At 44.4% G+C, this 144,179-nt stretch overlaps 1 protein-coding gene across 1 annotated transcript; it reads right to left on the reverse strand.

The window, feature by feature from the left end:
- Positions 1 to 14,403: 14,403 nt before the first annotated feature.
- Positions 14,404 to 106,070, reverse strand: LOC144938145 (corticotropin-releasing factor receptor 2-like). Its single transcript, XM_078865871.1, has 13 exons — positions 104,592 to 106,070; positions 63,128 to 63,215; positions 48,979 to 49,098; positions 34,115 to 34,200; positions 31,001 to 31,104; positions 28,406 to 28,523; positions 25,493 to 25,646; positions 24,167 to 24,227; positions 23,529 to 23,601; positions 21,199 to 21,284; positions 19,431 to 19,566; positions 16,295 to 16,336; positions 14,404 to 14,998 (listed from the first exon to the last, which is right to left on the reverse strand). The coding sequence occupies exons 1-13, from the start codon at positions 104,649 to 104,651 to the stop codon at positions 14,858 to 14,860; spliced, it is 1,269 nt and encodes a 422-aa protein (XP_078721997.1). The 5' UTR covers positions 104,652 to 106,070; the 3' UTR covers positions 14,404 to 14,857.
- Positions 106,071 to 144,179: the final 38,109 nt, after the last annotated feature.

A 144,179-nucleotide genomic window follows, 5' to 3' on the forward strand; every position in this document is an offset into this window, starting at 1 on the left:
GCACTGCAGGGAATTATATTTGCAATACTGCAGTTGCTTTTGTTAGAATGTTTTATTTGTTTTGCTTTTTTCATTTTGGGTGACCCAGGTCACTTGTAAACGAGACTCTTTCCGGTCTGCTCAGTTCTCAACTGGTCAAGTAAAATAAACCTGAAACTTGAACTTGCTGTATTTAAGGCAGCATTGTGGTGCATTGGATACACTTGTTCCTCACAGCAGGAAGTGCCAAGGTTTGATTCTTTACTTGGTTTCCTTTCTGTTTTTTCCACTGTTCTGCATGGGTTTCCTCTGGGTTGTCCAATTTCCTCCCATAGCTCAAACAACGTACAACGTAACCGGTCTTCTTGGTTCTTTCGACAGCCCTGTTTTTCGCATGAGGATGGCTGCTTGCGTTGTGGCCGAAACGTCGTGAGAATTGTATTTTATTATGTTTTATTTTTATTATTTTATTATTTCCCTTCTACGTGACTTTACCGAAAGAACCAAGAAGATGAATCCCTGCAGTCACGAAATATTTAAATCGAAACGTAAATATCCCAACGCTGAAATATGGCCGGCAATAACTCAAGTGGGATGACACATTGCTTCCTGCAAAAACTGATAACAACTTGGCAGGATTCTCTTGAAATCGCGTCATGCGACTCAATGAGGATTTGGTAGGAGAACAAGGACAATAATAATGGATAAGGTATATTGTTCAGGCAGTTTAAATAAATGAAGCCAATGGCCCATTATAGCCACACAATAATTGTCTATGCTGCTGGAGACGGCCAGAATGATACATTGTGTGTATACAGATATGCAAAAGTTAGTCAAAAATATTGAAAATGGGAGATTTAACAGTTTGGAAATTCACACCAACTAAAGGATATTTTATTTTTCATCATCATCATCACGTGTTAATGCCATCCTATTACATGACGTTCCAAACTGTTCTCACGTATTAACAAGCCTTGGATAATGTTTCTGGTGCAAGGATTGGATATTCTACAATTCCAGGGCCCAAAAGACAACCAATTGTGATTACCGCTTCATTGGCTCGAAAGGGATGGTGAGTTGAGTCATTTTCTTCGTGGCATTTGAGCTTTAGACGGACTGTGAGATGAACTCCTAACCACATCACCATCCGGATGAATACCTAATTTATTGGCCCATGCAGGGTGATACATTAATGCTATCAATAGATTGCTTTGGCTTTTACAAATGCTACCAAAACACTTTGACAACCAATGATTAACAGCAGTGACTGAGCTGTTCCCCCCACTGTGCAGCAATGAGCCCATTGACCCGAGTTCGATTTCTCAGGCCAAAACTAACAATGTTGGTGAAAGATATTTCAGCCGGTCCTGGGCCTAGTCTATGATTGACAAGGTGTGGTGAGGCCTTCATCAAGAAATGTATTCACAAATAGCTGTATATAATCATAATTTGTTTTCTTTCACTTAGCAATATGTTTAGGCACTCAATGCCAATGTCGAGGTGTTGCTAGCTACAGAAGGCTTCAGGAGAGACTTTGTGCACTTTTGTTACTTCTCATCCATTGAAGGAGCGCAGACTACAACTGTAGTGACTAATCCCATATCTGCATTTGCCATAAATATGCTAAATTCCTCTGTTGATATGCAAATTACTTTGTCAAGGCGCCCTTTCTCCTCTAACCCAGCTGAAATATACGTTGCCAAGCTTGGTGGTGTTCATTCAGACGCTGTCTTTCCGACAGACCTGTTCTTCACCTGAATTGTATTGTATTACGCGGCTTGCGTTGTGGCCGAAACGTCGTGAGAATTGTTTTGTATTACGTTGTATTTTTTTAAAATTATTTCTCTTCTACGTGACTTTACCGAAAGAACCAAGAAGAAGACTACAACTGGTTAACTATTCCGTCCGTAGCTTGGGTTTCATGGCCATAGTCGCACTGTGGGCTCGTCTTAAATTTTTCATTCATCACGAGATGTGCTCATCGGCCTGTTGGTGTTTTGATGCCGTTGATGGTTATGTTGCTGTCTTCGAGGAATTCTAGATTTGAAGCTTTCGTGACTGCAAGGATTCATACTCTTAGGTTTTTTCGGTAAAGCCACGTAAGTAAAAATAAAAAATAAAATAAAAATAATAGAAATAATAATAGAAATAAAATTAGAAATCACGGCGTTTCGGAGGCAACACAAGTCCCCGTCATCAGGTGGGACCGTCACAGCTAGATTTACTGTATCAAGTGAGGCAAAATTCCAATTCTTCGAGGAATGTCACGTGGTTAATGCACGTGTGTATACGTTAGAGCACAACTGTACAACGCAGTACTTGGTCATACACGTCTGTAACATTGTTTACACTGTATACATTCTAACTGATGCGGAACACGTTCCTTCGGAGTGGGCAGGTAGTAACTTGGTTCAACCAATCCGGGAGCGTACATGTTTTTGGAGGGGCGCATCTCTGGTTGGCTGCTGGCTCGCGGTCACGTGACGCACTTCAACCAATCCGAGAGCGTACGTGTTTGGGAGGGGCTATGCACGACAGACAGACAGACAAATAATCCCTGGTGGGCAGTGTGGAACTGTTGTTCCTACCTGTATTAGATATCAGTATCTGTATATACAGGGCAATGCGTGTGCTATCACTGAGGTGGCTTGGCTCTGTTCAACGATCAACTTTGTCTTCTCTCACAAGAGAATCATTAAACAATGATAATTTACATCCCTGTGTCTATCTTGGTATACTCTATACCATTCTGGCGAGACAGCTTGGGCAAAGGTGGGGGAATATCCCCACGTCACCTGCCGTCGACTAACTGTACCTGAACTATAATGATGATTTTATTAATTTACACGTATTTGTATATCATTCTATACACTTGGATGGAAATTGTTAAATGTGATTGCATCTCAAAGCACCGTACGACCCACACACACACACCACAATTATGGGAACATAAGAAGAGGTTTTATACCCTTTCTGGCAATCAAACAGGAGGTGTTGAGATGTCCAAACAGCAAATAGATTTATTTTGCAAGGCATCAAGTCTGCATTATCCACGCGTACTAAAACATACATACATACAAACATTCTTTGATAATATATTAATTGTCTTTGAAACAGATGGGCCTACACCAATGCATCGACGGCGGCATGTTTGTTGGTATGTTTTGCCACTAGTACGTGTGGCTAATGCAGACTTGATGCCTTGCAAAAGGCATCTATTTGGTGATTAGACATCTCAACATCTCCTGTTTGAATACCAGAATGGGTATAAAACCTTTTCTTATATATATTTTAAAATAATTGTTGATACCGGCAAATAGGTCCCCATAGATACACACACCAAGATGAGCCACTGGGTAATGATAGGGGAGAAAAAAAAAGCATGAACAAAAAAAATCTACAACAATTAAAATGAAGTTTTTAATCCTCAGATTTGCAATCAGTGAAATGAACTCGCAAACAAAGTAAAATTCGACGATTTCTTTATTTTGTGCAGTCATATGTAACCAGATGGACACCGGGAATTAATTTGAGAGTACAGTGTTAATCACGGGTTTGGATAAAATCCAGGCACAGGACCTCATCACTGTGGGTTCTGTATTGTGTTATCATTCAAAAAAACATGCTTTTAGGTAATTTCGATAATTTTGCTGCTATACATTTCCACATGATAAGCCACTTCGTTGCTTCTGAACAATAAGCTCTATGGCTCAGGAGGCTTCACCTGGTAAAAATAATAATAATTTCGTTTTATTTGTCTACATTTGAATGTGATTTGTTTACATTTCCTACACTTTGCACTGCTATCATGTTTTGTATTGTTTGTTGTAGTAACGATCTGACTAGCTCCCATTGGACATCAGTGAAAAATAGATTTATGGCTCATCGTATTCCTCCAGTATGAATAAACATTCTGATTCTGAAGAGAGAGAGAGAGAAAAAAAAGTCTCAACCCCTTGAGTCAGGAGGCCACCTCACAGAATAATTCATTTATCAGCACTTGCCAGCATTGGGAGATCAGCAGTCAATTATTAAAATATGCAGCCCGTGACAGGTGAAAACCAACAATCGTAGGGCAGGCGGAGCAAACTCTCATGACCAATCACTCCTTGGGGGATGTTTTTTTCTTCTTCTAGGTGAATCCATGGTATGCAATGCCTCACCCCACGCAAATCTAATTGCAGTGCTCGCCGCGGAACCTTTGTACCTACGAGGGTCTTATTACATTTTTTCAAAAGCTTTTAAAGTAATTTACTAGTGTCTAGAATGTGAAAAGCAAACGTTTAATAATCTCGGAAGGTCACACAGTGTCCACAGGAGCGCCCTTATTGCTTTCTGTCTGTCTATTTTTTCTTTCAATCAGAAGCAGCTCACCATGATGTTTAATCATCACTCCTGGCAATGCCTATGCACCGACTTCGCGTCGCACGGCTGTGCGGGGAATCCAATCTTGTGGCTCCGGCGCTGGAGAATTAAGAAGCATTTGCAGGATTTTTTTTAACAGAAGGCACCATGGGAAAGGGGGGCTGTTGGAAAATCTATTTCCGGTGGAGTGTTACAGATTGTGCACGTGCCCGAAGGAACGCCCGTTTACCTGACTGCCCTGATCTCTCGTGATTCATAATAAATTTAAAGTTCCACGTTCGTTCAATGGTCTAAATACAGAGCATTTGTGGATATATGCCCCGCATACTTGGTCTTTGGCCAAATGTCCCAGTGCCTGGATTACTGTTTTGTATTTTTAATCATTCAAATTTTTTTTATTATAAAAAAAAAATGTCATGCAAACATTCGACTATGCACATGAACATTGGTGGTATTGAGCCCTTGGTTATATGTTCATATTGCGATGGCGAGGACTGCATGGGTGGCGCTGTGGTTATAAAACTCACAAATCAGAAGGTTAGAAGTTCAAATCTCGTTGAGAGGTTTGCTCAGCCAATTCACCATTCCATGTAAAGATGAATCAGCGCCATAGGAATGATGAATTACCACTGGAAGTGGGAAATATATTCCTTAGAGAGGACCATACAGCACTCTCAAATACATTTGGCATGCCAAACAATAAGAAAAATACACACTTCAGTTGCTTATGTGACTGCAAGATGCCCTTGCAGTAACAAAGTGATGGAAATATATAATTTACAGGTTATTTAAAAGTGGAAGGCTTGATCATGTGGCCATGGGCCGTATAAAATTAAGTAGCGGGCCGCGTTCGGCCCACGAGTTGAAGGGGTGAAGCTTCTCTCCCGAATTTTGGAACATGGTTGCCAAGTCACGTGCTGGGTTCCCTTAATTAAGCGCCTTCATTCCCCCCCCCATCGCTCCTTGTTCTGCCACCACCATAATCACCATCGTAATTGTTCAATGCACCTGATTGAATTTACGCTCAACTCAAAATGCCACATATTGATGTAAAAGTTCCTTTGCTTCCGAAACCTCACGTCGTCGATAACCCGGCGAGCGATCACAACGAGCGGCGCTCGCAAGGCCAGCGGAAGGAAGCTGCAGCCAGAACCGGCCCTAGACCTTTGGGGGCCCTAAGCAAAATTTGGTTGGAGGCCCCTTTGATGTATGCATTTTTTCACCCACTCGCTAGCAGTGACTCTAGGGGACCCTCTGCTGGCCACGGGGCCCTTTGCAATTGCAAGGGTCGCTTAGTGGCTGGGCCGGCTCTGGGTGCAGCCATCGCCTCTCTCGTGCCGCTCGATCGCCGACAAACCGAACGCCCGCACGCTTGGCAGCGCTTGCGTCTCGCGCGCTACGCCCGAGGCTTGGCTACCCACGTGGGAAAGTGCAACGGGGCAATTACCAGAGCAATTTGTGTGGGGGGGGGGGGGCGACACTCGAAGTGCCACCAGGCATTTAGGTCGTTGTAATTGCGCGTCCAAAATGATCTCTGAATGGACATATCCATTTCCCCTGGCTCGCGATGTGGCCGTTCTAAAAGGGGTCGTTGATTGTTAGGCAAGCTTGCAACAGGGTGGTGGGGTTGTCGTGGAGGAGCAGAGTGGAATATGGGTGTGCGGGCAAGGCTATTGGAATTCAGTTTTACGAGCCGGTTCTAACATACGATGGTATCTGTAAGTGCGATACTGTCACGAGAGGGTAAATGTACGTAAAATAATGTATTGTTAATGCGCACCAGCTCAATCAAACAATTGTTTAGTGCTTACTTCTGCTGCCAGGCCACATTCCCATGTCTTGTGGCCAATCTCTCTGCGGAATTACCACTTTTGACTTGCCACAAAGTGGTTACGATTTCATTTCATACGCAGGCTTTCACGACCAATATTATGAAAAATACAGGGGGTTTTAAATAAATGGACCCAAATTCAAAGCAGTATATTTCACGATGGCAACATGTTACAATTACACACCAAGTTACAAACGGTTTAATGAGTTCTCCAGTTTTACTAACCATTTTACAAGTGCTCTATGTGCCCTCCACCTGCTGTAGGGACAACATCGAGACAATAGTTGAATTCGTCCCAAACGCCTCTCAAAGTGTCTTCTTCCACTGAAGTCACCGCTGCCGTGATTCTGTTTTTGAGTTCATCCAGATTAGTCGCTAACGGTGGCACAAAAACACGGTCTTTGACGTATCCCCACAAGAAAAGGCCGCAGGGTGCGATGATGTCTGGGGATCTTGGGGGCCAAGAGTGTAGCGCCAAGTCTTGGGGTCCCGTGCTACCTATCCAACGTTGAGGCAGCGTGTCTTGCGAATGGCTGAGGCTAGGGGCTGTTTGTGCACTGGGACAGACATCTAGCGGTAATCATTTGAAACTCGATGCCACGCCCTTTCAAGTGGTAAGAGTTTCATTCATGGGCGGTTCGTGGTTGCAAAGATATACACTCTGTAAGTGTTGTATTTTGGATTTGATCATCGTGTAAACAAGCTTTTTGTGAGCCTTCCTCCACCCTGCACAGTCTATTAATAAAAGTCTCACATGAATCAAACGTGCCAAACGTATTACAGCTTCAGCAGCATCACCACCGGTGTTGTTGCTGGAGAGGAATCTCACAACATTTACGTGGGTATGACGTATCAATGGAGATTATCTCCAACATTCTCAGGTTAACAGGCACGAGCTCAGATCTCGACTACGAATAGACGATTAGGATGAAAGTTGGTTCTTTGACCAGGATTTTGACTTTCAACTTTTCAAATGCAAGTCAAGCCCTCTAGCCAAAGCACAAGCCAGCCCAATAAGGATGCAATCGTGAATACCAGAGATATAAATCATAACACATTTCAAAATGAAACGTAATGATGAGTGGTGGGATTTTTCAGTGGAGTATTCAACAATCGGCTGTCCACCACCTCTTGTACAGCACGCTAGCCGATCGACAAAAAACCCCAATTGCCTGTCTTAATTGTGCCTCGCTGCAACTGCATTAAAGTATATTTCACACACTTGCAGTGTTCATCTCAGTGGAGTCCTGAAACCGGTGGTGGACAATCCACATTCGTATGGTTTGGTCCCGTCTTTCATTGGGTTGACCCACAAAGTGGTCCCAGTTGTACTGAAAGCAGAAAAAGTATGGCCTAAGTCACCCCCCCAACTGGGAATTGTGCTCTCAATCTTCCGCCCGCTGATAAAGCACTGCTCCACAAGCACCACCCGTCCGGAATTGGTAATTAACACGCGATAGAACATTATTCCTCAATGGCATATATAAAATAGGAATTTAAACTGAGGAAGGGAGAGAGTGGTAGAGTAAAGGTCACAGCCCATATTGGCATGTTTCGCTGTCGTGACAAATACATCTTTGTAACAAGACTGATTGTTAAATTGCTTTGCGTTTCTTTGGGGATCACAGCTTGGTGCAGTACGCTCAGGTTAATTACACATTTCACCAATTAACTTTTCATCTGAGAACATTGCATTGTAATTGCGAGTAATTAAAGCTGTGTTTGCATAACACAGTTTTAATTTAATTTGTTACAGCCCCTTCAGATCAATTGTTAACCGTTTGCAGATCTAAAATTGGAGCATATGCTCTGCTCTCACTAAACATGTTAGCTGTAATTGAAGCCAAACTTTAAGAAATTATTTTCAATGCAAATGCGAATGAAATAATGGATATTTAATGCGAATGAGCGCGCGAGCCGTGCGTCCCCAATTAAGGATAATAAAATCATTTTGCAAACCGTTCGTAATGACTTCAGTTTGTAAATCTTAGCTGCAGACGAAGGGCACTGAGCCAGTGAGTGTGACAAGTGGGATCCACTGACTGCAGCAGTGCGATCATGTGATCCACCAAATGCCCCCTTTGCCTGCTGAGGCGGGAGAGGGGATATTAAAGACCCTGTGATGTTGTTAACAAGAGCAAGGCATTGCGTGCCACCCAACATTTCAAATCCCCCCCCATAAATAAATGTTAAACAATTCAATATGCCCTGCAAGTTCAAATCCCGGGTGTGAGTTCGCTCAGCCTGTGAACTCTGTGTGGTTGATAAAATAAGTACCACTTTGTGTTGAAGGTCAACAAATCGTTGTCCCATGGAGAGAATGGCGTCTGCCATAAGAAGAAGGCAGAATTCCCACCACTGGATCAGAGCTGCCAATAGATATGAGCACTGCCTCACATTTCGTGCTGGAAATGCCTAGACTTGACTCGTGTTTAGTGCATATGCAAAAAACAAACATTTTCGTAGAGAAAATAGGTAACCGCCATCATCATTGTATGGAGCAATGAATCAGCTCACGTGCATAGTCCAGATGGAGGGTTACAACGCAGGATCGCAAGCGATGGCAGTGACTTGGGAAAGCCCGCAGCTAGCAATGTATTGAACATGGCCGACGATGATGATGATTATTCCTATGATGAGACAATTATAGTGAGAGAAAAAAATATAGGAGGCCGACGTTTTCAGGCAATGTTGATTCTTTACTTTGAATGCGTCGGTGTCTAAAGTGTTTGCCCATCATATATATATACAATATATGTTTATTTCATGAAGGCAAACATGCAAATCGTTCTCCTGCTAAATTGAGCATCGGATGGTGTTCATTTGTTTACACTGGAAGCCCTCTCCGAGCCAACGGCGGGATTCCACATTTCCGCGGCGTAGCGGTGAGCGCACGCCGGATTTGCAATCGACAGTTCGCCGGTTCGATTCGCTCTCCTGTCACGCCTCTGTGCGCCGCAGCGGAATAAACGGGTACACGACGGGTCCGTCGATGGGCAAGGACCGTGTGCAACGGGTTTAAAGTCTTGGGTAACCCCCACGTCTTCCAAGCAGGAGGCGTGAGCAGGCGATTTGCGGAGCTGCGTCCTGAATGATGAGGGCGCTCTTGGAAAAGGACGTCCACTGTTGAGCCCCCACGGGGAGCCGTGTTCGTGCTATCAGCCTGAGCACTGTTAATGACGTCAGCGGTGAGATTTCATCAGTCTGAGATCGTACATCAATGCCAACAGATTTCACTTGGGTTTTATTTTTCATTTGTGCACACATGTGCGTGTCGCGTGTAATTCCCATACATATACACACACACATTCACACATTCAGTATATGAAAATGACACGTAGTATACACACGTAACACAAAACACAATGCATTTATAAACATATACACAGTCAAATTAAATAAGTGTATAGGGTTAAAGGACAATAAAATTAGTTATTTTTCTCACCGATATAGAAAAAGAAAACAAACTCGGTAAAAATAATGTATATCCTAAATATATAAAGACCAGCTTGAGCTCAACATTAAACGTTTCCTTGCCAGGCAGAAAAAAAGAAAATCACTTAAAAATAACGTTACATTCAACTTGTATATGATAGCAGAATAATTTAATTTACTATACAAATATACAAGAGACAAATAATTTGAATTTCTTCATGCACTGTTCGAAGAAGTGCTGTTAAGACCGACGTGGGATACGAGGGGATGTTGGGGCCAGAAAATGCGCGGTTGTTGATCGAAATAATCCCACATCAGCTGCTCTGCTTAGCCTTGGTGGGTGCTGTGGTCAGAGACCATGAGTCACAATCAAAGAGCATGAGCAGTCGATTCAGTCCATCATCCCCTCAAGGTCGATACTACGAGGACCGCAGTTCTCCAATGTATTCTTCCACTTGTACAACATGTCGTTCGGCATGATGTCCGACGTTTCGCTCAAAGTGCTAGGAGCTTCTTCAGGAAAATTAATTTCGGTGAAGTCTGCCATTTTGCTCCACGTGCCGGGAGCTTCTTCGGGAACTGAGTCAGTATTCATTTATTTTCTCCCATCACACTTAACAGCAGATAGCGGCCACAATCTGAAAACACATTGGAGAGCTGCATATCACAACGGTGCACAGTCGTAAGAAGGGTACCACTTTGTGGGAAGTCAACAGTGGTCATTTTAACGAAGAAGAGTGGCTCCCGGCATGGGGACGAGGAATTTCCACTGCTGGCTGAGTGCCGCCAAGGGAGATAAACGCAGCCAAACCCTTATTGGAGTAAAGGTGCAATTTCTTTGTTTTAATCATCTCAGGCCTAGTCCACCTAGGAGAGGCCTGTGATAGATACAGATACCAATTGCTACTGGTATTTTGCTTGGCAAAGGGTGAACCCAGGTGACCAGAGATACGTGAAGCACATGAACTACTATGCTAATTCTCTGCATTGTACACTGCACTCTACGCACACGCAGATAAGGGTTGCCGATGCAGCCACGTAAATGACAGTGACAAGCGCTGTTAGTGAGCATCTATTAGGGGGGGGGGCATGACACGTTGAGGCGGTTGTACGGCTATAGTACTGTGCTCGGCCACCTTTGTCTCTCCAGTGCAGATATCTGTCATTCCAACAGGCACCATTGGGGACTGTGGGTTCAGGTCAGGTGAGTAATGGGTTCCGTTTCAGGTTTTCTCGTGAATAAATCTCCGTGGCCTCCTGGGAGGCAGCAACCTGGTTCATTAGGCATCGCCACCGCTTCAAATTGCATTCTTAATCCATTGATCACCTGCTCATGTCACCTGCAATTGCAAAACCCGGCACGGAGCTCACTGACCACCTGAACTGGAGTCACGGAATGCCACTCTCAGGCACTCATTTAATACTGAGTTGACTTCGAGGAGGCACAGGAGGTCCAGAACAAGTTCATATTCCATGACTGCGAATTGAACCCCTGTTGCTGGAGTTGTCGCACTATGTGCTAACCACATACACAGATATATATACGCGCACACATTTAATCTGTATATACTCCCACAGTGGCTAGATTACACTCACACATACTTGTATGCCACCATGGCATAGTTATTGACCGACCGTATAAAACTGATACAATGAGATGCATATTGGAAACTCGGTGCACAATAGCCTCGTTTGCATCGATAAAGATTTGACAAGTTTAAATGGTCATTTAATTCTGCACCGAAGTGATTTTTGTTAATTCTGACATCGATTGATCACTGACACTGAAGCCTCTGCTGCCTTGTGCCAAGTTTCGTATTGCTCCTCCGTTTAAAAAAAAATGTAATCATTCACGAAACTGTTAACATTGAAATATAAAAGTATTGCCCAGCCATAGTGTATGACTTTATACGTAAGTATATATACAAAGATATGCACGGGGCTTGTGCCATAAGCAGTACCTTATGTGAAACATTTAAGCCAACAGTGTACAGTTTCAAGCACAACAACAGTAAATTCCATTAAATGAAATAAAACATGCAAATGCAATTCTTTCTGCTGCAGATATTAAACAAACACGTGACAAAACAAAAACTCTTCGTTTCGTTAGCTACACACTTAGGCTGTGCAATAAGCTTTCTTAAGTGCTATCTGACACGCTGGCGCTGCCAAAATAAGCTGTGTTCCTGAATGTCCATTTAAAGTCTTTTTCTCAACAAGAAGGTTTCAAAACTCATGTTAGAGAGCCTTGTTCATTGAGCCTAGGTGTGTAAGCTACAAAAGCTGTTTGTCGTTGTATTGTGTCTTCTCTCACGTTGCGTGTTCCACTTACATCGTAACAAGTCCACAACGGACAAACCTCCCAATTATGACGCACGGCAGATCTTCCGAGCATTGTGATAAATGATTGCACTGGGGATATACTGCCACAGTGGACAGATAGTAAACCTTCGTTATGGGTAAAACTGAACCACGCTGCAAGTCTCCGAACAGCCAGACTCGTTCTGTTCCAGGGCAAAACGGAGTCGACAAAGTCTGTGCAAGTCCGAGGCTTTTGTTTGGGAAATGTGCACAATCACACCGTGCGCGCGCACGCGTGTGTGTGTGTGTTCTAGAAGCGATCAACAATTAATTTTTTGATGAACCTCACAATTAAAGTATGTTGAAAACGTTCTCCAGACAAAATGCCATTTTATGTCCAAGTCCCATTCACCGCCGTCATACGAAATGTTGTTATTTTATTTCATTTGTTGTTGGAGAAATGTCAGCAATCGTGAATGCGTCCCGTTTTCTCTCGCTAGCATGCTGGAGGATGGCTAATTAAATAATACACGTTTCACGGCTACAATTTAAAATTAAATCACCTACTTATCGTTGCACTGCCAAAGATGTACACTTATCGCAAACCCTATATGGGGGGTGGAGGGGTGGTAAATCCAGTGAATCCACATTTCCGTTGTTTCTCTCTTGCACGACTTTTGATTCCAATGCCTGCTTGCCCATGGCCAGTAATCTACAATGGAAGTCTGTAGATCCAGCTGCTTTGTTGAAGGAGCGCAGACTACAATGTTTACATTTATGGGAAATCGTTTGGGTTGCATTGCCAAAATCGCACGACCGTGGCCTGCCATAAATCTTTCATTCATGATGGGAATGTGCACATCGGCCTGTCGATGTGCACATGTGATTCATGGTTCCACCACCAGTGTCGTCGAGGGAATGTCAAAGCCAGGAAATGGGTCTCGAATGAGCTGCATATTCAGGACGTCCACGTTGTTCCACTGTTAAACAGCATTCTTCCGGATCTGGCTGATATATACTGATAATAACAGAGTCGTTATAACCAGTGGAAACAAACTACATGGAGTTGTGGCCGAGCTTAATAAAAAAAACGCTGTTAGGTGGGGTTCAAGGTAAATCTGAGCAGAAGAAACGTCATGCACAACTTTGATAGCCAACTGGAGATACCTGTTGGGATGTCACACCTGGGAAAATGTATTTGATTATTTATACCCAGGGAAGTTATTAAAGGTGAAACGGGACCAAAGTGATGAAATAAAGAGGCAGAAGGTGTGATTTGCGGGAATTTAACTTCACAATGAGAAGCAAGAACAGCAATGAGCCTAAAAATGTATTTTAATCGGTGATTATTACGTGCTACGACAAATGAAACATGGACATTAACAAAGACACTGAGACCAAACCTGAAAAGTGTACAAATAAGCATGGAGAGGTGCATGCTGGGAATCACACTCTTAGATTGAAAGAGGAACTCACGGAAAAATACTTAAGCTATAGACATAAAATTTACCTTTAGGTAAAATAAGCGGGTGTGGGCAGGGAATGCAACTGATGATAAAAAAAAGAACGCAATGTATGAAGTGAACAGTATTTCCCGCACATAAATGACCGTGGCTCTGAGATCACGGAGCTGAAAGGGGAAAATGGCCGGCGGCCGAGACTAAGAACGGAGCGGCAGCGACACGGCCCGGGAGGACGTCCACGGCGGAGGCGGAGCGATGAAGTCAGCTCGTTCGCGGGTGCCAGATGGATTGTCACATCGTGGGGACCACAGGTGATGGCGACGTCTTTCGTTCGGCCTTCGTCCAGCAGTGGATAGACCATGGCTGATGATGAAAGGGACAGGTTGGGGAAAGCCTTGGCAGTCAGGTGCCGAGGGGGTCAAGTGGAAGGACGCGATGGTAAGGTGTGGTGGCATCACCAACACTGGCTGCGATGGACTCTTGATATTGAAGACATTTGTCGACTGCTTCTCATTGCTCTGCTCCCTTCCGTGTTCGAAACTTGAATTGTGGTTTCCACTTCTGGCCGGGTGACACTATTGGCAATGCTGCACCGTTGGACTCTACAAGGGTCATCGGTGAAACATTTCTCATTGTCCTTCCAGGGTTGACAAAACGAGCACACAACGGGGCTGGAAGTTCGCAATGGTCATCTGATGGAGAGACTGGCCCCTGCTACTGCAATGTGGGGCTTGCCACCGCGCGCCCAGCGTCACCCACGACGACAGAGACGGGCACTGCCGCCAAGGTTGTCTGACGACGAACGCTTGCCTTGACGAACGCCTGACTTGAGCGTGTTTTTAATAAAGTGCACGCACGTGTTTGAAGAGATCCTCTTACAGCTACGTGGGACGCCACAGATTCCACGCATGCCTGCTAGCGAGCAAAGTTTAAACTGGCGGATTTTTTATTTTGCTTAATAACCACCGCTTTACCAATTTGTAAATCAGCTTCGCACCCCCCCCCCTGCTCCCCACCCCGGCTGAGGCTCAGTGCACTCTTTGAAAGTCCTCCTTCTGCAACACAAGTCGTCGCGGCCCTACTCACTGCTTGAATCGATATATTTTTTGGGGAAAGAAAAAAGTTCAAGACAAACCGCTCGAGTCACCCCTTGCTTCCGCTTTCAGATGGAACGATATTTTCGTCGAATAGCAACGACGATAATAAATAAATAAATAGAGCGCCCCACCCCGCTAAGTAATAAAAAAAAAACCACCTTGACGCCAGGAATCCATTCGGGGTAATACGTACGGACAGCGGGTTTGGAGTTTTTGGGACGTAAATCTGCGACCTATTGACCCTGCGCGGGAGCGTCAGGTGAGCGCCGGCGGTGGTGGAATCCGAGAGCGGCGTGCGCAGACGCTGGGTCATCATCGTCGTCGTCATCGTCGTCGCTGTCCACCGCCCCCTCGGTGATTCGTCATTCTCCGGAGCGCTCCCGCCGTCAGACGGACGTCGTGCGCTTGAAGCTGTGGAAGCTGATGCGCGTGGGCGACGTGGGGATGGACATGGCCCTCGTGACACGCGCCTGCAGCCGGTGGTTGTCCATCCAGCGGTTCCAGCGCTTGCGCAGGGCAGAGCGCACCTGCGTGTGTGTGTGTGAGCGTGTGTGTGAGCGTGCGTGCGTGTGTGTGCGTGTGTGTGTGTGCATGTGTGCGTGTGCGTGTGTGTGTTCGTGTGTGCGTGTGTGCGTGTGTGTGTGCATGCGTGTGTGCGCGTGTGTGTGCGTGCATGCGTGTGTGTGTGCGCGTGTGTGTGTGTGTGCATGCGTGTGTGTGCGTGCGTGTGTGTGCGTGTGCATGCGTGTGTGTGTGCATGCGTGTGTGCGCGTGTGTGTGTGCGCGTGTGCGTGTGTGTGTGCGTGTGTGCGTGTGCGTGGAGTGCGTGCGTGTGTGTGCGTGTGTGCGTGTGTGTGCGTGTGCGTGGAGTGCGTGCGTGTGTGTGTGCGTGTGTGTGCGTGTGTGTGTGTGTGCATGCGTGTGTGTGTGCGTGTGTGTGTGTGCATGCGTGTGTGTGTGCATGCGTGTGTGCGCGTGTGTGTGTGTGTGCATGCGTGTGTGTGTGCGTGCGTGTGTGTGCGTGTGTGTGTGCGTGCATGCGTGTGTGTGTGCATGCGTGTGTGCGTGTGTGTGCGTGTGTGCGTGCGTGTGTGTGTGTGTGCATGCGTGTGTGTGTGCGTGCGTGTGTGTGCGTGTGTGTGTGCGTGCATGCGTGTGTGTGTGCATGCGTGTGTGTGTGCGTGCGTGTGTGTGCGTGTGTGTGTGCGTGCATGCGTGTGTGTGTGCATGCGTGTGTGCATGTGTGTGCGTGTGTGCGTGCGTGTGCGTGCGTGTGTGTACGCGCGGGTGCGTATGTATGTATGTATGTGAGTGAAATTGTTCGTGTGTGCATGTGTGCGTTTGTGTGCGTGTGTATGTATGCATGCGTATATTTGCGTGTTTGCGTGTGCAAATGTTAGTGTGTGTTTTGAGCGTGTCAATGTGTGTGCAGCCATTAGTGTGTGTGCATGTGTTTTTGTGAGTGTGTGTTCGTGTATGCGTATGTTTTAGTGTGCGTGTGCATGTATGTATATATGTGTGGGTGCATGTGTGTGGGTTGAGATGGGTTCATAGATTTGTTGGTGAAAGATATGGTTGCATTGACGGCAAACAGACATTGCTTTATAATCTGGAGCACATATATGTACAAATCTGATATGCACAATTGCTTATGAAGTTATTTGAGATGCTGTACAGCATTTACATATATTACTGTATCCTTACATTAACTTATGATTTAGTTTAGATGTAGACAATGTATACGCGTACAACACATTTTCATGAAAAGCATTTGTTGCATTGTTGTACTGTGTTTGCACGTTTGTGGCTCAGTATTCGCTTACCTCCCCATTCAGGAAACAGTAGAATACTGACACAAAGAATCCCTGAAAAGCATGAAATACAACATCGTGTTAATGTGTTTTTTTACCTGTAATTTTTAAATGGTGTCTTTTTTGTTATTTTATTTTGCAAAACGCCATTAACTATGAACGGACATTTCGAGGTTATCACAGTCAGTAAACACGCCAACTTTGGGCCAACGTTGACTCAACGTTCCATTTAACATGTAGTAGTAGGCTTTCGCGACCAATATTATCCACAAGAGGTTTTCTGGATTAGATCGCATAACTCTGTGTCGGGTGGTGGTGGGTTTAACGACACATTTATATTTACGCGATCTAACCAAAAAAAACGTCTATTCCATGTTTACTGGAATAATGCCACACACACTTGGCCTTCTCTTCCTTCCTATCTGATCCTCCAACTGGTACACAGGTGGACACCTGGCCTCCAAGTACTCAATTACAATCGACACAGATAAATCATCGCCCCCCCCCCCCCCTCACTGAGAACAGTTGGCAGGATCATCCTGAGAAATAGACACGAGGCTAAGTGAGTCTTTTTCTGGGTCATAAGAAATAACGTTTGCTGTTACAGGTTCATGGTCACTGACCTGCGTCTTCCACTGCCAATGGCTGTCTTATTATTGTTACTTCTGCGCTTTTCTTAACCAGCAAAGCCTCGCCGAGTCTCATGACCAGGGGGTCGGTAGTTCTTGAAGGAACTGCTTCGCCACGTAATGTATGTGTGCACGTACGTATTCACATGCATTGGCGGCTCTTGAATGATTGAGTTTTGTACCGAATTCGCAAAAAATGTATCTTGTTATTTTGGTTGCCGACAGCCCTGCTGGTGACTCCTTGTCAGAAGGGCGCCTGCCGAGTTTTCACAGATATGGAAAGAAACTGGGAGAATTCGGAGGAAATCCGGAGGAAACCCACACATACAAACTCCACACAGAGAGGCACCCGAGTCGGGAATGGAACCCAGGCGCCCCTCCTCTTGCTGTGAGGCACGAGTCTTTACAACTGTGCCACCACCCTTGATGATGCACCAACTTCCAACCTGCACATGTGCCTGCCCATCGTAATCCGGTCTTCATGATTCCTCATCCAAAGTGGTTTATGCATTCTAGATTTGAAGTTTTCGTGATTGCAAGGATCCATACTCTTTGTTTTTTTCGGTAAAGTCACGTAGGTAAAAAATAATAAAAATGAAAACAACTAAATTAAATCACAAATTTAATAAAATAAAATAAAAAATGAGAACAACTAAATTAAATCACGTTTCGGAAGCAACACAAGCCTCCGTCTTCAGGTGGAACCGCCACAGCAAAATGAGTGTAGTGAATAAAGAGAGCTGTTTATGCAGTCCATCGACGAGCCCACTGCTGGCTTACCACGAAGCGGTGCAGTAGAACAGCGTGTAAGCTGCGACTCGCTGGGCACGTAGATTTGGGCAGTGATGTGAAAAGGGTCGAATACGTGAACATCTATCGACGGCTACACCACCACGTGTAAAAACACTGCACTGAGTGTGGGGTGGTTCATTGGGCGGTGAGGATATGAGACAGTTAGATACGTGACGTGATGTATGGGAAACTACCAGACTTTTTTTTTACTTGTAAAAGATAATATAAATAGTAAATAGAGTACCTACCATTTTATCCTTGAGCAGAGAATCATCATAACGCTATTAAAGTTTATCATCAAAAATAATTCACGCCATGCACAATGGGTGAAGGCGGTTATGCGACCGGTCGGATATGCAGCACTGTATTGCACTTACACCATTGGTACCTCATTTGCCAGTAAAAAATATGATAATTGTTTTTTTACCTTTTTATCTGGCAACTAAACTGACACCTTTTTTAGAAGGAGTCATGTTTGCATAGACCACAATACCTGCAGTCATAATGAAAACAAAAAACATAACTCTGATAATGTACACTATCAGAGTTATAACTCATAACTCTGATAATGTACACTATCAGAGTTATAACTCATAACTCTGATAATGTGCACTATCAGAGTTATAACTCATTACTCTGATAATGTGCACTATCAGAGTTATAACTCATAACTCTGATAATGTGCACTATCAGAGTTATAACTCATAACTCTGATAATGTGCACTATCAGAGTTATAACTCATAACTCTGATAATGTACACTATCAGAGTTATAACTCATTACTCTGATAATGTGCACTTGTTGTATCATCCTCCAGAATCAGACGATTTATTTTGACTGTAGAAATCCGATGAAACTATAAAGCTCTTTTTCACAGATGTCCAGTCGGGGGGGAGGGGGTAACAATGTTACAACAAAGAGTACAAAGACATTCTCTCAGTGCAAAGTACAAGAAAGGTAAACAAATCACCCAAACACATACAAATTAAAATAAACCACCCCCATTCTACTAGGAAAAGCCTACTGACTGCGGTGTTCACTTATTCTTCAGAAGCGACCTGGCCACAAATGATAGCTCAACAAAGTGGCCCGTCATTTGGACATTTCTAGCTCCGAAATAATCTCAACTCACCGACTGGGTTTCAACCGGGATGTTTACCAGCCTGATGATTACGAGTCAAGCTCTACAACCACGGCGTCGTCGTACAAATACGACAAAAACAAAGAGGTGAGGGTGGCCTGGGTGGGTAAGAGGTGTACTCGCAGAGGGCTCAGCTAGGGTTGATGAACTCTGAATAACCCAACTAATAATAGGCACTGCATATTCTCAGATTAATATGATGCATTGTAACTTATATGATTACATTAATCCCCCCTCTGGTCTTCAACCTGATAGGCTCACAGAGTGATGACATCACATTTACTCCCTTATTTCAGACCGAAACAGGAGGACTTCTTCACAAATCTGGCTATCGCCTGATGAAGCTGGTTGCAATCATTACTCGAATTGTAAATGTTATGGGTTCACTCTCCAACACACCGGTGTGTGCCTAAGTAGTAACTAATTGGCACAAATTGTTTCTGTGACCAAGACTTTACTAATTATCTGTGTCGGGTGGTGACGGCGGGTTTAGCGACATATCTAAATTTACGCGATCTAACCCCCCCCCCCATCCCCCCCCCCCCCCAAAAAAAAACTATATTATGGATAGGGTCGCTCTTTTTACCTGGAAGGACATGAGGAAGGAGTTGACGTAGATGAAGATGACCTGGGAGACGGGGTCTTCCCCGGGGTTCACGAAGAACAGCATGTAGGTGATTCCCAGCAGCGGCAGCAGCACCAGCGTGGCCTTCACCGCCTTCCTGCTCCAAGCAACACGGGCGGGGAAACCTTTAGGGGGGCCACAACGGCAGCACTAAACTAAATTAAAACTTTTTAAAGTTTTATTCTACCCACTGAGCTATGCAGATTTTTTCAGAGGTGTCATACCATCATGCAAAGCATCATACCAACGTACCTCGGATGCAGTGCAGAAACGAGCAAAAATAACATGCGGTAATTGCCTTCATTTACCCCGCAAAGTCTCATTGAGTTGTCAAGACTCCTTTTTAGGATGGTCCTGAATTGAGGATGTTTGGCCAATTTCGTTACGGAGAGTTTAACTGAATGTGGGAGGAAATCAAAGAAACGGGATAATATCCACTATGCATACGATTAAAAACTATTACACAGTTTTTTTATTTACCAGGTAAGGCCCACTGGGCTATATTGCTCATTTTCAGAAGCGAACTGGCCACAAATGATAGCTCAACAAAGTGGCTTATCAAGTGGAAATTTATAGCAGCCGAATACTCTAAACTCACGTTTATAAAATGTGGAGGAAAAAACGGTAGGACCGGAAGAAAAATCCACGCAACCACAGGAAGAGAGGCATGCAAACTCCAAATATACAGCAGGTGTCAGGGTTGGGACAGAACCCAGGTCCTCCTGTATACCAGACGAGGTAGTTAACATCTCGCCACAATGCCAGCAGCAGCAATAGTTACTTGTTCTCTGCCCCAAGTTGAGGAATTGAAGCAAGAAGGAAGAGGCGGTTGAGCGTGACTTAAAAGCAATGCATGTATGTTGAAGTTCTTTCGCACTGTACATAGCAAACCGTGCTAATCGCACGTGTGGAGAAGAACAACAAACGGAACACAAAAAAGAAATGAGTTTTCAATCTAGATTGAAAATTGCGTAGCTCCAGTGGCTTCCTAATATCAGAGTGAAGAGCGTTCCAGACGGCCGCAGAAGTGCATCTGAAAGCACGCGATGCAGTGACCGTCAATTATGATGTACGTTGAACTTTTTTCATGACGGTGAGGATGATATGAAAAAAGATGACGGCGATTTTGATGCTAAATAAAGATGACATTCATAATTTATTTTTTGAATGGGCCACATAATGATCTGACCAAATCTTTTATCATGAGGAACCCTCCACCAACCGACGCGGCCATACACATGCAATCGTCCCGTGGACTGCACAAACATTTAACGAGCCAATTATTCTCGTTTAAGCCCTTAGATTTGGCCACATAATGACGCGGCGGCCTCACCCAAAACTCAATTATGAATCCTAATAATGGCTGTTGTCACGTGTTGCGTTAAAGATGATCTTGATGGTGTGGACCAATCAGTTTCAAGGACAAAGCATATATTATCAGAGTGTGTTTTTCGTTTGCATTTTGACCACAAGTATTGTGATTAATGCACACATGATTCCTTGTAAAAAAATGGTTTCAGTTTTGTTGCCAAAAAAAAGTGAAAAAACCTTATTATTATATTTTGGTACTGGCAAAGGAGGTTTAATGATGATGATCTTGATGTTAAAAGTGGATGATTTTAACGATACATTTAAATGATTATGATGGCAATGTGCACTACTGGTGCTGCTGCAAAATACTGATTATCCATCGATTTCCCCTCCCAAAACACCTTTTGTGTATGCATACCTGTACTGGATGGTTTCAGAAGTTGTGGAGGCTCTAAGCTTGGTCATCAAAATACGCACGATGTTGAAAAGAAAAATGAAATTGACCTGTAGAGAGGATGGTACAAAGGCATGTTAAGGGTGTGCATGCGTGTGCACGTGTGGTGTGCCAATTTGTGTGGCTGGATATATGTGTATGTATTTACAGGTGTGTACTTACATACACACCTGCAAAATACTGGACATCTGTGAAAAAGAGCTTCACAGCTCATCGGATTCTTCCAAGTAAAAATTAAGATTCTGATACTGACTTCTATGTTAATAATTGTGGGAAGCGGTGGTGCAGCGGTTCGTGCACTCTGCTACAAGCCCAGTGACCAGAGTTCAATTCCCGCTCATGGCCAACACCAGTGAAAATAATCTGAACTGGTCCCGGGCCTCCTCTAGGTCGACTCGGGCTCAAATGACTACCTGGTGCAATGTGTAAACATCAGCACGTTGCTGGCCACCCACCCACCCCCTTCGTGTGCTGTGCCGGCCTTCATAGGTGCTTGCTAACAGTCTTCTTGGTTCTTTCGGTAAAGTCACATAGAAGGGAAATTAATAAAAATAAAACAATACAATTCTCACGACGTTTCGATTGCAACACAAGCAATCATCATCAGGTGTAAAAACCCAAGCAATAAATTTTTTTTAAAAAAAATTCTTGCTGTGGTTTTCACACCTGAAGATGATTGCTTGTGTTGCAATCAAAACGTCGTGATAATTGTATTGTTTTATTTTTATTATTTTATTATTTCCCTTCTACCTGACTTTACCGAAAGAACCAAGAATATGAATCCCTGCAGTCACGAAAGCTTTAAATCGAAATGCTAACAGTCTATTAAGGCTACATGGGGGGAGGGGGGGAAATCTTCGTCATGTTAGCATATATGTGTATGTGTGAGTTGTTTGTAAGTGAATGTGTGGATGTGTTTTTTTAAGTTTATTCATAAAAATACAGCAATTAATTTAGTCAAACAAATGACACGTAAATTAACAACCATGAGACATTTTACATCGCAAGGTCATATGTCTAAAATAAATAAGGCAACAGGATTTACAATTCATGTGCTTATAAATTAATTATGGTTTTCAAACTCACAGAGATCTAGTTTCAACAATACCCGAGTGTGCATATGTGTGTGTGTGTACAAGTGTTATGGGGAGCAGTAGTACAGTGCTGAGTGCTATGCGCCGGGAATCAGTGACCCATGTTCGATTCAAACTTAGGGCCAGCATCAGTGATGAATATCTGAAATGATAACAGGCCTCCTCTCCAGGTCGACACCCTTACATGAGTACCTGGTGCAGTGTGTAAACATCAGCGCTGGGGAGACAAAGGTGGGGGAACGAACGCAATCCGAGCCATTCCAGTCTCCATGCTCAACAGCCTCTTGAGGCTACAGCGAGATATTTGTCTTATTTTTGTCTTTCCATGTGCATTTGTACGTATGTATGTATCAGCAGAGCATAACCACCACTGTCAAGTTCTCGGATTAAAGCTCGTTCCCAAAAAAACCCACAAAAAACCAGGGGAGCATTTGTTACATCTGATTTGACGAGCAATCAGAGACTGATTTTGTTTATAAAAGTAACCCACTTTCAGCACTGATCTCTGTGCTGCGGAAAAAACACAAAGATACAACACAATCGGGAAAACAGTGCAGAACAAGTATAACGGGTCCTTGGTAAAAATAATTAAAATATTGTTATTTTTTATGATTTAATCTATCTACGTGGCTTTACTGAAAGACCCAGGAATATGCGGAGTAGCTATTATACATTATGCTACGATCACGGTGACCTGAGTTTGATTCCCAGCCATTCGTGGCAACGGTTTTCTCAGCCTGTGTTCTTTCAGATCAAGTATCTGGTCTGTAGCTAAAATATCACGTGTTGGTGGGGACAAATATGCGCAGGAATGATCCTGGCAAAATAACAAACGCTTACAAACAGCACTTTCCACAACGGGTTATAAGGTTGCCGGGCTGAATCTCTGTCTTTGTGTTGTTTGAGTCTGTGTTTTTACAATAGACGTTTTGGAAGTGATTATATGATTAGTTTGTACCTGATGAAATTATTGCCTGTGCGATTGTAACCACCACTGTCAAGTTCTCGGATTAAGGCTCGTTACAACAAAAACAAAATACAGGGGAGCATTGTTACATCTGAAATGACTAGCAATCAGAGACTGATTTCGTCTCAAAAGTAACCCACTTTCAGCACTGATCTCTGTGCTGCGGAAAAAACCCCAAACATGCAACACAATCGGGAAGGTAGCGCAACTGACACACGCACAGAATTCATTACCAGCAGAACAAGTATAATGGGTCCTTGATAAATGTAGTCGATGTATTTCCCTTCCGTTTTCCCAAACCAGCATCTGCAGGGCAATGTAAACACACACCACGGCAACAGTTGTGGCTGTGGCTTTATCACGTCTTCTACGAATCGTAATAATGACATAATTTATTTATCCAAGGGGACTTTATAACGTCTCAACACTGGGGACCAGTTTTGAAATGCTGGTGGCCAGATGTAAATCCAATCTACTTACTCAAACAAAATGCGGCTCATATGTGTTTTATATATTTATAGTCGTATGCATTGTCGACAAATACTGATTAGTTTTACAAAAAGTGAAGCGTCATCAGGTTTCTGTATTTGAATGAGCCAGGGATGTCAATCGCAAATTGCACATTTATATGGCAGCAGCCGGTCTCTGCATGGATTTTGTATCGCCCACAAAGTGGCAATCATCTTGTTGACCCAAAAGGGGATAAACGGCTGAATAAACTTAAACGAAGATACGAACTTATGACATTCTGAGTTTTATTCAAGCGCTCTGCTACGCTAATGCCTGGATGTTATATCCCAATGAGCCATTACAATTACGTCATGCATGCATGGCTTAAGGATAATTACGTTTTATGTCGGATTGTACTCACTTTTCATCTTCGTAAAATAGCTTCACCATAGCCCAGACTGTGATGATGGGCGCAGGGATGCCTGGAGTTAGACAAATGAGAAGTTTGAGAAAAATTAAAGTTACCATTTTCATTTCACATTTTGTAACCATTCATCAAGATGTCTCCCTGCTTACGATGACATGGGGCAGCACTCGTCTTGAGCCAGTGGTGGAAATTCGACATGCCCAGGGCAAGGACCAATCTCTCCACTATCGATTTTCCACAAAGTGGGGCTCATTTTTAAATCCTTTATATTAAGTTCACTTGCTTGCTTGCTTAGGACCGTGCAAATCTTTAGGTCGTTTTTCAACCCACTTCCCGTGATCCAATCGAGCTGACATTTTCCACACAGACTCGTTGTGCGTGACAATTAATGTTCGTGAAATTTTTTTTCCAAAATTTTACACTTTTTAGGACAAAAATATTATATTTAATTACCAATTGCTTAATGGTGCAATGCAATCATCTGACCCATAGGTGGCAGCCATCTCAAGCCAGAGGACGAGAGGACTCTAGCCGCCACGCATATAAAGGATTTATAGTGAAAAACTTTGTTTTTACGGGTTATACTTGTTATTGCATACGGAGGAGTGATTGGCGGAGTGGATGTTTGACCAGATATTACATTCGCAAACCTCCAACTGAGTCGGGTGTTCTAATCAGAGTGTCACATGGCCTGTGTAGACTACGTTGATGGATTTGTCAATCCACTGCTGGATGAAGGCCTCCCCACACCGTGTGATTCATGGAGCATGAGCGTACATCACCACGCTGGTGGGTGCAGGTTGTTGAAGGTGGGGCTCAGCAACGGTTAAGAGATTACGTGCCACTGATGCGAGCTGCTTTCACATGCGCTTCTGTGGCCGTCTCCGAATGCTTTTCCTTCCGATATCAGGGAAGCCACTGGAAGCCATTGGAGCTATGCACTTTTACATCAAAATTTGAAACTAATTTCTTTAGAACTGCTTTTTGTTTTTTTACTTTGTCGTCCCTCCCCCGCACCTCTGATCAGCACGGTTGACTATGTACGGTGCGAAAGAAGTTAAACAATACAGCAAGAAACGACCGGGTTTGATTCCCCGACCCGAACGCTTCTTTGCGTGGCATTTGAATTTTCGTCGCCTGTTCTGCGCGAGTTTTCCACCGAGTTCCCTGGTCGATGTCAATTACCTAAAAAAAATACAAATTTATAGGCCACGCGCATAGCCGCCACCACCACCGCCCGACCGCCGGCCCCTCGTGCGACTGTGAGCGGAGCTGAGGGAGCGAGGGAGGGAGGGTGGGTATGCGGTGCGTAACACTCACACCAGCCGATGCACACGAAGATGGACTTGCGCAGCTTGTCCGTCGAGTACGTCATGACGATGGCCGTGTGCAGGTAGCAGCCCTCGACGAACATCCAGAAGAAGTTGGTCACTTGGAAGTAGTTGAACACCGTGATGACCACACGGCACCATGGCTGCGTGGGGACGGAAGGCGTTAGCGAGAGGTTAGGGATGACGGCCCATCTCAACGGGGCTCTCATTCATTCACTCGTCGGTTTGCTTTCGACAGCGTATTGTCGTTGGATGTGGGAGGGAGCGGTGGTACAGCGTTCCCTCGTTGTTCGCGAGGGATACGTTCTGGAGATGATCGTGAATAGAACATTTCACGGGTAATGATATTGGCTTACAAATATCGTATGAGCAACGTCTGCAGATGCTTATTAAGCTGCGAGAGGTTATCTCTCTATTGCTCTCATCTCTTTATAACATCACTTTATCTCTCGTCACTTTCTTTCTCTCTCTCGATGCAGTAATGTAGAGTTCCAGATTCGATTTGCGGATAGCAAGGTCGTAAATACAGGGGGAATACTGTGTAGTGGTTAGTGCACTGCGTCTTATGAATCCCGTGAGCACGAGTTCGATTCCCGGCCACAGTTTGCATCAGTGACGAGTGGCATATGTACCAGTCACGGATGCCCCCACCAATCCACATGACCAGAATGGTGAAGTATGGTCAAACAACCTCCATGACCAACAAGAATGGGGTGGCCTTTATTTCGCAGTGAATTTACTTGGGGGGGGGGGCTGGATATTATTATTATTATTGATCAAATAATTGAGATAACGTGAGGAATGGAAACCTTTAAGTAGTCTGCATTGCTGTTAAAGGTGATGCTGTTGCGTTAAGATGTATTACTGTCACCTTCCAGACTGTCAAGTGAGGGGGGCAAACACCCCCCCCACCTTCCAGCCACACAGCTTGACCTCCAATGACCACACCAATTCAATTTGAGATATTTGGCAAATATGGTTTCAGACCAGTGTGACAGCTTGCCGAGATCGTTTCAGCTTCTCAAATGAAGCGATTGTTAATAGTCGCAGGCCAGCCACCAAGGACGCGCATAAGAAAACCATTAAATAAATTGGCCCACGTGCTTAATTTGGCAACGTAGCGCAGCTCCGAGGAGTTATTCGTCGCGGAGTAGGCACACGGAGCAAATGGCACGCGTATCTGCACCGCTGTGATAAGATAAGCTGCTTGATTGATGTCAGGGTGTGGACTGCGACGTTACGTCGAGGTCATTCCAAAGCGCGGAACATTGCTGCTGCGCTGTTGAAGAGTGCCAGAAAGGAAACAGGAATGTTTCACCTTGGCTGGATGCCGACAGCAATTTCAAAGACCCGAGTTCGTTAGCACACGACCTGAACAGACCAGGTTTGGCAATGTGCGAATGTAGGTGCAGGCATCTGAAGATGCCATTTGATTATTTTTCGTCATTGCATTTAAGTTGAAAATGCTCAGGCCTCTAAAAAACAATCATATCGCATAGGCCTCTGCTGATTAAATACAAACAGATGCACTGAGCTAGAATAATAATACATATACAAACACTGGTTTCATCATGGGACCTCCTTTGCCAGTACCAAAATATGATAATAGGTTTTCCCCTTTTTTCTGGCAACAAAACAGGTGTTAGATGTTAAAACACCAAACTGAAAGCTGTCTCTGGAGTGGACCAATCAGTTTCAAAGACAATGCATATATTACTCTTTGCTTCTTTCGGTAATGTCACGTAGGTAGAAAAAATAATAGATCACGACGTTTCGATCGCAACACACGCAACCGTCATCAGGTGTGAAACAAACACGGCAGACTTTACCGAAAGAACCAAAGAGTATGGATTCCTGCAGTCACGAAAGCTTCAAATCAAGATTAATGCATATATTATCAGAGTATGTTTTTTTGTTTGCATTCTGACCATAAATATTGTGGTTAATGCAGACATGATTCCTGATACAAGGTTTCAGTTTGGTGTTTTAACATCTTAACACCTGTTTTGTTGCCAGAAAAAAGGGGAAAACTTATTCTCAAACACTGGTGTGTTTAAACATTAAAAAAGCCAAACATTATTATTTTATGATTGCGCTCGTTTACCCGGGGACAGCCTCACCGAGTGTCTAACTTTTTAAGGGCTCCTGCCAAATGTGCGGCCTGGGGCGACGGTTGCTATTCAGATTCGAATTCATGCAATTTGCGAGCGATTTCTTTTTAAAATCCAGCGTATGTGTTTCCATGACGCTGGCACGCGACATGACCTACTCTTGGGAACTATGCGCACAGGATGTGTAAGATCCACTTGCGAAGCCGACGGTGCGCACATTTCCCCTGGTGAACTCACTCGAGCTAACATCCGAGACGGCCGCTGGATTTGAGCTGTGAGCCGCCGCAGCAAGTAGCAAAATAATTACCGTAATGCTGCACGTTTAAACCACATTAGTCAAAAGGCTCATGTTTTCCTTTTGTAATTCGTTTAAATATGCATCCTGGTCAGGTTTCACCTTTCAAAATTTCAACAGCAGAGTGTGGCCTGTTCAGAAAAATTTTCTGCTGGGTTGCCTGGAACCTAGACCAAAATATCTGTCCAGAAGGATTGTTTATTGATCGACCTAAATGTATTCTACATTAATGAGATGCTTTACAACCCGCGTATTTCTCTCAGTCTCATACAACCAGTATTCATACCTTTAGAGAAATGTGGCTGAGCACGGTAATAGTCTCCTTCCAAATGATCAGTAAGAGTTACACTAACACAATCAGTTTGGACAACCGTGTGATAGGCGTGCGAAAAAAAAAACCCGATTTGGTCGGCCGTGCCCTTGGTTCGTTGTGGGAGACTGGGGGTACGGAGGGCGGAGGGGAGAGGGCATTGCCAGCCGGGGCCTTTTATCGTACCTCGTTGCGCTCCTGCGTGCTCAAGTCGATGATCTGCAGGAGCAACCAGGCGGCGTTTCTCAGGATGAACGTTGTCACCAGGTGCCAGTGGATGGCATTACGGAGACAGCGGATGCTCCTGCTCGAAACGCCACGAACGGTCGCGCACAAAACGGGACAAGTAAGCCATCGCCCGCAGCTACAGCACGAAGCTCGCGCTCTCCGCACACCCTCGGCAATCGTGGCCCCAGTGAAGCTGTCAGCAGCTGGGCGCGGACCAAAGCAGCGGGTTCCAGTGCTGTGGTTCACTGACCACTGATTGACCCGTAAGGCCGTGGGATTGGTCCGCATAACTTCTTGCAGACACGGTTTGTGTTCACAAAATGCCAGGGTTTCTTTTTTTTGTGTTCACTTGCATGGTGATTGTTCTGAATGTTGATAGCGGGTTGCACGGATCCAGAAAAGTTGGGAAGATGCTGGGCTAAGTAAGCTGTAGCATTTGTTAGATTCTCTTCCATGTGTGGCCGGTACGACCTGCTGCGGTGAGACGGGAGATCAGTATCTCTCACTCGACATTTTCTGCAACACTGCTCGGCTGGCTTGGAGGGAGAAGGACTTTGATCGGCATGAGGCACGGCCACTGGAGAGCAATGCCATTATTATACCCGAAACTATGATCTTATGAGGGCAAGATAAGGAGAGATGGATGTAGTCTGCCTCCGATTAGCACGGTTGGATGCGAAAGAAGTTCAATGTACATACACTCGTGCCAAATGATGCCCGGAACAACATGCCAGACTCTGACGGCTGAAATTAAGCTCTGAGTTACAACCCACACACGAGAGTCATCGAAAGAGTGGAGATATATCTGATTCTTAAATTAACATTGGGTGGTACGCATCACCACTGAAAGCCCTGCTGAGCTGGTGGTGGATATTCCGCATTCTTATGGCACGGGTCAGTATCTCAATTCGAAAACCACTGCGGACTTCCCACAACCGATGATTGCGTTATTTAAATCTGTGGTATCTATTCATCAGGCAATGATTCGCCGCCCTGCCTTGGAAATGTTCCGTTCACAAGTTGTGCTCACAATCTGATTGAGTAGTAGATTTGTTTTTGTCTCGTTTGTCCGTCTTGTTTGCACGCGCGATTCAATGGTGTCTCATGGACATGAGACTCAATTTTCATCTCTATTTTGGTGGTTCATTATATGCCCAATTTCTATACACATTTTGGCATGATATGATGACAGTAATAATAATCATTGTATTAGTCATGAAAGTCTCACTGAGTCTGAACACTTTTACAAAAGGGCCATGAATTTGGGAGTTTGGACAATTCCACGAGGGGGAAAGAGAGTGTGTAGGGAAACCCCACGCGTGACATGGGAATAACAATCAACAATCGGTAACGGGGTGGGCCGGCGACCGCTCCTTTCATTTCCATCGACTGGCCATCCCACAGCCCCGGAAGGTTTGGAGAATCAAGCACGTAGAAATATGTACGTACGTATGGATGTTAAACTTATTTTGCACCATGCGTCGCCAACCATGCTCATTGGGGGTGCATATCCGCGTGAGCCATTAACATCGTCCTCCAAAGAGTCAACCAACGATGGCCAGCACGGGCGACTTCGCAAAGAGCGAGACACCAAAACAGGCTTTTGAGTTCACGGCCGTGCATCAAAAGGGATGCCCCCAACACCCCCCCCCCCCCCCCCCCGACAGCAGTGAGCAATGATGTTCGATGAATATTTTAGCATGTCCTATACAGCCAAATAATGCCTTGAGTGCTTTCAGGATGTAATATATTTCGAGGCTAACGAGCAAGTGATGCCGGAGTAATTTACGCAGCGTCAGCTTCCAACTGCCGTCCTTGAGGGGGCACCTTTTTGTGTCGCGAGGCGGAGTAATTAATGGTTCTTTCGCCGCGAGTCCCAATAAAAGTCTACCACGAAAAAAAGCCCTCGCTTCAATCAATCTTGTTGGGCCAAACTGTGTGGTAAATGTGTCACAAGTAGAGGTGACTGGGTAGATCGGAGGGGCTTACACCAGGGATGATCGTGCCGAGGCCCTGTTTTTAAATCCGGGCGGTCAACCGTGATCAACCGACGTTATTAAGAACAACGGAGGTAATCCTCTCAGCCCAGTCATCAATCGAGTAAAAGCGTCCCCGTGATCAAGTGACCATAGAATGGTGCTCATCTCCATTGACAGCCCTGAGCCAATGGAAACAATTGCACATGCCCACGTAGGGGGTGAGTCTCTGCAGACGATGATCACTGTTGACTTTCCCGAAAACCAAGGAGATACTTATTTAATCATCCCGAGTGATGATGACGACCGCTTGTGTTGCGATCGAAACATCGTGAGTTTTTTTAATTTTTTTATTTTCTATCTACGTGACTTTACCGAAAGAACCAAAGAATATGATAGTGGCGAGTCAACATCCAACTGTGCTTTGAAGTCACGACCTTCCGATTGCAGACAGAGCATTGCCGCACACAGAGTTGAAGCACAGCGTCGCATATCCGACCATGCTATTGCAAGGTCACAGAAGGCATTTTTATCAATATACAGTAGTTCCTAGCTCGTATGTTGTGCACAGCCTTACCGGAGCCACCAGAAGAATCCAAATGCGGTGATGAGGGCTGCCAACGAGATGCAGTGTCCTAGGTAATTGACGATGAGTGCAATTTTGTAGTGTTGGCTGTTCGGCTAAATTGAAAGAGACGGGTGGAATTAATTCACGTATCATTTCAAAGACACTCAGCTCACATTCCACGGCATTAACAAGTAATGGGCATGAAGATGACTTTGAAATCTTTTTTTGCTTTGCAAAGCTGACACTGTTATTAAAAGAAGGGGAAAACTTTGAATTTCGTTAAACCAAAACATGTTTTAACTATTGATTTGAAGCTTTCGTGACTGCAGGAATCCATACTCTTTGGTTCTTTCGGTAAAGTCACGTAGGTATCAAATAAAATAAAATAAATCACGACGTTTCGGGCGCAACAGAAGCGTCCGTGGCCTCAGCAGCAGACCATGCTATCCCACCTGATGACGGACGCTTGTGTTGCGCCCGAAATGTCGTGATTTATTTTATTTGATAACTACGTGACTTTACCGACAGAACCAAAGAGTATGTTTTAATTAGCATATACGCCAGAATTTTACGAACGTTCTCCCCTTTATTTTCCACATAAAATCATCTAACCCAACCGGCTTCCCTCGAACACCCAAAGGTAGGGGTCAGATAAAATTATTTTATGGAATAATGATAATATGTGTGTGTGTGTGCATGGCCCCACATTATATTTGATGGTCAAATTGAACTTTGACTTTGGTCAAAAATACATGTGGACCTCAGATAGGAGATGTGCAATACCTATTGGAGAAGCTCGAATAGCACTCGATGAAAGTAAATCAGTGTCTGTGCAATCTCCATCTGCGAGGTAACTTTAAAACTATATCTCCATATATGTATACAAGGCAAAGTTGTGAATATGTATGTCTGTTCAAAATGTTTAGCGTACTTCTCGACATGCAACAAACTGGAAATTTGCCATGTGGGTACTTTCCAGACTGTACACCATGCAAAAATTATAAAAATAAACTATTTTTTTTGGGGGGGGGGGGGGAGAGCTCAATAATGCAAACATTTTTTGCACGGCAAGTGAGCTGTGACGTCAAATCTGTCACGTGACCCACGCATGTGGTAGCGTCACGCGTTGTCGTGTAGTGTAGCGCGCTGCGCTATGAACCCGGCGACCCGAGTTCGATTCCCGCTCACGGCCACCACCGGTAACGATTATTTCAACCGTTCCTGGGCCTCCCCTAGGTCGACTCAGCCTCAAACGAGTAACTAGTGTGGTGTGTGAACATCGCCACTGGGGAGACAAAGGCTGCCGGGCGTGGTGGATCCAAGTCACGGGCGAAGCCGGGTAGTACAGCTAGTCTATAATAAAGGTTGTTTGGGTTAGATCACGTAAATAAAAATGTGTCGTTAAACCCACCACACTCGACACAGCCAATTAGTCAGGTTCGTCACGTACACAGTACGTGCCAATTAGTTACTAGTTGAGCACACCCTCGTGTTGGAGAGTGAATCCACGACGTTTACAATTCGAGAACGACGTTTTGCTGGCGATTACAACCAGCTTCATCAGGCGATAGCCAGAACTGTGAAGAATGCCTCCTGTTTCGGTCTTAAATAGAGGGAGTAAAGGTGATGTCATCACTGTGGGACGATTAGGTGCGGGGATAACGTAGTAATGTAAGTTACAATGGATCGTGTTAATCTGAGAATATGCCGTACTCATTATTGGTGGGGCTATTCCATGAAACAATTATCTTTGCCAGTGAGCGATAGGTCGCTGTAAAGAGATTTGAATGACCGCGAATGTGGGGTTCAATTTAATTAACTCTATTTAAAGTAAATGGCGATCACTTTAACAGGCAGCTGTAATGAAAGTGAAATGTGATCGAAGTGATGGATTCCCATCAAAGGCGGCCAGTGATTGTTCCAAGCGGTGTCTATGAAAGAGAAGAGACCTCCTGCGTATTATATCTACAGATGACACTCAATGACTTGAATTGCACTCGATGTCAACGCACCTATGCATGTGAAAGGTGGTAATCAAGTGAAGCGATTGGACTTTTTATTTTATTTAAATTAAATTTCAGCCTAAACACAACGATTCATCCTCCACGCAGCCCCCCACCAATGTGATGATGTGTTATGATTCAGGGCGATGAGTTCCGTTCAAGAATAGATTCATTTAAAAACAAGTGTGGTGATTTGGCGGCATCTCATTTTATGTATAAATGGCAAACATTCATTGTTAAAGACCTCATCCGATGTGTATATATCATGAGTGCAAGGGCTGACGTTAATCAATGCACGGATACAGCCTGCTAGACTCGACTATTTAATAACTTATTTGGTGATTCTGCATTGGCGGTGGTGCACAAATAACAACATGCCGCAACGATAGAACGACCATTGTCTGAAACGTCGACTTGTGTATCGTTTTCCTTTAAAGGCCACACAGCATTGTCGACGTTCAGTTTTCAACTATTTCAGTTTTTCATATATCCTCGTTGGATCGGACTGTCGTGTTGGTTGCACGTGTCCGTGAAAGCGATTTGGCAGTCAGCCGGAAACTTCAAAATTAACACCGTTTCAGAAGTACCCCAGCACTGCTTTCACAGAATCGTGCACAGATCCGCTCAGCCTCAAGGCCTATACGTTAGTTCACCCCACCATACATTCACTGCACATCACCCTTTTCCATTTTTCCCCCTTTCTCCTCTCTCTCGTGCTATTCCTCCCCCCCCACCATACACCGTCTCTCTCTTTGCACCCAATTCAATGTGTCAGGCTGGTGGTATACTTTCCATGGGCGACGATGCTAATTAATAATGAATAAGGATCGCATTTCGATGTACACGTGTATCCCAGCCATCCTGCTGTTTCATATTCTTAGTTTTTTTCGGTAAAGTCACGTAGGTAAAAAATTAAAAATTACCTACGTGACTTTACCGAAAAAACCTAAGAATATGAATCCTTGCAGTCACGAAAGCTTCAAATCTAGAATTAACATCCTGCTTTGTGTACTCGGACCCTGGTTTCCCTCCGTATATATCGTTGTTGTTATTGTTTAATGAAAAAAAAAACAAAGTATTGCTGGAAAAGTGTGTAATGAGGGACAGAGCACACACTGACCTTGGTGTCGATGATTGGCTTGCACAGGGAGTAGTTGGAGCGCTGTGCCCACGTGCCATTTGCCAGGCACTCGCGGATCACACTCTCTGTGCAGAGGGAGAGACGGAACACATCCGACAGGAGCATTGCGTTGTGGGTTTCGTGAGCCAGCAAGGATAATGAGTACAAATGTATCCGATTGTTACTGGGTTTCTTTTGGGTTTTGGTCGCGTGAAAATGTGCCGTAAGCCCTCCTCCACCTAGCGCAGACAATTAATACAAGTGTCACGGGAATCAAATGTGGCCAAATATGCTACTGCTTCAGCTGCACCACCACCACCAACATCAGTGTTTGTGTTGTTGTTGGAGAGGAATCTCACAACATGCACATGGGTACGACGTTTGACTTGAAATTACATCCAGCATGCTCAGATACAAATGTATGTTTGTCTTGGGGGGGGGGGGGCTCATAATCGCCGTGTCAAAGCATTCAGTTGGCACCACTGATATCGTCATACGTGATCAAATTGGATTCCGAGGAATACTGAGTTAATGGCCTCAGAACGAGACTGGTCACCAATAAATGCAGAAAAGTCCACGATATCAAATCACAGTTTTGTTCTCTGCAGTTACCAGGCCATAACATTTTACTATTATTGCCTCTTAAAACTATTCTGAAGGATAATAACGCAAATGAAAATGCAAGAATGACGATGTCAGCAGGCGTTTGATTCATGCGAGAATTTCAAAAAACAATGAAATCCTCGAAGTAGTAGAGTATTCAGATTTTGTTGAGGTGGCTGGGTGGCTCCGAGGTCAGAGCGCTGAGCTGGCACTGCTGGGATATCCTGGGTTCAAATCCGGACAACCGCCGGTGATTAATCTGCGTTATCGGGTGCAATGAGGAAAATGTTACACCCCAGTCGTCAATGACTGCACACACACAAAACACCACCGCTCTCACATTCAATTTGGTCGCACGCTTAATTTTGCTAATCAATTGTCAAATATTGGTTTCTTTCGATGCAATAGTAACTCCCAGTCGCCGAGTGCGGCCTAAAAGAAAGTGCGAAATTTAATTTTGCTTCAACTCGCGTTGTCCATTCCACGCGGCGAATTTCGTCGCGGGTGCTCACGCCATAAAAATCGCTGTGCCGAGAAGCTTTTGTTTAGTTTCATAAACCGAGAAGACAATGTTCGCGGATTTTTCTTCTCGTTTGCCTCGGGGCTCGAAAAAGCAGGATTTAAGAGTTGCTGTCTCAGCACGCTTCAGGACATGGCGCATTAACCTGGGAAGCCACCCCACCGCCACCGCAATGTGAGCATTCACAAATGGAATGATTCCGACTATGGTGAAAGTTGTGCTTTTTGGATTGGACGCAAGTATTTAGTGTTTCTTCTCGTAAAATGTTTCATTTCGTCAATGCGGTGTAATAACTTTGGTAATGTGCTGAAACTAATAATAATGAACCGTTTTTTGTTGGTGTTGCACGTTTATGGAGAAATTGTGGTGCCGCGGTTTATGTTACGTGCTGTGCAAGAACCCGATAACCTGAGTTCGATTCCCAACCGATGATAACATCGCTGGTGAGTGATATCGGAACCAAACCTGATATTTTGATCCCAACTAGGCAGCGTGAAGTATGGTAAAACAGCCCCAATGACCGACACAGCATGGAGAGGAAACCTTCACCCGGTAGTGGAATGACAAAGGGCTATACCTAATAAGTAATACCGATGTTTAGTTATTTACATAGCTTAGGCATTCCTGAAAAATAGCATTTCATCTTCGCTGAGAAGCCGCACACAAGCTTGGAGGCAGCCAGGCATTGAGCGAGTTTTAACAATTGCCCAAGCTCTGAAGATGTTTTCAGCCAATTAATGTTTTTTTTTCTGATGTTCACTTCTTATCCAGTCAATTGAAAAGTTTCCCACTGGCAAAAGGTTGCCCCTGAGTCAAGAGTACAAACTCTGTGTCTCTGCAGCACTCGCCATATGAGTGCTCTTGACGTCCCCACAAAAGTGGCATGGATTTTATCGACCCTGGAGAGTGATGATGGGCTTAGTTGACCATCCATTTAGTACTTGCCACAACACTGCCTGGTTGTATCTACGATTGGGACAATATTTGTGTTTAGTTTGTTGTCTGTCCCTGCACCTCCGACTAGCACGGTTGGCTACGTACGGTGCGAAAGAAGTTCAACACACATACTGTAAATACACATATGGCATATTCCTGAACAGTCTGTGTTCAGACCCTTCGAACGTCAACACGATCATAACATGTTACTTCACGTCGGTTAAGTAATTGTTAGGACACATTTGAAAATAAGTGTGCAAATTATTTTGTTAACATCAATAGAGGTATGTACTCTGACCCAGTGTGTCTTGTCTTGTGACATTTGCCAGTTTTTTAATATATTAAATCATGAAAGCGTTTACCAACGGTATTACAAATTTTTGCTTTGTGCAGCACAAGCAAAGTTTATTTTACGTCAAATGATTTCGAAATATATGTACGTCTGCAAGTTTAAAGCACGATGCTACGTTGTTATTCCCCTCCCTATTTTTAGGGGAACAGTGGTTGCAGTTATTTGCCACCTGCCATTGGAAAATATAATTTTTTCGCATGTCATGGCTCAGAAGCCCAGATACACATGAGTAACATCCAATGCTTGGGTCGAACATTGGGAATCCTCGTTTACATCGTTGTGTTTTATACTACGCAGCACATTTGCTGAAATGAATATAATTAATCAGTCCACACATCGTTTACCCTGGAAACATTCACCAAGTCTCAAGACTGATTTGAAGCTTTCGTGACTGCAGGAATCCATGCTCTTTGGTTCTTTCGGTAAAGTCACGTAGGTAGAAAAATAAAATAAAATATATCACGACGTTTCGAACGCAACACAAGCGGTCGTCTTCAGGTGAAAATCGCGATGGCAATCGTGACTTTACCGAAAGAACCAAAGAGTAAGTCTCAAGACTATTTTTTCACGAGGGTCCTGCCACGTTTTCGGAGGAGGGGGCAATTATGCTGGGTGAAATCCAAATTGAGTAATTTGCAGGTACATTTTCAGCATCGTTGGGATGTTTGGCCAATGCCAATTACATTGTATGCATTTTCAAAGCCTTGGGAGGACATTAGAGAACCCGGCAGAAACCCATGCGGAACAGGGAGAGAACACAAATAGGGAATCGAATCTAAGCTGCTGTGAGAGGCACGAGTGTTAGCGCTGCACTACCCTGCCACTCCAAATTAACAATGTGGCATATATTATGGAACAAAAGAACGGTGTCACCGTGGCATTATATTTGGCGAAGCAACACTCCATGAAGATAAGCACACGCTGTGCGGTCTAATCATGCCGACCGGAGGCACGTTTAAAACACAAACACTTCTGAGGCTTCATTATGCAACTGTAAAAATTAATACAAAGCATCACACCAACAAACCTCGGCTGCAGAAATTAGCAAAAGAACAATTGATAAATTGCCTTCATTTACCCAGGAAAGTCTCATTGAGTTGTCAAGACTCTTTTTAAAGAATGGTCCTTAATTGAGGATGTTTTAGTCAATTCCGTTACGGATAGTTTAACTCAATGTGGGGGAAAAAAATCTGAGAAAAAGAATAATATCCACTGTGCATACGATTAAACGCTATTAGACTATTTTTTTTTATTTACCCGGTAAGGCCCACTGAGCGATTTAGCTCTTTTTCAAAAGCGACCTGACCACAAATAATAATATCACACGACCACGGGGAGGGAGACATGCAAACTCCGAATATACAGCAGGCGTCAGGCTTTGGGATCGACCGCACAACCTCCTGCATACCAGGCGAGGTAGTTAACATCTCGCCACCGTGATGCCCCAAACATCTCTGCATTTAAGCGTGTAACACACAAATCTCCGCACAGATCGATTCAAGAATATATCGCCCTGCTGCCTTCTGGCCACATCACAGGTCAAGGTCACAGCATCGAGCATTCCCAGGCAGTCTCCCATCCGAGTGCTAACCAGGCACAAACCCGCTTAGCATCTGAGATCTGGTGGAATTGGGCCCATTCATGGTGAATTCCAGTAGTCAGTCGTAGGCATATTCGGGGCTGATTTTCCTTTTCAGTAGCGAATGCAGACCGAGAGGCAATGTAAGAGATAGGTAGGCATTGACACGTGTGGTCGCAATGCGGTGTCTGCATGGTGCTGTGATTGAGCTTTCGACTAGAAATATAAGGTTATACGTTAAAATCATAGAATATGCTATCTACTTCAAAATGCTGTTGTGCTATACCAACAGTGTTGCTTTTCTTTCTACGGAGAGACTGACCTTTGTCATATGAATTAAGTATTCTGCCACTGGTGGTTTGTGTGTTTTAATGTGACAAATATAGTAAGACAGTAATAAAATGAGCTGAATATTAAGTGGCTGTCACCGATTTGGTGTTCGTTATTGAAACTTGTTGGACATTTTCAATACGTACTCTTGTCCTTCAACATAGTCTTCATTTATAACGTACTGTGCACGAAATGTCAACATTAACTATGTAATTAAACAGGTGCTAATCGCACCTCTGATTAGCACGGTTGGCTACATATGGTGCGAAATAAATTGAACATAGATACGGAGTTGAAAACATACCTAAACACACGCTTTTAAAATCCTTGATATGACCGTATCAGGTATTGAAAATCAAACTTTTAAAAATGATTGGCCATATCTTGACTGGCGATTCCATGTTACATTTTGACAAAGGCTACTTTTCCCATAAATTTAGGCCGACTCGCAAGGCTTTTTTTTACGACCGTTAATCCAGACTGAATAAAATATGTTTTTTTCATTTAACAGCCTTTTGTCAATCCACTGTACAAAAGCCTCTCTATACCATGTTGGCAATGGAGGTAGATTGACCATACTCTTTTGTTTTTTCGGTGAAGTCACGTAGGTAAAAAATAAAATAAATTAAAAATGAAAACAACTAAATAAAATCACGACGTTTCGGGCACAACACAAGCGTCCTTTTTCAGGTGGGGACAACGTAGCGAAAGCACAACCGCTTAAGTGTGTCTAAGAGATGGCTGTGAAGAGGAATTATATAGTTGCGGGGGAAGGCGGGAGGGGGAGAGGCCATGGTGAGTGTGGGGGTGGGGTGTGGGCTGAGTGGTAACCTGGAGTTGAAACTGAAGCTTTGTGATGCAGGGGGCAGAAGTAGATAAGAGTGACCATACTTCACCATGCTAGTCAGTGCATATTGGTGAAGGGGAGCCCAGGACTGATTCAGATATCACTCATGGCTGATATTAGCTGTAGCAAGGAATCACACTCAAGCTGCTGGGTTTGTAATGTTTCCCATGACAGAGGAATTATTAGATTAAGTACCCAGAATCTAACATGGCCCTGCCTGGGTTTCTGATTTGTTACAATATCAGATATACCATTGTTTCCATCCATATCCCATTCATTTAAATCCATCTCTTGTAAAGTAAATACTAGATATTTATGTGCTTTCTAAATGGCAGTACTAAGTTTATCAGTTGATTACAAAAGAACAGCAAAATAAAGTCTAACAATTCCACCGTAGATCAAGTTAAAATTTCATGAATATTGGTCACGTTTTGAAGGGCCAAAATGTATAAAGCAGTATCAGAAAAATTAAACTGAAATGGGCACAAATAAGCATAGAGAGATGCTTACTTTGAGACACACAACAAACGCAGGTTAATCACATTGTTCAAACTGTTCGGAACTATAAGTGGCTGTACTCAGGACATATTGCTTGAAGAGACGGTGGCCTATGGTCATGAATAGTGATGGAATGGTAGCCAAGGATTGGAATGCATTTGACAGGACACCCGTCAGGGAGAGGAGCCAGTTTGTGTGCAGCCGTGAAATGGATTATTACATTGCAGGATCCTGAGAGATGGCGATGGATTTATGATGATGATGATGATGATGGAGGTGATCATTAAGGCTCAGTCGGAATGCAAATGATGCTGCCAATGTCATGAAAGAGACTCGTACACTCGGGAACATTTCAGCTTTGTAATGGGTGCAGCTCTTTGGCATTGTGCAAATGTGGTAGAGAAAAAAATGTAAGCTAGTCTTCTTGAGGATGTTTTAGAAAACATGTTGACATCTGCAATGTTTGCTTCGTGGAACTACAAAAAAAAGCATCTGTGGTGTCATAACACGTATTCCCACTCCACAACTAGAGGCAGGCTTTAATTCTAGATTTGAAGCTTTCGTGACTGCAAGGATTCATATTCTTAGGTTTTTTCGGTAAAGTCACGTAGGTAAAACATTAAAATTAATAAAAGTAAAATAAAATAAAAAATACAAATCACGACGTTTCGGAGGCAACACAAGCTTCCGTCTTCAGGTGGAACCGTCACAGCCACGACAGCTGTATCAAGTAAATGAGAGATTGCAAGAGCTACCACTCCGTATATATATACGGAATCTCTCATTTACTTGATACAGCTGTCGTGGCTGTGACGGTTCCACCTGAAGACGGAAGCTTGTGTTGCCTCCGAAACGTCGTGATTTTTATTTTATTTTACTTTTATTAATTTTAATGTTTTACCTACGTGACTTTACCGAAAAAACCTAAGACTATAGAGGCAGGCTTTGCTTAAACTGAAGTTGATTAAACCTCTTTAAAGCTCAATGGTTATTTTCCCTTGGGGGCTTCAGCAGAGCAATGCGGAATCCTTAGCGAGTATCCTTGCACGTGGATATGGGGGACAGATGGATTTCTGGAAAAGAACTCCTGTAAACGAAGAGACAATGCTCAAAAGTCCATATGGAATGATCAGCGAACCTACTTGCCGTACTGCCATCTACTGGAAACCCTCTTAGCGTAGAAAGGTTGGGAATCGCACAGCACAGCCGTAGGTTGGTCTAAACCAGCGGTGCGTTCGGAATACATTAAGGGGAGCCTCTGTGTGGAGTTTGTGTGACGGTTCCGCAACAGCGGCACGGCTTGCATTTGCGGCTAGCAGAACATTTTTAGGCATTTTTTTAGCACAGCTTACAAGGATCGTTATTAATAATGACAGAAGTTGAACGTTTGCTTGTGTAGTTACGTGTCAAACTAAAAATCGCGCAATTTTGGCATCATTAAATGGTTAAATAAATATAGATTTCAGCTGTAGTGGAAAAATAGGCCATGAGGGTGCATGTACTAGCAAAACAAAAATAAAAGCCCTTTCATAAAACACAAAGCCATTATATATTTGTCTGGATGCTGGCATGGACAATTTGTTTTGCTTCATGTTTGTTCATGGAACGAAATAGGTCAGAGGGTTTTTTCATAAACATTACATGCTCTAAAGATGGGAAGGCCATGGTGAATATCACCATGGCCTTCCCGTCGTAGGTTTTCGCGACCAATATCATCCATAATACAGGTTTTTTGGGTTAGATCGCGTAAATATATAAATGTGTGGTGAAACCAGCCACCACCCGACACAGCACAGCCAATTAGTAAGGTTTGTCACATAAACAGAACATGCCAATTCGTTACTAGTACTGCACACCGGTGTGTTGGGAGATCCAAGCCACAACATTTACAATCTGAGTACGACGTTTCGCCAGTAATTACAACTAGCTTCATCAGGCGACAACAATTGTGCACTCTCCTTGCGCGAAGTGCGGTAGGGGGGGGGTTAATGAATGCATATCAATAACTATGGCTATCCATTGCTGTTTGGGTTATTTATATGGTAATCAACGTACATTATGCATTATGCAAGTCCGTTGTTCTTGTACCCTCCTATCGATTGTGTTGCTTCCAAGCAGCACTCAGTCTGTAGCTATCCGAACGCCCATTTCTTGTGGAAAGAATACTTCTTGAAAAAACAAAACAAAAGGAAGAAGCAGCAATGGGTTCTCCTTTGTCTCATGTGATAGCGAATTTGTACATGGAAGCTGTCTTAAACAAAAGCAAATTGCTTAAAGCACAACACTGAAACCCTCTGCTTGGTTTAGATGTGTGGATCACACATTGGTGGTCTGGCCACATGGCAACGATACACTTAATTAATTTCTAAATCATCTCAACTCGTAAAACCCACCCATCCAGTTCACCATGGAAGTGGAAGCTGACAGAACTCTACCATTTCTGGATATTCTGCTCGGACACGGTCGAAAAGGTAAAATAACACGGCGTTTACCGAAAGAAAACGCATACTGACGCCTATCTGAATGCAGAGTCACACCATCACCCTGCACAGAAATCCGCTATCATCAAGACGCTCATACATCAGGCTAAAACAAGTGTCAGATGGTGATAGTCTGAGTAGTTAAATAAAACATTTTAAAGCAGCGGTGCAATTGATCGTTTACAATGATGCACAAATCAACAGGGCATTGGATGCCAAAACAAAATCAAATAACACGAGCATTGAAACTGACCAAGTAATTAAAACTATGAATACCGTACATTGCGTTAGTAATTAATAAACTAGCCAGATGTTTGGAAAAAAAACATCCGAGTCAGATTTGGCACGGTACATAAACAGAAATTAATATCTGCTCCAAAAGATGCATTACCAAAGCTATCAACAGAAGGTGTGTACCGGATTAATTTCACTTGTGGCAAATGCTATTTTGGGCAAAGAGAACGAATGGTCAGCACGAAAATAAAAGAACATCAGAGAAATATAAAATATTCCCAAATAGAACTGTCAACAGCAGCAGAACACGCGTGCCAACAAGGACATTCAATTGATTTTGATAATGTTGAAGTTTTGTGCAAAACTAGTTACTACTGGCCAAGACTAATAAAAATAATTGTAACCGTTCAGATTACTACAGGCTTAGAAGCGAATCATCAACTAACGCATGCCTATACAGGTCACTATACTTCAATATAATTCAATAGGGATTACCGTTGGTAGGGCTATTTAAGTACACACAATCGACAAGAAGTGCATGCATAATATACGGTGATCACAATATAAATAACCTAAACGGCAATGGATACCCATAGTCATTAATATGCCTTCATTAATCCCCCCCCCCCTCCACTTGTCACAAGAAGAGGACACAAGTGATGTCACCACATCTACGCCTCTATTTAAGAGACGAAACAGGAGAACTTCTCCACGAATCTGGCTGTCTCCTGATGAAGCTAGTTGTAATAACTGGTGAAACGTCGTACTCAGATTGTAAATGTTGTGGATTGGCTCTCTAACACACCGGTGTGCTGTACTAGTGACGAATTGGAACGTTCTGTTTACGTGACACACCTCACTAATTGGCTGTTTCGGGTATCGGCGGGTTTAATGGTACTAACAGTATTATGGATAATCGCTGACGGCAGTTTAGGCGCTGAGTCACGTTGTGCCCGCAGGGGCAGTTGCCACCAGGGGTGCCCTTTCAAATATGTTGAGATCACGTGTAAAGCACTCCGAGGCGCCCCGGCATAAAGGCTGTATCCAAAATAAATAATTTCCGTAAGTATTGTTATCACCATCATCATCATCACACAGATGCTTCGCCCTGTCCCTGATTGGCTGCCAGATCATGTAACATTCACTTAATACGTTCTAAAGTTCAACAAAGCAAGTCTACGTTACGCCCGTGTGGCCTTGAAAAAGTGAACTTTAATTGGCAATTACGTTGAATTGCAAGATGTACGTGCCCTGGCATGAACCTGCCCATAAACTTCCCCCAAGGTTCCACCCACCAGACATTTAGCCGAAAATGACTTGTAAAAGGGTGAAAGTGCAATAGAAGCCCCAACAGCATTCCGGTTTGTCATTCGTGGGAGACTAATGTAATGTTACACACAATTACAGAATGCACTTGCGCAACTTGCATTACCAGTCTCAGAAGCAACTGCCAAAGAGCATTTAGAATAATTTCAGTTTGTTTCTAAACTTGGTAAAATTGTTGCCACCAGTGTTGCTTGAAGGCACCTTCCCTGCACGTGATTGCGTGGGAACGTAATGACTTTAATCGCTGGGACATTATGGATTGCTATAAAAAAAAAACTACGGGAATGCGCTCGATCTGCGGTGGGCAAATTCTGCTGGCAGCTGCGTACAGCACGTTCGGTTGTTTATTTGTTAATTACGCTTTTTACACTTTCTCTGGGAGCCTAACAAGCCGGGTGGTGCTGAGGCACGTTGCCAAGTTCACAATTAGAAGGGTCATGAATTCAAATCCTGGTCGTGGATCAGATGCGGTTCAATCATCTCCTTGTTCCAATGAGCAAATGGTGGCATTCGTCTGCACTGACAGCCCTGAGCCAGTTTAACACGAAGTAGGCTTTCGCGACCAATATTCACAAGAGGTTTTTGGGTGAGATCGCGTAAATATGAATGCGTCGTTCAGCCAGCCACCACCGGACACATCCAATTAGTAAGGTTTGTCACGTAAACAAAACGTGGTAATTCGCTATGAGTACAGCACACCGGTGTGTTGGAGAGTAAGCACACAACATTTATAATTCGAGTTGTGTCGGGTGGTGGCAGGTTTAACGACGCATATTTACGTGATCAACTCAAAAACCTCTCTTATGAGCTCCGAGCCAATTGGTGGAAATGAGCCATTCCTGTGACTTGACCGAAATAACCAAAGAGTATAGCCTTGATTATATATCAAATCCACTTGATCCTTGGATGTATAATAGTCATATTCTATGGCTTTATAGCAGCTCAAAAGCATGTAATGCCCTTAATTTAACACCCTAATTTTTTCAGCTCAGAGTTCTCAATTGAACAATGTGCTCCGTTTTTTGTTCATCAATTGTGTTCACAAATATAAAACAAATATTCAAATGTCTGGATTTGTGACCAACGATGACTCTATTGAACCACGGGCAGCCCACGAAAATGTTCTACAGCCTTCTAATATCTCCCTTGCTCCTGGTGAAGGTTCATTCTGGCGTTGTGACACAGTTACATTCCTGTCAACCCCTTATCGGTGCCCTACCTTATTACAGACCAATTCAGACCTTATTGATCACCCCTTGCCCCTTATCAATCTCAACGTTCATCCTACAAAGTGTCGCCCATATTGAAACGGCTGTATACCGTATGGACCTAAAAACTCAATTTACCTGCACAAGAATACGGGGTAAACCATATGGGTTGACAAGTATGCAGTTATCCACTTACACGCATGCGCAATAGAGCAACAAGGGCGCTCATGTGTACAGTGCCCTTCCTACACGAGCAGTGGTGAGACCAAGGTGCCCCCCTCCCCACAATGTACAGCCTGCAGTAAGATGTCAGCGCTGAAGGAGGCCATTGTAATGGTAATTGGAAGAGAGGTGATGGGTAACGCTTAGAAAGCAATGTCCATTTTATCCGGGTGGGAACAATCATTAGTTAGATTGATTAAGCCCCGGTAGCTGTATAGTTATGACAACAGCAGAGAAAAAGTGTTTCTCTGATCGAACAAGCAAATGGCATGGAGCTCACATCATTATCCTCATCAGCCATGGTCAGTTTTCTGCTGGATGAAGGCCTCCCCAAACTCCCACCATCTTTTCGCAATCCTAAATTTAATAATCCACCTTAGCGCCTGCACACGCGCTGACATCATCACTCAATTCATCGCTCCATCTCTCTTCGGCGGATGTTGCCTCAGGAGTGGTGCTCATCTCAGTCGGGTTTAAATACCACAAACCCATAATTGTTTAATCTCTCTATGTAATACAACTTTTTAAAAACTTATTTTACAATAACCCGATGGATGATGGGCTGAGTCGATCCCTCACCAGGATTTTAACTTCAAACAGGACTGTGAGCCATGTGCTTTAACCATGGCACTACCACCCAGGATATAATAATAATACTTATAATTTAAAATTGTATATAGCATTGGCGGCCATTCAAATTGTATCTCACAATATCTGAGAAACTACAGACAAGGTGAAAGGTAGCCAGGAAGTGAACTGTCACCAACAATTGCCCAAGCTCTACAGTTCTCTACATATGAATATATTTTTTCTCAGCTAATTAATGAGTGATTTTGCATTTGGGAGGAAACCAGGGCACCCTGAGCATAGCCACGCCTGTCACGGTTTATCCAGAGAAAACCTATACAGATGATGGAACAGGTGGGGGTCCACGTTTTCTCCACGGTATCCTCCTGACAAGCTCGGGAATGGCACATTGACGCCGATGGGAAGGGAGTTTCACAACATCTGTGTACACCACCAACCCTCGCCTAGGCAGTGCTGAATTCCAGGCATGTGCCATCCCTGCCCTGGTTCATGAAACTAAATTGTATTGTGAGCTGACCTCAAAATAAAGACACTTCGAATGATTCACAAACATAGAGGTTTTCACAGCAAATCAGACACTGCTCTGCAGTTTCAAATTTGTGATGGGAATGGGTTCCTAATCCTCATTCCAATGACAGGTGCTTTTCTATTATTATTATTTGTTTTTCCATTGTCACTTCCCATTAGGTCGCTCTGTTCTGTTTGTGATTCTCGTGCCATTTGTCTTTCCATGTCGCAGTGTATATTTGGGCTCAAATATCACATTCTCTTAAATGTTTACATTGCACTTGTTACATTTCTATTTAAAGTGTCATACTTGCTTACGCTGCGTGTGTTTGGGTACTTGTGTGTGTGCTCGTGTGTCTATCATAGGTGATTGCTAACAGCACTTGCAAAACTATAAACTAAACGATTCTTATTATTTGAGCAGGTAAGGCCCACTGAGCTATATAGTTCTTTTTCAGTAGCGACCTGGCCACAAATGAAAGCTCAACGGAGTGGCTTATCGTGTGGACATTTATAGCAGCCAAATACTTTCAAAGAATGTTTCTAAATGTGGAGGGAAAAACCGGAGGATCCGGATAAATATGCACGTGACCACGGGGAGAACATGCAAACTCCAAATCAGGGTCGGGATTGAACCCATGACCTCATGTATACTCGGCTAGTTAGTTAATATCTCGTCACCACGGCACCCCTATTACAACCTACTACACGTGTCATAGGTTGTGTGGCCTACATTATGAACAATCATTAAAACATACACTCATCTTCTTGGTTCTTTCGGTAAAGTCACGTAGAATAAAAATAATAAAAATAAAACATAATAAAATAATTCTCACGACGTTTCGGCCACAACGCAAGCAGCCGTCTTCAGGTGGAGAACAGGTCTGTCGGGAAGGTCTGTCGAGAAGGCAGAGTCTGAATTCAGACTCTGCCTTCTCGACAGACCTGTTCTCCACCTGAAGACAGCTGCTTGCGTTGTGGCCGAAACGTCGTGATAATTATTTTATTATGTTTTATTTTTTATTATTTTATTATTTTCCTTCTACCTGACTTTAGCGAAAGAACCAAGAAGATGAATCCCTGCAGTCACGAAAGCTTTAAATCGAAAAACACACACTGTTGCACTGTACTTGGATTCTCCCACGTCTATGCTCTTCACCTTCACCAACCTGCACTGGCCTTGTGTGTGCAGGATGATAATAAAAAACCCTGCTACTAATATGGAGTTGAGAGACCTTTGTCTGGAAGTGGATTAAGAATTGTTATTAAGGGATGCAAATCATCATTATTAACTAAACGCATTTATTAAGAGAGAAAAAAGTATATTTGCATCGTGACATTTATTTAAAACATGTCTACGTTTTAAATATATAATAGAATATATTGCTTGCTTGCTGTTTTTAATAGTTTTGTGCAAATTCACATTTTGTACCCTTGCCCGAGTAGATCTCCCTGTATTTTCCACACGTTTCCCTTTTCAAATAAGACACAAGCTAACAGAGAGCTCGTGGGTGCCTGAAAATGTTGTTTGCTTTTCTTACCAACTAACCACGCTCACTATCAACCTTACCCAGACTCATGCCTGGCAAAGTGCACTTTACCTAGGTCAGTTACACTCGGCCTCAAGAGGAAAAGGAAGGTAACATGTGATATATATTAGTATATGAAGAGCTGCGCTGATTACTTCATAATATTCATTCTACCTTAATGGTAGAGTGATAGCTGAGTCTTCATTTCCCCATTAACGCGGCTTGCGGAGAGGATTAAACAGAATCGTGAAGTTTTTCTTTTCCTTATTTTTATCCCAATTATATTCGAATTGTGCAATCGGCGGCCTGCCACGAGATGAAGAAATGTCCCATCGGAATGCTCACAGCCAGCTGTGCATCACCTGGCCTTTGGGGACTCTGAAAAGGCATTGGACTCAGTGAAAATTGATGCATTCATTCAAGTTCTCGCAAACCGAGGCATGGAAAAAAAAACATTTATGAAATAAAAACGATAAAACAATGGGACAGCTCCATTGATATGGCATGAAGAAAGTCCCAAAATAGATATTAGCAGGGGAGTCAGGCCATGTGATAGCATTTCTCCAAGGTTATTCAGAGCGATAGCAGAATATGTTCATAGAAATTTGAACAAATAATTTGGCAATTCTGTGTTGACATTAGTGCAAAAGCACAATGAAACAAAATATTTGTTGTACTTTCAAAAAGATTTGTTTTTATTGAAATGTCACAGATTATGCATATTTTTCTATGTGAAACTCACACAGTGTTACTGATGGGTGTGTTGAGTTTTTCTGTTCACTGAAAGTCGATTGTCAAAGAAAAGTAGAAATCTAAATGGAGACAACATTAATCATCTTAGATTTATTGACGATGTAGCAGTTAAAATACGCAACGGGAGTGAACTAGACTAAACGATGACTAAATGATAACAAACAAAAAACCCAACAAGGAAGCCCCGAAAAGATGGCTTCAAGATAAACGTGAGAAAAACGAAAAAAAATAAGCAGAATAAATTTGCAACAGAATCAGAAAAAAACCCTTTTGCAGGTGATGAAACAGAAACTCCTTCTGACTGAGATAACGCCGTGAACTCCTGTTCAGCGGGCGCCGTGCTGCCACTTACTGGAGGAGTCGTAGCGCACGCCGTTGAAGCGCTCGGGACAGGGAGTTGCCACGGTGCGACCAGCCTCGCTCTCTGGCCAGCACGTGCCGATCTCGTCGCGCGTCGCGTTGCACAATGGGCCTGTACGCACGCGCGCGCACACACAAAGACAAAGGTCCCCCGTGTAGCCTTAACAGACGGTTGGGGGCAAGTGCTGTTAGCGAGCACCTCTATGGTAAGCCATGTTAGTACAGCGCCAGGGGCGATGTTTTGTTACGCCGCATCAGATATTCATTTGATGCTGAGTCGACATTTGGGAGGCCCATGACCGGGTCAGATAATTATCGTCCCTGGTGTTTACCGTGAGCGGGGATCGAACTCGGGTGGCCGGGTTTGTAGCGCAGCGTGCTGACCGCTACACTACCGCTTCCCCAATGCACGGGCACACACACAAACACAGGCAAGAGAATGCAACTTTCGACATACGCACATGCTTTTATCTCCCCACTGCTAATCTTCACCAGGTACTTTTTTAAAGCTTGTGCTAACCTAGGGGAGGATAGGGACTGGTTCTGAAATCACTCGGTGCTGACCATTCGCTGTGGGTGGGAACAGAACTCGCCAGGTTAATAGCACAGTGCGCTAACGATTTCGCCACCAGTCTACCCTGTAGATTATATATTAGATTTTAAATGGATATTACGACTAAAATGCATGATATCCAAATACCTCAATCAGGCAATGATGACTCAATTAATTGTTAAAAAAAAAACATGGTAATAACACTGATGAGAAGAACTACATCTTGTTGCGCGTCTATCGATTATTCACGAGGATCATCGATAACAGTTATGAAAATTTAAGATGGACCAACCAAGTGAGCAGGCAAGATTTAGGGAAGGTTTCTCTAACTATCGACCACATCGATCACTCAAATTCTAGAATAGATTAGTGGAGTTCCAATAGCCTGTGTAAACTGTGCAAATATCTAAATAATAATAATCATGCATGTTTAGATGTAATAAAAACCCTTTCGAAACCTTGAACGAATGCACTGACACCATTTTAAGAGAGTAGGAAAATATTTGTAAAAATCGGTACGTCACCGTGTACATTGCATCGCTCATCACGGGAGGCTTTCATCCAGAAGTGGATCAACCATGGCTGATGATGAATGTTTAACAAGTGCTACCTGCAATGAAGTTGAGCGCAATTGTGACAGCGTCTACAAGGCAGTGTAAATATTTGTTTTACAATACAGGCTCCCCTATGACGACAATTCGCGGAACACCCCGGTTATGACATTAAAGTGCATGGGCTGTAGTTTCACATTCATAAAGAGGGTCATTATCGCATGGCAACTAGATTATTCTCTACACAGCAGAATGGATGATTTGAGTTTTCACTCGGTGCTTAACTACTAAATTAATGCTCCCTGTTGGGGATTGATTACATGAAGTGCAACATTAAATGTTGTGTGTGTACAGCACTGGTGACTGGGCTGAGACAGCGCTATCAATCTCGCAGCTATATTTGTTTAAGTGGTACACAGGGACTAATATTCCACAACAGGCAATTGCGTTGTACTGCAAAATTTGCATGCTCGAGACCAGGTTCTTCGCGTTGATGGAAACAACAAAGTTGCAACCGATGGCACAAAATCCACACTACCCCATCCGTCATCATATATAAAGTGGGCATATTCTAGCTCTGAAAAGGTTGCATTTTGATTTGGATAAGCATTTGTAACTGAGCATTTAGATAAAAAAAAAATGTTGAAGTATATAAAATATGTGCCATGTAGTCTCAATAAAAGCCGAATGAAGTGACCTCTCAAGAAGTTATTTGATGTCATCTTCTGGGGCCCATTCTCTGATCCACAGTTCTACGCTGCTCACCGAAAGAAATTTTTACGTAAACTTCTTAGTCTCATGGCTCGGCCTGGTGGCTCAGTAGTACAGCGAGGGGCTCACAGTCGGAAGGCTGCAAGTTCAGATTCTGGTTGTGGGTCGACTCAGCCCGTCATCCCTATGGGGGTCAATAAAACAATGACCACTTTGTGGGGAAGCCAGTAGTGGTTGTCCAATGAAAAGCCTCGCCCCTGCCACAGGAATGAGACATTTCCACCACTATATACTCTTTGTTTTTTCGGTAAAGTCACGTAGGTTAAAAATTAAATTAAATTAATAAAAATAAAATAATAAAAATCACGACGTTTCGGAGGCAACACAAGTCTCCGTCATCAGGTGGGAAACGTCGTGATTTTTATTATTATTTTATTTTTTATTAATTTTAATTTCATTTTTTATCTACGTGACTTTACCGAAAAAACTAAGAGTATGAATCCTTGCAGTCACGAAAGCTTCAAATCTAGAATTTCCACCACTGATTATCCAGGGGCTGTGAACAGGCGACGAGCACCGCCTCGATGCTCATTTGAACAACGATATCACGGACTTTTATTTGTACGTGACTTGAAACGCAGTCAGAACATAATCGGAGCATATAAAACAACAACAAAAAGATTAGACACTCGTTTTAACTCGGTGTTATCCCCGTGGGAGAAAGGGAGCTGAAAGCACCTGAATGACTACACCTGTCAGGAGCTTATCCCTCTCCTCCCCCCCTTGTTAAACTAGAAATGATAGCTCCCAAGCGATCCTTGCCACCGCAGTTAATGTCAAGATCAAAGCGCGTCCGGTTCGCACGTTGTGTGCCGATATTTCACGCAGATGTGTTCATCGGCGTCTCTGGATCCCGAGTGTGGAATCTGTCAGTAGGACCCAGATGTGGCTCTCGAAACAGGTGTATTCGTTATTGCTCTATATTTTTGTACGAGCACACGGCATTAATTAGTCCCCAAGTGATGACGAATTCAAACTAGCCTGCGGTTGTGACGTGCGTCACCACTCCCGTACTACGGCGGTGGGGTTAGTGGGTCGCAAAGAGATCCATGTGTGCATGGAACCCAGAACAGATGTTGACCATACTGTGCCATTCACTTTTTTGAGGCTGAGTTGACCTCGAGTAGGTCTAGGCCACGTTAATATAACAATGCCGTTATGATTGCATACATATATACAATACCCTATAGAGGGCTTCCCCAGAGCTCCCTCCCTTTGTTGTACCTTCCCGCGCCTCCGATTCGCATGGGTGGCTACGTACGGTGCGAAAAAAGTTCAACGTACATAGGCGCAGGCCTTTCCGGCAGCAGTGTGGTGAGCAAACAGTTTGCAGGGCTGCGCCTTTACCTTTTTTAAATCCTTTATTAAATCCTTTATATTAAGTTCGCTTGCTTGCGTGCTTGCTTACGACCGTGCAAATCTTTCGGTCGTTTTTTAACCCACTTCCCGTGATCCAATCGAGCTGACATTTTGCACACAGACTCGTTGTGCGTGACAATGTATTTTCGTGAAATTTTTTTCCCAAAATTTTACACTGTTTAGGAATTTTTTTAAAATATTTAATTACCAATTGCTTAATGGTGGCAGGCAATCATCTGACCCATAGGTAGCAGCCATCTCAAGCCAGAGGACGAGAGGACTCTAGACGCCACGCATATAAAGTATTTATAGTGAAAAACTTTGTTTTTACGGGTTAATTTTTTTCGAATTCAGTGGATATTTCAAGTTTCATTTATTAGGTATAGCCCTTTGAGCCATGAGGCTCTTGAGTCGGGTGCAACCGCAACAAACAAAATATGAACAGAGAACATCTTAAAGCGACGAAACGCAACAGAAACATCCTGGAATAAACCAGCAAATATTAAAAAATAAACCCACCGTATTACAACGCTGCACAAAACTCCCAGTGTGATGCAAGTCAAACAATAACAACCATAGGACAATTTAGATTAAAGTTAGCAAATGTAACGTTACATATGTGCACTCTCCACCCAGTCTTATTTTACACGCATGAGCACACGTGTCCTGCTGAGTTGAACAGTGGAGGATCGCTCGGTTCACTACCAGAAGGCCCTCATCAGTAGGGGCGGGAGGGGCGGTAAATGTCGTCCTCAGATTGTAAATATTGTGGCTTTACTCTCCAACACACCGGCGTGCTGTACTCGTAGCGAATTGGCATGTTCTGTTTACCTGACAAACCTTACTAATTGGCTGTGTCGGGTGTTGGTGGGTTTAACGACACATTTATATATTTACGCGATCTAACCAAAAACACGTCTATGTTTTTTGCAAATTCTTTTGTCTAGGCGCCCTCCTCCTCTAACCCAGCTTAAATATACGCTTCCAAGCTTGGTGCTACTCTTAGTTATTTCGGTAAAGTCACGTAGGTAAAAAATGAAATAAAAATTAATAAAAATAAAAAATAAAATCACGACGTTTCGGAGGCAACACAAGTCTCCGTCATCAGGTGGGACCGTCACAGCCAGATTGACGGTCCCACCTGATGACGGAGACTTGTGTTGCCTCCGAAACGTCGTCATTTTATTGTTTTATTTTTATTAATTTTTATTTCATTTTTTACCTACGTGACTTTACCGAAAGAACTAAGAGTATGAATCCTTGCAGTCACAAAAGCTTCAAATCTAGAATGAAGCTTGGTGGTGTTTATTCAGACGCTGTCTTTCCGACAGACCTGTTCTTAACCTGAGGACGGCTGCTTGTGTTGTGGCCGAAACGTTGTGAGAATTGTATTTTATTATGTTTTATTTTTATTATTTCCCTTCTACGTGACTTTACCGAAAGAACCAAGTAAATGAATCCCTCCAGTCACGAAAGCTTTAAATATAAATTTAAAACCTCTATGTTGGCTGGGGGGGGGGGGGTGCTTCACTCAGCTCATCATCCTTCTGAAGGCCAATAAAATAAGCACGCAGCTTTGTGGCAAGTCAACAGCGGTGGCCTTGTGGAGGGACTGACTTCCAGCACATTAAATGCGGAATTCCCATCACCGGCTCCAGGTCCAGCAGAGTAGATGACTACTGTACAGCGCTCCTTTGAGGATGGAGCCACGTGGAACCATATTTTCTAAGCCTACTCCTCCTCAACCCTCCACACACCCCCCCCCCCCCAAATATGGATCATTGTATTGCCTCCGAAAACCGACGTTTTATGTGACACGTTGACTTGAACATCGCAGCTTAACATGTCTAATCTCCGATATTGAGTGTCGGATCTCATCTGTGCGAAGACATGGGTGAGCGTCCCATCACTCCGTGTGCATCCACTCCGAGTCCTAATGGCATCCCCTTGCGAGCGGGCAATGGTGTCTAACGTTTTATGACATTTACAAGGGCAGCTCACGACCAAGTCGCCTCCCCAGAGATTGATTTACAGGATTAAAGGTCAAGGACGAGCCGCTACCCCCCCCCCTCCCCACACCTCACGCACCCTGCATCCGTTCGCGCTCGTGATATCTTTCAAAGTCTTTGATGAAAACCGATAGGAAATTCGAGCGGCATGATTTAGGCAGCGATTGCCTTCTAAGGTGCGGATGTCAAAGGCCAACATTGCAATGTTCCCCATGACAGTCCTTGAAAGATGGATTACCTGCGTCATATTATACATGAACTATACTTTTCAGCTCTTTAAGCATATAATATTACATTATATTCGTTCTAGAGTGAGTTTTTTGTTTGTTTGTTACAAAAGCACAATGTTTAATGTAAATACAACATAAAATACGATATTTTAGTGATATTAATTTCGTAATAAAATATCAGATAGAAAATATCACGTAGTTATTCTTAGTGACAAGCATGTTAACGGTAAACAGTGGGCCTGCAGAGTGATATTTGTTTATTTTGTAAGAAATACGTATGTTACATTCCCATAAAAACACGTTTACATATTTCCCAGATTAAACATGCGCCCATTTTGTAGTATTATTAATGATTTTGCCCATATGCTACTTACAATGTAAGATTATACTGTATTGTGATTCTCAAAATGTAGGTTTCAGCTGGGAGAGGAGAGACACAACAGGAGGCAATTTATGAACCTACATGCACGCACGTAAACAAAAGTGGAGGCTTCCATTTACCCATAGAGACTGGGAAAATGACTTTATCAAGTATCTATTAAGGCCAGCACCATCCGTACATCATGAGGCCAGATAGTAACACCAATTGCTTGGCAGCTTTGTCTCTAAGGAGCTAAGGTTAACGCACTACACTGCACGCATATTTTCTGCTAAGCAGATCCATACGAAGCCCAAGACCGATTCATAAACCAACCGCCCACTGACTTTTATCTGCAATCACACCAAATTCCCTAACACATCGTTGGCCAAAACGCTAACATTACACGCACACATTCACATACATATTAACAAACATATCCCATTAAGAAGACTTTTATAACTTTTTTTATTGCACTCCAAATGCAATCTGGTTTATTGATTATAGAAGGGCACACGCATGGAGATTCATGGACATCATTTGCAAACATACACAAATTGCTGCTCAAACGTAGGGTCATTGGAAATATGATCTAATAGAGAGACTGTTGCACCCAAAGAGTGACCAACGTAGAGTTAAGAAAAAGGTTGCACACAGAAGAAGACGACGACCTGATGATGCAGGCAGTGGCGAGAAGGAAACTGGCACTATATTTGGACACGTATGTAGGATGGACAACAACAGGAAAATCAAAAAGTGTGCTGTTCGGAAAAATGGAAGGAACCGGAAAGAGAGGAAGAGCTCAGAGAATGGCTTGACAACGACGACGACAGAAAGAGATTGATTTGAAGCTTTCGTCACTGCAGGAATCCATAGTCTTTGGTTTTTTTCGGTAAAGTCACGTAGGTATAAAATAAGATAAATCACGACGTTTCGGGGGCAACACAAGCGTCCATCATCAGGTGGGACAGCATGGTCTGCTGTTGAGGCAAACTGTTTTAAAAGGTTTGAAATGGGTGTAGCCCAAGGGTCATAAAGAAGTGACCGGGGCTAGTGATGTTAATGTGAGAGATTAGCATGATGTTAATGTGAGAAACTAGAGGGCACGGAAGTGGCTATGTCAATGTGAGGGATTAGCACCATGTTAATGTGAGAAACTAGAGGGCATGGAAGTGGCTATGTTAATGTGAGAGATTAGCGTGATGTTCGGATTACACCCGTTGGGTTGCACTCCCTCGTGGAGGAGGCCGATCTTCTCCTTGTTTTCTACAGTTACATGCTAATTTCTCACATTAACATCACTAGCCCCGGCCACTTCTTTATGACCCTTGGGCTACACCCATTTCAAACCTTTTGAAACAGTCTGCCTCAGCAGCAGACCATGCTTTCCCACCTGATGACGGATGCTTGTGTTGCGCCCGAAATGTCGTGATTTATTTTATTTTATACCTACGTGACTTTGCCGAAAGAACCAAAGGGTATAGAAAGGGATTGGTGCCAGGAAGATGTGGCCACCACTTGAGCATATTGGTACAAAACAGAAGAAAGTTGAAACAAATGACGTAATGTGCAGTGGACACCTACGGCCCATCTGCCCACGGATCGTGATGACGATAATGAGACTGCTGCCAGGGTCAATGGATCATCAATCAAAATAATGTGGAATTCCCATCAATGGCTTAGGGCAGCCAGCCGAAGGAGTTGACTGTTGCCGCAATTTTCCCCATCGTCCCACATCTAGCGACCTGCCCTGCTCCCCCCCCTGATCCACGTGCTCCTCATTCTGTATCTCAACGTAATTCTAAGCACACCCTTCTGCAAGATTCTTTGAAACATATTTTGCACGTCTTTTCATTTTCTTTGTTGGATGTCCGTGTTTCCGGTCCGTGCGTCATGGCATGTTATATGTATTCGTATACCGTGGTGGAGGTGGTAGAGGTATTGGTGGTGTTTGTGGTGGTAGTAGAGGTGGTGGTGGTGTTTGTGGTGGTGGTGGTAGAAGTGGTGGTGGTGGTGTTGGTGGTGGTAGTGGTGGAGGTGGTGCTGGTGGAGGTGGTGGAGGTGGTGGTGGTGGTGGTGGTGGTGGTGGTGGAGGTGGTGCTGGTAGAGGTGGTGGTGGAGGTAGTGGTAGAGGTGGTGGTGTTGGTGGTGGTAGAGGTGGTGGTGGTGGCGGTAGAGGTAGTGGTGGAGGTGGTGTTGGTGGTGGTAGTGGTGGAGGTGGTGCTGGTGGAGGTGGTGCTGGTAGAGGTAGTGGTGGTGGTGGAGGTGGTGGTGGAGGTGGTGGTGTTGGTGGACGTGGTAGAGGTAGTGGTGGTGGTGTTGGTGGTGGTAGAGGTGTTGGTGGTGGTAGAGGTGGTGGTGGTGGCGGTAGAGGTGGTGGAGGTGGTGGTGTTGGTGGTGGTGGTGGTGGAGGTGGTGCTGGTAGAGGTGGTGGTGGTGGAGGTGGTGGTGGAGGTAGTGTTGGTGGTGTTGGTGGACGTGGTTCTATGACGGAATCCATGCATGTGCATAATTTTCTCCCTTGTTTATTATGCCACGGTCAAGTAATTATCATTGCGCTTCAATGCAAAACACAAGACGGACCGTTTTGCCACCGCATGCGCAAAGTGAGCTGTACATTCAGCGTAATGAAATGAACGAGCAGAATCTATATGCATGCGGCGGCTCTAAACGTTATGGCTCGTGCAAACAACAGATGGGGATATGCTCGAAAATCACGCAGATTCCATACCGCGTGGCACTGGATGTTGTAGCTAGTGGCGGCTTGTGCCCTTATTTAACCCGGAAAATGCTAAGGGCGACAACACGCTCTTGCTGAGGCGTGACTTCTGGGTGTTAAATGGACAGCAGATAGCATGCACTGGAAGCCTCTGGTCCAAGTGTATAATTTTAAGAAGGTAAAAAAAAAACGACAGACGAGGTGGCTTAGGGGGTTAGGCACTGATCCGGTACTGCTGATATCCTGGAATCAACTCTGGGCTTCAGTAATCTGTGATCAAACTGGGCTCTCCAGTGTAGCAAGGCAATATTCTACATCCAGTTGCTAATAGCTCATCTCATTGCATTTATTATTTCACTTAATTTGCTGAAAATCCCGCTCGATTTGAAAGTAAAATGAGTTTGATTGACACGTGACAAACCTCTCTCTCTATCGCAGGGCCTGCAGGAGAGCGTAGCGCACCTGCAGTGGATAACCTGTCACTTGAAGGAATCTCAGGGTAGTTCTGTGATTTCATCTTCTGCGGATCATTCTCGAATGCGGAGTGATTCAATGCTCTGTGGAAATTCCGAGGTGACTATTTGTCTCGTGACATGACGAAGAGAGCCAAATTGGAATGCAATAGGGAATAAGATAAGGAAGTATTTAAAGAAGGTAAAAGATGTAAGCATTCACTATTGAATTGAGCATGACGTAGTATACATCTGTTCGTGGACCTGGGCCAGTGGTGACAGCTCTACATTCATATGACTGGAGCCAATCTCATATTAGGAATACACCTGTCAACTTCCCAAAGAGTTAAAGTCTGATAATGATGGGAAAACCCATCAAAAACAGAAACATGACCACAATGCAGTTCTTCCGAACTGATGGTATTTTATAACGCACAGGGCAATGAGCTTTTCTGCATGAAATGAACACCTTTGTGTATTGCGAAATATATTCCCAAAATGTGATGCTTATTTTTTACAATCTTTTGACAGCTAATGAGTTTGGATTTGAGACCTTCCAAATGCGAGTCACGCACTCGAATTACTTTGATGGTTCCCACAATGGGAAAGTGGATTTTCCAGGACTGCCAATGAAGAGAAACACTGCACCATGCTTGTTAAACAGAGACTATTTGGCATGGACCTGACATGCAGCTGGAACCAGTGTCGCCACGAACACAACCACTGCTCTTGATACTGCAGGGGTGCCGGCCTGATGTAAATGTTAGCACACTGGACTTGCAATCCTGAGGTCCCTGGTTTGATTTGTAACAGTTGAAACATTGGGCAATGTCCTATCTCCCCCCCCCGCCTCTGTCCGCTTAGCGGTGTACATGGGAACACTGATAATGCGACCTCAGCAAGGTCGCGTATGGTGGAGTATAGTGTGGGCACTCTGATTTCTTCCAAAACGTCTGGCTGGAATGAAAGTGTCGACCAAAATATAAATATGCGCACCTCTCGAGAGCTTTCTCTCGTGGAAGCCCTTTCGCTAGCAGTGGCACGAGTAAGAAATTGCAGGGCTGCAACTCTACCGTTTTCCTTTACCGACTGATACTTCTAATTCCTTAGCGCCGTACAAATTACAGCCAAGAACTGACCTGGTTGACATTTTGTGGTTGGAAACACTGTTGTGAGTGGAAGCAAAAGATTTGCGAAGTTGCCTTTAAAACCCCACCAAAATGGGAACGGTGCCTTGCGCCATCGCGTATCGGCTGCTCGATGGCACCCTCGCGGGAGGCGCGCATACGACCTTTCGGGAATCAAGGCCTGCGCGTGTGTCACTGCCAACGCTCCCCGCCGGGGGGAAGGGGGGGGTGGTGATACCGGGTGAGCAGAGCTCCCGTACCCGAGATTTATCATCCTCACCGTTCCCAAAGCGGGCCCGGAGAGTGACTCACCCTGGGAAACTGAGCTCCCGGGTCTCCCCCCCCGCCCGTCGCCATCGCTCAGGCTGCACCATCAGCGCGCGCCGGTCACTCGCCGTTTTTTTCTCCCGATTGGACGCCGACGAGACGTACTCGTTACGCGATGGGCGCTCAATTACCGCTTAATTGCACAAATCGACGTTAATGAAAGCAGCTCAAGAGGTCGAAGTGCCTCCACGCTCAAGCGAGCCTCTGGGCGGGAGCAGGGGGGGCCCTGCGTGTGGCTCCCGGTGGCCTTGAGACTTTGGTAGAATCACGTAGAATGGAAATAATAAAATAATAAAATAAAACATAATAAAATAATTCTCACGACGTTAATATGTTTTATGTTTATTATTTTATTATTTCCATTCTACGTGACTTTACCGAAAGAACCAAGAAGATGAATCCCTGCAGTCACGAAAGCTTTAAATCGAAACTTTGGTAGAAATTCCACATTCACTTTGGCAGGGGACAGTTTTTCTACAGGTCAAGCAGTTTTGACCTTCCCATGAAGCGGTATTTTTTTTTGTGATCAATGGTTACAGGAATTGCTTTTCTGCTCAAACGTCAAAGTGTGTTTTGCTCAAATGAGCATTGTCGGAAGTGCTCATCTCTTGTTTATCGTCCTGAGCCATTGGTTGCAATTCCACATTCCTGTGGCGGGGATGATGATTGTACGACGTGTGAATTGCATATTTCCCTTTTTAAAGCATTCTTTTTAGAAAACACTTTTTTTTATCATGACGTAAATTAATATTCTGCTCAAACGTCAAAGTGATTTCTTGCTCAAAGCACCATTGAGGCAGGGCTCAGCTCCTGTTTACAGCCTTGCGTGAGCGATGGGACTTCCACATTTCTGCGGCAGGGGAAAGTCTCTCCAGGTGACGACCACCGTTCATTTCCTCTAAGGTGTGACGCTCACGCTGCTGAGTATGTGAAAGACGATTTGTCGAGTCAACCCTAAACGAGGATTTGCAATTGCAACCTTTCACTCGCGAGTAAAGAGCTCGAACAACACACAGTGTCGTCTCGTCAGCTCCGCTCGCATGGAAGGGCACGCAGCAAAAAACGAACTCCCGATGCATCGGCTCTGCAGGATGCAACGCTGTATAACGTCATCCTTTGGCGACTAAATAATGGAAAGTTCGTTTTATCGATGCCGCAAAGTAAACGTGATGAATTGCGTCTAATGTTTGAAAGGAAATTGGAGGAATAAAGGCAATGCAATATTTTACGCGCATTTCCATCTGAACAGACGCCATTTGCGCATCGATGTTCGAGTCCATTTGACATTGAGAAGGAATAGGCCGCAGTACGTTCGCATTGGGGCCAATATTTAAGTGCCAGAAATCAATAAGTAATGTTCCCTCAAAAATACACAAGTGACCTTATTTAATGTGCTGTGCACAGCTTAATTTGGATACACACGGGTACAGATTTTCTACTTAGCAAGTTCTCTGCGTGCTGAAATTACGCACGCAGAACGATGAGCAGAGCATGGCAAGCTTTAATTCGTTGTTACGGCATTAAGCGTTCACATAATTGGCAGCTGTGTTTTAATATTCAACGGACCAAAACTTGGTTTATCTAAAACATGTATTGTTGAAGCATGGATAACAAGCCAACATCAACAAGGAAAACGTTGTATGCAGATCAACATTGCATTGGCAGCTGGAGCAGTAATTTAAATAAGTATAACATAGGATTTTGATTCTAAATACACAGCCATACAACATATTCAATGACAGAAGCTAGATGAAAGTCAAAGTGGATTTCTGCTCAGATGTGTTTGGGATTATGCCAACCTCTTTGCTAACCCACCCTGAGGCAGTGCTGCAAATTCCAAATTCACATGCCAGCCCTGAGTCAATCCATAGCATGGACATTGCATTGTATGCAGCGCTCGAAGTGAACTCCTATTCACAACGGACAAACTACGATGACAATTCAATTTCGATTTAAAGCTTTCGTGACTGCAGGGATGCATCTTCTTGGTTCTTTCGGTAAAGTAACGTAGAAGGGAAATAATAAAATAATATAAATATAAAACAATAAAATTCTCACGACGTTTCGACTGCAACACAAGCAATCATCATCAAGAGTGAAAGCCACAGCAAGAAAATTTGAAAAAAGTGGCGGTTTTTCCTTTTTTCAAACTTTCTTGCTGTGGATTTCACACCTGATGATGATTGCTTGTGTTGCAGTCGAAACGTCGTGAGAATTTTTATTATGTTTTATATTTTTATTATTTTATTATTTCCCGTCTACGTGACTTTACGATGACAATGGTTATATTTTGGATGGCCCAGCTCTGGCATCAGGAATTGGGAATGTCGATACATTGATTAGGGCCCGAATGAGAAGCATGTACCGTCTGGATATTCATTTGAGCAGGGGGACACTTTTGACTTTGACATCTGTCAAATTAATCCACGTGGCCTTGGCTTGATCGAATTAAGTTGAAAAACAGATTTGTTTTTGTGCGGCGATAGGTGACCTGGCTCAGACTATCAGATTCACAATGTCACGATCGTACAATAGCCTCCACTTGCAAATGATGTTCGAGATTGTTGAGCATCGAAATTAGAATACACAGAAATGCTTTCAGTAGTTTTCACACACACACACAATATATTATCCGCCAGCGGTAGCTCGAATTAAACCATGTTTGCTGGAACGAGTTGGCACAGCGGCAAATGCAATGACAATTGCGCTACACGGCTACCCTTGCGGTGTGCACATCCCCCTTGTATAAAGCCTGACAGACCAACAATGGGAGAGCACATTGCGTCAATGCATCGGAACGACTTACCAAGACAAGCCGTTCTGATGCACACTGACTCCGCCAAACGTCAATTTACCCAGGAAGGCATAGCGAAGTAAAAGAGAACTAACAATAGAACGCAGAGTACCATACTGCAATGCTGTGCGAGGCGGTTGGATGGCTTAGGGAGATAATACCTCCGATGAGCACGGTTTGGCTGCGTACGGTGCGAAAGAAGTTCAACATTCATACAATACTGTAGCAATAGCCAAATCAATGAGCGCAAGATACGCCTTCGTCAAACGCCATAGTTATCCGCACATTGTTCCCTTTGTTTTCTTCCCAACAGTTTTCCTCCAACAAATTTGGAATTCCCCCAACCGTCTTCTCTTTTCCCAGGCTCTCATAACCTTGCACCAATGCAGGGGGCGTGTTACACTCTCTCATCTACGACAAACAACTGTGACGGTGCTATTTGTTGCCTTGACCGTTTGATGCTTTGGGCCTGCGCTCAGCAGCTGTGTTAGAAACATTTGTTTTGTCCAGCGAGCCATGTACGTTTAACACTAAACGGAAAGTTTATAGGGCAGGAGCAGCGGCGGCGGCGGAAGACGCAGGTGTGTGTTCATACTCTTAGTTCTTTCGGTAAAGTCACGTAGGTAAAAAATGAAATTAAAATTAATAAAAATAAAACAATAAAAAAATAAAAATAAAAAACCACGACGTTTCGGAGGCAACACAGGTCTCCGTCATCAGGTGTGTTGCCTCCGAAACGTCGTGATTATTATAATTTTTTTTTATTTTTTATTAATTTTAATTTCATTTTTTACCTACGTGACTTTACCGAAAGAACTAAGAGTATGAATCCTTGCAGTCACGAAAGCTTCAAATCTAGAATCAGGTGTGTGTTGTTCGCTGGGCCCTCACCTGTGAAGTTGGCTTGCTCCTCTCCGTCGCACAGCAGGCGTTCTGAGCACACCGTGCTCGAGGCGACCAGCAGAAGCACGAACAGCATCTAGCCGCCCAGGAAACAGGTTGCGTCAGCTGGGTTCACTTGACCATGTGTGTTGAACTTCTTTCGCACCGTACGTAGCAAAGCGTGATAATCGGGGGTGCGGGGGAAGGACAACAATCTAAATTCAAAGAGCAGAGGCGTTGGGAATTGCCACTCCCTGGATATGCCAATGGTCTTAACACATTCCTGCGGAGGGAGCTGGTAGGAACGTTGGGTTGCTCGGTCAATGGCCAGGGTCAACGGCGGCGTGGTGTATTCCGCAAATATGGCCGACTGTGAGGGCGGGCACAAGCCGGCGTGAGTAGGTTAAACGTTGAGTTTTATAAGGGCACCACGGGGTGACCAGCCCATCTCCACCCAGCCCCACCCCTCCCACCCCCCCACCCAGCCCCACCCTCCCCACCCTCCCCACCCAGCCCCTCCCCACCCTCCCCACCCAGCCCCTCCCCACCCTCCCCTCTCCAACCAACCCCACAATAATCCCCTGTGGGCTGGTGTAACCAGGAGGTTCCTACCAGTATCATAGGGGATGTTTGGCTGGCAGGGCTCAAGACGGAGGCGGGTGTTAACGCACCTTCGATGGGCACGGTTGGCTATGTACGGTGCGAAAGAAGTGCAACATTCATACAGGAGTGCGCACACGGCGGCATCGATATGAAGACTGGCATCTCTGGGAGCAGCTAAGACCTGTACGTGTGTTGAACCTCTTTCGAACCTTACATAGCCAGCCGTGCTAATCGGCGGTGTGGCGGGAAGGACAAACTAAACACGAATAGCAATTCTAAAGAAATACGTTTTCAACCTAGATTATTTAAAAGTGCATAACTCTAGTGACTTCCTGATATCTGAAGGAAGCGTTCCAGACGGCCGCAGAAGCGCATCTGAAAGGGGCTCACATCAGTAGCACGTAGTCTCTTAACCGGTTCTGAGGTTCGGGTCAAATTTACTTAGAGGAGGGAAATTAGAATTTTGGGGGCTCCAATTTGTACAATGAACACTGAGGCGGCGCTCAGCTCCTGGTTATGATGGCACTTGGTACGGTGTGGTGAATTTACTTCCCCACAAAGTCGCAGTTATTGTATCAACTCAGGGAGGGATGATGGGCTAAGCCAAACTCCAACCAGGATTTGAACTCGCAACCTTCCGTTTGCGAGCCACTCGGAGTTTACCGCCACCCATGCCAAATGCCCCATTGTTATTTTGCCGTGGTTACCTCACGAATGATTTGGTGACTGAGTTGGCAGCGATTTCACAAGCGCAAACAACAACAAAAAAACCCCATAAAATGATACCGTGTCAAATTGGATATTAAGAAGAGGAATCGTTTGAAACGTCACCTACTGTTACGTTTTACATTTTAAGACGAATGTGATTAAGTGTTTTGGTTGCTTCAGCACTGTTTTTTTATGTTATGTACGCATTGCAAAGCGTGATCAACATTAAAATGAACAAAACTAATTTCATGTCGGAACATGACCGGCAGCGGTACGCATAGTGATGCTGCTGCTTTAACGACCGAATTTTACTGTGGAATTAGTGCTACTGCATTGCCTTCCAACCATTATAAAGCAGTGCTGTATATATGTTGGTGCTTGGGGGGGGGGGTGGGGGCTCAAGGGTCAAGCCCCTATAGCCCCTGCTGCGTTAATCTGGCCCTGGGCCCGACTTGTGTTGGGTGAAATTGTACAATGGGGCAATGGGGGAGTAGAGGGTGTTTAACACGTGGTAGTAATGGGGAGTGGAGGGTGTTTAACACGTGGTAGTAATGGGGAGTGGAGGGTGTTTAACACGTGGTAGTAATGGGGAGTGGAGGGTGTTTAACACGTGGTAGTAATGGGGAGTGGAGGGTGTTTAACACGTGGTAGTAATGGGGAGTGGAGGGTGTTTAACACGTGGTAGTAATGGGGAGTGGAGGGTGTTTAACACGTGGTAGTAATGGGGAGTGGAGGGTGTTTAACACGTGGTAGTAATGGGGAGTGGAGGGTGTTTAACACGTGGTAGTAATGAGGAGTGGAGGGTGTTTAACACGTGGTAGTAATGGGGAGTGGAGGGTGTTTAACACGTGGTAGTAATGGGGAGTGGAGGGTGTTTAACACGTGGTAGTAATGGGTAGTAGAGGGTGTTTAACACGTGGTAGTAATGGGGAGTAGAGGGTGTTTAACACGTGGTAGTAATGGGGTAGTAGAGGGTGTTTAACACGTGGTAGTAATGGGGAGTGGAGGGTGTTTAACACGTGGTAGTAATGGGGAGTGGAGGGTGTTTAACACGTGGTAGTAATGGGGAGTAGAGGGTGTTTAACACGTGGTAGTAATGGGGAGTGGAGGGTGTTTAACACGTGGTAGTAATGGGGAGTAGAGGGTGTTTAACACGTGGTAGTAATGGGGAGTGGAGGGTGTTTAACACGTGGTAGTAATGGGGAGTGGAGGGTGTTTAACACGTGGTAGTAATGGGGAGTGGAGGGTGTTTAACACGTGGTAGTAATGGGGAGTGGAGGGTGTTTAACACGTGGTAGTAATGGGGTAGTAGAGGGTGTTTAACACGTGGTAGTAATGGGGAGTAGAGGGTGTTTAACACGTGGTAGTAATGGGGAGTGGAGGGTGTTTAACACGTGGTAGTAATGAGGAGTGGAGGGTGTTTAACACGTGGTAGTAATGGGGAGTGGAGGGTGTTTAACACGTGGTAGTAATGGGGAGTGGAGGGTGTTTAACACGTGGTAGTAATGGGTAGTAGAGGGTGTTTAACACGTGGTAGTAATGGGGAGTAGAGGGTGTTTAACACGTGGTAGTAATGGGGTAGTAGAGGGTGTTTAACACGTGGTAGTAATGGGGAGTGGAGGGTGTTTAACACGTGGTAGTAATGGGGAGTGGAGGGTGTTTAACACGTGGTAGTAATGGGGAGTAGAGGGTGTTTAACACGTGGTAGTAATGGGGAGTGGAGGGTGTTTAACACGTGGTAGTAATGGGGAGTAGAGGGTGTTTAACACGTGGTAGTAATGGGCAGTGGAGGGTGTTTAACACGTGGTAGTAATGGGGTAGTAGAGGGTGTTTAACACGTGGTAGTAATGGGGAGTGGGGGGTGTTTAACACGTGGTAGTAATGGGCAGTGGAGGGTGTTTAGGCTTTCGCGACCAGTATTATACATAAGAGGTTTTTTTTGTCAGATCGCGTAAATATATAAATGTGTCGTTAAACCCGCCACCACTCGACACAGCCAATTAGTAAGGTTCGTCACGTAAGCAAAACGCGCACCAGTGTGTTGGAGAGTGAACCCACACTGTTTACAATTAGAGTTTTCTCCGGTGGTCAGCGGATTTATCGCCGCATTAATAAATCAGCTTCTTTTAGGGTAACACAAACGACCGTCATCAGGCGGAGCCGATACAGCAGGACAACTGCTGATTTAGGAGAAAGATCTTAATCAGCAGTTGTCCTGCTGTATCGGTTCCGCCTGATGACGGTCGCTTGTGTTGTGATCGAAACGTCGTGATTCATTCTATTTTATTTCTACCCACGTGACTTTACCGAAAGAAACAAAGAATATGGATTCCTGCAGTCACGAAAGCTTCAAATCAAGATTCTCATAGGGTGTAAACGATATGTACATGTTAAATTTTGATTTAAAGCTTTCGTGACTGCAGGGATTCATCTTCTTGGTTCTTTCGGTAAAGTCACGTAGAAGGGAAAAAAAATTAACATAATAAAATACAATTCTCACGACGTTTCGGCCACAACGCAAGCAGCCGTCCTCAGGTGTGTACATGCACAGCCCATTATCAATCCACCGCTGGATTTAACAAGTGAGATACCCGTTTGGGTGGACTCACGCTACAACTCGTCATCATTTTTTATGATTTCGCTTTGGTAAGTAGGGTTTTCATTTGCTTGCTTTGTGTGGGTGTGTGTGCGTATCCAACAGCGCACATGGGATTTGGTCATTGTATATTATTAATTTACAGCGTTGTGGAATTCTGTTGCCATGAATAGCCGCTATATGAAATTAAATCACTCGCTGCTTGCTATCATGCATTTCCCGTTACGTCTGGAGCTGTGGCGGGTTTGGTGCGGTGTTCGTCTCCGATAAAGCCTCTGAGCCAGAGGTGGAATATACTGGTTGGAACCTCCTGGTTACACCAGCCCACAGGGGATTCTTGTGTCCGTCGTGCATTCCAAATATGGGAGGGGTGGGTGGGGCTGGGTGGAGAAGGTGTGGAGGGGCTGGGTGGAAAGGGAGGGGCTGGGTGGGGAGGGGAGGGTGGGGAGGGGCCAGAGGTCGCAAACGGGGTTTGATTCCTTACCCGTTACGGCCGCACCAGGGTCGCAAACGGGTATCGGGTAGGGTACGGGTATCGGGTACCCGATTGCGACCTCTGGGAGGGGCTGGGTGGGTGGGGAGGGGCTGGGTGGGGGGTGGGAGGGGTGGGGCTGGGTGGGAAGGGGCTGGTGCCCTTATAAAACTCAACGTTTAACCTACTCACGCCGGCTTGTGCCCGCCCTCACAGTCGCCCATATTTGCGGAATACACCACGCCGCCGTTGACCCTGCCCATTGACAGAGCCACCCAACGTTCCTACCAGCTCCCTCCGCAGCAGGAATGTGTTCCCATGGAAGCATCACAGGGCAACCTCTGGTGAGGCCCCACGATCTTTGACCTCGCCTATATTCCTCCCGGTTAAGATGGGCTTTGCCTGGCTTGGTCGAAGAAAGTGTGGGTGCAGTGCTTGACGCATGTATGTTCGTCGGACTTCTTTCGCACCGCACCTAGCCAACCGTGCTAACCGTAGGTGCGCCAAGCATCACGGTCAATCCATCACAATAATCATTTGGCCATACTCTCTCAACTGCTGAATGAAGGCCTCCCCACACCGGCATTATCCTTCGTGGTCCTGAAAAGCTTCAATCCGTTCTCACTGCCGGCATATGAGCAGATCTCATTCACATTATACGGGGAAAGATGAACGAAATTAAACAACTGCGTTATTTTGGTCTCTCTCTCTCTCCATTTCTCATAGGTGTAGGTGAGCGCATTTGCTTGAGGTATTCTATCCGAAACGGCCATTGGTTTTGTGGGGATTTGCCAGAGCTAAATCTGATGCACACACCCTTTTGATTACGAAAGGGTCTATATATAACCAAATGAATGGGGGCGAGTCACAGGGAGCCATGGCACGGATTCAGTCAGGATCGATTGCTACGTTGGCCCCTCGATTAGGGTTTAGCGAGAGTGCAGAGTCATATTTTATGGCTCGGGGCTATGGAAATCGGTGGCGTGTTGAGCATGCCGTGCCTGCTGTTGCCAAGGCTAAGCAGCCTCCTGCTTCAATGGGCATTCAAAAGTTAAATTTGTTTCTCGCTCAGATGAGCATTGAAGGTGGTGATTCTTCTTCCGTTTACTGTCCTGAGCCATTGGTTGCAATTCCACATTCCTGTTGCAGGGATGGGTCAAGCCACTGTTGACGTCCTTAGAAAAGTGGAATCCATTTTCACGACCCCCTGAGGGATGATGGGGGCTGTCAATCTACAACAATTATTTGAACTCGCAACCTTCCGATCTGGTCGGTTGGTCAATTTAACACTGGGCCCTGCTTATGTACAATGGCAGTCCTGGAGTATATGGGGAAATTACACGTGTAGAGCCCGCTTCCTTAATCAGACAAGGAATGTTGCAGTAATATTGGACGGTAGTGGGTAGCCTTGGCCAAGACAACAGACAACGCTCGCGAATGATAATTACCTTAAATGTACCTCAATTTATCCAGGCGCCCATCAGTTTAGCTTTATTGTCTTACCATTAGCTGAGTGTATAATCTGTTCAACACAGCCGGCAACATGCCAAAAGCTCGAGTTGGTTTAAAAAAAGAAGAGAACTCTTTTCCCACTCGACTAAGCAGTTTTATTTTCACGTCAGCAATAGGTCTATAGGTATACGCAATGCAAAAGAAACTCGCATTGGACCTGCACTGCCAACTCTTCTCTCCCCAACATAAGCACCACTCCTGCAAGTTGGAACGCCACATCGGCGACGGTGCACTAAATGCCCCATTGCAGTCCTTTCGCAATCATTAGACCATCACGCCAGTGACGCTCAACGTATTAAGGTAACACGTGTTATGCAAATGTCTAATAAACCATTAACATAATCCAATCGCAATTCTGCCGCTGAAATTTACAAAAGCGCCATGGCTCAGTTGTGGTTCTCCGAACCTCTAACGCTCAGAGCGTTAATATAGCAGCCCATAGGCGGGCATGGCTTGTTGATGAGCTCTTATTAGGCCAAATTAATCTATTTCCCAAGTGTGTTGTCCTTCATATTCTTCAAGACAACAGAAATAAGTCTTAAACCATCGACGACGAGGAGTTTTGTTGGCCACAATTTATTAAACACGTTGGCCACGTATAAATAGTATAACTGTGATCGTGACAATCATCCGTAGAGGTTTTTTGGGTTTAGATCGCGTAAAATGTGTCGTTAAAACCCACCACCACCCGTCACAGCCAACAAGTAAGGGTTGTCACGTAAACAGAACATGCTGATTCGTCACTAGTACAGCACACCGGTGTAATGGAGAGCCAAGCCAAAACATTTCAATTGGAGTATGACGTGACAATCCTGTCAGGTGGTGGAGGGTTAATGGAAATAACTTTGCGATAAAACTACCACCACGTGGCCCCATCCCAAAACAAATACGGATCATTAGACAAACGTAGTTACCGTAATGTTTCGGTGAGTGAGACTTACGCTCGAAAATAATGCAGTCACCCAAGCTGCGAACGTGCCCAATCCTCATTGTTTTCGGGGGTAATTATTGTAATTTTTGAAAGTGAATATTGAAAGTTAAAACATTGTGGTCAACCGGAATTATGCGGAGTAAAGGGAACATTTTATCACTCAGCAAAATTACTAATATTGAGATTACCAGTCAGTATTGGCTGATAGTAATCCAATTACTGTAATGGTTATCTTCTCAAAAATAGGTGCCGATCATACAATTGCTATTGCAGCGCAATCTTGGTAAAGTTAAACTTAAATTGAAATATTTTTTTGTAATTAAGAAAATACGATTTTAATTTAAACGGTAAATTTATAACATTTACAATAGTACATGAATAGCATTATCTGGATATATTTCTCCCTGTCACGGAGATGTGCAAAAGAAAATCACAGATGGCCATAAATGGAAATGATCGCTGGCCACAAATGCTCATTTCAACACACGGAGACGCTAGAAATAGACTTTGAGTAACAAATGATTTCCAAACAAACAATAAACATGAAAAAAAAACCCCGAATGTGCCCTCGACCCAACACACGTTTACCACTATAAGTGTTAAGTGTACAACATATAGCTCTGAGACATTGCATCTGAATGGGTTTTATGACTGGCAACAACACACCGTGTTGATGATAATCGTGTAACACCTGCACAGTAAGTACCCTTACAAACGCATACAATATTCATCGGAGGGCAGGTCAAAACAACACCGCCATGCCTCGTGTCTCCCCTCCCATCACGTAACACAACAGGGGGGTGGGGGAAATGGAGGGGCGGGGAGGGAAGCAGAGAACATTGTTTGCACGTGGGGGCGGAAATTTAATCCTAAATGTTCACTTGTAGATTGTTCAGCGCGTAGCAAACAAATAAGTTGCATTCCACATGCGCGCCGCCGTGGACGAATTCATTATGTAGTCGGTGCCGAGCTCGTGGAGATACGCTGGCAGGCGCGGGTCAAATGATTTATTGTGAATCGCATTGGAAGCGATTAATAACCCAGTGGGCTGCGGGTATCTCGTTGTATTTCATCATCCAGATCCGGCTCAAAACTAAAAACATTGCAGCCGAGTGAAGGCAGCGGTGGTTGGTTGCTAGCCCAAGGGTTGGCAAATCCGCCGACTCAGGAACCACGCGCGGTTCTTTAAGGACCGCTGCTTCGCGACTTTATTTACTAAGTGACCACCACCGTCGCGTATTCACCACGGTGCATTGGCGGTTCTTGAAATAGAGTTTTCTTTTTTTACACAGAATTCGGACTGAAATGTCACTTCTTGTTATTTTGGTTACCGACCCCTGTGCTGGGCCATTTGGGAGGGCCTTAAGCAGGAATTATTGTTGGGTGCGTCACGTGACCAAAGTAGAGACGTGACATCATGAGAAAGATACACGACTGGACTGTATCGCAGTTGCAGCAAAGTAATTAGGTGAATAGGCGACTTTCAATTAAAATTATTTGAATAATAGTATCATTAGAATGATGACAGTGACTGTTTTTCGATCAGCTGGTCGAGTGTGGTGGGGTAAAGTGTGGGGACTCCGACCCCTTCCAAGACGTGTGGCCAGTGCAGATGGGCTCTGCCTTTACCGACTAGAATGACGAAATGTAATGTTTGTTTTTATCTTAGGATCTGACATCGAGCTGATATTTGGTGCACCCATATTATTTTCATGGAGCCACAACCCCGTTGAGTTACACGGGGCCCTCAGCCTTTGCCGAGTTTTCTTAGGCAAACGCCACCACAGATTGTACCCCCCCCGCTCCACTAGAACAATGTGGAATTCCATCCCACTGGCTCAGAATCGCCAACAGAGGTGGCACAGCACTCACTGCTCACTCACCCATGGCGACGTCGTTACTTTGCTCTGCAACACACAATTTCAAGTTTTTGATACACACAGCATTCGCTCGCCCTCGACGGGAGAGAATGAGTCAAGAGGCACGAGGAGGGACCATGGACAAGCGGGAGCTGGCACCAAATTCCCCCAAAGCTCTGTGGTCCTCTATATATTAAGGTGTTAGTGGCCAATTAATACGTGTTTACATGTGGGAGGAAATCGGAGCACCCAGAGAAACACGTGGGTGCGAGGGGGCAACACTATCCCAAACAGATGGAATCCACATTTACTGCACCGCCTACTCCTGGCAAGTCAGGGTATGGCACCTCCTTGAAGTGCAACAGAGATGAGTTGGGCTTGTGGACACCTTCACTTGAAAGTTCAATAACACTATCTAAGTAGAGCGCATACACCCATATGGCCATATAGTGTACGTTGCAAAGGGAATGTGCAATTTATTGCTCATGCTACTGCTGGCAGAAGGGCCTAAACGAGGGGGAACTCTAGAAAATATCTTTAAACATTATTTGGCCTACTCTTCCACACTGGCCAGACATATTAAAATAGGTGTGAGTACCCACACTTTACCCCACCACACGTGACCTGCCGATGGACGAATTGCATCTTACACAGTGTGGTGAAATATGCAAAAGAAATGAAAATCTCAGCTTCAGTAAATCAAATAAATTGCCACTGGTCGTAATTGGATGAGGGTAGAAATTCCACATTCTCATAGAAGGGATCAGAGCATGGATGACTTCCCACAAAACGGTATTCGCTTTGTTGACCTCTGGATAAATAATTACCTCTGATGGAAGTGTGGATTCAAAACCGTCAGATTGTGAGTCAAGTGCTTACCAAAATCATGACTATCCCTCATCGATGCATTATACTCGTGTAGAGCCTTCTACATTTACAGGCTTTAGTCTGGGTCCACACCTCAGTGGCCAGTTGCGAAACTTTATGGACATCACTCAGATGAACACGTAGGCTTTCGCACAAGTGACGTCATCACATCTACCCCTCGAAGGAACGAAACAGGAAGACTTCACAAATCTGACTGTCGCCTGATGAAGCTGGTTGTAATGACTGGCGAAACGCCGTACTCAGATTGTAATTGTTGTGGCTTGGCTCTCCAACACACCGGTGTGCTGTTTTAGTAACAAATTGGCACGTTTTGTTTACGTGACAAACCTTAAAATTCGTCTGTTTCGGGTGGTGGCGGGTTAAACGATACATTTATATATTTACACGATCTAACCTGTAAAACCTGTATTATGGATCACTCAGATTGTGACGTTTCCGCAACCAGCTGCAATCAGCTGTTCAACCGGTTGCTCGCAGCACAGACAGACTCCCCCTTTCAAACGTCTCTCGTCTGCTCGGTGATTTGTAGCAACGTATTTCATCGCGCGCCGCACGTTTGCGATCTACGATTGGCTGTCGGGATCCCGAGGCGCGTGCCGTGCAATCTCTCCGTCGTGCAACTGCTCGCTCAGATGTGGACAAAGCGAATTCGGTTGCGCTACTGATCGCTCAGGTGTGCACCCGGAATGTAGTGCAGTCCACACAAAAACAAAGACAAAGATCCCCCGTATAGCCTTGAAAGACTGTTGGGGCAAGTGCTGTTACCGAGCACCTATGAAGGCAGGCGCAGCACACGAGGAGTGTGGGTGGCTAACACCGCCCGCCGCCTTCATCTCCCCCGGCGACGATGTTCACTACACACCGATATGGGTACTCATTTGAGGCTGCGTCGACCTAGGGGAGGCCCAGGAACTGGTTCAGATAATTATCAATGGTGTTGGCCATGAACGGGAATCGAACTCGGGTACCCGGGCTCGTAGCGGATGGTGCTAAGTGCTACGTCACCATTCCCCAAAGTCCGTATAACACACACAGACACACACACGTGTGAAATGAAAAGAATATAATACCGTGTGTTTATGGTCTACACATATTTGTAGTGTATACATGCAACGCATAACAAACTTGTTTGAAAACACAAGATTTCCCAGTGCTAGTGACCTTACACCTACAAACATTGTCATTTGACACAGTCCTTCGTCAATCGACTGCTGGGAGAAGGGCCACTTGATTTCCGTTTCAATCGCTGAGGTTGTTTGGCCGTACTCATCCACTGTGTTGGTGAGTGTGGATTTGTGGGTAGGATCACCGAGGAACGGTTCATATGTCACGTGTCACTGATGCTAGCCATGGCCGGGGTTTATTAGAACGCAGCGCGGTAATTACTGCGCCAGCCGCTCCACCCCTACGCTAGCTAGGGACGTTAACGACTGTTAACCGAGTGAAGAGTTGCTGAGGGTTTGATTATCCCTAACACGATAATCTGTCTCGACTTCCGGCCTTCCCTTTACCCCACGAGCCACCCGATCCAACCCGCGGATCATTTGGATGCAGCCAGCTCTGTATTTTTTTTTTTCCATATGTGCTCAAACATCCCAAATGTTAAAAGAAAATATTTTTTTGAACATTCGGACACATTATTATTACTCTTAATATCAATGCGTAGATGAACTCAGCCAATCATTATCAGCAGCACTCTGGAGGGGGGGGTGGGGATAATTAAAATGATTATCACTTTTTGGATAGTCATCAGTCATTGACATACATAGTGGTCCCTTGCCATGTGGAATTTCTACCAATGACTCAGTGCCATCAAGCGAGATGAGTGCGTTCAAATGGTCGTCTGGGCAAGGATATATATTTAACAGTATCTTCACTGATGTACAGCGGCACAACTTAAACTGAAAATTCACGCGACTGATATTCATCAGCCGCTCTGGAGTGCAGAGAACCCTGCCCAATGCATATTCAGAATCAAAAGCACTATTAATCCTGGAGCAATCTGATGAGCTATGAAGCACTTTTCACAGCTATCCAGTAGGGGCGGGTCAGAAAGTTACAAAAACAAACAACACAACCAGCAGTCGGAATTCAAAGTATAGGGGAGGAGCAGAGTAACACTTTGACCTGGACACGATGATTATCACGGTATGCGTGAGATTGTGAATAATGCATTTCTTTCATTAAAATAAATTGAGAACTACCCTGAAATAAGTAAACAAACCCAGGACGATTTCCAATGCCTTTGGAATATATCACTCATACCACACCTCAAAACGGTACGATGATAGAATTGATCTTCCGTGCCGCCATAAGTGCATTACCACTTTAATAGCCTTAAGTCAACATGTTGTCACCCAAACTTATTTCATGGAGATATTAAATCGAGCCATCAAAATGTGCAAATTCTACCAGGAGCTGTGGGCCACTGACAGTGAAGAGCACCAGAGGCATGATGGATCATGGACATACTGACCTAGGCTGGATCATTTATTTCAGTTTTAATTAACAGTCATTTCACATTCCATAGCACTTAAAATATATTTGACCAATGTCTTGCTACTCACGCATTCCTTTGTCAAACATTTATATCTAAAGGTTTATTTTAGAACGTGTCAAAACGTTTTGCCTTCTTCCTCTCTGCTCTAAAACAAGAGGGCCGACTGCCAAAACCTTAACTTAAAGATTGTTACTACACATTCCACTGATAACCAGAATAGGCCACTCTGTCAACATAACAGGAGCGTAATCACACCTGAGCAAGTGGTTCGCAATCAGAATGTTGCAAGTTCAAATGACGGTGTGAAGTTGAATCAGCCGATCATCCCACTGGGGTCGATGAAATAAATACAACCCAGTGGCAAAATAAACAGTGTTTGTCCTATAGAGATACTTATTCCCGCCACAAGATCGTGGGATTCCCACCACTGGTTCAGGGCTGTAAACAGGAGGCGAGCCGTGCCCCAATGCTGATTTTAGCAAGAACTAACTTTGACGGCCGAGCAGAATATGAATTTATGTAATTGGTGAAATATGCAATTCACACATCGTACTGTAAAAAAGACAGCACAAACAAGCTACCTCATTCTGCGATTGGTTAAATGACTGAAGCAACACCACACTTACTCCGGCCAATCAACCAAATTAATATACACGAAGCAGACATGCAATAACATCACGTACCCTATTTTTATTGGAAAATTCATCAGCGCAATGTGTTTCCAGAGCTTTTTTTATTTTCCATAAGTGCTGGATTATGCATTGAGCACAGTTTAACGTGAGCTAACTTTTCCCAGTCAATGTGAAACTTTGCATTTCTTCAGGGTAAATTAATGAATGTCCAGTCAATTTGTTTAAGGCAAAAGGCTACGAAGTAGGCCAATGAGTGTGGAATACATTACCGCGACTGGTTGCAGATTGACAGGTATTTATTGCAGTTATTAATAGAACACTCTCATGTAACATAGGGCTCAAATGAAGGACATCTTTGCACTGGTAAACTACTGGATGAATTCACACTCATGTCCCAATGTTAATGCTGTGGATTGTGTTGGAATACGTCATCATCAACAGCCTTGATCAATCCACTGTTGGGTGAAGGGTCCCCCACGGTTGCGCCATCGCTCACGGTGCTACGATCCCATGATCCATCTTGCTCTTGTACATGAGCTGATCTCATTGCTCCATCTCTATGGAGGTCCGATTCCTGGGTGTGTCCCCGCGTCCTCCGCAAGCCAACATCACGTGATCCTTGTCTCTCGGTGTAATTCCCAGCATGCATCTCTTCACGCTTCCGTAGTTTTCAGTTTTTGCTCTATGTCCTTTGTCAGTGGACGTGTTTACGATCCAGTGGGTCATAAGCACGTTGTTGAAACGTCTCCTTTTTAGTGACACTCATATGTTTGTTTTCTTATAAAAAAAAATGTTTTTCAAACGCACTGCAACCTGCTTTGGCTTACCTTTTCATTTATTCGGTTTGATCCAGGCTTGCCTCAACATTTGCGCTCGATAAACACAGATCTGTTGAACGTTCCACTCGTATCCTTCCACTAATATTTGTTTTATTTTGTTATAAGTTACCTTTAAATTAAATGCGGGGGGGGGGAGCAACATGTACACAACGAGGACATTCTATGTACATTGCAAGGTACAGGGTTAGAATTTCATGAAAACCAAATAACCCAGATACGTACCCACCCTCCTCCAATTGCGGAAAGCTAGCAGGGTTGGTCGTGGTTAGTTCTTGTATGGGAGATTCATAGGGAATACCAGAGACAGCAGTGCGGCAATGGACCCTTGAATATACCTGAGTGGACATTTGACCGTGTCACTGTCTCACATGCGTCCGTTTTTGTCTGGGCACTCCAGTTTCATCCCACACGCCCCGACTCTCATGAATGGCATCGGTCACAAAGTTCCCAATGCAAGTGACTCACCCGCGTAAACAAAGACCACCACCACCATCATCATCAACGTTGTTATTATTACAGCCACCTCTTGGTAATTTGATGCCACTGGGGTCAGTGGCGGCCCAGATAACAACAACAACGCATGTAAACAAGGCTGCCGATACGTATTCATAATTTACTGGCATGGGCACTGAGTCAAGGGCCCTTCATGTATCAGGAGCAGTTGCGAACGAGTACGGCTAATCCGCAGCACAGATAACTTCGGCCATGGATAATCGAGAGTTAACTACAATTCGTCCCGTACCTAACATTTCCCTGTGTACACATTTAAAGGCAACAAAGTGTGCGGATGTGTTTATTTTCCATTGGGTGGCCGTGAGGCAGTGGTGATATTTCCCATTCAGAGTTATCAAGGGGCCAATTTCTTCGCTGGACAAATACGGCTGACTTCACAAAGTGGAAACTTATGTTACGGACCACAAAGGAAGGAATGGTAGTCTGAGAATAAGTTCAACAGAACGTGACCTGACAACCTTCTGATAGGGGGTTTGTTACTCAAACCACTGCACAACTTTGCCAGATTATAATATTAACGTTATTATGGTTTTGTTGCGTCGTTCATGCAAATTGCCACAATTGCCTAGAAACCATAGATGAACTGGAAGGCAGCTGGGCAATTAACTTGGCCCCAACAATTGCCCAAGCTCTGCTGTCCTCTATATATGATGTGTGCACCGCCTTCTCCTGGCGAGCCAGGGTATGGCACATCGATTGCCGTGGGAATCCAGCGCGATCCACCGACCCTCGCTGCCTCCACAGTGCCGGATTACAGGCTGCGTGCATAGCCACCACCGCCCGTGCTTATATGTGTGGCGTAATAGCGCTGGCAGGTGGACACGCCGTTGTAGGTGTGCACGGGCTGTGGGCAAAGGGGAGGAACTAGGGCAAGGGTCACGGAGGACCCCATCTGGAGGCCCCTGGAACCTGCTAGCGGGTTCGAGAAGGGAGGCGCGGTCAGGGCGGAGCCAGGCCGCGCTGGGAGCATAATAGGAGCCCAGAGCGGGAGCTCGAGGCTGCCGGTTCTGGGAGTGGACTCGTCTCATCGTCGCTGTCGTCTCGTCACCGTCGTCGCTAATGTCTCCACTAGATGTTGCGCTACAAAGGATATCAGTCGGCTATCTCAGTCAGCACCGTCAGTGTTAGACAGCTCGTGTTGTGTACAGGCTAGGCTGAGCTACTGTGGAGAGTGTGCGGACGAGACCTGTTAAAGTTGTTAATAAAGAAAGTGCCTCCTAGAAACTCTGTCTCTGAATCGTTGACACTGCATATGTATAACACTCATTTCTTTAGAATAGCTTTTTGTGTTTCGTTTGTTGTCCTTTCCCCGCTCCTCCGATTCGCACGGTTGGCTAACGTACGGTGCGAGAGAAGATCAACATATACGTACGTACACGGCCATATGGTGCAACTCTGCTGCAATATAATGAGGGAACGCGATGACAGACTCAGGGACCCAAACATCACTGCTCCTGCTTTGCAAAAACAAAAGCAAGCACTGCTTGAACTGCAACACGTGAATGGCGCAGCCTTTAAATTTCCAGTGTGCGGTAGCACAAAATCGTGCGCGCACAAATCCTCAAGGCAGACACAAGAGATTACGAGCGCTGCCAAGTTTCATTCCGACACGCTAAATAAAAAGATATAAATAAATATACGCTATTTTTACGTGCCCGCGATGAGCTAATCACGGCATGAAACGCGAAAGGACACATTAGCGCACAGGACGTATTTAAATGCCGACACAGCGAGGAATGCGTTCCTCATTGATCTTGCGATAAAGCATTGACTCAAAATAATGAATGCACCTCATCTGAGCCAGTGGAATTGTTATGTTGTGTTTACACATGCTGAACTTCTTTCACGCCGCACTTAAGCAAACGTGCTAATTGGAGGTGGGGGGGGGACAACAAACAAAACACAAACAGAAGTTCTCTACCTACCATTATCGATTGGGCCAGGTGGTGCTTCTAATTATGGAATTAGAATATCAGTCAGTATTGCAGGGAGTTCACATCCCGACCAGGGATCAACTTAACTAGATTACCATCCAAGGTCGAAAGAATCAGTACAACTTCATGTAAGAGTGGGTTGTCCTATGCTTCGACCGGCTCCTGCAACAAGGATGTAATACATTTTTGTTCAAAGTTAATGCTTTCTAATAATCCATAATAAACATGTATTTTGGGTTGGATCGACTCAATATGAATGGGTCGTTAACCCACCACCACCCAACACAGCCAATTAGTAAGGTGTGTCACGTTCACAAAAAGTGCGACTCAGTGACTACTTCAGCACAATGGTGTGTTGGAGCGTAAACCCACAAGAGTTACAATTTGAGAACGACATTTCTCTGGTGATTACAACCATCTTCATCAGGCGATTTGTCATAATTTTGAAGTAATCCTCCTGTTTCGGTTGTAAATAGAGTAAAGGTGATGTCACCACTGTGAGCCGATCAGGTGCGAAGACCAGAGGGGGGTTAATGTATATTTATATACATATTACATTCAATCTTGATTTGAAGCTTTCGTGACTGCAGGAATCCATACTCTTTGGTTCTTTCGGTAAAGTTACGTAGGTAAACAACTACCGCCTTTTAGCGTCATCTGGTCCAACACCAATGGAGACTAGGCTCTAAGAAAAGCTGTCTCGGGTGTGGACCAATCACCTTCAAGGACAGTGCATATCATTATCAGAGTTGTTTCTTTTTGTTAGCATTTTGACTGCTTGTGTTGTGGTTATTGCAAACATGATGCCTTGTATAAAGGTGTCGGTTTTTGTACCAGTTGAAAGGGTAAAAACCTATTACTATAACTACCGACAACTACAAATGATTGCTGCGTTCCTCAATACGTCACAATGTTTTCAGCCAATCAATGAGTGCTTGTACATGTGGGAGGAAACTGGAGCGCCTGGAGAAAACCCCACGCGTGCGAGGGGGCCACGCTCTATCCCATTGTTCTTCACTGCAAGGCTCCGTGGGCCACTGTCGGCCGCTGGTGGCCTTGAGTGTGGCCCCCCGACAATGCACAAATGTGAAAACAGACCTTGCAGGCGGTGTGGCAGCCCTCACGCTGATGATGTCTTATTGGTGAAAGTGTCCCCCCCCCCTCTGAAAATGTGTGAAGAACACTCCTCTATCCCATACAGATGGCAGAGGTGGGGATTCGAGTCCACATTTTTGCTGTTCCACCATACCCTGGCAAGCCAGGGTACCATACCCTGGCAAGCCCGCAGGAAGGGAATTTTGCAGAATCTGTGCAGCGATCCACCCACCCACGCCATCCCTACCGTGCCGGATTACATGCCACGTGCAGGATGGCAACTATATTGTTTGAGCTGGGAAATACTGATTCGTTCTTGTTTTTCTTCGCCATCAACAGATGACTTCAAACCTCCTTTAACAAATGGAAAAAAAAATACAGTGCTATATTAAAATCGCATTTGAAATTCTAAAAGCTTTGCGGAGTAATCGCTTGACGTTAATGAAACGGCACATTGTAAGAGAATAACATTACGCATTCACAAAGTTAACGAAAGAACGGCCTGCCAACTGTTGAGTCCCCGCTATACAATTTCAATTTTAAGTGAACATTTCTCATTTTATGGTTGCACAAGCTTGGCTGCTGGTGCTTATCGATGTTGGAGGCCCCGAGCCAGCGTTAAAAAAGACTCCCTTAGTGGGGACGAGGCAGAGGTCGCAACCGGGTACCCGATACCCGTACCCTACCCGATACCCGGCTACCCGTACCCGGCCAGGTACGGGTACCCGTTTGCGACCCTGGTGCGGCCGGGTACGAGTACGGGTAGGCCGTGGGTCACTGGTGAGTAACCGTTTGTCACTCATTTCGGGTAGGGTACGGGTACGGGTAGGGAACGGGTACCCGTACCCGGCCGGGTACGGGTACGGGTACCCATTTGCGACCCTGGTGCGGCCGGGTACGGGTAAGGAATCAAAACCCGTTAGCGACCTCTGGGACGAGGGTCTTTGAAAGGACAACCAAGGGTCAACAAGAACTACAGCTGCGCTCTTAAAACCGGCCAGGTAGCTTAGCTGGAGAACGATTGGCTCGCGCTCAGAAAGTTGAGAGTTCAAATCCTGATTGGGGGGTTGGCTCAGCCGATACTCCCTCTGGCTTTGATATGATGAGAACCACCACGTGAGGAAGTCAACAGTAGTTGGTTTTATCGAAACACGCCTCTGCCATGAGAATGTCCAATTTCCACTGCTGGATCAGGGCTATTTAGAGGAGATGAGCACCACCTAAATGCTCATTTGAGCAATAAATAACTTTACTTTTAACGTATTGTATCGAACCCTCAGTCAATTCCTGACAGGAAATTGGTAATTGCAATTTCCCAATTATTAGTTGCTTGCTATAGCCTGCAGCATGAGTCGGCTTGAATTTTATCTATATGTTCTGCTACATTAGAACAAAAAATAATTGTGGAGGCAGCCCCGTGAAGGCAAAGAGTCAACTTTACAAGTGCCACGTGGTTCAAAGAGATCACAGAATTATAATGTAGTGTCAACAAATAAGCAAAATAGCCTATTTAAACTGGGAGCATGGCCGCATATGTATTATTACTACGAATACTAATAATGCTTTTACCGAGAAAAGCTTCACGGAGCATCAACACGTTGCGTTTGCAAGTATATGTTTAGCTAAATACTTGAATGTTCTTATACATTTTTTTTAAACTATATATCTTTTTATTTTACCAGGTAAGGCCCACTGAGCTATAGAGCTCTTTTAAAGAAGCAACCTGGCCACAAAAAATAGCGCATGTTTCTAAATGTGGACGGAATAAGTAATTAAAAAAATACTTTTTTTAAAACACGCTTTAATGAAATGTACCGTACGAGTAATGGCAGAACTCCACGACTCCAGGAAGTGGCCCCGAAGCTTGCCATAACGTAAGGGACCGTGGTGATTTACAGCCAACGTCAGTTGAGCGTGGACAATTAGACCCAAATATATAAGATATAAAAAATATTGCTTAATTGTTTTTTTCATTTTTAATGATAGAATATAGTATTGTCATCAGTATGACATAAGTATACCAAGTTTGCAGTCGATACGACATTGGGAAGTGGGTTAAAATTGAGTTACAAGATTTGAGGATACGACAACAGACAGAGTTGAGGATACAACAGAGTGAGTTAAGTAAAAGCGTGTAATAAAAGCGTGTAATAAAAACCGGAGGACCTGGAGAAAAATCCACACGACCCGGGGGAGAACATACAAACTCCAAATAAACAGGGGTCAGGTTAGGAATCGAACTCACGACCTCCTGTATATCGGGCGAGGCAGTTAACATCTTGGCTCTATGTAGATGCAGAGCAACAACTTCAGGTGATCAAGAGCAATGGAGTGCATCGCAGTTATGGCCCCATCGTAATTGTGAATCGGGGCATTGCGTCGTTATACGATGCACGGTCTGTTCGGTATGACCACAGTTGCACACTGGATAGTTGAAAAAAAAAATCTTCCATTTGTGCATCAGGCATCCGCGTCAGTCAACACGATGTGTCTAAATTGTGTTTATTCCCTGATCTACGTTTTGTCTCTCAGGGTAATTCTCAGGATGCACACCCTTTGCCTTTTTAATCCATGTCTTGCCAGTGTCCATGTTTCTGATCCATATGTCATAGCAGGCAATCTGCACTGATTAAAACGTCCCCCTTTAGGCACACCGGTACTGTACGCTGCTTATCAGAATAATCTTCCAAAAACACTTCATCAAGCTTTTCTCACCTCGTTGTTTAATCAAATTGGTTCATTGTATACCTTCAAAAGTCTCCTCAATAAATATATTATGTTGTGTTGTGTTTTCCAACTGCATCCCTCCAACAATTGTTTTTATCAATGAGCTTGCTATATAACTTTTGTTTTGATTATATTTAGCCCGACCTTTTATTTTTATATCATTTATTTGGAATAACCCTGCGAGCCATTCGGCTCTTGATTCGGGTGCAACCGCAACAAACAATACAATTACAAGATTCATTTAAAATTTGCTGTACGCAAATTGAAACAGCCCCTACAAAAACAATAAAATCTTCCAGAAAAAGCACCATTTGTTTTTGCTGCGTACAAAAATGTGCAAAAAAAATTCCCATTTTTATGTTAGATCACAAATAACAATCATAGTAGTAGCAGCACACTATAATCAAAATACATGATAATTGCCTATACTGTATTGAGCCCAACTTTGCAGGATTCTTTGTTAAGTCCTTCAACCATTTGATTTATTTAATTTCCATCGGTTGTTATTAAATGACTGTCATTAACAAATCAGAGATGGTGAATACGTCCTCTCTACTTATGTCCGTGCTTTATTTCCTCAATCCAATTTCAACGTGTCTTTAGTTTTTTTTACCCAATTTCTTGCTCACACTATTTGCCATCGCCCATCGTCGGAACGCCTTTGCGCGTTTGTGTTCTCTTACTTTCATTAAAATAATTTCCAAACGGCTTCACAAACTTTCATCGTTTGTTTTGCATTCCACCTTGAGTGTGACATTTTCGATTTAAAGCTTTCGTGACTGCAGGGATTCATCTTATTGGTTCTTTCGGTAAAGTCACGTAGAAGGGAAATAATAAAATAATAAAAATTAAACATAATAAAATAATTCTCACGACGTTTCGGATACAACGCAAGCAGCCGTCCTCAGGTGAAGACCAGGACCACGTCGTGAGAATTATTTTATTATGTTTTATTTTTATTATTTTATTATTTCCCTTCTACGTGACTTTACCGAAAGAACCAAGAAGATGTGACATTTTCATCGCTGTCCATTTCCTTCCTCGTCGACGTCACCCTCGCTGCGGTTTCAGACAACTTGCTCACCGTTTTCTGTTTTCAGGCCTCCTCAAATTTCAGCGAAACATCCATTGCAATCATGGCTAATGTAATGACCGTCGTGGTGCCATCCACATTGGCGTAATTCTCCGCGAGCGATTTCAATCTGTCGCTTGGAATCAGTCGAAATTCTCCCACCTGAACTAGAGTTGTTTTTGTCTTCGTGCAGACCGATGTTGTTTTTGTCTGTAATTAGATATGCTGTTATATTATCTATCTATCTATATAAATCAGCTCAAGGCTTCTGTAAATCATATGACTTATGTATGGCCACCCCCACTCTGAATCTCTCCCCTCTCTTTGTGCCCCTGTGAAAGCGCTCAATGCACGAGGGTCCTTATTCAGCCTCTTCCGCCATATCCTCATCTTTTCTGACCCGTGGCTCAAGTTTCTCTCTTCCTTTTGCATCCTTGACCTCATGTTTCCCATTCTTTCTCTAACTCTCTCTTCCCCTTTCCCGTTCCTCTTTCTTTTTCCCACACGTCATACCCTTGACTCGACGCCCCTCCTGCATCGCTTGCCATTGGTAAACCAAGCTCGTAAGATATTATTCCAAGTGGGTTTATTTTTTTTATGTTTAACCCAGGGTAGAAATTATTGCAAAAACATCAACGTGGGCAATCATTTTCAGATTGTTCACTTTGAGTGAGAGAAAAATAAATGCACCCCCACCTGAGTTTTGGTCAGGTAAAGCACACAGACTGCCTAAGCCATAGGAAAGTGCTGTGCGTACACAGGATATCCACATCCTGGAACGTTACCATTGACAAGGTGTGCAAACACACACAGAGACGGGCTGTTGGGGCAAGTGCTGGTAGCGAGCAGCTATGAGGGTCGGCACAGTGTACGAGGGGGGGGGAGGGTGTGGCCTGAACCACACCTGGCCATCTCCCCAGTTCTATTATTTACACACTGCACCAGGTACTCAATTAAGGCTCAGCCAACTTAAGGGAGTCCCAGGGCCGGTTCAGATATTCGTCACAGATGTTGGTGGTGAGCGGGAATCGAACTCGGGTTACCTGGGTGCGTAGGGCAGTGTGCAAACCACTGCGCTATCACTCCCCACATACACTGAAACAAGAACATACGCACATAGGCACACGCACATAGGCACACGCACATAGGCACACGCACATAGGCACACGCACATAGGCACACGCACATAGGCACACGCACATAGGCACACGCACATAGGCACACGCACATAGGCACACGCACATAGGCACACGCACATAGGCACACGCACATAGGCACACGCACATAGGCACACGCACATAGGCACACGCACATAGGCACACGCACATAGGCACACGCACATAGGCACACGCACATAGGCACACGCACATAGGCACACGCACATAGGCACACGCACATAGGCACACGCACATACGCACACGCACATACGCACACGCACATACGCACACGCACATACGCACACGCACATAGGCACTGTGCTCTCCCTCGCTTGAACCATTTAACTAACAACAACTTCCAGTAGGGTGACTTTTTTGTTATTTATTAATCACCTTTGCTGGTCACAGGCCCAGATACCTAAAACTTCAATCAGCCAGCAACAAACAATACCATAATATTATGATAACTTGTGAATAGAGACGAGAGGAGGAAATTCCAAAACCGAGCAGTGTGTGGAAAGCAGCAATGGCGAGATGTTAACTCCTTTGCCTGGTACGCAGGAGGTCGTGGGTTCGATGTCGATCGCGACCCTGACGCCTGTATATTTGGAACTTGCATGCTCTCTGCGTGTTCGCATGGGTTTTCCTCCAGGTCCTCCGGTTTCCCCTCCACATTTAGAAACATTCGTTTAAATGTATTTGGCTGCTATAAATGTCCACACGATAAGCCACTCCTTTGAGCTCTCATTTCTGGCCATGTCGCTTCTGAAAAATATCTATATAGTTCCGTGGGCCTTACCTGGTAGAATAAGAAAATTGTTTAGTTTCAGAGTAGTGTTTTAACCTGCAGTTTTGGTGGTCGAAAGTGTGGATAAGACAAAGTGTTCAGTCTGGCTCTATCAGGCTTCATGGCCACCCAAGCCAAGTGATAAAATATCATTCCCTTTACACCCTTTGCATCTAAAATATAATTCCATTTTTTTGTGTTTAGCTTGTCCTCCTTCCCCCCCCCGACACCTCCAATTAGCACGGTTGGCTACGTACTGTGTGAAAGAAGTGCACACCTCCTGGTGAGAATATGGCCACACAGACATCGATTCATTGAGCAGCACCTGCTGCTGTTCAAGGGCATGCTGCCTCGGGGCTCGTCGCGTGAGCAAAGTGATCACTCACTTCTATGTCACAGCATCGCCAACAATGTGCGGATTTAAGCACAATTTTGCTATTTTGTTCATTTTTATGAAGCATCCAAGGAGGTTTTCTGTCACTTGGTATCGCTAATAAATGAAGCAAAGGACACACAGTGCAGCCTTTTTAAGCAATACTTGCATGTTCGTACTTGTTGTGCCTCGCAGGCCATTCTGTATTCATTATTAAATGCATGTACTGCATTGTTTGCTTGATTAAACAAATGCTACTGGATAAGTTTGGTCTAGAAAGCCAATAAGCGGATGGACTGAAACATATTTTAATATGGTGAGATAGAATGGAACTCTGCTTATACAGGTACATGTTCTTGCCCATAGTGCTCCACATAAATGCATAATGGGTTTGTGTACAATATTCACTTTTGTGTTGGAGCGACGGTTGACATGGAGTGCTCTTGCAGACCACGTCATCTATGGATGGACTAAACAAGCCTTACTGTTGATGAAATCCAGAAGATCAAAACCAGTCCAGAGGTTTGTTTTCGTGATTAAATAAATGTTTCTGAATAATATCTGCCTGGATAGCCAAGAGGCAAATAGGCTGAACAATATTTAAATATGTGGAGACACAGAATAGAGGTCTGCTTATATATAGCGTTGTTTCCCACGTAAGAAATAAAACGAATCATATTGTATTCATGCTATTCTTAAGTTTGCCTACCACTGACACAAATAAAAGCAGACATATCGAAAGCCAAGGCTGCATGTGCTTAATTGAACAAATTAACTCTGCGTGCGAAACTGCCAACACATTAATCACTGGTTCAACTGAATGCACTTTAGATTGGCACTGTCTTGGCCCATTGGGCAAATGAATGCGAGTTTAATGCGAGCTCCTGAGCAGAGTGGAATGTATTAAAGAAGAAAATGTAATTCGGCAAATCAGATGACTGTTTCCTTTTCAAACTTTGTGAATGAGATAAACATGTAGATACTAACAAAGCAAAACGAACAACCAATTTAACGGCTTGCAATAAACTTCAGCGTTCACTAGACAATTACCCAAATGGAAAATGCCGACGCTTGAATTCAAATGCGAAATAGGGCATATCTGTGTCGTGACATAGAATCAGTCACTTTGCAGCATAGCACTTGTTTCTGGCAGAGGAGGGGATCTGCAGTTGCAGCAGCCCTGACTAACAGCAGGTCACGTGATAGACCAGAGAGAGGGATGTAGGGTAAAGGTTACAGAGGGGGCACGTGGGTGAAGCCCGGGAACCCGCTAGTAGGTTCTAGAAAGGGGGCGTGGCCGGGGCGGAGCGAGGCCACGCCGGGAGGATAAAAGGGGGCCCCAAGCAGGAGCTCGGGGCTGTTGCCTGGAGTGGGATCCCGTCGTCGTGCTGTTGGAGTCTTTGCCGCCATCTCCGTCTTCACCATCTCGGCATCGTCAGTCAGGCGGTCTGCCAGCTGTCCTGACTGGGAGCTGTCGTTACTTTATGTGAACTGTTAAGGCTGTTAATAAACAGAGTGCTTCCTACTCTTCGTGTCTCCGACCAAGTCACTACATAGGTATAACAGCAATATATTATATAAGAATAAATGCCAAATAGATTTTTGAAGCTGGCATTTCCATTTCGCCCATGGGGCAGTTCGTAAGCAAAAGAGCAAAGCTTCGGTTGCGATTTCTCAGTTCGACTTAAACGATGCATATTGACAACAACCTTCCCACTCACCTCCTCACAACACTGGCATCGGCAGGAGGCAAGGACGCACATGCGGGTCTCCCTTCTCAGTTTGAAACGAACAACAAGGCAGCATGCGCGCAAATTATGATGATTTTTTACACCCGTGTGTGTGTGTGTGCAAACACTCATTTCAGAGCTGTGCCACCCATTGTGTAACAAAGGAACGAACAAAGCCTCTCGTGATGAAGATGATGTTCGCAGACTGTTGCCGAGTGCAGTGAAAAAGCGTATATTCCAAACGGGGCGAGCGAGAAACGATTCTGCGGTACAATTGTGTGGTACAATCACACGAATGCCGTCAGAGGCCGTGTGATGACCACAAGGCACTACAGCAAGTTTAATGTAGACCTGTGAGGTGTCGATTTTGAGTGATTTTTTTGGGGTATTTTAACGCGTACATTTTGTCCAGCTTTTTCTTCCCAAGCAAGCCACTCATTTAAATAAGCGATCTGCCAAACACCCAAATGCAGGACCCTGTTAAAAAAATAGCCCTGAGACTCAGCGAGGCTTTCCTGAATAAATTAATATATTTTTTGTCTGTATACATGAATTCGATTATTGAACGCTCATGTTACTCATCGCAAACACCTCCTCTGTTAAATTGCGTTGTGCTTCGTCCAACATAGACCAGTTGCTGTGCACTACCTGCGCAAAATGCCCATGGCACATCACACATTTTGGATACATTTGGAGGGAATGGATAAATAAATATATGTTAAAAACATTGTCAAAAACGCATGCAGCACATTGATTGTATAGAATGTCCTTCAGTTGTGCAACTTGCTGTCAAATAAAATAATATTAATCCGCCTGTACTCCGGAGGCTGGCAGGACAAACTGGCCCCGCCTGGAGCGTGCTCGTTAATGCAACGCGGTGTGGTGTTTGGCACTTCTGAAGCATCTCGGTTTTTACATACAATGTTACCATGTTATATATGCATGCACTTGGCGTCATCGAATCTCTGCTCCGTTTAATGGGAAAATACAGGGAGCTTAAACATTTGTTTTGACACTTATATGGGACTTTCGTTTTTAGTGGAAAAGGACGGATAATACCCCGTCACCAGAGCCCGGAGGCACATTTACAAATTTTCGGAAGTGTTAACATTTTTTTGAAGCACCCTATACACCAACGTGCTACACAGAGCATCATCAAGAGGCAATGGCGATGTTTGCTGAAGCGATGCTGTCGGTGCACGTGTGCCCACACTTATAACAGTGAACATGAGTTGTCTCCGTGAGCAAATGCCTCTCTGTTAGAGTACTGAGTCAGCACTTCTGAGATCCTGCATTGTAAGCCATGCAGCCATTAACGATTAAACAAAACTGAATCAACACATTCGTTAATAATTCTGCCTTTAAAGGGAAATCATGACCATACCAGGTGCTCAAGTCTGGTGTGTTTTTGGATCCAGACCGGACAGCGATAACTATGAAAGAAATTATTTCATTTAAAAAATCTACAATAACCAAATAAGGAATGGGCCATAATCGGTAGCACTTAGCCAGTGGTAAAAAAAAAATCCACATTCATATGGCAGGACCAGTCTATCCATGAGATGAGCAACAGCACTTCAGATAGAGTTGCCCAGGTAACGTTAAGGTTCTTGAAGTACGGCAAGTTGAAGATAATTCAAACACGTGTTCAGTCAATGAGCCCTGAAGATTTAGCATTGCACCCAAATGTATGAAGTAATGGACTTCTGAGGGACAACACGTACAGTAATAACATCAGAATGAGAGACTTTAACGAAAATATAGCCAAGAGGTGCAGAGATGAGAGGAAGATTCGAGAGATTACAATTTGTACTAACTTGATTCTTATGGACAAAGCACACATTGCCAGACGTGTCTGTGTCCTCAGTGGAGAGGACACAAACAGTCGTCAAAGGTTGAAATGTAGGTTATGTTTTGATTAAAATCTTTCGTGACTGCAGGGATTCATATTCTTGGTTATTTTGGTAAAGTCACGTAGAAGGGAAATAATAAAATAATAAAACAATCATAAAAATATAAACACATTTTTTTAAAATATTTTTCTTATTTGATTATTTCGCTTCTACGTGACTTTACCGAAAGAACCAAGAATATGTAGGTTATGGTTCAACATTGCCTACGTTCGTGGGACAAGGTTATTTGCAAGATAAAACAACACCATTAGTGTGTCAAATCTAGTTCAGGTAGGACAATTTTTATTTGCTATAAGCGTAAAATTAAAATCCTGACGTAAACAAAATTATGAAATGTCTGTCACAACTTTAAGTCAGGAAATAACTGAACATTGTCTTGGGCTTCACGCTGAAAGTGAGGGCGATGTAAGTGAACTGTGCCATGAACAGTGTCCCGAGTTCAACTAACATCAGGCTGTGGTGACGAGTGACATCAAAACCAGTTGTGAGCTCCCTCATCTCCAGCCAGCACTGGCCAGCATGGCGAAGTATACTCAAATAAGCCCCATGACCTATATGGCATTAGGAGACCTTAATCCAGCTGCGAAAATTGGCTGTAAATGATTTATTGGAAGCTGCCTGGGATAAATTTAAAACTAAACGATTTTGTGTTTATTTGACCAGGTATGTCCCACTAAGCTATATAGTTATTTTTCAGAAGCGAACCGGCCACAAGCGATAAATCAATGAAGTGGCTTATCACGTACACATTTATAACGGCCGAATACTCGAAACGCATGTTGATTATAATTGTGGCGGGAAAAACCGGAGGACCCGGAGAAAAAAAATCCACGCGACCACGGGGAGAACATGACAACTCCAAATATACAGGCGTCAGGGGAAGCTTTGCGGAGGCCTTCATACAGCAGTGGATCGCTCATGGCTGTTAATATTTGGACATTATATGTTTGGCTTTGATTATAAATTGAGTTTCTTTTCCTTTGAAAGAGCTCCTCGCCCTTCTTCAAGTCCAGACTCCAGATCTTTCTACTCTCATCAAGCTATGCCAGACACTACTTCACCTCCCACACGCATCTGTATACACAGTTCATATACGCTTCCTTTCCCCTCTGATGCACACCCTATAACTATTTCGTGCAGTCTTTTGAGATATGGTTGCATATAGCAGCGCTATATATATATCCCACTTGCACCCCCTCAAGAAGAGAAACGTTTCGTAATGGAACAAAAGTAAACATTACACGCACTCAACACCATTTGTTTAACAAGCCTGGATCTTTTATTTTTCGATTTAAAGCTTTCGTGACTGCAGGGATTCATATTCTTGGATCTTTCGGTAAAGTCACGTAGAAGGGAAACAATTAAATAATAAAAATAAAACATAATAACATTCTCACGACGTTTCGGCCACAACACAAGCAGCCGTCCTCAGGTGAAGAACAGAGCTGTCGGAAAGACAGCGTCCTAATGGGTCTGGATCTGCTGATGAGACCCATAAAAGTTGAAGCCGGTTCAGAAATGTTTTTTCTTTAACCAATGCCGTTTGATAGTACTGCGGGCTGGAAATCCGATAGGATGATGGACTAAACAATATTAATTGCGTGGCGAAATAGAAGAGAATTCTGCTTTCGATTTTGCTTTCACCCAATTAAAAAATAAACATTGGAACGATTTTGTAAAGTTACAACTATGAGTTCGAATCCCCATAATTAAGTAAACAAAAATTCCCCATGTCGCGCAAGTTGGGAAGGAACAGGTTAAAAGCAATGAAGTTTTCAATCACATTTGGGTTCACCTGTCACGGAGAATTTGATAACTCCCACTTGGAACACAACGCTCTCTCATTCCCAAGTCTGATGACAACACACAGCTGCCACGGCGTAGCATAAACACTTCTTTTTGTTTTTTTTGTCGGTAAGTTCCGATTTGAAAAGCCCCTCGGTGTTTGGGGGAGCCTTGCATCCCACTTTGCCCGCCGCACGCCTTCAAAGGCAATTAAGTTGCTCGGTGAGTTCTTAGCACAGCCACACACGTGATAGGGCTCGCAGGGGAAATTCTGCTTACAAAACTTCGTGAAAATAATTAAGGTTGAAAAGACCGTCGATATGCAATTTAAATTCCTAATTAATGACCTTTGGGGGAACTCTTTTGAGTTATTTATTTTTCTTCCCAGAATGGTTCGAGAGGTTTTTGTGTAATGGGCAGATTGTGGGCAAAGATGGTTACCATGTTTGGGCATTATCTCAGTTAATTGCACCGAAAATAAGGGCGTATATATTTAACTGTGCATGGAGAGAGATTATTGCCCCAGAAAAATCAAGCGCATTATTGTTGGCTTTAAATGTTTAATTAAAAAATTCCCAACCAATTATAGCGCAGAAATGTAAGTTGCACCCTATTGCTATGTTAATGTAATTAAAGTGCAAAAACGGGTTGGTCTATCGTTATCATCAATTGTTGGTGGTTCTCGGTGCACTGCTGGATGAAGAAATTTTACCTTCAGACCATTACCTCGAAGTATTTATACCCACTCCCAGTTACACGTGACCTTCAGGAGGCTGTACAACAAATATGTTACAAATTTATTTGTTGCTGTGCTGGTGACATTGTGGGTAACAGCTCATGAATAACCGAAGAGACAATGGCCTGTTACACCACCAAAACTAAAATAACCCTTAAGATATATCAGACCCGAGTGCCTCTGAACCACACTTCACAGCACCATACTTCAGAGTCCAAATTTGTCAAATTTGAAATTACGCACAAATGACTCACATGGGATAATGTGTAACAATACTTTCTCCCTACTGGCAACCTAATGGCACAGGTCACTCTTTCAAATGAGACTATCCTGGTCTCTTGATCTCTTACCCGGTTAAACAAAATTAACTTGAACTTCATTTGTTTAAGCAGTCAAACTCTGACCTCGTTTGGAAATTTAAGTCGTAAAAAGGTTAAAAAGATGCAGGAAAACATTTGCTCAGGAAGTTCAAAGGATAATGGACTTCAACACATAGACTTTGGTGACCAATATTATGATCCATAACACTGGTCAACACACTTTTTCTAGCATAAGGTATTCCAACGGGTTTAAGGTAATATTGGGGTGCTGATTCCAAATCTGGCATCAGTTTTTGTCGATCACTTCAGGTTTTTGAGATGTCAAATATTGCATTTTCAATAAAAACTGCAGAAGAAAAATATTAAACAAATAAGGATATCTACATAAAATGATATTATAAACACACTATCCTAAAAATACAGCACCATATTTTAACACTAAAGCAGTCACTGACTCGCAACAACTTGCAATCATAAGTGACAGAGTTAATTTCGGGTAAAATCAATGAAAATGGGGTATGACGATAGCATAAAAATGAGATATGATAGAACAAATCTGAGATCAGATTTGGAATCAGCACCCTGAAATTAGTCTAGAACAGCTGCAAAAGTCCAGGGCAGAATTTTTTTTTGTTGACCAGTGTAATTGATTTTTGGGTCATATTGCATCTGTAAAATGTGTGTCATAAACCCGCCTCCACCCAAAGCAGCCATTTAAAAATGTTGTCACGTGGTGAAGAAACGTGCCAATTTATTACTGTTTCACTATATTTAACAATTGGGTAGTTTGACGTTTCACTGATAAGTAGAGCGGGCATCATTAGGCAGTTGCCATAATTCTGGCAGAAATGAATTACGAATGATAATGGACGTGTTATTTTATTGAATTCTTTGGTAGCGAAACACACACCTATATACCCTATCACTTAGTACAGGAAGTAAGTTGTTGACATGTTAAACCGAAATAAATGTGAGTGTTCCCCTCAGCTGTCGACCTCAACTAGGATCCACACTCGTGACATCAAAGTAAAGGAGCTTTGTTACCCTTTCCGACTGATTGACAGACGCACCTGGAATGGCTACATTCTGTACATAGTCAGTAGATGTGGAAAGCCATTCACCTGAGAAGGCCCAATCTTTCCACAGCACAATCCACAATGACTTACGACCAAATGGTACTCATTTCATGGACTCCTCAATAATAAGCTACAAATTTTGATTGCTGACCTGGATTTGAACTCAGCAAGATTAATCGATATATGAATCACTGGCTTCCAGCTCAAACGAGCATTGAGGCAGTGCGTATCTTCTATTTACTGCCCTGAACCAGTTATGGAAATTCCATGTTTATATGGCAGGGGTTAGTCTATCCATAGGACAACACCACTTTGTGGCTGTGTCGGGCGGTGGTGGGTTAACGATACATATTGACCAGATCTAAACCCCAAAACGATTCATACTGGACCCACAAAGTGGTACCTGCTTTATCAACCCCAGGAGGCATGATGGGCCGAGTCAACCCTCCGACTGGGATTGAACTCACAACTTCTGATTGCGAGCTGCTCACTCGACCACCTGGCCTGAGATCTAACACATTCCTGCGGAGGGAGCTGGTAGGAACGTTGGGTTGCTCGGTCAATGGCCAGGGGCAACGGCGACGTGATGTGTTCCGCAAATATGCCCGACTGTGAGGGCGGGCACAAGCCGGCGTGAGTAGGTTAAACGTTCAGTTTTATAAGGGCACCACGGGGTGACCAGCCCCTCCCCACCCAGCCCCACCCCTCCCACCCCCCACCCAGCCCCAACCTCCCCACCCAGCCCCTCCCTACATTCCCCACCAAGCCCCTCCCTCCCCTCCCCACCCAGCCCCTCCCCTCTCCACCCAGCCCCACCCCTCCCATTTTTGGATTCACAACGGACGGACGGACACAATAATCCCCTGTGGGTTGGTGGAACCAGGTGGTTCCTACCAGTATAAGTAAGCACTCAACATATCAACGGTGCTTACTTTGCCTAGCGAGCTCTCATCTGGTTACAACGACTGCAAAGCTTCTGAACACAAACAGGATTTTTTTTTTTAAAAACGTTTACAAATTACCTGTCACTGGGAAGGCAAAAGTACATTCAGACGAGAATTTGCTATAGCAACGCTTTGGAAAGAACAACAGAGCTGCTTCAAAAACATGTCCTGCGTTTTTCATGACAATGTTACTACAACGTCGCAAGGTATACGGTTCTGAAAGTCAAAACTGTGTAAGGCATTTCCCGATTCTTTACACAGCAGTAGTCTGTGTGTGTACAGGTGTTCCAGACTCAGGCTGACATCACATTCAAGGGCACAATTTGAGGACGTTTTACAAATGGGTTCTTATAAAGACTCCTTTTTTTTAAGACGATAAATTAAGTGTGCCACAACTCACCTAGATGTAACATAAATCCCACATGCTGACAAAACAATAATAGCCGGATAGCAATGTTAAGTTGTTCTGTACATTTCCGTGGACTGCAAAAATGCTCTTCTATGATTTCACTCATGTGCAATAATAATAATGATAATAAATAAGTACATCTACAGACCTTGATTAAATCCACTGCTGGGATGAGTGGGGGGAGGGTTATTTGACCATACTTCACCATATTGGTCAGTGTAGGTTGGTGGGGAGGAGCATAGATGCAGGACCTTAGAAGTGTAATATAATTCTGGATTTTGCTTACCTGCTCTGCATCTGTGTAAACTACAACAATGTGTGATTGGTTGTCCATCCCAAACACGATGCAGGCCCTATCCCTGCTTTGTTTCTGAGATCTGACATGATCAGACACATGGTGGGTAATTTGACCACAGCTAACAGTAATTGTGCTTTCGATTTCCACTAGGGGTCAATTGCCCAATTTTTCCCATCTCAAACTTTAGGATTCATAAAATATGATACACGTTTTGAGACGTATCGTACAAAGGTAGCGACCTCTGCCACAGAGAATACAGAAATTCCACCATTGGCTCAGAGCTTCCAATAGAGGTAAATGCTGCCCCGCGCGAGTTGACGTGGAGACACTGCGACCTCGCCACGATGGAGCACACTTCTGTACGGGCCATCCTCATGTTTGAGATCTCCTCATGTTTGAGATCTCAGTAACACGATGCGATGTCGTTAAGTTACTCGTCTGCATCCGTATTTATCGTAGCTGCCAAAGACACGAATGGCCTCGTGTGGTTGAGCATCAACATCTTGTTTGTTCTTTGCAGAGCAATCTGCCAGGTCGTCACACCCCTACCCCGCGGCGATGGCCATTTATAGTGTATTTTGGGTCACGAGAAAAGGAATCTCAGGCAAAACAATGGGCAGTCCCTCCAGGAACAGGCAGTTGTCGAGACAAAGCAGACAGCAGCAGCAGCAACCACATTGGTGGGAACTTAGAGAATGCCACGAACAGACAAGCAGGCCTTGCCCGCTACCTTTTTCTCTTTACACAACCGCCCGTTTGCAAAAATGTCAAACAGCTGACAAAGCCAAGTTTAAGTGTTCCAAATATATATATTGAAAAAACGCAATTCCCAACATTTTCGCAGTATTTCCTGTTGCTGCCAAAATGTCCATAAGCTGAACACAAAGTATCTCTCCCTGCCCAAGCAAATGAGTGTTTGGTAAGCGCTCACATCCATGGGTGGCCCTGAGCCTATGGTGGAAGTTCCACATTCCAATGACAGGCGACAGTCTCTCCAAATAAAACAATTATTGTGAGATTCAGCCCACCATCGTGTTGGGGGTCCATAAAATACGTTAAATTAATTTGGAAATCAACATTAATAATCCTATTTACTGGTAAATGCCATACAAGTGGGTAATTTTCACCTCTGGGCTAAACATTCACAACATAGACGATCAGTGTGACAATCGTTGTTTGACACCGACTGAGTGAATAGTCTGACGACTTTTTTTTTACATTGGGGCTGCTTACATTTTCTGAAGGCCAGATCGTATTCAAATGACAATTTTTGTCATTATTTAAGTTGATTGGCATCGCAATGCAATGGTTAGCGCACTGCGCTGTGTAGCGCAAGCAACAGGAGTTAAGAGTCCATGCCACGACTAACATCAGTGGCAAACGATATTTGAACCAGTTGTGGGTGCTGCTTTCATAAACCCTCACTGACCCGTGCGGTCAATTATGCTCAAACGTATGCATGTATGTTGAACTTCTTTCGCACCGTACGTAGCCAACCGCGCTAATTGAACGAAATGGCTGCTCCACCTTCATCCAGTAGTTGATTAAGAAAAAACAATTAATTACTATTAATATTATAAAAAGCATTGACCACTATCCTATTAAACTGCATGATTGAAATACTAAGACATTTCCACATAACCATAGTCCATTTACACGTCAAATAAATGCTAAAAGATGACTTATCATGTGAGGCATATTTGTTTGTATTTCTCACATCTCGTTTAAGCCGTTTAATCTTTGTGAATATGGCGTTGCTCTTTTGCTTCCGAAGCCTTGAGTAAGTTATGGCGGCAGCTGACCCGGCTCTGCAATCTGCCCTCGGTAAGAAATACAATCGGACATAAACAAATAACATGCTCGATGGATTGTTAACGCTTTCTTTGCACTTTACCTGATGATTGTTGCATATGCCGCTGTTCCAGTAAGTGCATTTTAATAATCATAGGCAACAGGTTTTTATATTTGAGAAACTTGCATTAATTTTTCAATGAGCCTCATGCAGATAACATTTTTGCGAATGCAATATCAAAATATAAAAGGGTCTATGGCAATATCCAGATGAATGAATAAATCAAGAATGATAATTTTGACCCGTGTCATTGGGATTTTTGGCTGCTTATTTAACCGGCCACAAATGTACCCATACCCACTCGACATGCCACGATTGATTTTTGTTTGCGTGGAATTTGTAGTTTGTGAGTGCAGTCCACTCTGTATGTTGGCTTTCTTGGGGTGCTTTGCTCCCACGTGAACACACTGCATACGGATGACGTGACCCAACATCCCAATTTTGGACCCTCCTGAAAGGCAAGGAGTTCTGATTTACCCGTGGCGAATCAATGAGGCTGGCTTGATAAATAAAGGGCAGCTAGTATTATAATGTAAACGTCGTGAATTTTATTTTTGTTTTGTTTTATTTTACTTTCATTAATTTTAATGTTTTTACCTACGTGACTTTACCGAAAAAACCTGAGAATATTATAATGTATTTTATAATAGTGTTATTGAACACAAACGACCACGGGTCTTCATGTGGAAAGGATGACCCTCACCACAGGAATCAGTAACTTCCTCCACTGGCTTTGGGCTTTGCAATGACAATGAGACGCACACAATTCTTATTTGACCACTGAGCCACAACTTGATTTGACTCTTACAGTAAGTAAGGGTGCATTGAGAGCTGGTAAGCATGTACAAAATAGATATACACCTATATACGAATTGTTTATTATTGCAGATAGAGTTACTTTTCAAATTTGAGATGGAGTCTAAGATAACGGCATGCAACAGCCCCACTCCGTTAAACGATTCCACCGAGTCTTCAACGTCCACTCAACAGCAGATGGTCTTCTCTGGTAATCCCACAGAGAAATGATTGCACAGTGGTCAAATTAAAACTTCCAGCTCTTTGCAAACTAGGGCTCTCGACTACTACATTGTCCAGACGCCTGGGCTATGGTACATTACGTGCAATTTAATTAAATTCACTGTAATGTTCATTTAGAGCTCATTGCGCCTGTTTATTGCTAGAATTTGTTGTTAGGTGGCATTTGATACCAAGACCAGGCAGATAAATATGTTATAGCTCAATGAGTTATAAATACAAAATATACTTCTGCCTTTCCATGGAGTTTTATTTTATCGCAGTTGCAGAGCGAAGGCCTGAAGGCCAAAGGTGCCAAGTGGCCAGCAACAAACAGCACTATTAAAATTATTGGGTTTTTTCGGTAAAGTCACGTAGGTAAAAATGTTAAAGAAAAATTTATAAATGTAAAATAAAAATAAAATAAAAATCACGACGTTTCGGAGGCAACACAAGCTTCCGTCTTCAGATGGAACCGTCACAGCACGATAGCTGTATCAAGTGCTTTTATTAATTTTAATTTAAAATTTTTACCTTCGTGACTTTACCGAAAAAAACCCAAGAATATGAATCCTTGCAGTCACGAAAGCTTCAAATCTAGAAGCACTATTGAAGTTGTAATAGAAAAGAGGTAATATGTCTCTTGAATTGAGCGAGTTTGTAATACACTTTTGGAAAAAGAGACAATGAGAGGGAATGCCGAAGTGGAGCAGTGTGAGAGGGGAAAGAAAGAGAAGCGGTTTTGTCCTGGAGTGTAGTGAGTGGGTGAGAGTGGGTGGGTGAGAGTGAGTGGGTGAGAGTGCATGAGTGTGTGAGAGTGAGTGGCTGAGTCGATGGGCGAGTGAGTGGATGAGAGTGAGTGGGTGACTGGGTTTAACCAGGCTGGATTGTTTGAAGAGCTCACAAATCCTTGAAAGATCTAGACACATTCCTATCAATGAGCTCCTCCGGCAGACAAGACTGCGTTGGCTGGGTCATGTAGCCCACTTGCCCAGCCACCGCATCCCCAAGCATCTTTGGTTTGGACTCATAGAGGGGGCTAAACGGGCGCGGCACGGGACTGATGCGGTACGGGAGGACGTGGAGCTGAGTGGACTTGCCGACGACTGGTACCAGCGGTGTCAAAATCGGCCTCTATGGAGGAGGCTCGTGAAGGACGCTACTGGGCAGTTGGAGGCAGTCGCCCTCCAACAACAACGGAGGGCAAGAGTAGCGACGCCCACAACAACGAGCGGAGCACCGGGTGGCTAAAATACAGCAAGTTGGCACAGTAGGGGATACAACTGGTGCATCTACCAATGATCTCATCCAGCCGACCCATGGCACCTGGGTCTGTCCCGAGACCTCCTGTCAGCGAGCCTTCGACACTTCACGTGGCCTCAAAGTGCACCTGGCCTGGCACGGGCGCCGTTGTGACGTCGCCGCGAATGGTGGGTATTGGTGTTGGGTGAGTGAATGTGTTGTTGTGACCTGGTGGTGGTTGAACACAGTCTGGCTTGAGGAATCAATGCGTGAATTTCGCAGAAACAGTAACCATGGCTGTAGCGATCGAGGATTGGTTTAACGTCAATCCACAGGCTCTATAATACTGTGTTTTCTATTTAGTGCCCTTTACGAATGTTGTAGATATGTTTTGATGGGTCACAGTTAAAAGCTGACATGGGTGCTGCATGGCACAGCACTTCACAGTATTTGGTAATGGCAGTGATTAGACCAGGATAGAGGGAAGAAACTAAAGCTATTTATAACTCAGATTATACTTAATAGTGTAACGGGCATATTAAATCAAAGCACGGACATTTAACGGATATCATAAATGCACGCTTATACTTACTAATGATGTATATGTGTCATTTGCATATTTAACGTTTAACTTATATATAATAGCAATGCGATGTGTAATGTATCATTTTCAGCTCTTGGTCAATCCACTGCAGGGTGAATACGTCCCTTCAATGTGTCATTCGTGTGACGATTGTCAGTTTGACCATACTTCACCACGCCGGTCAGTGTGAGTTGGTGAAGGGGTGGTGGTTGGGGGGGGGCGGCGAGTTGTGGAGTGGGGAATCTAAGTTAGGTGTTTTTTTCTTCTAGATTTCAAGTTTTCGTGACTGCAAGGATCCATCCTATTTGGTTATTTCGGTAAAGTCACGTAGATGAAAATAATAATAAAATAAAAAAAAATAAAAAAATGAAAACTAAATTAAATTACGACGTTTCGGGCGCAACACAAGCGTCCTTCATCAGGTGGGGACCACCACACCGAAAACAGTTGCCGAGGTATGCCGAAGAGATGACTATGACAAGAGTTTATATAGCTGAGGAGGGTGGGGGGGGAATCAAACTCAGGTGGCCAGGTTCACTTCATAACAGCCTCGCCGACTATGCAGACTGTCAGTATGGAAGGTCCTGCATTGGAAAGGTTTGGCCGATACCATTCACGAGTGCATTCCATGCCACGTGTAAGGTTCGCGTCGATGAAATATTTACCGCTGTGCATAATATATCCTATTTCAGTGCACGGTCATATGATGTACGCTTCGCGCGCACGTGTACATATACACACACTTCACGATTATGTATACACTCGGCTGGTTTGAGAGTCAGAGAGTACTATGTAACACAATAGCCTATGCACACGTATTCATTTTGAGCACATTAACTCCAAACATCAATGCACTTATCACTGACACCATTCGGGCACAATAGTGGAAAACTACTCGAGCATTAGACCTGGTGTCACCGTCTCTTTTGGTATAAAGAGTACAAGCACAGTCAGCATATGCTATTACGCTATAAAAAAAAAATCCACATTGCGGAGGAGCGGTGGCGCAGCGGTTAGCGCACGCTGCGCTGTAAACCCGGTTACACACACGAGTTTGATTCCACGGCTGTGGTGAAGGTCATCTGGACAGGTCCGAGGGACGCGCCACCTCACCAACCCGCACAGACCGGCGTGGTGAAGTATGGTTTAAACAACCCCGTAGGAGGAAGGCCTTCAACTTAAAGCAGAGGATTGATTTGAGTGCGTTTCAATACAAAAAAAAAACATTGTGGCAGCGCCTGGCGTGTATACAAAGAGTATGGCATGCTTGTACTGCCCTTGAAACTAAAGCCAGAACATATAAACACGTTGTGTGTAAGGCACACTGACTTGTGCTGTAGGACATACAGCATGCATGCAACGTGACATGTATGCAGCAGCCTCCCTTCGTTTCTCAGTAAAACAAAAAGTGCTCATTCCTCTACCTATAGCAAACCGGTAACCGTTTCTTCCACGGGGTTACCGGTTTAGCTATTTTTTTCGTGCACCGATTTTAACAACCATGGTGTGTACTCACGTGCATAATGTATGCGCGTGCGTGTATGTAAAACGCATACGCCCACGAAACAATTTAATTGCAACGTATATTTCATTAATGAGTGAAACATAGGCAAAATGCAGTAACATACGATGCTGTTAAATTGCACTGTATCGCATAGCATCACAAACAACTGTCACATTTGCGTGTGAGCACACATTGTATGGCGACACTGCGTTCGCTCGCAGTGATGCACGAGCACAAATAACAACAACAAACTCGACACATTCATCAACAGCAATAACAACTGTGACGTCAAAAAGGGAAGAACACACATATAATAGGCGACGTTTCAGTCAACGACCCTTCTTTATGCGCGCTATTATTGGACCATCGCCTGCTATATATATATCTCCCTTTAACAAACAAAAAAAGGTACAGTTATTGAACGAGATGCGTTCACTTTTTTTTGGTGGTTGTGATGGTGGTGGTGGTTGTGGCGGTTGGGGGGGGGGGGCATTTAATCGTGCGTGAGTTCGATCCGTCACCGCTGGGCGCGAGATTGGCGTAGTAGCGGAACGTGTTCAGCAGGGGGACAAGTGGCGGCCCTCCGCTCACGGCCGCTGAAGTTCTAACGCCCGCTGCGTGACCGTTACAAGTGGGAATGTGGGTGGACGAGTGGGAATGGTGGGGGTGGGGCAGTGGCGGCTCCTGCAAAATCTCTCAGGGGGGGCAAATGTCTGGATGATTGATAAGGTCCACCCATGCAATGAATAAATTAACAGCTTAAGCATGTAAAGGCAACTTCACTTCTTTAATATTAATGAAAAATAAAGTGACTCTTACAATACATCTTGTTTGTTTATATACTCACTATTAAAACAAACCACTCAAGTTCATTTTATTAAAGATTCCACTAGGTGGCGATAAATTATATTGTTGGATGAAACGTGCTTACGTATGATGACGTTAGCACGTATGATGACGTAAGCACGTTAGTGCATGCCCTCTCGGAAGCCATAGAGAATGCATTGTAGCGCCCCCGTTCGAAAAAAAACATCTTTGAATGTAAGTCTATGGGGCCACTCGGGGCGATTCTCAGTCATAGTGAAATCGCCCAAAAAGAGGCGGTACTCCACAGAACGTGACATGACGCTGATTGGACTATATCCAGAGGCTGACAGTGACGGCTAGCGTGACTCTGTGGTTGAATGACATTGGTGGTGCGTCGCCCAATCGCCCTAATGAAGAAACTGCCCCTGGGGTGGGGGGATACCAAAGCCTGAATGCATGCACGCTCAGCACGTTAAAAGAATGGGTTTCACCCTTCCTGGCAATGAAACAGGTGTTAAAACGTCGTGAGAATTATTTTATTATGTTTGATTTTTATTATTTTATTATTTCCCTTCTACGTGACTTTACCGAAAGAACCAAGAAGATGAATCCCTGCAGTCACGAAAGCTTTAAATCGAAATTTAGGTGTTAAGATGTTCAAACACCGCGTGGTGTACGCACTAGTACGTGTGCTTAATGCAGACCACAGTACTATTACGTGTGCCCAATGCCGACCACAGTACTATTACGTGTGCCCAATGCAGACCACAGTGCTGGTACGTGTGGTCAATGCAGGCTACAGTGATGGTACGTGGCGTTTGAAGATATTTTTTCGCCAGAAAGGGTAAAACCTATACTTTGATACTGGCAAAAAGGTCCCATGATATGCTCAACACAGTTTCATTATGCCTTGCTGATGAGACCCAGAATGTCAAAACCGTTCCATAGTTTCCCGCTTAAGAAAAATGCTGCTGGATGATATTGTTCTGATAGGACAATAGGCCGATGGACTGATATAATCACGCCTTTGACTGGGCTTTTAAACAAAGACGGTCACTGCATCCATCGCATGCTTTCAGATGCGCTTCTGGGGCCGTCTGGAAAGCTCCTTTCTCCCGATATTAGGAAGCCCCTGAAGCCATGCACTTTTAAGTCTAGATTGAAAACTAATTTTGTTTAGAACTCTTAGTTTGTTGTCCTTCCCCCGCACCTCCGATTAGCACTGTTGGCTACGCGTGTTGTGAAAGAAGTTCAACATACAAACGAATTTTATTTGCATGTGGAGAGATATTTAACTGACCTCTGCTGATATATAATTCACGGATAGACAAGGTGAGAACGTAAATGTATTATGGAAAGTAGCTACAAAAGAACATTAATAACAATTATATCAAGAGAAACATTAGGATTTTTCGACATGTAATGAGACTGAATGCAATGCTTTGACTGGGAAAATTAGAGGAACAAGAAGCCGGGGAAGGCACCGAGTTAAGTACAGAAGCAATTTGAACAATTGGATGCAACCGGGAGGGGTATCTAATGCAAAGCTCTTGAGTAAACATCATGGACAGGGCTACATGGAAGGGAAACCACGACACTTTAAGAGATATAGAGAAGAGTAGTTAAATTCACGTCGCTCAAAAAGGTACACAATGCAACTTTTAATTAACCTACCATACTTGATATTGCTTAATCGATTGCAAAATGAGACCAATTCAACATTTGCTTTCGTTGGGCATGCTCCAAAGAACACCACCACAGCAATAGCGTTTACACAAAGACAAAGATCCCCCCCCACCTTTACCCTTAACATACCTTTATGGCAAGTACTGTTAGCGAGCACCTATGAAGGCCGACACCGCACATGAAGTGGGTAGGTGGCCAAGTCGACCTATGGGAGGCCCAGGACAGGTTCAGACACTTGTCACTGGTGGTGGCCATGAGCGGGAATCGAACTCGGATCGCAGACTTCGTAACGCAGCACGCAAACCACTATGCCACCGCTCCCCAGGGTGTCCACATCCACACACACACAGAACCGTGACAGTGCATCTCAACTCACCTGCGCGGTGCGGGCATCACGGGTGACAGGGGGGCACCCCATGGCCGCGATCTTCACCATGGTGATCGGTTGATGGATTGTAAGAGTTTGAGAATTCTTCACTACATTTCACCCGCTTGGCTGCTACGCTATTGCACTTTTCTGTATATAGCGTGCGCACAGATGTACACTAATCTCAATCATGAGTCCTATCCTCTTTAGCTGCTCGGGATTTTTGGGCAGTCCAGCGTCACGTAGCGTTGCACGTGCAACGTAGCCTGTCCGTTCTGCTCAATATGTTCGGAATCTATGACCTATTAACAATATATGAACTACAATAGCTAAAGTTTGATCGACAGTATATTACTCCAATAAAACAACCCAGCGGAGTAATCCTACTCGAGGGGCCAGAAATAATAATTTACAGCCAGTACGCTTACACATAAGCCAACAACGCATGTAACAGATGACTATTATACTCTACATCTGTCCAGCTGTGTATAGACTTCGCGGCTAGGCAAGACTATATCCGTGCGAAACAGCAGGCAGCGATCACTGTGCGGCTATGTGCTGCTCGCAAGTAAGCAACCTCTCCTAGAGCTCGTGGGCTGATTTTATCCACTGCCCGAGGCTCATAACAGTGTTCACATACATTGTACTGACATAGACGTTTGGTTAATAAATGCACGCGTATTAGATATAACCCGAGTATGTGAAAACTCTTCTGTAACTATTGCACAGTGGCAAGCACAATACGACTCACGCGTTTTCCTGAAACATTTCAATCATGAGCGCTTTATAGTCGAATCATACGCAAAGCCACGGGCTATTAAAGCATAAGCTTGCCTTATACTATTGGATCATATATCTACGCGCTATGCCCCGCTACACTTGTGCTGTATCACAATTGACAAACATAATTTAGGACAATTCTATTTCTCGATCGCTTAAACGGTAAAGTTGCACACGTTTCAAAGGCAGATTACATGACGTTGCACATTACATTGCCACGAATATCATCCGTAGCTACACAGCGTGACGGCTGCAGTACAAACGCAATTAATGATCCCGTGTTAGCAATGCTGTAGCAGCAGACACTGACCCACCACAATCTCGTGAGCTATTGCAGCAGCAACGGAATCAATCGGACGGAGCCCCCCTTTACAAAACAGCACGCGCGCACTTCAAATACAAATACCACCGTGCAGAAACTACTTGCTCCTCCACATAGCTACCTGCTTCCAAGAAAAAACACACCTTGTGTCCTTTTTTGTTATAAACACATCTATACACAGCAGCAGCAGGCGAAGGCAACTTTATCTCCCTCAAGGCTTCTCTCCGCACGGCTCTTCTGAAATCTTCACACCTTCGACTGGCATTGATGATGGACAGAGCAGTGCGCAGGGCTGCAGAGATGCGTGTACAATGGCAATACTTTGCCTTTGTGCTAAACATGTGCGCCTGAGACCCTCGGACGCGGGAGAGCTTCCGCTCATGTTCTGCCGCGACTGCGCATTTTATTTATGAGCTCGGCAGAAAGAGGCAGGGCTGGGGGTGGCCGTGACTGTGGGCTGCCCACCGCAGTGACTGCTCTGAACGGGGTGGGTGGGATTTTGGGGGGGGTGAGTGTTGACATGCGCTGAGAGAGAGAGAGGGGGGGGAGTAAGGAAAGGATTAAGGCAGGGGGATTGGCTGCTCTGCCTAATGTAAGTGAGAAGAGAAAAAACAAATCACGAATAAAATGCATTCAGCGAGTTGCCAATTATAATTGGATATTCGGCTGTAGTTTTGTATGGGACCATTAAAAAAAAGGTACCGTACAATTCCGTTTAAAATACCCAGTCTATTTTCCACGTTTTATTTTGTTTAAACGTGAATGAAGCTCATAATAAAGGTTTTTGGTCTTCTTGGTTCTTTCGGTAAAGTCACGTAGAAGGGAAATAATAAAATAATAAAATAAAACATAATAAAATACAATTCTCACGACGTTTCGGCCACAACGCAAGCAGCCGTCCTCAGGTGAAGAACAGGGCTGTCTTTCCGACAGCCCTGTTTTATTATTTTGTTATTTCCCTTCTACGTGACTTTACCGAAAGAACCAAGAAGATGAATCCCTGCAGTCACGAAAGCTATAAATCGAAATGTTTTTGGGTTAGATCGCGTAAATATAAATGTGTCTTACCCCCTCCACCACCCGACACAGCCAGGAAGGTTTGTCACGTAAACAACGCGCCAATCAGTTTACTCCTTCAGCCCACCGGTGTGTTGGAGAGTAAATCCACGACATTTACAATTTGAGTAGTACGACGTTTCGCTGGTAATTACATGAACCAGCATCATCGGGCGATTTGCCAGAATCGTGAAGCCATCCACCTGCTTCCGGTCTTCAATAGAGCAGCAGCATGACGTCATCACTGAACCCATTAGGTGCATATAATAGATTAGTAATCATTTAATTAGTATTTGTTTCGTCTGTAAGTAATTGTAAGACGTCTTCTTCTTCTTCCACGCGTTTGTCCCACTTACGTGGGGTCCGCCGTTCCTGGCAACCTTCTGTAGTAATTTGAGAAGCAAAAGTAATGTGCACAATTAAATCAGATTATTGTTCGCTGCATTCGAAGGCATACACAATATGAATGTGTCCTGCTCTAGAATGGGATATATTTTTGATTAGGTGTACTTTGTCCTTATTAAATTTATAGCTTATCCGTACGCCTTTTAAGAACACATTTTTGAATGAAGCGGACTTATTATAGAATAAGATGCCAATTGTAAACCGAGCACGGTCGCAATTCGAAAATAAATAAATTAACTTTGATAAGTAAACAAAAAACATTTGTCCTTTATTACTGAATGGCACATAAAAAGCATCTATACGATAAAATAAGATGTACAGTAAATTGTTATCCGAGCTTTAAACATGGTACACTGTAAAACATGTTTTTACATTGCTATCGAATTCGAACTACTTTTTATCTCAAAACACCAGCATCTGTAGTTTATTCCAAAAGCTGAGTGAATATGTGGATAATATCTAAATGACCATGGTTGTTTGTAATGCATGTTCAATACTAAATTTAGGTGACAGTACAGTACAATGCTCGTGCAAATGAGCATTTGTTCATGGTCTAAAACAAATGGTGTAAATACCACATTCCTATGTTGGGAGCCAGTTTATCCACGACGACTACTATATTAAAAAAGAACATACAATGAAACCGGTATCGGAAGAAAAAAGACATCCCAGTGCGTACTGCAAAATCGCCGGGATTACACAAAGCAACATCGCCTCCTGTTGCGAAACTTGACAGGAGGCTAGTGAAAACGAATATTGAGACTGTGAGGTTTTCCTGGGTCAAAAACAAACTATATATAGAGAGCACCCAGAGAAACCACCACGGCTTCATGGGGATGGAGAGGACATGCACGTCAGGAACCTACTTGCTCTACTGCCTCCTAGTGGACGTTGCTAACGAAGAGAGGCGTCTTTCACACAGACGTCATTCAGCTCCGTGTGAATGGCCAACATTCATCGCCTTTGCACTGGAATCTACGACCACTGGTACCGTTCACGACACATGCTCTAATTATTTGTGATGCGTCAATGAGTGAGCCGTTGTAAAACAAATCAACACGTGGGTAAGGGCGTAGGCAAATAATGTTTAATATAGAAGCCTGCATGCCTCGTTTCAGCTCGATGATATGTGCAGGTAAAATGTGTTTAAACCATGTAACCTTGGGATGGAATGTGACGCATTGAGTGTGCATAGTACATGTTCTCTGTGGAAGGTCAGCCAGCACCCCCCCCCCCCAAAAAAAACCTCACGGTATATTGTATTTTCTCAGCAAGGTGAGACCCATTTCTCTTAAATTTCATTTGATTTCTGATGCGGCAACACTTTCCATAACAAAACCAAATGTCTATTTTATGTCCGTTGTTTAACCATGCGAGCGCCCTGTAAAATGCAACTTCAAAGGTACAGTTTTTATTTTCAAAATTTTTTTTGTGGAGGGGGGGGGGAGTATGATATTATTTCACAATACCTAAAAGGTACACATGGCAAGGTGCACCCTGCTGTTTCTTGCTCACTCCACTGCTAGAGGGAGCTCTTGAAGATATTTTGATTTATTCTTCCATGCTGGTTAGACATCTTGGAAAAGGTAAAAGTTTTCACACTTTCAATCTAGATTTTTTCACATTTTACCCCACCACACGTGACCTGCCGTCGGCTAACTGCGGTTTACCCGTTTATACCGCTCGACAGAGGTGGGGGATTTGATAAACCTGCCATATTTGTTAAGCTTCCGTGCTGGAAGATCTGATCGGTGATCTCGAGATTACATGTCCAGCGTGCTATCCATTACACCATGGCAGCATACTATGTCTGTATTTTCCAAAAATCAGTGGTGTCTTTAATGACCACTATACAACAGACAACATTATCTTCTCTAGACATTACATGTCTGTGGTGGGAGTCGAACCCTTGGGCCCATACCTACTGGCTCAGGGCTGATCACACTGGCAAAACTTTCCAATATGCTGCCAATTATATAGCGTAGAACTTTTAACAGCCGAGTTCCAAAAATGATGACTCTGAATGTCCAGATGTATGTTAAAGATCAGCGTTTGTTTCAACAAGCACAGCTCTGGACTGGATTTTATATTTGGGATCTCATCAGCAGCATAGCCACGTTTGTGAGGCGTGTTGTGCAAATGGTGAAAATAAGTCAGGAATGACAATAGGCTGTTTGTAAAACAAATGCATATGCTTTTAAGTAATTATTATTTATAGATATCGAATGGAGGTTTCTATATATATTATGTAAGAATTGTGAACAATCGTTTGTAATTTTAATACATGCACTCTGCATGGGACTGAAGGCATTGTGAAAATTTGAGTTATGCAATGTCAGGATTTTTGTCCAATGTGACTTTACATTTCCAAACACGAGTACACGCACACATTAAAATAGAGACAAAGTACCCCACTTACATAATCAGAATTGTGATTTATACTTGTTCTTATTTATTGCTTCTGAATTACATGTGTAAAAGAAAATCAGGAACTATACATATTTGTCCCAGTTTTAACTGTGGTTATTTTTACTTCTAATTAGGCCGGATTTATCCATCATGATTTTCTGAGTTTTTTTTTATGAACTCGTCATGCAACTAAAATAAAAAAAATGGTGGGCCCAACACTGCATCTTAAATGTGATAAAATTTACATTCTTCCACAACAAATTTTAATGATGAAAGATTGTTTACAAAATAGCCACGCGGGGCATGTCAATACTGGTTACAAAAGGAAAGGGTGCAGGATATTCTCTTCTTTAACTGTTAATCACACACGTATATCACTATCTTTATTATAATTAGGAATACTCATTTTCTGCTTTGGAGCTAAAGTTTGCCACAATCGTATTTATAATGTGCAATTTACAACACATTAAATGCTACTGTCGAGCATTATCAGTAATCACATAAAATGCACATACTTCTACAACAAAAACCCCGCGTCTTATATTACATTGGGATACACTTAACGCACCATCGTCCGTGGGAAAGTTGCGGATTAACTGTGCGCATTCACGTCTTTTTACGTGCACGCTGATTCTATTAATAGCTGCTCCTACTCGTCGAAGGTCAGTGACTCAGTGCCCACTTGACCGCAGACACACGTCAGAGAGTAAACAACACGGACACATTGTGCAGTACAACTGCAGCCACATTATACATTCGTCATTCCTTCATGCAGTCCATTATAGCACCTTAGCCGGAAGTCAGATCAACTATATCAACTAGGGGCCGTCCATAAATGACGTCACGCGATTTTGGACGATTTTTGACCCCCCCCCCCCGTCGTCACACGGCGTCACAAAAAGTCAGACCCCCCCTCAAATATGACGTCACAAAACTCTGCCCCCGCCCCCCCCCCAAAAAAAATAAAACAGGCTTCAAATCTCTTTAAACTATTGTCATTGTAGTGCGTATTTAATGTGGCGCTGCACTCTGATGTTGTAGGAGAAAATATGTATAAAAAAGTCTATTTAATTAAGTAGAACGTGTTGTCTATATTTATTCAAAGTTGCGCATCTTGATGTGACGTCATATTTCCCAACCCCCCCCCCCTCGTCACACATCGTTACAAATGTCTGACCCCCCCCCCCCCTCTAGGTGCGTGACGTCATTTAGATCAATGACGACCATTTGTGGTGGACACGGGCTCGTTGCACGATCAGTACCATAAGCTGTGCGTGACTCCTCTAAAAGACGACAGACACTCACTGCACACAACGTGATTGCCACAAATGAACCACAATACCCTGCTGATCTCGTCAAGGAGCCTAAACCATCACGCAAACTCCGGTCATCCTCGCAGCAGCGGATTTTGGCTGGCCACCGAACAAAGACGGTCACTGCATCGCGCGCTTTTAGATGCGCTTCTGAATCCGTCTGGAACGCTCTTACTTCAGATATTAGGAAGCCACTGGAGCTATGCACGTTTAAATCTAGATTGAAAACGCATGTCTTTAGAGCTGTTGTTTTTGTGTTTAGTTTGTTGTCCTTTCCCCCCCACCTTCGATTTGGGCGGTTGGCAGCAGTGCGAAAGAAGTTCAACATACATACATCAGCTGTGCAGATATACATCAGCTGTGCAGAATCCTTGCAGTCACGAAAGCTTCAAATCTAGAATCCTCTAACAGACTTCAGAGGAGATGAGCAAATATTGGGCGCCATGGTGACGAGATTTTAACTAGCTCGCCTGGTATACAGGAGGTCATGGGTTAAATCTTGACCCTGACGCCTATATATTTGGAGTTTGCATGTTCTCACCATGGTCGTGTGGATTTTTATCAGGGTCTTTCAGTCCCCCCCCCACCCACATTTAGAAACATGCGTTTATAGTATTTGTCTGTTATACATTTCCACTTGATAAGCCACTTCATTGGGCTATGATCTATGGCCAGGTTGCTTCTGAAAAAGAACTATACAGCTCAGTGGGCCTTACCTGGTAAAATAAAAAAAAACAGTTTCAGTTTTTTGTTAAAGAGGCGTCATCTGCTCTTCACCGAAGACGTAGTTCATGTTCAGGGCCTGGTCGAGATGGCCTCACTCCCTGCGGTTCGCTCTGCAGCGACGGACACCTTTACGAATGCGGTTCGGGCATCGCCAAATTGGCCGTGGTTCATCTTACATATGTAAGCATCACAGAGATAACAAATAGCCTAATTTACAGTGTCTGTGGTTTTGTTTTATCTGGGGCACCCCTTCCCGCCCCCCCCTCCTTTACCCTGGATAATCGAGTGTTGACTGTCCTGGCATTTCCAGATCAACAGTGCGCAGAAGCGGCATCGGTTTAAACACGCAAACTCGAGATAAGTGTCTACATTTGTGAGTCTCATTAGATAATAGGCTGACGGGCGATATTAAAAAAATATATAAAGTGTAGAGATTGACAGAAATGTGTGCATTAAAATGAATTAAAAATACAGGTCTAAATGCAGACGTTATCTGCAGTCAATTGCATAATATGTCATACCACTGTTGACTGTTGACAGTGGTACGTGACAGTGCTGGAATCATCAAAATTGCTACACTTGAGAACCTGATTTTATCATAATTGCAGTGGTTAGTGCACCACGCGATGAACCCAGCCGCCCGTATTTGATTTCGACTCACGGCCAAAATCAGTGGCGAATATCTGAACCTGTCCTCGGTCTGTACTCGGTCAACTCGGTATTAGATGAGTACTTGGTGCGGTGGTTTAAACATCAGCACTGAGACAAAGGCTGGCCACCAACTTGTGAAATGTGACGACCTTCACAAGTCCATGATAACAGAACTTTCCCGAACAGCCTTTTAAACGGCTATGTGGGGTGTTCTTTGTCTTTGTGTGTTAAGTGCAGCTAGGGAAGGTGGCACCAAATAACTGCCTTTGATTCTTTGCCATGGAAAGCATCACTCGCTTATATATTGGGTTTCCCCTAGGTTTACTCGGCATCAAACGAGGAGCTAATGCCGTGTGCGGACGTCAGCATTGGCAGTTGACCATAGTGTTGGAGGCTACACTACCCAGACATGTACCATGCTGGCCTTATTACGTGCTCGATTAAACTATTTGGTCCCATGTCCTTTATGGAAACAGATACATCTCATTATATTGTGTGTGGTGCAAACACGATAAAAATATGCTAATTGAATGAGCAAAAAGATGTACGTTTTGCGCTTAAATTCTCATTAAGAGAAACTCACGGGAAATATTGGCTAAATAATTTATTGTGGTCTCTCCTAATACCGTAACGTCTATAATCGCTTAACGATAAGGGCACAAGTAAAAAACTAAGTTGGAAATACAATCCGTAAATTAATCTTGTGAAAAAAATGTCAATGTTTTTGGCCTTACTGCAGACGTGTTTCTTCCAAGCCCAAGAAAAGACTGCTGACCGAATTGTAGATTCGTTCTTCTGGAATAATTGACTCTTAAAGTACCCATTTTACAACTGTGCAACTCTTTTTGAAAGAGCAAAGTCATCTGTGGATAACACACTCGTTATGCACTTTCACAGAGGTTCGAGGGGGAGGAGGGGGGGGGGGTCACAAAATACTTTACAATAAGTTCATGTTTGCACGTAAAGAAAAAAAAAATTGTTTCTGAAAAATGCATCAGTCGAGTGGCCCTTCTGGGCCGATGCTTTCCTTAAGAATTGGTTTGAGCGGGAAACTCTCCTTGCCAACACATGGCAGCACCCTCCTAAAGCCCAGTCCATGCGACTCATTGGGACTTTCGTGGATAAACAAGCACAATAATAATTTGGATCAAAAAGATGGCCACGCGCAAATAACGTTGAAGAAAAGTAGAAAAATGTGCAAAGAAACATGGATAGGGGCGTGCTTGGAGTTACACCGAGAGACTGAAACACGAATACATGGTAGAGAGAAGACTTTAATTTAGAGACATTATATTGTCTGGTAAGAAAAGTAAGTGGGTTTGGGTAGGACACATCACTCAAAAAGATGACAGTCGATGGATGAGACTGGCAATAGAATGGCAGGCAAACCAGGAGAATGGCTACCGCGGACATGGGGCGGTAATATCAGTTAACTAGCCTTTTGTCTGTCCAAGGACCGGTGTATTTCAATAAATCTGAAACTTGCAAGCGAAAAGAAGACTGCGACGTGATATTAATTGCATCAATTTGTGTGCAATTTGTAAGGCCGCGGTGACACAGACTTATTTCATTTAAAGGTTATATAATCCCTTCTTCATCATGACGTCCTTTTTACTTCTATGTCTCAAGAGCGTTACGGAGATCACGTGACGTGAGGGTTCTGCCTTTGTAGTGACGGTTGTAAGTTGACGCCGAGAAGGGGGGAGGAAGTGCCTCGCCCCGCCCCCATGTGGAGTGACGTCACCCGCTAATAAATATTAATAGAGGGTACCTCTTCATGATCATTAATGTGGGGGGCTGTTTGATTTGGAGTGACATCACCTGCTCATGATTATTAATGAGGGGGGGGGGTGCTACATGTGGAGTGATGTCACCCGCTCATGATTATTAATGAGGGGGGGGGTCCATGTGGAGGACGTCACCTGTTCATGAGTATTAATGAGGTCCATGTGGAGTGACGTCACGCGTGGGACTCAGACATTCTTGGCTCATTATAGTAGTAAATGTGCAGGAGCCAGACGGAGTGTTGCTTTGTGAGTCCGTAAAGGATGGCAATGCCTGCTGAAAGGCATTCATCCAGCTGTGGATTGACGAGGGGCCCCATATGATGAGTAGATTCGCTTTAACCGTATAACATTTGAGTCAAAATTGTGGTAAAGTCGAAAGCCCTGAAACTCTTTGCTCACGCCAATGCTGGTGGATGAGCTTCCATGAGAGGGAGCTCTAGAGAGCCACTCTGGGGGACATTCTGGCCTACTTATACAGAGGGTGTTTCGGCCTACTATATTACGGTGGCAGTGCCTACACTTTACCCCACCGCGTGTGACCTACTGATAGACTAACTGTGGGGGTCCCCATGCATACCGCTGGGTAGACAGAGGTGGAGGGGTAGGGGGCATTTAAGAAACTTGCACCATTGTATCAACTGCCATCCTGGCAGATCGAACACTGTGACTTCTGGATCGCAAGCTTAGTGTGCTAACCATAATTTGTCTATCATGCATCTTACCTATAAATGTGATTTTCTTTGTCTGCCTGTGTTTGTGCGCAGGCTTTCGAGAGATTTGGCTCTCAAACGGTGGGGTTGACGTAAAAAAATAGCCAGGTACCACGCCGTAAGCCCCGTGGTGAGCAAGCGCTATTCCTTTTTCCCATCCGTCAACTTTAAAGTACTTTAATTGACGATTTTGTGCAGTTTCCGTTTATTTATTTATGTATTACACCACTCGGTTGACCGGGGGTTGCCCCTGGCAACGCACGTGCATCATGGGTGGAGGGCGAGATTTCTCTTTCGCCTTCATAATGCAAATAAACGCTGAGGTAAATTCTTCAACGTTTCATGTCCCCCCCAATGTGTGTGTGTGTGTAAGTCTATGTGTGTGTGTGAGTCTATGTGTGTGTAACTCCATGTGTGTGTATCTAAAGTCGATATCTGTGTGTGTCAGTCCATATGTTTGTATGTGTAGGGCGTTGTGCGTATGAGTCTATGTATGTGTGTGAGTCGATGTTTGTGTGTAAGTCGATGTGTGTGTGTGGGTCTATGTGTGTGTGTAAGTCCATGTGTGTTTGTCTTAGTCGATGTGTGTGTGTAAGTCCATATGTGTGTGTAGGTCAATGTGTGTGTGAGTCCATGTGTGTGTGTGTAAGTCGATGTGTTTGTGTGTGTGGGTCAATGTGTGTAAGTCGATGTGTGTGTCTGTCTTTGCTAAATTTGAGAGACAAAACACAGACACGGAGACACAGAGAGAGACACACCCAACCCCCCTCCCCTCTCTATTTAAGGCCTCGACGCAGAAGCGTTGTTTATCTGTGTCTATGTGTGTGTCTCTCTCCGTGTGTCTCTGTGTGTCTCTCTCTGTCTGTGTGTCTGTCTATGTGTCTCCGTGTCTGTGTTTTGTCTCTTAAATTTAGCAATCGTTGGAAGAACGTAATCAACCAAATAGGGTGTTGACTCTTGTGTTAGCCGACTCTCTGTGTTGTATTGCATTGTATTTCTAAGTTTACTAGGTTTTTTTCTCATTCATTCATTCTTACCTGATGACGGTTGCTTGTGTTGCAATCGAAACGTCGTATTCTATTATTTAATTTATTTCCTTTCTACGTGACTTTACCGAAAAAACCAAAGAGTAATTCCTGCAGTCATGAAAGCTTCAAATCAAGTTAGTAGTTACCCTGTGGACAGATTGGCTATTGCCATAGCACTATGGAATATCCACAATATGCTCTGGGCTGCCGACTGAGATTAGCAGCGCCCAATGTTTGTTTTTTCGAGCAGATAAATGCTTTGGCTGTCGTTAATATCTGGTTATAAAATCCGTACCCGTGTATCTCTCTGCATATGCACAAGACCTATCTACTGATGATTCACACCAAACATCAACATCGGCAGCCACGATCTATTATCCACTGCTGTATGAAGGCCTCTCCACGCCATTGCCATTCGTCTTGTGATGCATTGACACATTGCACTCTCCGTATTGACTCTTTCTAACAAGTACAACGATCCCCCGTTTAGCCTTAACAGACTGTTGGAGCAGGCGGCACGGCACAGGAGGGGGTGGGTAACTAGCACCACGCCCGGCCGCCTTTGTCTCCCGAGTGGTGATGTTTACACACCGTACCAGGTACTCAGATAAGGCTGAGTCGACCTAGGAGAGGCCCAATACCGGTTCAGATCATCGTCACTGGTGTTGGCCCTGAGCAGGAATCGAACCCGGTTCTGCCAGGTTTATAGCGCAGCGCGCTAACCGCTACACTACCGCTTCTAACACATCTTCTTATAGCACACGCACTTCCTGCAAACCGGATGGTATTGTCGTCCTATCTATAATGACTATGCTTTTTGTTTGACCACCTATGGGAATTCCACCGTTGGACTTGACAAGAGCCATTCTCGCGCCGTGGGCTGCCTAGGTCATACAATCAATCACTGCCTCCTCGTTGCCGTTCTGACAGCTGACTGCTGACGGATTCCTGTATAACTTTCTCAAAAGCCGCCACCACGTGATCTTGGATACTCACCACAGTTAGAAGACAGTGGACGCCGTGTATAATCACACTCCTTGGGGGCATGTCCAGAGTTGTGCTCATGTCCAAAGTCGCGTGCTTGTATTTGTAGTTCGCATTCTGGGCTTGCCCCTACACGTGTAATGTCAGGATGTGCTGCTTATATCAGAACTGTGCTTGTATACAGTGTGTTTATATCCAGCTTCTACTTTGTTCAATAGCCTTTGGGTGTTGTACACAGTCAAGTGCTGTTTGGCAATCTATAAAACACATATACGTAGAATGTAGCGTTGTATTCTTTCACCTTTTTAAAAATTTGGTTTATAATCTTGACTTTTCGTGACTGCACGAATTCATATTCTTTGGGCTTTTCCGGTAAAGCCACGTAGATAGAAAAAATAATAAAAAATATTAACAATATCACGACGTTTCGATCGCAACACAAGCAATCGTCATGAAAAATATTTTCCTGCCTCAGCAGCTCTCCCGCTATATGTTTTCACCTGATGACGATTACTTGTGTTGCGATCGAAACGTCGTGATACAAGTTTTCTATCTACGTGGCTTCACCGAAAGACCCCAAGAAATATGTGTGTTAGCTGTTTGACCCCCTCGTGTCTAAATCTTCCAAGAAACCTGCCTGTACTAGTGAGTCCCCCACGTAGGTGCTGCGTCAAACTTTTCAGATAATCATCATAATGTAATGCGAGCGTAAATGGGGTTGTTGCTGGGCTCTGGTCCAATCACACGGCCCGGGGTATTGGGGGGCGGAGCCTGGTCTGCGGGGCGTGTGGGAGGGGCCACCGTTCACCTCGGTTCCAATGGGAGGTGAGGTGAATGGGGGCGGAGCCATCGGGGTAGTATGGGAAGGCCGGATCTGACGATCCGGAAGGGGAGGAGTCAGGGTCACGTGGGGGGAATGTATATAAGTGGGAGCCCGGAAGAGATCGGGGCAGTCGGGGAAGTTAAGAGTCTGAGCCACGTTGGGTGGTGAGAGAGAGATCCGCGCCATCGGCCACGTGGCCGAAGGACCTCAGCACGCCGTCGGCTAGCGGTGTGCGGAGATCGGGAGTAGAGGAGCTAACGGAGGAGCGTGCGTGGCACGCGAGAGGGAGCGTGCGTGGGGCGCGCGCGAGACGACGCTGGTCCGAGGAGGAGACCAGTGGGGTGCGGAGAAGAACCTGAATAAAAGACAAGCGGAGACCAGCAGTGCCTGACGGAGTTATTACAATAATATAATTGCGTTTTTCCAGCGTGAGCAATTAGAGAATTGGCCCTGTTGCTTTCTGTAATCTCATCTTTCACACTTTCCTGTCCTTAAAATGTATCTCCGAGTAGCAGTTTCAACTTAGCAAACTAATTTAGATTTATTTATTAATAAATATGCGTGTTCATGTTTCATAATTTGTTTGTGAATTATTGGAAGACTGCATCAACTTTCATCGAGTAAAATTCCCTTTCATAATCTACAAAGAATTAGGGTTCTATCATGGGACCTTTTTTTGCCAGTATCGGAGAATGAAAAATAAGAATAGGTTCGCCTGTTGGCGTTCTCTGGTCTGACACTGGTGAGACGAGGCACTAAAGACGGTGTAGGCCAATCAGTTTCAAAGACAATGCATACGTCATCAGAGCACGTTTATTTGCATGTTCACCACAAGTGCGTGTGGTTAATACAGACTTGATTCCTCGCAAAATGTTTCCATTTGGTGTTTGAACATCTTAACACCTGTTAGTGTTAATTGTTTTTATTTTTTAAAAATTGAATTTGGTTATTAATTTGAAACAACGACCAAGTTTCTAAATCCAACCCACTTCTGCCCACCTAGCAGTACAATCGATCGGCAGGTGTTGTTTGTTAGGGCGAAGTGTGCGGGTACTTCCACCTTCTTCCAAAACGTCGAACTAGCGTGGGATAGTGGGCCAAAGTACACCCTCTCGAGAAGCTCTCCCACGTGGTAACCCGTCGGGCCGGCAGCAGCGCGAGCAAGCTGCTGTCACAGGTTGCTGCTGTCGCAGTCCCCGGTACAAAATGCACACCAACCACTGCCCCACAGACCTTCAGGCAGAGGTCGCAATCGGGTAGCCGATACCCGTACCCTACCCGATACCCGGCTACCCGTACCCGGCCGGGTACGGGTAGGCCGTGAGTCACTGGTGAGTAACTGTTTGTCACTCATTTCCCAACGTCTTGTCTCTTCTCACAATTCAAGTTCCTAGAATCAACGCACCCGCGCCTGCAACATGGCTTCATCCCAGAGGTCGCAATCAGGTACCCGATATCCGTACCCTACCCGTACCCGGCCGGGTAAGGGTAGGGTACGTTTACGGCCGGGTACGGGTACCCGTTTGCGACCCTGGTGCGGCCGGGTACGGGTAAGGAATCAAAACCCGTTTGCGATCTCTGCCTTCAGGCCACGCTTCCACCTCCACATGAAAGACGCCGTGCCACCCAATGGTGCAGAACCCTGCCAAGCCACGCCCTTGCCCCCCTCCGGTTGCCAGAACATTGCTGCCTGGACAGAAGCTCCATTCGTCACTCTGCTGTCTGGATATGGAAATGCGCTCCCTGAATGCATCACCGATTCTGATCTTCAGGCCTTCAAATGGCGAGCGCACATGGACATCTCCCAACTTCATCACACGCCTCGTAGGGACGGAGTTTTTGAGCCGCAGTCAACCAAAAATGATGCCGATGAGATGAACTAATGTCTAATATTTCTATTGTTCACAATTGCATCCAATAAAAAAAGAAATTGCAGGGCTGCATCTTTTTTACATGATCGATGACAGAAAACAAACCTTTCCTAAAACCATGTTATAACGTACATATCCAGAATTATGACCTTTTTTTATGCCGCGTATTCATGTACACGCAATGTTCACGAAGAGCATTAGGAGAAGAAAATCGACAGATTTATGGACCAACCACAACAGAAAACGATCATAATTCATTATTAATACGGGCAAAAAAACCCTCACAATACTCTTTTATGAGGGTTATGTATTGGTATGTTTGGCCAATTACTTAATGTTCATTGTGGAACAAATCTTAATGGGCTCGCATCTGATTTTCTCATGGGACATGACAGGTGCTGAAATGCCAAAGACGCATGCATCTATAAGCCATCTGCCACGTAGAAAAAATAACCACGTGTTCCGTCGCAAGGAATTGTTGACAATATTCATTTACTTTGCGTGGTGACTGCAAACTCCACAGACTGCCCTGGCTTCCATTATACACCTACCCTTCATCAGCAGACCATCTGTGTACCGAGCAACATGTTACGTTGGTAGCAGATGACATTTTACAGTGCCAGTGTGTGTTTTTGTTTATACAGGTGGGGAGCAGCAGCTTAGGTAGCGGTTAGCGAGCTACTCTACGAACCTGGCGAACCGGGTTCGATTCCTGCTCAGGTCCAACACTAGTGACGATTATCTGAACCGGTCCTGGGCTTCCCCTAGTCGACTCAGCTTCAAATGAGTACCTGGTGCGATGTGTAAACATCGCCACCAGTGAGAAAAAGTGGTCGTGCGTGTTGCTGGCCACCCACCCCTCGTGTGTCGTGCCGGTCTTCATAGGAGCTCGCTATGGGGAATCATTGTTTATACGTGCTTACCTACATACACTACAGCAGTGTTCGTCACTAATTCTCAGAGGGGGGCCACTTTTGCCGATAAGACGTCAGTGTGAGGGCCGCCACACATTTGAAACCATTGGGTTTGACCGCACGACGATGGGGTGTTTTGGGGGACGGCGCCCACCCCACCGCCCTCGCGGGGCAGGTGGGGCGCGACGTCCGCCCCCTCCACTCCCTCCTCCACCGCGTCGATCGGCTCCTGCCGGGCCCCCACCGACCGGGTGATTGCCCCCCCCCCCCCCCAAGCTAGTGCCCTCTCTGAGGGACATGACTGAGCTACTGGCATACCGCCGTACAGAGTTAGCCCTCACTCACCCGTACACACCACCACTGTTAACATACTCTTAGGTTTTTTCGGTAAAGTCACGTAGGTAAAAAATAAAATTAAAATTAATAAAAGTAAAATAAAAATCACGACGTTTCGGAGGCAACACAAGCTTCCGTCTACAGGTGGAACCGTCACAGCACGATTGCTGTATCAAGTAACGGTTCCACCTGAAGACGGAAGCTTGTGTTGCCTCCGAAACCTCGTGATTTTTATTTTACTTTTATTAATTTTAATTTTATTTTTTACCTACGTGACTTTACCGAAAAAACCTAAGAGTATGAATTCTTGCAGTCACGAAAGCTTCAATTCTAGAACCACTGTTAACGTTGAAGCGGCTGCGCGAACGCGCGCGCTCCTGCGGGCGATTCTATTCTAACACGCGTACACACCACCACGAATGCTAACACGGCGGCGGCGAGCACGCACGCGCCCCTGCAGGCGATTATGTCAACGAGCACTCGTGCTGCGGCTCTGCCCTCACTCTCACCACGTGTCCACACACAAACAAATCACAGACACTGCACCGACGCTCTGCCAGCAGAGCCTAGCTGACTGCTATCCAAGTCCCCAAACACTCACACGCCCGATCACGTACCTCGCAGCAGTGCTCATGGCGTCGCACGGACACTGTGAGAGTCGGAGGGAGAATGACGAAAAACCTTGCCTATCACTGCCTCGTATCAGCATTCGCTGGCATCCCACGGATGCTGCGAGCGGCTCCAGGAGGCAGGACGGCAGGGGGGAGGGGGGTCTTGGCGACCCAGAGGTTTAAGATCAGATCTCAACTGAACGGCTTTTAGCTCCTCCTTTTATGCCCCTTCAAAAATCCAGGGTTACGTTATCCTGCGCAGCCAATCGTGCTCCTACCTGTGATTTTCAATTGTTTGCCCACCTGTGATTTTCAATAGTTTTTCTTCCCCTACATTTCTCGACCTATTGTTCATACACCTGTACTCATTAATTCCGGACCCAGCCTGTTTAATCTGGAAGGGTGTCCGGCTGGCGAATACACACCCTGCCAGTGCGCATTCGGTCTGCAGTGCTGGGATCCCCTGACCTCAATGTCTTCACTGCTCACTCAATATTTCACCGTAGCCCCCTGCCCGATGTCGTGCATGACTCATTGCGGCTGGCCCAGCGAACCTTTGTGCGCCCATACAATTTTAAGCCAATTTAGGGGCACCGCAATGTGACTTGTCTTGTGAGGGTCGGCCAATCTCCTGGCACCGGGAAACCGCGGGACTTCCCTCTTAGGGGCCCTTCGGATGAAAACCCGTTGTGCCAGGCGATCCCCCGCCGGGACACTACGTGCGTGTGCTGCATGTGTGTGTGTGTGTGCGTGTGTGTGTGCTGCGTGTGTGTGTGTGCTGCGTGTGTGCGTGTGTGTGTGCTGCATGTGTGTGTGTGCTGCGTGTGTGCGTGTGTGTGTGCTGCGTGTATGCGTGTGCTGCGTGTGTGCGTGTGTGTGTGCTGCATGTGTGTGTGTGCTGCGTGTGTGCGTGTGTGTGTGCTGCATGTGTGTGTGTGCTGCGTGTGTGCGTGTGTGTGTGCTGCATGTGTGTGTGTGCTGCGTGCGTGCGTGTGCTCAGGGTGGGGGGCAGGGGCGAGTCGTGGCACTTGCAGAGTTGCTCCGTGGTCGTGGCACCGCAGTGTTTTCACATTTGTGTATTGTCGGGTACCCGCACTAAAGGCCACCAGGGGGCCGAGCGATGAAGAACACAGCACTACAGGCTCCTGTGGACATTATTATCATCATCATCATCTGACATCGTGAACCCTCTGCTGTATGAGGGCCTCCCTGAGCCGCTGCCAACTTCCCAGCCCCTGTAGCGAACTCGTCCCGTGCAACGTGTCACGAAATTTAATGAACAGATGTGAAGTCCGTCTCGGCCCATAAAAATAAATTAAGATATTTTATGACTAATTGCTTTTGGGCCTTCTGGACCTATATATTTCCAGCAACATTTGTTTAAGCAGACGAACTTGAGAAATATCGTCCTTCAGGTTGTCAACAGCAGTCACACGTCGGAATTGTGTCCCGAATGTGCTAACGGGTCATTACATGAGATGAAGAATCCATTTGGAACTCACAGAGCATTGCATTACCCCCCATATTATAGAAGGGCCATTGAAGGAAACGTCAGTTAACTGCTTCTGAAATCTCTTCCAGTGACATATTATGCACTCTAGAGAGTAATGTTGGTCACATGACAGCAAAGCAATATATATTTAATGCTCAGAGCTGGAATGTAGCTAAATTAAGTGCAAATCCAAGTGTAATGATCGTTATTTTGTGCAGTCATTGCTAATAAGACTGAGACAATCTTCTCACGATACATGACAGCCAGTTTATAATCATGGGCGGCTAAACGTGGATTTGAACCCAGGCCCTCAGCAGTGCCAGCTCTGGGCTCTGACCTCAATTTGCAATGTGGGGAACAATGCAGCAGTCAGTGGTTAGCGCACTGCAATGCAATCTCAGAAAGCAGGGAAACACACGTGGCCATTGGTATCTGAATCTGGCTTGAGCTTCCCCTTTGGCTTGTTCAACCCAAAATATCGTGGTGCGTTTCACAATGGACAACAACAACAACAATGACAGAGCAGAGAAAGGCAGGCAAGCGTGGCGTTCTCGTCTATTCTTGCGTATGATAGCAATATGTTCAGGAGCTAAATGCCAATGTCGAGGTCTGCTAGCCACGAGAGGGCTTCAGGAGAGAATTCGTGTAGTTTCTGCTCTTCTTCCATTGACGGATCACAGACTGCAGTGATTTACGTGAACGGTACACAGTTTTGGTTGCATGGCCACAGTAGCACTGCTGTGACTCGTGATGTTAATCACACCACACACACGTCGACTTGCCATGCTGCCCTTAATACACTCGGTGCCCGCTGACGGTGAGCAAGTGACCTTGGCAGTCTACGTAGGCCAAACAGCGGAATGCTTCTGCGTTTTGTGCATAGTTGTAGAATCGCAGCACTATCGTTTGCATAGACTTGGATTTTGTGTTATACTGCAGGGCTAGGTGCCACACGTGCATGAATATGCTGTGACTGAATTGTAGGACTGATGTGATTGGTGTGTATCTATGTATGTTGAACTTCTTTCGCACCGTACGTAGCCAACCGTGCTAATCGGAGGTGCGGGGTGTCATGATGTTGGAGATGATGATGATGACGAATATGGTGTGGATATGAGCACGCGGTCACAGGAATGATGTGCGGCGCTTGGTCGGGTCCGCGGACGCGGGGTCAAGGGTGTCCTGCAGGCAATTGAAGCGCGAGAGATGCGTGAAGGCCGGAGCAGTGAACATTCTTGTTAAACTCCCAGCATCCAAATGTTGGCGAGTCAGATCCTACGGAGGAGACCCACGGTTTGAAGAGTCGAAGAGCCGCAGAGGAGTTGGGAATCTCCGCTCCCTGGATATGCAAATGACCTTATCATAGGGGATGTTTGGCTTGCAGGGCTCAAGACGGAGGCGGGTGTTAACGCACCTTCGATGGGCACGGTTCGCTACGTACGGTGCGAAAGAAGTTCAATATTCATATAGGAGTGCGCACACGACGGCACCGATATGAAGACTGGCATCTCTGGGAGGAGCCACCACCTATACTTGTGTTGAACTTCTTTTGAACCGTGCTTAGCCAACCGTGCTAATCGGAGCTGCGGGCGAAGGACAACAAACTTTCAACACAAATTTAGTTCCATAGAAATTAGTTTTATAGCCAGATGTAAAAGTGCATAGCTCCAGTGCCTTCCTAACATCCGAACGAAGAGCGTTCCAGACGGCCGCAGAAGCGCATCTGAGAGCTCCGCGCGCGATCCGCTGACCGCCGCCTTTGTTCGATGGCCGAGACAAAAAACTGCTGCTGCTGCTGCGACGGCGAGTGGAGTTCGCGCGACGGTTGCACGCTCCCTTGACGAGAGATCTGCCTAAGGTGCCTTTGTCGTGGTTCATTACGTGACGAGCGCCTTTGTGCGCCACGAGTGCGACCTCACGGCGAGGAGGGCTGATGCGCAAGTCGGGTCGAGCGAGCACGGTGGGAGGGGGGGTGGAAAGTGGAAAAGCGAGCGCGTGAAGAGGGCGGCGCAAGTAGACACCGTTGAGCGATGGTCACGGAGGAGCTGGGGGTCAGCGACGGTGGTCTTAGTCGGTAGCCCGCCGGTTGCGCGGTGGGTGCGAACCGGGGCGATGCGAGTGAGCGATGTTCGCTACGGCGTGAGGTCAGCGCGCAAGAGTTGATGGCAACGAGGGGAGTTTTACCGTCGCGGACCATCGATTGCAGCAGGGACGTGGGTTGTAACGCACACGTCATTACGTTTAATGGATTAGGCGAGTTTGCATCGTCCGGTCGGTCTTTGTGTTTTCTTTTTTCGTTGCGTCTGTGTGTTGGGTTACTATCGCCAAGGTTCGCGTGCTATGGATTCCGAGCGCACCTGCGATATCCTGCACCCCCCCGTCCCCGAGAGGTGGACACAACACCACGCATGCGTGCTCGTGTTGTGGAACACACATGCAGGAGAATAGCCAGGCGTGTAATAACACAGCTGTCCCTGTGAGTTTCCTGATAACATTTACACACGCGGACAAATATTCACCGTGCAGCCCATGCTGGCCGTTGAGTCGAGGCACGTGCCGTTCGTGAGCACCCATGAATGCACACGAGGGTAGTGTTGTGGCTTGCACCATGCCTGGCCACCTTTGTCTCCTCGGTGCTACTGTTTACCACTCTGTGTACCAGCTCGTAATGCAAGACAGAGTTGACCTACAGGGGGAGGCGAGAATCTGGTTGAAAATTCCTCGCCGTTAATGTCTTCCACGTCTCGGAATCAAGCTTAGGTTTTTGTAGCGCAGAGTGCTAACCACTGCAACACCGCTCTGTACACAAACGATGATCAACTGCAGTGGCATAATGAGCCGTAGTAAAACTGTTAGTGAGCACCTATTAAGGATGGAAAAGCAACATTGGGGTTTAGGTGCTGCTCAGCCGCATTTGTCTTCCCATACAATAAGTGATGTTCACGCATTTGGAGCAGATAGTTATTTTAGGCTGAGATGACAGGTTAAGTTCAAATAGCAATGGCAATTAATGTTAAGTTTTACATCAATGCGTCAGGAGCCAAACCCTGGATGTCACGGCTTTAAGTGCCGTGCAATAACCACGACACCATGACGATGCGCTGCGAGTGAGTATAGCACCGACTAAGGCTGGCATGACACACGAGGCATGGCGAACACCAAGGCCGTAGCCATAGAGTCAACATTGGGGGGGACCAAATCTTCCAGGGGGTCTGGGGGTCCCCCCATCCCAGAAAAAAAAAATCTAAATTTGAAAACTCATGTCCTGCCATTTCCTGCCTAAAATAAAAAAAATTCACTAACACACAGGGTGGATCTTAATTTTAGAACTTTCGTGACTGCAGGAATTATTATTTGGTTCTTTCGGTTAAGTCACGTCTAAAGATAAAATAATAAATTAAATTAAATAATAGAATACGACGTTTCGATTGCAACACGCAATCATCATCAGGTATAATGAAATAGCGACATAATATCTAACCAGAAAACTATAGACAGACATATTAGCAGACAGATATCACAAGATACATACATAGCGAGAGCAACACAGGTGACAGAGAGGGGTGATCGTCTCTGTGGGGTGGCCTTAAATAGGGTGGATTATTTTTTTTTTCAATAATGTCTAATAGTGTATTGTATTACATTGCTCTGTTTTTTCTTGTTTACCTTTTCTTGTTTCATTGTATGTAATGGCAGAGATTGGGGATTAATAAAGTACAACCATAACCACAATCATATAAACATAAATATATTTTATAGCAATATATTGGGGGGGACATTTTGAGCATATTTGAATATTATAATTATGGCCTTGGCGAACACCACACGTGACCACCTTTGTCTCCCCAATGCGGTGAACAAGCTGCACTGGGAACACGCGACATTGGTAGGCATGTGTGGAAGCACACGTTTATGGCTCCGTTGACTTCAGGGAGGGCTTATTAAAGTCAGACTACCTTAGAGACCAGCAAAGTCTAATTTACAAAGAGTCACCCGGGGGCATTAGTCTGCCAGTAGAATGTGATGAAAGCTATGCTTAATTCGATTTGAGCAATTTGCGTGTAATTTTCGAATTTGGGGAATATATGTGTGTATGTTGAACTTCTTTCGCGTCGTACGCAGCTAACAGTGCTTATCGGAGGTGCGGGGGAAGGGCAAAATAGTATGACGACAACATCAGTGCCGGATGATCCTCGTAGCAAAATTTGCTACATATGTAGCTACATCATGTGTAGCAGCTACACATGATGTAGCTACGGGCTCCGTACTTTCAAGGACCCTGCGCTAATGCTTTCAAGCTATCAATTCTGGTTCAGTGATTCTGCACATGCTCTATTACTATAGTACAAAACTGCCTTCAACTTTTATGAACAACTGGGTGTTTAAGGTTAGCGATTTGTCGTATTATCTGGCCGTATAGCAAATGACAAAACACAATTACTTTACTATGCAAGTGATACATTTGTGTTTTAATATTTACGTGTTTAAAAAAAATGTTAAGGCCCCTTTAAAACATATGCTACAGGCCCCGCATTAGCTTCATCCGGCACTGAACAACATATGGACCCTGTGGCACCACCACACAATAGCCTACTCTTGTGAACAATGTCACGGGATCTTCAGCATCCACTCTGAAGCCTATGGCGCGTTAATTTGGTTATCATACCTGCAGTATTAATCAAGTCGGCCGCTGGATTCCAACCTCTGCCATAAGCGGCGAACATGCTACTGCTAGGCCCACGTCACAGCCCTTCCTAGGGCAAATGATCATACCACTGATGTGTATTGTTGTGGTGATTATTATTATTATATTGAAGCCACGTGGCTGGAATTTTAGCACAGCTTGCAAACCACTGTACAAGCACTCCCCATGTATTTTGTACCTTGAACTTCTTTCGCACGGTATGTAGCCAACCGTGCTAATCGTAAAGACACAAACCCCCCATGTGGCATCTAATAGACTTGGCCAGCACTGCGCCCATCCGCCTTTGTCTCCCGAGTGATGATGTTTTCACGCCACACCAGATACTCATTTAAGGCTGAGTCGAGCGAGGGGAGGCCCACCACCAGTTCAGATATTCATCACTGAATATTGATCGTGAGTCGGAATGGAACACAGATATCCATGTTTGAAGCATAGTGCGCTAACCACTGCATTACCGCTCCCCACGTGCACAAAACGACAAAGATCCCCCGTATAGCCCGAACAGACTGTTGGGGCAAGTGCTGTTACCGAGCACCTATGAAGGCCGGAACGGTACACGAGGAGGTGGGTGACCAACACCACACCCGGCCGCCTTTGTCTCCCTCGTGGCGAGGTATTGATTTGATGCTAGGCGAGGTCCAGGACCGTTTCAGATACTCGTCACTGGTGGTGGCCATGAGTGGGAATCGAACTCGGGTTGCCGGGTTCATAGAGTTACACGACCGATCCCCACATATATACATGCACACACACGTGCACAGCTGTAAAAAAAACACACACAAGAAGCAATCTTTAAATAGGTCATTAAATGATGGTGGTTGAAAGTTGTTTTTTTTATGCACGGAAATACGATTCATTGTACAAACCAGTGTGTCTGTACTGCAGTGCCAAAGCAAACATTAAATGCATTTTACTATATTTTTAAAAATTAATATTATATACAGGATTTGTCTTCAGTACAGCGATTCGCTGCATTGGCGTGTAGGAAACCAGCCAAACAGGTGATAGATACGAATCCAACATAATATCGGTGGATAAAAACACGACTGCGAAATGTACATTGATTTACGTCTCATTCATACACCTGGTAGCGTCTCTTGTGCGCCGTTAACTCCAAACCATGCCTAACGTCAGTGGCAAGTGATAAGTGAACTTGTCGAGGCCTTCATCCAGCAGTGGATTGTCAAAGGGTTGTAAAGATACATACATTACTATGATATACATACCTATCAGCTATGTATATACCGATAATATATATACATACCTACTCTTTGGTTCTTTCGGTAAAGTCACGTTGATGAAAATAAAAATAATAAAATGAAAATAACTAAATTAAATCACGACGTTTCGGAGGCAACACAAGCGTCCGTCATCAGGTGGAACAATCACAGCAAAATTACTGAATATTGATCGTGCTGTGGCTGTTCCACCTGATGACGGAAGCTTGTGTTGCCTCCGAAACGTCGTGATTTAATTCAGTTATTTTCATTTTATTATTTGTATTATTATTTTTATTTTTCATCTACGTGACTTAAAATCTAGAAATATACATACCTATCAGATATTCACATATCTACAGTACCTTTAAGGGTACTACTGCCATTAGGTAAAGATCGAGCACAATGGACTTGCATCCCAAGAGTCACGTGTTCGATCTCCCGTGACGGCAGTTGATACAAAGGGCAAGTTGTATCAAACCCTCATCCCCCCCTGCCTCTGACAACCCAGCGGTATAAAGTACATGGCGTCACCACAAGAAGATCAGCAAGGTCACGCGTGGATGGGGGTCAAGTGTTAGTAGTCCAACGTCTTCCAAGACCTCTGGCCGTTGTGGAAGAGTAGGCAGAATTACCCCCCAGTGGAGACCTATAAAGTGTGTATACTTAAGGGTGTATGACGGCTGTGGCCTTGGCTGCAAAGTGGCAAAAATCTCGACTATTGATCAAATGCAGTAGCTCATGGCTTATCATGGGGAGCTGGAAGGCACGACCCACAGCTAATCAATGCAAAGTTAGGAAAAAAGAGTGCAAGTGTGCCGCATGTGGCTTTACACAAATGTCTATTGAATCATAATCGCCGTTACATTATGAGCCAAGTGTGTTTTGAGACCACTTTCCTAAATAAACCAGAATCCCCTAGTCGCGATCTGCTTGTGTCAAACTGCTGCCCAAAGAGACACCCGGTCAATGCGCTTATTCAAAGGACACGCCTCTGCTTCAGTGTATTGAATCAATACGGTAGTTGGACAAGAAAAACGATCATTGTTTAAAATAGATAACGTAAAAATGATTTTTTTAGATGCTCTTTTGTTGAACGAAATGTCGCGTGCTGGACGAAGTGAGCCGCATTGTGGACGTAACACGGATGAGCCAGTTGTGACTCGTGGGAAACGTGTGCAGGAAAGGGGGGGGGGGGCAGGTTGACCGAGACAGACATTGAGGTGGCGCCCAGGGGTTGGTGACCAAGCCGAAGACCTAAAACCAGATGGTGGGATACTGTTAGAGCGGAAACTTTGGAGGCCATGTGTTGGACTGTGAAAAGATTGAGGCAGCTATCAAAAAAGGGAGCGTGTGTGCGTTTAGTTTGTTGTCCTTGCCACACCTATTAGCACGGTTGGCTATGTACGGTGCGAAAGAAGTCTAGTGGAATCAGCGATATTGGCCAGAATGGCTGCTTGCATTCTTATTATGCACAGGATCTGTTAATTGCATATCATTTTCATCAAGGCCGTAGCCATAGAGTCAACATTGGGGAGGACCAAATCTTCCAGGGGGTCTGGGGGTCCCCCCCCCCCACCAGAAAAAAAATCTACATTTGAAAACAAATTTCCTGCCTAAAATACTAAAAATTCACTAACACACAGGATGGACTTTTTTTACAATAATGTCTAATAGTGTATTGTATTACATTGCTCTGTTTTTTCTTGTTTACCTTTTCTTGTTTCATTGTATGTAATGGCAGAGATTAGGAATTAATAAAGTACAACCATAACCACAATCATATAAACAGAAATCTATTTTATATCAATATATTGGGGGGGGGGGCATTTTTTGCATATTTGAATATTGGGGGGGATTACGACCTTGATTTTCATCACGCAAACTCTGGCCAGCAGATTTTGGATAACTATTGAACAAAGACGGTCACTGCATCGCACACTTTCAGATGCCCTTCTGCGGCCGTCTGGAATGATCTTTCTTTCGATATTAGGAAGCCACTGGAGCTGTGCACTTTTACATCTAGATTGAACACTAATTTCTTTAGAACTTCTTTTTGTGTTTAGCTGGTTATCTTTCCCCCGCACCTCCGATTGCCACTGCTGGCTACGTTCAAGTTAATTTATTAGGTATAGCCCTGAAGTTCAACATACATACACAAAGCCAGCACTGCCCAGTCTGTGTTAGCCACTGATGTTGTGACGGTTTTTCATTCCTGTACCGGGGCAGTACAGTTCCCGTTCTGGTGTAATGTGCACTGATGCCTACTTTAGTGAGGGTGATATTGGCACATACAATAAACATGAATTGATTGACTCACACTTTGTAGAGAACCTAATGCAACAACAACAACACATAGCCCTTGGTGACTCGAAATGCAAGGGAGACAAAGTTGAATTGAGTTCATGGCCAAGAAGATTTGTATAGAGACTTGTTCAACCATCCAATAAATGCACAACAATATAAATACACAAATATACAAATATCACTCTCATCTTGTAGATGCGTGCCGAGCCTTTGTGTCCCAGACTGTTTGTGCAAGAAGTTCAATATTAATGTTTCTTTAACTTAATTGTATTATGAACGGTTTAACATGATTTGTCTGAGCCAACTTACCCTACGGAAATCTATTTTACTGAATATAATTCATGTTTGTGTCGATAATTTCGATTTCTACCCGTAGCGTGGTCGTCTTTGTTCTGATTTTCCATTTCCTTCCATTGCTTTTTGTGTGTACTCTATCTATTTTGCAACTGCCATTTTCGTGGCCCAGCTCCCTCTTGGAAATAATACTCACTCAGAGACAGTTTAAAAAAAAAAGCTGTCTCTGGTGTGGACCAATCAATTTCAAGGACAGTGCATGCATTATCAGAGTTGTGTTTTTTGTTTGCATTCCGACCGCAGGTATTGTGGTCAATGCAAACATGACTTCTTGTAAAAAAAGGTGTCAGTTTTGTTGCCAGATGAAAGGGTAAAAAACCAATGATCATATTTTGCTACTGGCAAAGGAAGTTTCAATGGTGTCTCACACCTGCTTAAGCAATACAATTTGAAGATTTGTCACTAAGAAAATCCACTTAAAAATCTCAGTCAAGGCCCTACGTCTGTGCATATATCTTCTATTTAATCGTATTACTGTGACATCAAGTTCAAGTTCATTCATTAGGTATAGCCCTGTGAGCCATTCGGCTCTTGAATCGGGTGCAACCGCAACAAACAAAAAACATGAACAAGAAAACATCTTAAAGTGAATATGTGACTAAGTGATGTCACTCGAGTCCCATAATTATGCACATGATCGTAAATTGTAAGCATCTTTTGTTATTATCATCGAGAAAGATTTAGACTCATGCAAGACAGATTGGGATGCAGGGCAAAGGTGCTACTACAAGATGAAGCTACGTTTTTTTGGATTGCATTTTCCATCAATCTGACAGAGGGCAATTAATGGGTTAATTTTGATGTCATGTAGATTATACAAATTGATATGTAGCACAATTGTTTGTCTAAAATGCCCCATCATTATTCATAGCTAAATACTGAAAAAAATACACGCTGTCTGGCCATTGCTTACTTGCTTAATGAAACAAATTATTTTAAACCTCGTACCCAATTTCATCGCTCCCTGACACACCAGTGTGCTGAAGTGGTAATACATTGGCACATGTTCTCGCGTAAATTAATTGACTGTGTGCAGGGTGGAAGAGGGTGTACGACACACATGTTATTCACATGATCTGAGCCAAAAGTAAATGATGAATCAAATTATGTGCTGACAGATGACTTTATCTGCTATGAATAAGGATCATTGCCCAAAATGTGTCCGATTATATTTTCTTCCTTTCAAGGCCAAAGTGTTATTGACAAATGCGTTAAGTTGTTTTGTTATTTATGGTTAGATGCGTGAGTATGTTTGGGCGAGATTGTTTTGTCCACATCATTATGCAGACAATGTCTTTCCAAAAGCCGCACAGAAGAGACATCCTCTAACGGTGTTATATCACTGGCTGTAATGTAAACGTTCTGCTGCTGACAACCACATAGTAGAACTTGTCTGCATCTGCAAAAGCAGCCTGATTGGTCCTGAAAAGGTTTGGCTTCATGTTCCGATGGCGTAATTGAACCACCTAATTCCTTTCTACAATTCTTCACGAACTCTTGGCATCTTGGCGGCCTGTGGTAACACATATTGACAATACTTCTACATGGTACCAATTGGCCATACTGTTTATTTTGTTTTCCTATCTCTGAATACATTGCGTGAACTTGGTCGGCTGCTGCTTGATGGGATAGGACATTTTTTTTTATCAACAAATCTAAAATGCTTTCCGCTCCACGCGTCAAACCGTTAGTGGTGACTTTCTTTTGCCATTGAGATTTAGGTGCCCTGCCAAGACATGCGGAGCAATGCATTTAGCATTCAGTCCATCAATGTATTTGATAGACAACCATTTTTATGGAGGCTGCCATGGTGTAATGGTTAGCATACTGGACTGGCATTTCAGAGGACACCAGTTCCTATTCGATCTTCTGGCGCGGAAGTTGGAAGAAAGGGCACACGTGGTGCGGTAGAGTGTGTGGGCACTCCAACCGCCTCCAAACTATTTCAGTTTCAGTTTTAATTTATTTGGTATAGCCCTGTGAGCCATCCGGCTCTTGAATCGGGTGCAATATCTGCCCAGCGTGGAGGAATGCCATCTCGAGGAGCTCTGCAGACATGTCTCTCCTGGTGCCCATTCCAGCAGCAGCATTGGTCTAAGCAAGCAATTGCAGGGCTGCGCCTTCGCCTGATCCGGCCAGGTGGCTCAGCAGTAGAGTGAGCGACTCGCAACCAGAAAGTTTGCTCGTTAAATTCCTAGTTGGGGGGTGGACTCAGCCCATCATTCCTATGGGGTCGATAAAATGAGTAGCAATTTGTGGGGAAGACAACAGTGCTTGTCCTATGGATAAACTCAGCTCTGCCACACTAATGTTGCATTTTTAACACTAACAGGATATGAGCACCACCGCAATGTTCATTTATGCAGGAAATCGCGTTGACTTTGTTGAGCGTTACCTTACCATCGACTGGCATGAACAGGTTTATTGTTTTTTATTGTTACTTTATTGTTGAAAACTTGCAAATGATTCCAAAGCATATAAAAGAGGATATGATGTCAGGCGACGACAACAGACTTATACAATACGTATAGACCACAACGCCTGGTATCTGCAGAAAGGAGGCGATCTGTGATTCAATCCTTATCCGCGGATAGTCTCTGCCTATTGTCCCGAAATTCAGCGATAATAATGTGAAGAACACACACATGCACTGCGTGACAACAAAAGGAATATCATCAACGTTGTCGCTGTTGTTATTCCATTTTTGACAAAGAGAAGTCCAGATATAAATTATTCCTGTTATCTGCAATATTATGGAAAATATTCTGCAGATAGGCGTAGTTTCCACCACAGTCAACAGAACTAGAGCTCTGCTTGTTCACATGTTTACTTGTGCATAACAGAGTCCCTCTCTTTCTCACAAATGGGCAGAACTCCACCATTAAAATTGGGCATGGGGACAGAAGACCCCCAACCCAATTGTGTTTGGGTATGAGCCAGAGCCAGCAATGAAGATAAGGCATGGTCTCAGGAGTTCAGGACATTCGCCATCACCCAGTCAGTGTGTGAAAGATATATCTTGAGGGAAACCATTCAAAGCCTATCCACCCCTTGTATTTGTTGTACTTCTGTGGCCAGAACTCCCTGTCTTTTCCCCATTTATTATCCCAGTTGTTGTTCATTGGCATCGTGTCACGATATGATAAGGGTTTGCATTCGGGACACTTGTGCAGGAAGCGGTGGTTCACCTCCGTGTGAGAGAACGGCCCCTGGAAGATGATATCACAGAGCTAGGTTAGAGATGACACTGATTTGTCTCAGACAACATGTGGGTGAAAGGCACTGGCGACCAATGTTATTCATAATAAAGTTTTTTTTGTTGGGTTCAATCGCGTAAACATAAATGTGTCACTCACCCACCACCACCCGACACGGCCAATTAGTAAGGTTTGTCGCGTAAACAAAACGTGCCAATTGTTTACTCCTTCAGCACGCCGGTTGTGTTCGACCAGGTTGAGAACTCAAGGGAGCAGAGTAGAGTCTCGTTATCAAAAATTACCTGGGTCACCAAAATGACGAAAAATAAAACGAATACAATAAAGTACAGCAAAGAAGCAAATACAAACTTAGAACTGTCCACGTGACGAGTTGAAACGATTGCAGAAATCTAAATCAACGTTAAATAATACACTCCCTGGAGGATAAGTCTACTCGGATTATTTTTAAACTGATGTTTAGACTCGTGGTCGGAGGATGGGCTGTGCCCTGCAGCTCTGTTCCCGTGAATGCCCACAACAATATTATGGTGACCTTCAACGTTTTAGTCATGTCAAGGCAGTGTTAGGAGGCTTATTTTTTCAAGGAAACTTGTTTCAGGTTACTGATTACTCAAGATTTAAAAGCATAAAAATATAATTTACATATTGAAATCTGGAAATGTTATTATCACATCCTTTAATTTATGATATGCTGCATGGAAGTAGGCCAAAGCACCATTGAGGGGCTCTCTAGAGCTGCACCTCTATGCAGATAACAACATTTATTGTCGGTGTAATTATACCTTAAAAAGCACAGCACGAAATGTTGATTGTAGCTTTCGTACCCATGCTTTGTATGATTCGGGTGCCTCTGTCGTCACATTAAGCCAAGCCAAACGATTGGAATTACCCTGTATTCTATTTACGAAAGTAAACGTAAAAAGTAATTAACGGGTATTGGCTCAGAAGCCACGAAACGTATTTACACCCTCAAAAACTGAGTCACATTATTTTAATACCAGCACCTGCCTTTGGTAGTCTGTTCGCCAGCGATGCAGTAGAGTATGTGGCACGAAATCGGAGGCTGCGAGTTAAAATCTCATTTGGGGGTTCACTGACTCAGCCCTTCAGCAGACCAACTGCCACTTTTGTGGGGGGGGGGGGGAGGTCTCCAGGATAGCTTGCTGTGCCGATGTGGAAAAGTGGGGGGGGACGCTAACTTATACACTAATCAACTAAACTTTGTTTTATTTTAAATCTTGACTTAAAGCTTTCGTGACTGCAGGAATTCATATGCTTTGGGAATTTCGTAGATAGGTTCAAAGAAAATAACAAAAATAACAAAACAAATTTGAGACAGATGCCATCCAAGCATCCACTCTACGTCCTACCTTGTGGAAGAGGCACGCAGATGACGCGTTTGTCATCTGGCCACATGGCCGACAAGCTCTGAACCAATTCCTCAACCACATCATTCCATACACTCAGTCATCAAATTCACCATGCAGGTGGAAAAGGATGGCAAGCTACCTTTATTGGATGTTTTAATCGAAAAGAGACCAGATGGCTCAATGGGACACTGTCTACAGGAAAGCCAGGCATACGGATGCATATCTAAAACCTGCCTCCCACCAACATCCTTTCCAGATGAATTCCTTCATCAAAACTCTACACCATAGAGCTCGATGTTTTTCCGATCATCATCACCTAGCCAGTGAACTGGAACACGTACACCAAGCTCTCAAGATGAATGGATATTCAGACTACACAATCAGTAAAGCTGTCACCCCAACCGTTGGGAAAGAACCATCTGAGGACCCAATCAAAACCATCACCTTGCCATACATAGCAGGGATCACCAAAAAGATCTACAAAATCATGAGCAAACACAATATCCAGGTTCGATTTAACACAGTACATACAATTCGTGATCTGATCCCATCTGTGAGGGATGTGATCCCTGACATGCAATACCCCGGTGTCTACAAACTAAGCTGTGTCTGTGGCAGTAGTTACATTTGGGAAACTAAGCGACATGTCTCGGACCGTGTTCGTAAACACAAGACAGATCTGAAACACGGTAGTACCAATACCTCGGCCGTGGCTGATCATTGTTTTAATGCAGTGGGCTATCAACAAAGATTCGTTCATGAAGCCATCCACATATACAGACACAAACACAACTTTAACCTAGAAGATGGGTATAAACTGAACAATCATTGGAAGGACGTTATCAACCAGTTTAAGTCATAACTGGCTGTGATGTTCCCATCCTGCCACCTTCCGATGTTAGTTGTTATTTTCGGCTCTCTGATTTTACATCAACAGGTTACATTTCCCACACTAACACAGCCACCTCGCTCGCCAGGCTCGACGTTGCTGCTCTGCGATCTCCCATTAACATGCTAATCTCTCACATTAACATGCTAATCTCTCACATTAACATCACTGGCCCCGCCCACTTCGTTTATGACCCATGGGCTACACCCATTTTTAAATCCTTTATATTAAGTTCACTTGCTTGCTTGCGCGCTTATGACCGTGCAAATCTTTCGGTCGTTTTTTAACCCACTTCCCGTGATCCAATCGAGCTGACATTTTGCACACAGACTCGTTGTGCGTGCCAATTTATTTTCGTGAAAATTTTTTTCCCAAATTTTCCACTTTTTAGGAATTTTTCTTTTTTCATATTTAATTTAACATACCAATGTGATAAAAATGAAACTCTTACTCAAGAAAAACAGAAATGAATAATAAAATCAAACCGATGCCACGCATATAAAGGATTTATAGTGAAAAACTTTGTTTTTACGGGTTAATTTTTCAATCTTTGAAACAGTCTGCCTCAGCAGCTTTCCCCCACTATTTTTCCTCCTGATGACGAACGCTTGCGTTGCGATCGAAACGTCGTAGTGTTTTGTTATTATTGTTATTTTCTTTGAACCTATATACGTGATTTTACCGAAAGACCCAAAGAATTTGTTTTATTTTACCAGGTAAGGCCCACTAAGCCGCTGCAGAGCTAACTGCAGGGAGTGGGACCATCTCGACCAGGCCCTGAACATGCACTACGTCTTCGGTGAAGAGCAGATTATTCTTCTTTAAAAAACTAAACGAAACTTTTTTTTATTTTACCAAGTAAGGCTCACTGAGCTATCTAGCTATTTTTCAGAAGCTCGACGATGTGGCTTATCATGTGGAAATTTATAGCAGCCAAATACTCTAAGTATATGTCTCTAAATGCAGGGGGGGGGGGAGAAACCGGAGAAAAAAAATCCAAGTGAAAACGGGGAGAACATGCAAACTCCAAATACACAGCAGACGCTAGGGTCGGGATTGAACCCACGAACCTCCTGCATACCAGGCGAGGTAGTTAACAACTTTCCACCACTGCCGCGTGCCTGCTGCTTCTGTCTGGCTGCTCCTCCCACGGGGGGTGATGGGGGGGAGGTGAAGGGGGGGGGGTCTTCCCCTGGTGGTCTCCCCAGACCGAGCGATGTGGACCATGAGGTCGCTGCGTGTTTGAAGAGGAACTCTTCATGAGACGTTGACCTCCGTGCTTCTTGCTGTGTTTTTACTTTTTTTGTATTGTCAGATTGCATTCGTGATCATTTGATGTGAATTTGAATACCAATACCCTCTGTGGCCAAAAATAAGCCAACAAACTGACGTCATATGGAAGGACTCGCCCCTATCATAGGAATGAGGATGTCTTGCCACTGGTTCACGGCTGTGAAAGGGAACGGGGGGAGCATCTCTGCTCAATTGAGCGGAAAAAACACTTTGACCTTTGTTGATAACGCATTACTCCCCTTCACTGTGTGCAGATTGGTAATTATGTTCATGCTGCTTCCGGGAGGCTTATACAAAAATACGTGAACAATTATGGTTTTGCATGCTAACAAATAGTTTTTGATCTTTCCACTGACAGGCCAGAAAGAAAATCATTAGCCAGTCTGTAATGAGACATTTCACTTTGTCACGTTGACCTCATTTGTCACGCTTTCCAACTAAGGTTAAAAGTGTTAACGCATCGGGAAACTTACCCTGGCTCAGTGAGCCTCAGCAGTCAACACTGCACCCTATGTGAGCCTTAGTCTGTCTATTTGAGCCTCAGAGATTAACACTGAACCCGATGATAACCTGTGTCTGGCTCTGTGAGTATCGGTGATTTACACTAAACCCGATGGGTGCCTTAGACTGGCTCTGCGAGCCTCAGTGATTAATACTGAACCAGTGATTAATACTGAAGCCTACGGGAGCCTTAAGTCTGCTCCATTGTCTCACCATTGCCCATGGATGATAACTCTCAACCGTCATCTAATGCGAATTCAGTTTCAACGTAACATTCTGTTTGCTATGAGGGATTTGTGTTATTGCAAACCGCACAGATTGATCAAAGGGTTGCCCAAAACTTGGAGACACAAACCGTCCGCAAAAAAATTATCATTTGCAAACATGCAGCCCTTGCGTTGTGGCCGACATGTCGTGAAAATTATTTTATTACGTTTTATTTTTATTATTGTATTACTTCCCTTCTACGTGACTTTACCGAAAGAACCAAGAAGATGAATCCCCAAATACGCACACGCCCTATCACGTGCCTCGCGGCTGTACTCACGGCGTCGCACGGACGCTGTGAGAGTCTGAGGCAGGAGGACGAGAGAAAACGTTACCTACCCCTGCCTCGTAGTAGCACTCGCTGGCATCACACGGATGCTGCGAGCGGCTCGAGAAGGCAGGACGGTAGGGAGTGGGTCTTGGCGGCCCAGAGGTTGAAGACAAGAGAGCCTGAATGGTCCGGGGCTCCACTTTTTATTCCCTTAACTTCCAAAGCTCGGGGTGACGTCGTACCGCGCGGCCAATAGTGGTCGTTGCCCACTTGCACCCTCTACATGGAGTGCTCATTAATTATGACCTGGTCTGCGTTTCTTGCCTAATATTCAACCCTCAGCCTCTCCCTATGTCGTGAATGACTCATTGCGGCCGGCCCAGTGAAACTTTTTGCGCCCATACAATTTTATCTTCTTGGTTCTTTCGGTAAAGTCACGTAGAAGGGAAGTAATAAAATAATAAAAATAAAACATAATAAAACAATTCTCACGACGTTTCGGCCACAACGCAAGCAGCCGTCCTCAGGCGAAGAATGAGAACATTATCAAGCTAGGAGCTTATATAGGTGTAGCGAGGAGGAGCGCCTTAACAAAAGAATGTGCATATGAAGAGGAATTTAGCATACCAATGGGCAATGAGTAGGAGGTGGGCGGAGGGGTTTCAAAGTCCCATTATGCCCATGCATTATGCAGGATCAACAGCACCACGGGGGGGCGCAAGGAACAGCGTTAATAAAGGAAAGGAATGTTAATGATATGTAGCTGCATTTACCAAACAACCACGTAGAAAACCAAAGTAAAAACTACATAAAAAACTAAAATATAAACTGATACTTACTATACTCAACAATAAGCTGAGTTACTAACAACAAATAATAAATTACAATTCTACGTCGTAAGAAGTATATAATATACTTCCATCTAAACTTTATTCTCTTAGCATATACAGTACTATATACTGCCATAGATAAACCCAACATTAAATTATATACTGTATTGCTGTAAACCACCCTATACTTTATACATTTTAATATAACACTATGTATTATTCAACTCACCCTAATGTGTATCGAAATGGTTTATTAAGTCCTTCCAATGATTGCTAAGCCTGAATCCATCTTCTCGGTTAAAATTGTCTCTGTGTTTGTATATGTGGATCGCCTCATGAACGAATCTCTCATGATAGCCAGATGGCTTGCAGAGAACCTCCGTCTTGGAGAAGTCAATGTCATGTGAGCCCACTGAGTTGTAACAGTGGTCTGCCACGGCTGAGGTGTTTGTCCTACCGTGTTTTAGATCAGCTTTATGTTCACGAATGCGGTCTGAGACGTGTCGTTTGGTTTCCCCAATGTAACTGCTACCACAGAGGCAACTTAGTTTGTAGACGCCAGGGTACTGTATGTCTGGAATCACATCTTTTACAGACGGTACCAGATCACGGATTTTATGTACTGTGTTGAATCGGACCTGGATCTTGTGTTTAATCAGGATTTTGGAGATCTTTTTTGTGACCCCAGCAATGTAGGGTAAGGTGATGGTCTTGAAAGGCTCCTCAACAGGATCTTTCTTGATGGTTGGAGTGATGGCTTTGCGGATTGTGTAGTCGGAGTAACCATTAGCCTTAAGAGCTTGGCGTACGTGTTTGAGTTCACTGGAAATGTGTTCATGGTCGGAGATGCATTGGGCTCTATGATATAGAGTCTTGATGAGGGAATTCTTCTGGGATGGATGGTGGTGGGAATCCGGTTTTAGATAAGCATCCGTGTGGGTGGCTTTCCTGTAGACAGAGTGGCTCATTGAACCATCAGGTCTCCTTTTGATTAGGACATCCAAAAAGGGTAGCTTGCCATCATTTTCGACTTCCATGGTGAATCTGATGGCTGGGTGTATGGAATTGATGTGGCCGAGAAATTGGTCTAGAGCAGGCCGGCCATGTGGCCAGATGACAAAAGTGTCGTCTACGTACCTCTTCCATAAGGTCGGGCGTAGAGTGGCAGTCTGGATGGCGTCCGTCTCAAATTTCTCCATGAAGATGTTGGCTACAACCGGAGATAGGGGGGAGCCCATTGGGGTGCCCTCAATTTGCTTGTAGAAGGTTCCATTCCAGGTGAAGTATGTATTGGTTAAGCAGTGTCTCACCAGGGGGGGTACCCCAGCATTTAGTCCTTGATGAACCAAGTCTTCAATGATTGCGATGGTGTCAGGCACAGGCACCTTGGTGAACAAGGAAACCACATCAAAACTGACAAGCAGGTCGTCTGGGGACAGGGCAATCCCCTTGATTGTCGATACCAGGTCAGTAGAGTTTAGTACTGCAGAGGTGGTTTTTCCAGTGAAAGGCCGTAGGATTTCGGACAAAAAACGAGCCAGTTTGTAAGTGGGGGAGTTGATAGTAGAGACAATGGGACGAAGAGGTTTATCTTCTTTATGTATCTTTGGCAAGCCGTACAATCTTGGTGGCCTGGCTGCAGAAGGTTTCAACGAGAACTGTTTGGTCTGATCAATTAATGCGGTTGAAGCAGAAATGATGTTGTTGGTTTTGGAGACAAGGCTGTTGGTGGGGTCTCTTTTTATTTTTGTATAGCTGCCATCGTTGAGTAGTTCTTGAATTTTGTTGTTGTATTCTATTTTGTCCATGATGACAGTGGCATTGCCTTTGTCGGCTGAGAGGATGACAATGTCATCCCTCTTTTTTAATTGAGCTAATTCAAAACGCTCATCTTTGCTGATGATCTTTGCTGATGCTATGTCGACTAAATGTAAGGACAACTTGATTTCCAAATTCAACCGCCTCTCAAACAAGAAACCGGACCCACACATTGAAAAGCTAGATGTTAACAAAGTCGTAATTAATCGCAGTAACAGTCCTATTTCTGAAGGTTTGAAATCCGTTTTAGCTAAAGGACTAAACTTTGCAGTCACACCTAGACACATACCAGTTAATGATATAATTGCTCGAGTAGATGTAGCTCTCAAGGGCTTGAGTCACATCGCTGCAGACGTAGCAAGATCTGAAATCTCTGTAACCCTCAAAAACGCTAAGATGCCAGCTAGCAACATTGCGGCCGGCCCAGTGAAACTTTTTGCGCCCATACAATTTTAAGCCAACTCAGGGGCACCGCAATGTGACCTGTCCTGCAAGGGTCGGCCAATCTCCTGTTACCGGGAAACCGTGGGACTTTCCTCTTCGGGGCCCTTCGGATTAAAACCCGTCGTGCCAGGCAATCCTCCACCAGGACACTACGTGTGTGCGCTGCGTGTGGGTGCTCAGGGTGCGTGCTCAGTGTGGGGGCCACGAGGGAGGCGCGGCGCTTGCAGAGTTGCTTCGAGGCCGTGGCACCACACCAACGGCATCGATCTTGGTTTTTGTAGAACATGCGGCATGCATTGCAGATCGTCGTTCGAGACTACTACCATGAAACCGTGGATCAAACAAAGCATTGCATCAATCCCAACCATTCGCTGTAAATCGTCTTGCTCGAAGACGAGAGGACGTGACGCTTCGTAAAAGTGCCATTGCACGATGGCCCTCATAGCAGGATAAAGCAAACACAAGGAAGTGACGGCATGGAAGTGACATAACTTGCTGTGATGCCACATCATCAGATCAAACCCCCCCCCCCAAAAAAAAAAACAAATTATTCGTGAGCAAACGAAACTTCTCATCAAGTGCTGCGTTTTCTGATTTTTCAGACGAATCCGAAAGTGTCGGTACACATCTTTATTACTAATGCTGACAGGACTGCATCTTAATTAGTACCATTGGCCATTCCTTATGAAATGCTGAATATTCATCGCACACACACGGCCGCAATGTCATTTCCCACGTCACCTGGATTCACTTGCACGTCACCACTGATCGCTAAAAACACAATGATCCTACGCTACTCATGTAGGTCACCTTTAGTCTCTTCCTTCACATCAAACATCCCCGAAGTGCTTACTCCCGCAATTCCCATTGATTATTGCGTTAGCATTCGACAATCATGGGAACTTAAGCGAATTATATACAGTATTTACCTCACCTCAGATGCAAGTTGAATGTGAGGAATATATTTCTGATACACTTGACTACACTGCTCAAAAAAGTAAATGTTATGCCAAACGACTCCTTGTTAAAGTGTATAGCAACCAATAATGTAATATCGTCCATATTACATTGCTGCATAAGAAAAAATAAAAATCACAGCAGCGCCACTGTAACATGTGTTGCTCACAATCAGTATGTTTAACTGTGCCCCTGGAAAGCCTACCGATTTAAAGCCAGCCCATTGCAAATATCCTTCCTTTGTATTGCTGTATTACCGTGATGCTAGATTGAGTCTTGGATACACAGCTGCAATATTGGGGGGGGGGGGGATCTAGATTGCTGTCCCAAGCTGCGATTCCCCTCCGTAAATGCACACGTGTAGTTGGTTACAGGCCATTTTGATATTGGACTTGACTGCACTTTTGTAAGATCGCCCTGTCAATATAATTTCTGCTCAAATGAACATTGAGCAGTGCTCGTCTCTATTCGTGCTCCTGAACCACTGATGGAAATTCCTCATTTCTATGGTGGGAGCCAGGATCTCCACAAGGTAAGTTTATTTTGCATAACCAGGTGAGAACTCAAGACACCAGGATGAGTCTAATTTTCAGGAGTGACCATCGATGGTTTCTTCTCAAGTAGCACTCTATTTGCCATAGAGAGACTATAGCCTGAATTGAATTGAGTCCAGCTGAATGATGTGTTGTTAGGCATCCACGTGGGTAAGTTGAGCAGGCTGCTCCGGTGCAACCCGATCAAATATCCCAAACACTATTGAGAGACGTAATTACTTTTCAGCCTCCTGGTCCGTGTGTTATGCATTGCCATATTAACGAGAAAACACACTCGCACGTGTTGTTGTCCCCTATGGTCTCGCGCTATGTGCCAAATTTAATTATCAAATGTTAATGTCAACTTAACTCAGGAAATCTTCACTCAGCCTCAAGAATATGTAT

The sequence above is a fragment of the Lampetra fluviatilis genome, chromosome 21, assembly GCF_964198595.1.
Source record: "Lampetra fluviatilis chromosome 21, kcLamFluv1.1, whole genome shotgun sequence".
Classification (NCBI taxonomy): domain Eukaryota; kingdom Metazoa; phylum Chordata; class Hyperoartia; order Petromyzontiformes; family Petromyzontidae; genus Lampetra; species Lampetra fluviatilis.

Excerpts from the sequence above, each read along its gene's own strand:
- LOC144938145 (XM_078865871.1), bottom strand. The coding sequence starts at position 104,651 with ATGGTGAAGATCGCGGCCATGGGGTGCCCCCCTGTCACCCGTGATGCC. Across the intron at positions 31,105-34,114 it reads AGCCAATCATCGACACCAAG|CCGAACAGCCAACACTACAA; the intron begins GTCAGTGTGTGC and ends CTTTCAATTTAG. Across the intron at positions 28,524-31,000 it reads GGATTCTTCTGGTGGCTCCG|GAGCATCCGCTGTCTCCGTA; the intron begins GTAAGGCTGTGC and ends CGTTTCGAGCAG.